The sequence below is a fragment of the Elaeis guineensis genome, chromosome 2 (assembly GCF_000442705.2).
Source record: "Elaeis guineensis isolate ETL-2024a chromosome 2, EG11, whole genome shotgun sequence".
Classification (NCBI taxonomy): domain Eukaryota; kingdom Viridiplantae; phylum Streptophyta; class Magnoliopsida; order Arecales; family Arecaceae; genus Elaeis; species Elaeis guineensis.
In genome coordinates, this window is record NC_025994.2 from 87,766,540 (window position 1) to 87,888,435 (window position 121,896).

At 37.9% G+C, this 121,896-nt stretch overlaps 4 protein-coding genes across 10 annotated transcripts; 1 reads left to right on the plus strand and 3 right to left on the minus strand.

Moving 5' to 3' along the window:
* Positions 1 to 15,672: 15,672 nt before the first annotated feature.
* Positions 15,673 to 23,717, minus strand: LOC105055420 (amine oxidase [copper-containing] alpha 2, peroxisomal). Its single transcript, XM_010937226.2, has 5 exons — positions 22,924 to 23,717; positions 22,150 to 22,534; positions 21,947 to 22,060; positions 20,725 to 21,266; positions 15,673 to 16,206 (listed from the first exon to the last, which is right to left on the minus strand). Exons 1-5 carry the CDS (start codon positions 23,679 to 23,681, stop codon positions 16,002 to 16,004), a joined length of 2,004 nt encoding a protein of 667 aa, XP_010935528.1. The 5' UTR covers positions 23,682 to 23,717; the 3' UTR covers positions 15,673 to 16,001.
* A 25,064-nt stretch (positions 23,718 to 48,781) lies between these two features.
* On the plus strand, positions 48,782 to 62,153 carry LOC105036529 (uncharacterized). Of its 5 annotated transcripts, none has more exons than XM_073252060.1 (6): positions 48,782 to 49,135; positions 49,388 to 51,380; positions 51,562 to 51,632; positions 60,102 to 60,208; positions 60,399 to 61,329; positions 61,699 to 62,153. In XM_073252060.1, the coding sequence occupies exon 2, from the start codon at positions 49,634 to 49,636 to the stop codon at positions 50,504 to 50,506; it is 873 nt and encodes a 290-aa protein (XP_073108161.1). In that variant the 5' UTR covers positions 48,782 to 49,135; positions 49,388 to 49,633; the 3' UTR covers positions 50,507 to 51,380; positions 51,562 to 51,632; positions 60,102 to 60,208; positions 60,399 to 61,329; positions 61,699 to 62,153. The 5 variants fall into 5 exon arrangements, with proteins under 5 accessions (XP_073108161.1, XP_073108162.1, XP_073108164.1 ...); XM_073252061.1 differs by having other exon boundaries at positions 49,388 to 49,506; positions 49,594 to 51,380; positions 60,102 to 61,329; XM_073252063.1 differs by having other exon boundaries at positions 49,410 to 49,506; positions 49,594 to 51,380; positions 60,102 to 61,329.
* A 965-nt stretch (positions 62,154 to 63,118) lies between these two features.
* LOC105055004 (uncharacterized) lies at positions 63,119 to 96,215 on the minus strand. The gene is made up of 13 exons (XM_010936691.4): positions 95,919 to 96,215; positions 90,815 to 90,888; positions 90,276 to 90,359; positions 90,045 to 90,125; positions 70,163 to 70,243; positions 69,904 to 69,996; positions 68,314 to 68,493; positions 68,135 to 68,202; positions 67,968 to 68,019; positions 67,693 to 67,746; positions 67,519 to 67,608; positions 64,087 to 64,153; positions 63,119 to 63,556 (listed from the first exon to the last, which is right to left on the minus strand). The coding sequence occupies exons 1-13, from the start codon at positions 96,055 to 96,057 to the stop codon at positions 63,465 to 63,467; spliced, it is 1,155 nt and encodes a 384-aa protein (XP_010934993.1). The 5' UTR covers positions 96,058 to 96,215; the 3' UTR covers positions 63,119 to 63,464.
* A 10,006-nt stretch (positions 96,216 to 106,221) lies between these two features.
* LOC105054982 (uncharacterized) lies at positions 106,222 to 121,092 on the minus strand. Of its 3 annotated transcripts, XR_003802368.2 has the most exons (11): positions 120,857 to 121,092; positions 120,213 to 120,307; positions 118,039 to 118,106; positions 117,738 to 117,781; positions 114,189 to 114,266; positions 112,427 to 112,580; positions 111,593 to 111,769; positions 109,561 to 109,629; positions 109,363 to 109,473; positions 106,959 to 107,653; positions 106,222 to 106,469 (listed from the first exon to the last, which is right to left on the minus strand). XR_003802368.2 is itself a non-coding variant. In XM_019846671.3 (10 exons), exons 1-9 carry the CDS (start codon positions 120,997 to 120,999, stop codon positions 109,366 to 109,368), a joined length of 936 nt encoding a protein of 311 aa, XP_019702230.1. In that variant the 5' UTR covers positions 121,000 to 121,092; the 3' UTR covers positions 106,222 to 106,469; positions 109,363 to 109,365. The 3 variants fall into 3 exon arrangements, 2 of the variants coding, with proteins under 2 accessions (XP_019702230.1, XP_010934966.1); XM_019846671.3 differs by lacking the exon at positions 106,959 to 107,653; XM_010936664.4 differs by lacking the exons at positions 106,222 to 106,469; positions 106,959 to 107,653 and adding an exon at positions 107,973 to 108,232.
* Positions 121,093 to 121,896: the final 804 nt, after the last annotated feature.

Below are 121,896 nucleotides of genomic sequence, written 5' to 3' on the forward strand. Positions count from 1 at the left end.
CCTTAATGCACCTCCCTGAGTGCGTAGTCCGCATCCGTCGGTCCCAGGCACCGTAGCAAGAAAAGAGAGAACGACCTTTTATAGAGTCGTCCGTCTATCATTACATATTGAGAGGCCGTCCACCGAAGTCACTTGGCTTCCATGAGATTTTCGGGGCTGGTTTCGTCAGTCAGATATTGAACGATCGGATTCATCCAGCTCGGCTCGATCGTCAGTTGTAGTACCTCCTCAGCCCTATCGATGCTCGGTTGCTCGAGACTCTCCACGAGTATCCGGCCTAAAGTGCCGTAGGCAGATGTCGCAAGGCAAGCCTGGAGAGTGCGTCGGTCCGAGCATTCTCCGACCTGAGAATGTGGGAGATCTTGAAATACTTGAGGTGTGCCACGAGATCTCTCACCTTCTGGAGATATTTCGCCATGGTCGGATCCCGCGCTTTGAATTCGCCTTTGACTTGCCCCACAATCAGCCGGGAGTCGGAGAAGACTCTGAGGCTGTCAATCCCGAGCTCCTTCACCACTCTCAAGCCATCGAGAAGCGCTTCATACTCGGCTTGATTATTGGAAGCTTTGAAGTTGAATCGGAGGGCATACTCGGTAACCACTCCCTCCGAGTTGGTGAGCAGGAACTCGGCCCCGCTCCCTTGGGCATTGGAAGCTCCATCTATGTGTAACACCCAGGTTGATTCGAGGTCAAATTCAGAAGTCGCAGCTTCTTTGGAGCTCCCGTCTTCCGACATTTGGTCAGCTGTCAGGCATTCCGCAATAAAGTCGGTCAGGACTTGGGCTTTCAAAGTGGGTCGCAGTCGGTACTGGATGTCAAACTCGCTCAGCCTCACCACCCATTTCGTCAGTCATCCTGATGTGTCGGGGCGACGGAGGATCGCTCTCAGGGGCTGGTCGGTGAGGACCACGATGGCATGTGCTTGAAAATAGGGACGGAGTCATTGCGCAGATATGAGCAGGACAAATATCATCTTCTCCGCCCTTGAGTACCGAGTTTCATCCTCGTAGAGCACTTTGCTGGTATAGTATATGGGCTGGTGGGTTTAGCTCTCGTTCTCCCAGACGAGTACCGAACTAACAGTCTCTGGAGCGGTGGCCAAATAAAGGTACAATGTTTCTCCGACCTCTGGCTTTACAAGCAGGGACGGAGAAGCCAGGTACTTCTTCAAATCTTCAAAGGCTTGCCGACACTCATTCGGCCAAGAGAAGTCCTTCGTCTGCCTCAGGGTTTTGAAGAATGGGAAGCATCTCTCAGCCGATCGAGAGATGAATCGGCTGAGCGCGATGATCTTTCCATTGAGCTGCTGCACCTCTTTTTTGGTGTTCTGGTGCCGCATGTCGATGATCTCCTTTATCTTCTCGGAGTTGGCCTCGATTCTGTGTTAGAAAATGAGGAACCCGAGGAACTTCTCCGAAGCTACCCCGAAGGCGCACTTAGTCGGATTTAGCTTCATCCGATGTCGCCGAAGAGTGCAAAAGGTTTCTTCCAATTCTTGAACATGATCTGAAGCCAGCGCGCTCTTCACCAGCATGTTGTCCACATACACCTCCATGTTGCGCCCGATTTGATCTTTGAAGACCTTATTGATGAGGCGTTGGTAGGTGGCTCCGGCATTCTTCAGATCGAAGGGCATCACCCTGTAGCAGTAAAGGCCCTTGACGATCACGAAGGTCGTATGCTCTTCATCCTCAGGTGCCATTCGGATTTAGTTATATCCGGCGAAGGCATCCATGAAGTTGAGCAGTCGATAACCGGACGTCGCATCCACCAGTTGGTCGATCTTCAGCAGTGAGAAGCTGTCCTTCGGACAGACCCGATTCAAGTCGATGTAGTCGATACAGATACTCCACTTCCCATTAGCTTTCTTCACCATGACGACATTTGCGAGCCAGTCGGGATATGTGGTTTCTCTGATGAAGCCCGCCTCGAGTAGCTTGTCCACTTCCTCGTCGATGGCCTTCTGTCTTTCGGAGGCGAAAGATCGTTTCTTCTGTCTCACCGACCTCGCGCCAGGGGCGATGTTGAGTCGGTGAGTCATTGTTTCCAGAGATATGCCGGACATATCCGCTGCCGACCAAGCGAATATGTCGACATTAGCTTTCAACAGCTCTATCAGCTGCCGTCGCTCCAGGTCGGTCAACTGCGACCCGATCCAGACGACTTGTTCAGGATTCTTTGTCATCGGAATGGAAATCAGCTGCTCAGCCGGTTCACCCCGCTCCTCCTCTTTCCGTTGGTCCAGCTTGTCGACTATCAGGGAGTCCTTCGATTCATTGCTTTGAGTAGATATTTGAAAGCATTGCCGAGCGAGTTGTTAATCCCCGCACATTTTTCCAGCTCCATTTTTAGTTGGGAACCGGACCAGCAAGTGGTATGTCGAGACTATCACTCTGAGGGCATTTAGCCCAAGTCTTTCGAGTATGGCATTGTAGGCCGAAGGTACTTGGACGACTGTGAAGGTCATGTGGATGGTGCTTTATCGCGGTTCGGCCCCAGCTATCACGAAAAGAGTAATTTCTCCTTCCACTGCGACGGCCTCCCCGACGAAACCCATTAGGGGCGTAGAGACTCTCTTGAGTCGGTCGGTCGACGGTCGCATTCGAAAAAAGATCGAGTAAAATAAAACATTAGTCGAGCTTCCATTATCAACAAGAATCCTTTTTACATCATAGTTCGCTATCGTCGTCGAGACAACAACAGCGTTATTATGGGGAGTTTGGATTCTCCAAGTATCCTCATCTGTAAAGATGATTACATTATCCTGGCGCGGCCTTTTCGTCGACTCTCCTTCAGCAGTCGTTCTTCGATCCAGTCGTCTGGAGATCATGTTGATGACTCCAGCGGTAGGCTGATTATTCGCTGCCTCTTCAATCGGTTGGGGTTGTCGATCGGGAAGGGGCCGAGCCGGCGGGTCCCTTCGATACTTTCTGAGATACCCTCATCATATGAGAGGAAGAGGGAGAGAGAGAGGAAGAGGAAAGAGAGAGGAGGGAGCTCACCGCCACCAGGAGGTCACTGCCATACCGTCGGAGAGAAGAAAACGTCGGAGATAGCCGGAGAAGAGGGAGAAGAAGGAGAGAGGGATTTTTTTTTTGGAATTTAAACTTGAAAAATTCCAAAGGAAATGGCATTTTCAAAAATGCCATTCCCTTTGGCATTTTTCTCCAATTTTTTTTTCTTTTTTTTATAGTTTTTTATTTTTTTTATTTTTCTTTACTTTTTTATGTGATTTTTTAATAAATAAAATTAATTTAAAATGCGCATAGTAATTTGAAATGATAATTTTTTATTTAAATTAAAGTTAAATTTTTTTTAAGTAATAATTATAAATTTTATTTTTTTTACCATTTTTTATTTGAATTATAACTAGAATTTTTAATTTTTTAAATTTAAAATTATAATTTTTATTTTTAAATTAGAATTACAATTTTTATTTTTTTCAATTCAATTTTTTTCCCTTTTTTCTTTTTTTATGGCATTTTTTATTTTTTTACACCAATTTTTTTCTTTTTTCAGATATTTTTTTAAAAAAATAATTTGAAATGGGGAAAGTAATTTGAAATGATATTTTTTATTTTCATTAAAGTTAAAATTTTTATTTTTTTAATTTTAATTTATAATTTTTATTTTTTTTACATTTTTATTTTTTTTCACTTTTTGTATGGCATTTTTTTCTTTTATTTTTCTTGAATTCAAATTAAAATTTTAATTTTTTTAATAACTTAAAATTATAATTTTTATTTTTTTATCATTTTTACTATTTTTTTCTATGTTTATAAAATTTTTTTAAGATTTTTTTTATTATTTAGAATTTTTTTAAAAAAATTAATTTAAAATGGAGAAAGTAATTTGAAATGATGTCTTTTATGTTAATTAAAATTAAAAATTTTATTTATTTTAAATTTAAAATTATATTTTTTATTTTTTATTTTTTAAATTTTTGACTTTTTAGGGTACTTTTATTTTTTTTATTTTTTTATTTTTTTAAAAATATCTTTTTTAAAAAAAAATAATTTGAAACGGAGAATCTAATTTGAAATGATTGTTTTTATTTGAATTAAAATTAAAATTTTAATTTTTTAAAATTCAAAATTTTAATTTTAATTATTTTCTCATTTTTTTCTTATTTTTTTTTTTTATGATATTCTTTATTTTTTAAATTTTTAAAGTTTTTTTAGATATTTTTTATTAAATTAATTTTAAATGGATAAAATAATTTAAAATTATCTTTTTTATTTGAATAAGAATTCAAATTTTTATTTTTTAAAATTTATTCAAAATTATAATTTTTATTTTTTTCTCAATTTTTTCTCATTTTTTCTTCTTTAATGATATTTTTTAAAAAAAATAATTTGAAAAAATTAATTTTATGGTATTTTTTATTTTATGCTATTTTTTAAGATCTTTTTTGAGATATTTTTTTGTTAAATTAATTTTTAAATAATTTTAGAATTATAATTTCTATTTTTTTCGATTCTTTTTTTAATGGTTTTTTTAATTTTTTTTACACCAATTTTTTTCAGTTATTTTTTTTAAAAAGATAATTTAAAATGGAGATACTAATTTTAAATGATAATTTTTATTTTTATCAAAGTTAGAATTTTTATTTTTTTATAAATTTAAATTTTTTAAATTTTTTTCTATTTTTTACCATTTTTTTTATTTTTTTTGGGGGGGAAATGTAAGAAAATATGGCATTTTTAAAAACACCATATTTTTTGGTATTTTTGTTTTTTATTTTTTTTTTAGATGGTCTACGTGAAAAATATGGGGTGACGTGGCGATAGTAAAACGTCATTCAAAATGATATTTTACCGATTTTGCATCATTCTGATAAATAAATTAAAAATTAAATTATTTAGATAAATAATTTTTTTTATATTAATTAGGAAAAGAACTCCATCAAATTACTTGGTAGACAAAGAGCACGTTGCTTGATCACATCCAGCTCTATCTTTTGCTATCTCATTGAGATCATGCTCATCAACCTTGGCTTGTAGTATCTAAGTTGCATTTGTCTATTATTCAGTTTTGATTAAAATTAAAAAGAAACATGGGACTCTATTTAAACGCAATCAGATAGGGCGCACACGCACGTTACACGCAACATCTCCCCCTCAAGCACCGTCTGGACTAGAGACGTCAAAACGGGCCTTGGCCCGCGGGCCGGCCCGTTTAGGCCCTTAAAATAGTAGGACTGGGCCAGTGTTTTAGCAGCCCGTTTAACAAAAGGGCTTTTTAGCCCGATCCGTTTATAGCCCGGCCCGTGAAGGGCTGGCCCGTCTAGCCCGCGAGCCAGTCTGTTTTTTTAAAAAAATTATTTTAAAATAACTTAACCACTTAAAGTAATCAGTAAATAACCAATTATTTTTAAAATATCCTTTTTCTCATTTCTATGCCTCATTAGTCATTACTTCCATCATTAATGTCTAATAACTCAAATCACTTTTTTCAAGCCTTAGTCCCTGTTCATCTTCCCACTACCCATCTGATCATTATTACTCTCTCCTTTCTTCAAATGGCTTGTGATATACTAAGCATACCAATCACTACAGTGGCTAGCGAATCAGCTTTTAGCATTGGTGCTCGTGTTTTAAATAAATATAGATGCTGCCTCCTTGGTGATCATGTGCAAGCTCTCATTTGCACCCGCAATTGGTTACATGGCTTTATTCATGATGGTAATATCTTTTTTTATAATTTAAGATAAGAATTTAAATTTAATTGGATGCAAAATAGATTTTTTCTAACTATTTATTGATCTTTGTTATTTGTTACTTGTGGATTGCAGATGAAGATGATGATTCAACTACAAAAGTTGATGCAAATTTGCCAAAACAAGATTGTCAAGTTTCTAATGTTATAATTGACGAAGATGAGGATGATTATTGATTAATGAAATGTTGGCAAAAATCTTAAGAACAGGAACTGAATTTCAATAGTTGGACTCAATGTTATTTGAACAATATTTATTACTTCTTGGTTTGTTTGATTTTGTGGAGTTTAATTAGTCGGTGGTGTTTTTTCTTATGGAGAATGGAGATTATGATATTATTACAAAAATTTTGGAGTTTTTTCATATTTACTTTTGGTGTTTTAAAATTTGATGTAGGGATTGATTTTATTTATTTATTTGATGAAGTATTATATTTGAGAGTTTTTTAATTTATTATAATTTTTTAATTTTTATAATTTTTATAATTATTTTAATTTTTTTGGTGAGCTATAAGGGCTGGACTCAATGTTATTTGAACAATATTTATTACTTCTTGGTTTGTTTGATTTTGTGGAGTTTAATTAGTCGGTGGTGTTTTTTCTTATGGAGAATGGAGATTATGATATTATTACAAAAATTTTGAAGTTTTTTCATGTTTACTTTTGGTGTTTTAAAATTTGATGTAGGGATTGATTTTATTTATTTATTTGATGAAGTATTATATTTGAGAGTTTTTTAATTTATTATAATTTTTTAATTTTTATAATTTTTATAATTATTTTAATTTTTTTGGTGAGTTATAAGGGCCGGTCCGTTTAGGCCCTTCACTTATAAGGACTAGGGCTGGGCCGCCTATTTGATGGCCCGTGTATCAAAAGAACTTTTTTGGCTCGGCCCTAGTGGGCCCGATTTGTGAAGGGCCGGTTCGTTTTGACGGCTCTAGTCTGGACCTTTCATACAGAGGGATCTGACTGAAATGAGCCAAAATAATAGATATGAAGATTGAAATGAGTCAAGAAAATAATTAAATTAATTAAAAAAAATCTGGACACTATTTACTAAGTAGATGGAATATTTGGGTCGGTTGTAAATTAAAATTGTTTACAAGAGCTTCTACATACAAGAATTGTTTTGCATATGCACGCTTGTACGATTTGTAGACTTACGCACTGATTTGTTTGTTGAGCTGGCAGGGCGGCGCTGGTGCTAATTGATCAGGGCCGGCCCTGGGGCAGGTCGAATTGGGCGACCGCCCCAGGCCCAGGCCCTGTATTAATATTCCAATAGGGTGCAAGGATGACTTTCTATAATATTATAATAAAAAAATAATTACATAGGTTAATGATGGATTTTATATGCTACTTAACGAATATATCTATAAAAAATTATTGTACGTAAATTAATTTTTTTAATGATAATTAATGTTTAAATTATGTTAATTTTTAATAGAAAAAATCTCATTATTTAGCCCCAGGTCTAAAAAATATCAGGATCGGCCCTGTAATTGATAGCTGTTTCGAATCTACTAATTATTGGTTGGCTGATGGATCACCGTAAAGCAATACATTTGAAAGCCCGTCCGTTTCTCCACGACATCGAGAGCTTTTTTATTTTTTCATCATAATATTTATTTAATATATTTTTCAAAAGACAAATAATATCATAGATTGAATCGTACCTTTTACTGCTGAGCATGCTAAAGATTGGATCTGACATCAGGACAACGCTTGTCCATGGCTTATATAGAATATTTTATTTTTTAATTTTTTAATTATATTTATATTAAAAAATATGATCCTTCGTTTGTATCAGCAAAAAAAAAAAAAAAAAAGCAATGCATATAAATGCATGTGTATCATGCACTTCTCCGTTTTATCAGTTTTTGTGCGTGTGCTTTGCTTTTGTCTTGGTCCACCAGACATGGCCTCTACAGATTAGGCGGTGTGGAAGGCCCACATCTGCTTTTATCTCCGCAGCATCACCCGGATGAACTAATGGATCACCATTCGGTGTTCGCCGCCGCCGCCGCCACTGTGTCGGTGTCATCTTCCTTGGTGTTTAGATCTCCCTTCCCCGTTCATATCCAATGACAGCGCAATGCCGGAGAGAACCAAGTAGCTTTGACGTCTCTCGAGCCGCGGTTGGCAAGAGGTAGTGAGTTGGCAACGAAGAGGGGGCCGAGTGCTGTTGCTTCCTCACATCGGCGGCAAAGGTGATGGGTGGTAGTTGCGAGAAGGCGAAGACTAAATGGTGGTTGTGGGTGAAAATATCGTGAAGTGCTTTAAGTGGGGAAATGCATTAACTAAGGTTATATATGATTGTAGTTACTGTGTTTACGCCTGCATTCCTCCTATTTGGTTTAGTGGATTTGTAGTTGCAGTAAAATAAAATTTTATTTGTAACTGTGTTCGATGATAATATAACAAAGTAATTATGTCTTCACCAACTACTATCTTGGTTGGAACTTAAATTCATCACAAAAATGCCTCTAAAATCTATTTTATTAATTACAATTTGCATTTATAGTCACTAGCTGTAAAATAAAATAATGTCAAAATACTTTCAAATGCTGTTTGACTTGCAGTATTTTGGTTAACTGACAACAATCTAAATACTTGAAATTTGAAGAGGTCCATTTCCTGTAATTTCCACCCTAAATATTGTTGATGTGATTGTGCCAGATGCACTCATGCCATGTCAGCACATAAATTATTCATAATTAAAAAGATTGTTCGTGGGAGCATCACTCTTGTATATACACAACATGATAAGAACACATCACATGATAGAAAGTCAAAATGATAGTTAATAATAAATAAATTAGTAAATGATAAGATACTTCCAAAAGAATATTCTTGCAGGGTCAGATGCCTAAAAAAGTGCCAATATATGCCAAGCAAGCATCTAAAGTCCTCATCGACGGAAGGGCTGACCAAGCATGTGCAGCAATGCATACACATACGTAGGAATTGAGCAATGTATGTTAATACTAAAAGTTATTTGTATATGTTAGAGGAGTTCTTGGTCGGAGAAAATTGAGCATGAGAATGAAAATGGACAACTCTTGCTCCGAGCATTTGATTGGAAAAGTCTCATTTCAGTTCCCACTTAAAGATAAAATGATAATAATCTAATCTCTTTAAAATCGAATTCTGACTCTTTTCTAAGAATTCAAATCTTCATTCTGATTCTAATTCAAATTTTAATTTTGATCACGAACTAAAAACTTGAAGTGTATGGCCATTTTGATTTCCATTTCAATCTATTTTGATTCCGATTTGAGCTCTGGTAACGAACCTAACATCTCTTTAGATTTACTCATTACGAAGCCAACCAACCTAATTGTTTAACCACATAATGCCTAAGGAGACAACGTGATCTATTTTTGATTTTTTGCTTTATTATCTCTACTTCTTTCACTTGATTGAGACATTGGTTGTTCCTTTTCGAGAGATTTGAAGTGAAGTTTCAACTCCCACTATACAAAAAAAAAAAAAAATAGAAACAGAAACAGAAACAAAAACAAAAACAGAAAGAAGAAGAAGAAGTAACGTTTGGTTGCTAGGTACCTAGGGTTGGAGGTGGATTATCTTTTTAAACTTCACCAATCTATACTTTTTGGATGGGTTGAAGCTATTTGATCAATGGCCCAAAAAAAGTAATTATTTTTATCTTATTTTTTCACTTTTTTCCTTCACCTAACCCACTGTCCTCGAAATTTTAACCAAACAGAGATTTAATTAATCTAAAAATAAATTTTTATTTTTATCTTAAGTAAATATGGCCTAAGAATTTTCTTTGAGAGCTCTTCCAAGGTATTGGTTCTAGAGAAATTCTTTGTGCACTGCGGGTGGTATAAAAAATCCGACATTGAGCGCACCACCTTATCTGATTGATCCACATAGTCATCACTTTTCAATACATATTTAATACTATAATTTTATATTTTCATTTAAAATTTTGAATCATAAAAATATCACTGCTCTTTGGAAAAAATTATGACATCTTATATTTATATTATGACATCATGAATGTAGAAAATCATAATTTGATGCAGAATATCAAAATATGCTACAAGATATCATAATTTTTTTCAAAGAGCAGGGATATTTTCGTCATTCAAAATTTTCAAACGAAAAAACTGAACTGCAGGCATTAAATACGCATGGAAAAAATGGTTGAACAAAAATATCTTTTCATATTATAACATCCTAAGCCATATTTTGACATCGTTATGTAGGAAATTATAAATTGATACATGATGTCATAATTTTTTTCAAAGAAGAAGGGTATTTTTATCATTCAAAATTTCAAACAAAAAAGCGAAACTGTAGGCATTTAATACGCATTGAAAAGTGGTTTGACAAAAATACCGCTCCCATATTATGACATACTGGATCAAATTATAACTTTTTGTGCATGAAAAGTTATAATTTTTTCACAAAATGTTATAATAAGCCACAAAATGTCATAATTTTTTTCAAAGAGAAGGGATATTTTCGTCATTGAAATTTTTTAACAAAAACATAGAATTACAGGTATTAAATGCGCATTGAAAAGTGGTGGCTATGTGGACTAATCAAGCATGATGGTGCACTCTGTGTCGAATTGTCTACAACACCCACGATCCACAAAGAATTTCTCATTAATTCTATTCAAAATGAATTTGATTCGTAATTGAAATCAAAATAAAAAAAAATAGCCATATCCTCTAATGTATTTGGTTTATAACTAGTATTGCAGAGATATGAGAAAATACATTGTTGATACCCATACCCTTTTTTTTTTTGAGAAATATAATGGGATCGTCACCATTCAAAAAACTAAGAGACAGGTGCCAATTAGTTGGCCCTCTAAAGTCTAATTAGCGAGCCAATGAACTTCAAGAAAGAGAACTAGTTAGCCTTAGAAGAATATATATCACAACCTAAAGTCTCATCCAAAAAAATTAATCGAAAAATATTATTTAGACTCTTTGACTGCTATACTGTATGGCTTTTCGATAGTGGTTATGACATCTTATTGTCCACCTATGAGATTCTGCTGCTTTATTTATGACTTTCTGTCGCAGCGACAGATCAAAAAAGCTTCAGGATATCATGCAAAAGTAAAAAGATATTGCAACAGCCATCTAGAGATCATGTTAGTCGATTAGAAAATCATAGAATGGCAAAGGAAGGCTTCGGTATTGCTGGCTATTCTGCTGTATGACTTTTCGAATATGGTTATTGTTGGGGGATACCGACCGACCGGCCGACCGACTGGCGTCTCGACCGGTTGCCCGGCTGACCGACGACGTACCGACCGATAGACGGTCGGAACGGCCGACCGACCGGACCGACCGACCGACGGCCGGGAGCGTTCGACTAACGGACGCCACTACCGGCCATTTAACGGTCCATCGCCGACCGAGGGTATGTCGGACGTATCCCCCCCCCCGACCGACTGGACTCAGAAGCCTGTTGGCCGACTTACGGAAAGCTCGCCGACCGACCGGAGGAACCCGACGCCATTCTGCTGGCCGCCGACCTAGGGTCGGCTGACTCTTCCAACCACCGTACAGCCGTCAGGCCTTGTCAGCTCTGACAGCAACATGCGGCACGGCCATTTTGGGGCATTGTCCTGCCAGGGGCATTGTCCTGCCAGAGGCATTGTCAACCTTGGTGATTTGACAGCCCCCGCGGAGATGTGACATCCCCACGGCGACTCTGACAGTCCACAGTGAGTTGACAGTTCCTCGCTTGTCCGCGCCATTAATGACGGCGCCATACCTAGCTCCACTATATATACCGGGGAAGGCAACAGTGCAAAGGATCGATCCGCCCGTCTCTCCCACATACGCAGGCTCGCTCCTCCTCCTCTCTCTCTTTCTCAGAGCTCTCTGTCTGCATTTCACTGTTGCCCAGTCACCTCTCTGACTTGACCGTCGGAGGGTCCCCGCCGGAGCCGCCTCCGGTCAGTGCGGACTTCCTTTTGCAGGTGCACGCTTCCCGGCGATCGGGCGACGAGGCGATTGGCCGCAACAGTTATAACATCTTGTTGCCCGTCTATGACGTCCTATTGCTTCCTTTATGACTTCCCCTCATAGCGACAAGTCAAAGAAGCTTCTGGATGTTATGCAAAGGTAATAGGACGTCGTAACAGCCACCAGAAGATCATGATCATTAGCTAGAAAGTTATAGAATGGCAGAGAAAGGCTTCGATATTGCTGCTGCTCTGCTGTATAACTTTCTGATAGCGATTATGATATTCTGTTGCCTGAGTATGACTTTCTGTATCTCCAATTTTACTTTCCATTACACTAACCTGAAGAAAAGAGGTCAAAAAAAAGCCCACCTAATACATTAATTAATTTCATTTAATTACCACATAGCAAAGCTACTATGATAAAGAAATTTTAAAAATGGAAAAAGAAAATATAGTTGGAAAGATAAATCTGATGGGTATAACACGTTGTCTTAAAAAAATTGATGCAGGTTAACGCATGCAACAATCTCGGACATACAATGCTGGCTGCGGGAGAAATCTTGGATGATCGAGAGCTAGGGCAGCAAGAGAATGAATTGAGGGAGAAGAGAAAATAAAAATATTTGTAATGATCGTGTATGAAAAAATAAAAAAAAAATATTTTGGAGAGAAAAAATATTTTTGTTGTATAAAATTTTTAAAAAATTAACCTGATATGTATTAACTCTCTGTGACGTGTGCCTCCGTGCACTCCGAGAATATTTTGTCTTATTAAATTTAGCGTCAGACTACTAAGATGACAGTTACGGGGTGCGCTCGTTTCGTGCTACGTGGATCAAGCGGCGATCGCAGCGTGCTCCAAGTCATTTTCTTGTGCACCGCACGCGGTGCACAAAGAATTACTCTACTAACTAAAACATGCATGGTACCAATGGAACTGTGTCAGATGTCAAATTAAAAAAAAAAAAAAGAGCAATGCTGCAAAGTTAAATAGAAAACATCCAGGTACTGAAATTGATATGAAGTGTATAATTGAATTAGCTAAGAGTGATTCTGTTGATATAAGTGAAAATTATCACTTTTGTTTTGGATTAGTCGGTGATAATTATTAAATGGAACCGGGATTGTTGAATCCAGCTCAAGTACTCCTGTTTTATCTTTTATTCAGGAGGGGAATATCTATATGCTAAGGTGGAACAAAACTTGATTCTTTTCAGATTTCACGTTGAATTTTATGAGATCAAATAACAAAGAGCTAGCTATAATGGAGAGAATGGCTACCTAGGCTGCTATAGATCAACTGATGCTTCTGTGGTGGCTAACAAAAAAGTGAACCCAAATCCTTGAGAAGAGGAAAACACTAGCTCTTTTTTCTTTGGTGGGGGTTATTCTGGAGATATAACAGATAAAATTTTTAAGATTGTATTTGGTAGCAGACAATCTATCCAGATTACCAGCAATTTAAATTGGACCCACTAGATAACTATGTTTGGTATTCATTTTTAATGGCAATCTATCTTGCATTGGTAATTTTGATTACCTCTCATGAGGCAATCTAAATTGCCTGAGCAATGGGTGGCTATCCAGATTATCGAAGATGTGGTAATTTGATAATAAATTTTTTAGATAAAATTACTCCTATCATCTTCTCCATGTGCTATTCCTCTTCTTCTCTTACGGTGCTTACCCTCCTCCCACATCATCGGTCAGCTGCCTCCTCTCCTCCTCCACCGTCCTCTTAGTGCTCCCTCCCCCCGGCCCCGCCACCATCCTCTCAAGCTCCCCTCTTCTCTGCCACCGTCTTCTCAGACCCCACCCCCCTCCACCACCATCCTCTTAGTGCCCCCTCCCCCCAACCCTGGGAGCACGGCGACGATGCCACCGCCATCAGCCTCGACCTCGAGGTTGCTGCACGGCACACTAGGGGGCAGCACGTGTGCAACGTCTCGAATGAGAGGTCGGCAGCGGAGTACGAGAAGGTGATGTGGATAGTAAGGCTGCCGGCAGCGGAGCGGGGGGTGGTGGTTGGGAGGGGCGGAGGAGGTGATGGAGGAGCTGGAGGGGGTGGACTTCATGGTGGTGGAATGGCGGCCAAGGGATCTGGCAAAGGTGCTAAGAGCGGCAAGGGCGGGGTCGAAGGAGATGGTGGTGGTGAGGAAGGGCGTCGGGAGGAGGCGGTGATGGCAATAGGGATGAGGGTAGTTAGGCCAGGGGGCGGTGCCGGATGCGCAACAGTCGGGGGTGGTGTCAGAGGTGCGACGATCAAGGGTGGGGGGGAGGGGGATCGGGGTGTGGCGTGCAGGAGAAGGAGAACGAAGGAAAAAATAAATAATAATAATAATAATAATAATAAGTATTAAAAAATAATAATTTTTTTATATAATAATTTTTATCGTTAAAAAAATTAAATAAATAGTTTAAAATGCTAAACTAATATTTGATTTAAGGATATTTTGAGAATTTGATATTATATTACCAGTAATCTGATTGTCATACCAAATATATCAATAAAAATTTTCAATAATTTTACTGTAATATTATATGTATGTACTAAACACAGAAATCAACATTACTGGCAATCTATCTAGATTACGGATAATTCAGATTATCACTGTCTGGTAATGTACCAAACGCAATCTAAGAGTCCGTGACAAAAGGAAAAGAGGTTCAATACCCACGTTTAATCTGATATTTGACTGTTTCATGAGTAAATAAAAACTCGAGTTGTATTGTCTGCAAATCATATGGTGTATCTTAAACAATTCTAGGTACTCTGGCTGAAGCTTGACCATCCAATATTAGCTAGCTGAACCGGTGACACCTTAACAAGATGGCTGATTTGATGATTTGATGTCGGATCATGATTTTGTAGCCATGCTTCTGCAGTCATATCTATTATGGGTATTATTTGGGTGAAAGCTGGTCTGACATACTTTCTTGCGGTTTGGTGTGGGGGAGAGGGGGAAGGGGGCGCCACCAGAATGGAACAAATTATGGGATTACGTGGGTTTTAATTTTGTGGAGGTTGACTTTTAGGATTTGAATGAATTACTTTAGAAGGATTCTTCGATATAATAGGCTTATTTGATGACGCGGCTTAGATGGAAAGATGAGTCTAGTTTGGATTGTGATTCAAGCGAAGACTTACAGTGCATTCAATCCGAGTCATTTAAATGGTTTTAGTTTCAATAAGAATAAGCCAAATTACACACGAGCTGGATTTGTTGTGAATTTACTGAGGGATTTTTGTGCGTCTCAAATAAATTTAGTTTACTTTAACTAAATAAAATAAAATTTAGTTAATAATATGTAATGAATAACCTACTAGTATTGATAGCTTGGTGAAGTGGAGTTAGGCCTAGGAATAGAGGAGTCTGGTTTAGCTGAAAACTTGGCCGACCAAATAAATTTTTCTTGATTTGGATAAATTTCGCAGTGTAAATCACATTCTTCATTATAACCTGCCACAAAATAAAGCTATTTCAGAAGCCCTCAACCTTAGAGCTTTTTGTTGTTGCTTTCGTAAATGATAACATTTTATTGGCTAGTTATCATTAATATAAATTAGAAAACTTAGGCTTTATGCTTGAATAAGTAAAACATTCATCTCCTTCCTCATATCATGGCTGTTATCTGGGATTTTCAAGGGATGTCTCTACATCATTTGTCTCTCAATGATTAAAGAGCATGTCAATTATCAGGATAACTTTCTGGGCAGTTCAGTTTCTTAGCCACCCTTCATACCTAAATTGAGTACTTCATTTTCTTTGCTAAATGTCTTCAACTAGTGGCAGGAGTTCTCTTTTGTCCCCAAAATTAGATTTTCTTAGTAGTATCAGCCTCCTTGGAATACTGAGATCTCATGGGCATGGACATCGATATGATGTCTAGAGCTGGAAATGTACGTGTATGGCTTAGAAACTTTGTTTACTGTATACTATAATGAAATCTTGTGCGACACAAATACTGAAAATGACCAACTAGAAGAAGCATGTAAATTTTTTTCGGAGTCATGATATGGAACAAACATACAATCTTAAAGTCACGAATACATTTGCGATAATTTTTGAATCAATGGAAATGTAGGCCTTCTTGATTCCTTGTGCTTTCAGGACCTTCTTCTAAGAATTGTTGGTGGCCCAACATGACCAATTAGAACAAGCATGTAAATCCTTTTCAGAGTCATGGTATGGAACAAACATACAATCTTAAAGTCACGAATACATCTGCGATAATTTTTTGAATCAATGGAAATGTCGGTCTTCTTGATTCCTTATTTTCAGTCATTGATGATTTGTGCTTTGAAGACCTTCTTCTAAGAATTGTTGGTGCAGTTGGGCCACTGGAAATGCTTGTTGGGTTTAGTCTTGATTAATGGATTGCTCTCAAAAAAATTGGAAGGCCTAAGTTCCAACCCACCACTCAACATTGGCATCAATGGGAAATCTTCTTGGTAAGGGATGTGATGGAAACCAACTGTGTACCATAATACAATATCTGTATCCTCAATTACTCGGTTCCTGCATTGATCATCAATGAAATCCATATTAATCGTTACATTTTATGGGCATTTAAGTGCCAACTTTATTGGTTATTACCAAGACCACCCGTCAGTTTGAAAGTTCATCACTTTTTTGATGTCAAGGAACAACAAAATGATTAGGAGGCGGGAGAGAAGGTGAGTAAAACAGGGTAACCATACAAATTGTAGTGTTTAATGATGAAGATTTGCTGCTGGCAAGTAATGGAGGATTTTGAATCCCTGAAGGTTTCGTTCCCTTTAGGTTGTGCGTTTGAAGTTTTCGAGAAACCACATATAGTTAAAGAACACATTCTTTAAAGTTTAGATCTGCACTTTTTGGTGGTTTGTATTGCTCAATCTCTAGAATTGCTTAAAGTTAAACCACTGCACTCTTTTGACCTATATGATCAAAGTCCTTATATCCAGTATGTCCACTTAAACGATATTTGTTCCATTGGTTTTTATTTACGTTTGGTTGCATTAGTTTTTATCTTTTCGAAATGACCAAAAATAGAGTTCAACGATGCTTTTAAGTTTGATCTATTCTCTCAAACTAGCAAGGACATTGGGCCGTGCCTGGCACAGCCTGATCCAGGCCCATCAGACCTGAGGCTAAACGGTTGTGCCTGGCAAGGCACGATTAGCATTAGCCCTTAGTTTGGTATGATCCTAGGCCCGATGGGTGGCAGCCCATGTCTGGCACGGCTCATTGGCCCGTAAGCTTTTTTTTTTAAAAAAAAATTACAAACGAACTGTACTGTGCTGGCACGATCTGTTTGTGCCCGTTATGGGCCATGCCAGGCACGACCTATTTGAGGCCGTTATGGGCCGGGGCTAGCACGGCCCGACCTAGGCCCATTCAGCCCATAATGGCCAAAAACGATCAAAAATGACTATTTTTTTTTTTTTTTTTACCTTTTTATCCCTCCCAATAGTTATAAAACAACTATTTTGAGGGGTATTTTGAAAAAAAAAAATCTATAAATTTCTATAAATAGCCTCCTCTCCCATTCTCACCACATCAAATCTACTCTTCTCCCTTCCCTGCTACTGCTATTTCTCTATTCTAACAATATTGTAAGTATTCTAGTAATTTAATTTTTAATTTGTATTTAACAAGTGTTCAAGTACTACACAAGAGGAGGTCTTTGTCGAGGAGCATAAGAAGAGGTCCTTGTCAAGGAGTACAAGAAGAAGCTCATAAATTTCGGTGCTGTCTCTACTCAATTCCTCTACCTCTACTCAATTCCTCCACCTTCAATTAGTTTTTATTTTTTGATTTATAAATTTAGAAATGGCATCTTATGATGAGAGCTATTTTGGCATGCCTCCTATTTTCGATGGAGAGGAAACTAATCTCGTTACTCATACTCTCTCTGAAACTACTCAAAGTCAAACCTCTTCCCATAAGAGGACTAGTGCAGTTTGGTAGGATTTTGAAAGAATTCTTGTTGATGGAGTCTGAAAAGCAAAATATAAAAAATATACTAAATTTTATAGTTGTGCCAGTAGCGAGAAAACTGATCATTTGAGGAGACATAAAGAGAGTCATAGGATGAGTGACTCTTATTTCCAAAATACCCTCAATGTACAAAAGGATCTCTAGTAGGTAATTTTATATATAATCATGAAAATCAAAGAAAAGGACTAATTAAATAGATAGTTAAGAAAGAACTGTCTTTTAGTTTATGTGAGTCTTTTAATTTTGAAGAATATGTTCAATTAGTCCTACAGTCTGCTTACAAAAGAAATAGTAGGCATACTTTTAAAAGGATAGCTATGACAATTTTTTTAGCAATAAAATAAAATTTAATTGAAACTCTGTATGTCTTAAATTCAAAAATTTTATTAACTTCTGATATTTGGTCAGCATCGATAAGTAGTAATTATTTTATTTCTTTTACTATTTATTATATTGATAATGACTAGAATTTAAATAAACATATTCTTACTTTTTATGCTTTTGATTTTTCACATTCTCGACAATAAATTTCAAATATTATTTACCAAACGGTATGTTCATTTGGAATTAATGATAAAATTATATCTATTACTTTTGACAATGCATCTCATAATAATTCTGTTGTTACATTGTTGAAGGACTCATTGCATTCCATTTTAAATGGCCAATTGTTGCATATTAAATGTGCATGTCATATCTTAAATCTTTCTATACAAGCTAGCATGGGCATGGTCCAAGATATAATTTCAAAAATTAGAAATATAGTTTCTTTTATTCATACTTCAAGAGCAGGACTTCAAGAATTTAAGTAACTATATGTAGATCATGGTAAATATTTTAAAAAATTTAAACTTGATGTAATAATTTGTTAAAATTCAACATATACCATGATACATGATGCATATCTATATAGACACTTATTAAGTGCATATATTAATAACCGTGGATTAGATTTTGTATTGATTGAAATTGATTGGATTAAAGATAAAATTTTGAAAGTTTTTTTTGTTATTTTTTATAATGCTACTAATATTCTTTTTGGTATTTATTATTCAACTTTATATTCGTTTTTACAACAAACATTTAATATTTGCAGAAAATTTGTAGAATATAGATTTCATGATATTTTAATGCTTATTATTGAACAAATGGAATCTAAATAGAATGAATATTGGAACAAGATATATCCCATGCATAATTTAGCTGTTGTATTTGATTTATGAGTCAAATTGAGTGGTGTGCTAATTTTACTTGATGTATATTGTGAAAATATGATACTGGATCCTGAACCCAATAAAGTTGATGTAACAAAATTTCTTTATAATATTTATGTGTTATATGATAAAAAAATTCGTAGATCTATATTACCAACACAAAGCTCTATCACTTCTTCCAGTAGTTCTCGTTCATCATCTGTTTTTAATTTTATTGCACATAGGAGACCGACACATGCTTCAAGTTTATCTGCATCTTCTTCATCGACTTTAAATAATGAACTAAAATTTTATTTATGAAACGATCTTCATTCTACATATAATGAAAATCAAATGGATAATCCAGATGTGTTAGCTTGATGAAAAAATATTAAAAATTAATATCCTATTTTGTTTGCCATTGCATGCGATATTTTAGTTATGTTGATGTCTACTGTAGCATCAAAATCTGCTTTTAGTGCAGGTCGGCGTGTTCTTGACGAAAAGAGAAGTTGGATGATCGATGAAATGGTGGAGATGCTGTTCTGCTTCAAAGATTGATTGGATACAGAGGTGAGGTTTCAAGATAAAGTTGGACATTCTACTACATCCTCTGATGATGACGATACAAATGAGACTAACGATTAGTAGGATTTTTATCAAGCTAGCATAGAAGAGCAGGGAGCAGAGAGAGAATCATGAAGGAATTCAGTGAGAGCAGAGAAAAATTGATACGATTTTATCTTTTTTTATTATATTAATTTTTTTAATTATTGAGGTAAGTTACTTCTATAATTCTATTTCTTTTTTCTCCCTCTTCATTGTAGACCTAGCTTCACTCCCTTCTTGTATCATTTTGATATTTATTAATAAACTGATAGGGGTCCACATCAAATCGTCCATCTAACAAGGTGACTTTATATTTAAACCCTGATCCCCTACATTTTTTTAAATTTATTCAAGCATATTTTTTAAAAAAATTAAAAAATCCTAAACAAGCCGTGCCTTGGGCTAGGCTGGCACACGGGCCGTGCCATGCCTGACCCATGGGTTGTGTTGGCGCAGGCCCTCATGGGCCATGCCGGGCTTAGGCCGCGGGCCAAAAAATCCCAGCCCAACCCAACCTCCCTCTTATGAGCCGTGCCAATTACAGCACGGCACTGTAGCCGATGGGCCGTGCCTAGCATAGCCCATCTTGGGCCCGACCGGGTCGGGCTGAGTCGTGGGCAGCCTAGCCCATTGCCCATCTCTACTCTCAAATGGAGAATTACATTCTCAGTATTGGCCAGAAGGTTTTTGTGGCCATGGTGTCTTCGTAAAACTTTTTATTTTCAATGTTTATCATAGTAACATATTCTTAAAAAGCTTTGAGATAATCTGTGATATTACACATTACAAGCTTACCTAAAGTTTGCCTTGATTTGACCTGCATGCAGTTGGTCGTTGATCAACTCAAACTGAGCGTGACCTAATTATATTATGGATACATTTTTATAATCAAGTACCGTGCCAGGTACTAGCCATACCAATACATAAATGTCTCCATTGGGCCCTAATTTTATCCTAAGTTCCATAATTCAATCAGGAGACCAAATTTACTTTGTTTGTGTCCCTAGCGATCTCATTCCTCGTGTTTTTCCTAACATCTGTGATGTGTCTTCGTATAAAATATATGCACAACTAGCACGTATATTATTTCCTTCAACTAAATGGATCCTTGGCCAAGACTACTATGTATGACATGCAATAGTTTCACCCTTAACGTATTGTCCTTATTTTTTCTCAAGGATGTGCCAATGTGTGTGATATTTTTTAGATAGTCTTCCACGTTCACTTTGTTTAATGGGAGGCGGCCACATACCTTTGGCTCCACACGGCTAAGTTGTCGTTACCTCTGCTCTCGTCCGCATAAAGCCCGGCAGCCCACTTCTCCGACTTGTTGTATGCGGTCACCCAGACCTGCTTCTTACTGTAGCTCGCCCTTATCTGAGGATAGTCGTCATCTGTGAGCAGAGAAGCTGCTGTCGCCCCATTGCTGATTAACCGATAGCCTACGCTGTTCCCCAGCTTGGTCTTCTTGTTAGGATTAACGATCAGAAGCTCAGCTGACTCCGAGCCAATATCGATGCGTGCATCGGCTTCGGTCTTTGCTGTTTCCTTGATGATGGTCCAGTAGCTCTTTCTGGGTGTCTCGCCGTCGGTCACCCTCACTGTCTTAAGCTTGGATTTGATGAAGGAATTGTTGGATCCATCTATATCGAGATCGAGGTAGGAGGTGATGAAATGATCGTGGTAGACCCCTATGGTGTTCTCAGCTATCAAAGTGCCGTGTTCATCATTGATTATTTGGTCTACATGGGTGAAGGGAGCAGCCCTGACCTCCAGGATTCCTGTTAGCGATACCTGCAACGAAGTTAAGGAAATTAGCATAGTTGAGGATCTGTTTGGATATTGAATTGAAAATCCTATAAGATTCATGGATTAAGCCATCCATTTAAATATGATGATCCTGTGTCAACCAAACACCATCCAACTCAAAGACTAAGATCTAGATTGGATCTGGATACATAGGCTCTTAGAAAATATAAGCTAAATGGGTCAACAGTTCGATTCCTATGGAATTTTAAGTCCAATCCTATAAAAATATCCACGGAGGCCCGGGGTGGGTCTTCTTTTCGAGGTCCCCATGCTGTAGAGCCTTAATGCAAGGGTTCAAAGTTGGGGATTAGTGTGCGCATGCATGATGGTTTGTCATACAAAGGAACGAAAGCAATAGCATCAGTAGATACATGAGATGTGCGCACAAGGGGGCTCATGGGTTTGGTGATGGGTGCACTTGGATTCTATAAAGGATCCATGCATCGACAAAGGTATATATGCATGAGAGATAAGTGCGACGTGTGAGAGAAGCTAGTCCTTGACTTTTCAGCCGGAGTAGGTGAAATGCGCGCGTTGGATTCGCCGTTAGTACTCGATGTCCGTTGGAGCTTACTCAAACTAATTGGTGCCAAGAAAAAGACTGGCATAGAAATTTTTTGCGGTGGAATCTTAACAGTAGACTAGTATTATTCTGGAAACATTACCCCAAGTCTTATAGAGCCGTCAGTCTTGAACTCCCAATCAATCACATAGTCATAATTTCCAACCGTGGAAACCATCCTCACAACCAAGCTCACGTCTTGTCGAACCTCCGTAATCTGCAAGAAGACACCACAAAATTCAAATATAAAAAAAACAAATTCACTCTTAAAGAACACTACTTGCTCCTAGAAAACTGAAGACTCACCACTTCTTTTGGAATCTCAGTCTCTGTGTGCCGCCAAGAAGCATCTCCAGCGTAGCGCTCGAACACACACAAAGCATTCTTAATCGGGATGGGCTCACCATCCTGGTGAGCAAAGTAAACGTCCATGAATGCAGCATTGCTCGGGCAGTCAGCCATGGGCTCCAAGGAAGACATTGAAAGCCCAAAACCAAATTCCCCGGCATCGAAGAATGTCTTGTAGTACCATTCCTCAGATGGATCCATGTAAGGTACGAAGAGTTCCGATACGTAGCCCCTATACAGTACTCGCCGGTGGGTCTCGTTGTCGTTCTCCTGAATGGATGCTAGGGAGATGATGGAGCCAGCCCGGACGTCATAGCTCAAGTGGAAGGCCCAGTTGGCCCACCTGTGATTAAGTCGATGGAGAACAACGTAAGCGTGGAATCTTTATATATATATATATATATAACAGCTGGCCTGGACCACATCCATGCATGGCGTGACGTCTTAGCAGGACTTCTAAGCCAATTGACGAGAAATAGTGGGATCCACTGGACTACTTGGTAGCAATATTTCAGAGGTGCAAATTGGTTTGAAAAAGCCAGGATATATACTCTGGTTTTGTTTTGGATCTGCTATGCAGTGGATGTTTCCGCTGCTGCTTGGAATTGGATGGTGGTCTGATTCATAACTTAAACCTGAGGGCTTAATTGATGCCGGTCTTCTAGGTCTATTACCACCCAGGTTTGAGCCTTAATACATATATTGATAGATGGGAGTTAGTATTGATCAAACCTGATGGTGTGGCCATCGATCTCGAACCCCTTTCCCTCCGGCTGGACCACCACCCCGGGCTTTGTCTTGGGCCCGAACGGTGGCTTCTGCTTCGAGGCTCGGTAGTCCGTACCGACCGACTTGGGCACGGGAACACTGAACCTGTCCTCATATTCCACGATCTCCATGGCGTCCAAATCCACCACCACCGTTATCCCCTCCAACGGCCTCGCGTAAAAGTTCACCGTATCCCCCTCCATGAAGCACAATATCTTGAGCAGCCTCTTCCCTTGCTTGACCTCCCCAAACCACCCCACGCTGAAGGTGGTGCACACCACGTCCTTCAAATCCTCCCCTCTCTTCTTCACCGATTCTATGAAGGGCTCGTACTTGAGCGGCAGGGCGGAGGCCTCCCCTTGCTCCTCCAAGTTGAGCATGGGATATCCGAAGCCATTGTAGACCTTGTCGGATGCGATGGAGTGATTGGTTATGTCGACGTAGATTTCATGCGTCTGCCTGTCGGACCGAGCGATGACGAAGGCTCGGCGTGGCGGGGCGGCGTGGCCGGATAGCCAGGAGAACACCTCGGGCTTGTCGGGCTCGTCCAAGCCAACGTACTGGAAGGTCAGTGATTTTGATGAGCCGAGGCTGGAGTTTTTGATTATGCGGCGGATGGTGGAGATCTCGGAAGGGGTGAGAGGGTCGAGAGGGTGGAGGCGAGCGGAGCTCAGGGAGAGGCATAGGAGGAAGAAGGGGAGGGTGAGAAGCTTTGGAGCCATAAGTGGAGGGCGAGACAGAGGGGGTACCACGTTGCAGCGAATATTTTCTCGTGGGGTTTGTGGGGGTGGTTGTTTACTATAAAGGGAATTTAATTACCGGTCCACTCCACTGCAATAACAAGCCCAAGTTCACCGATTGAGTAATTACCGACCCATAGGATCATTTTTCTTTGACATCCGGCCGCTCTCCCACCCACTCCTATTCTGAAATCCCAACTCTACCCTTCTCCACCCTCCTCACTCGGTCAAAAAAAAAAAAAAAAAAATCTATCGTCACGTGCTCAGATTTCACATCCCATCCATCTTCTTCTTTGATTCCTCACCCACCAACTCCAATACCGAAGGGAACGTACGGATATCCTACCGAAGAAAAAAAAAAAGGAAACGGATCCCTCCCCGCGAAGCAGGGATGTTTCCTCACCTCGGGATGTAGCTCCACTGCACCAACGCGCAGTGCCATGTGGCCTCCCCCGCTGCATCCGATCAAGAAAACACAACCGTAATCTCCATGATCGGCCAACCATACTTTGACATCGCCGCCCGCAACATGGGACGCCATCCGCTTGAGCACCACCCACGAAACTCGTAAGCCACAGGCAACGGATGCTTGGGGGCTAGGTGGTTGTCCATCGAGATGGAGATGGGCCACCGGTTTGGAGTTATACCTTTTCGCGCCAACGATTGATTCCCTTCTTCCATGGCGTCACGTGAGGGCCGCTTCCATATTTGTGCGAACTGATGACTGTAGTGCTTTGGATGCAATCAAACAGTTGACGTGGGGAAACAAAAATCAATCATTTTTTTGCACACAAAAGGCACAATCCAAACCCTATATAATATAGCCAACAATGATTGAAATGGCTGTAAACTAAACACTGATAATATATTATAGTATACATTTAATATACCACAATGTATACTTAATATATCTAGTACATAATAAATATAATATGATATATACTTAATATAACATAGTACATTGATAATATACTACGATACATAGTTAACACCATATTACATAATAAATATCCCCCCTATACATAGTTATTAGATACATATACATACTTAATGCACCACAATGCACGCACTTAATATACTATAGTACATAGTTAATACACTATCATACACAATTAGTATAATGTAGTATATAGCTCCAGGTACGTGTATACACTTGATATACCACCATGCATATTGAATCTGCCATGATATACACTTTTAATATACAATAGCTCATAGTTAACATAACATAGTACAAGGATAATATACCATGGTAGACTGTTAAGATCATATACTACACATTTAATATCCTTATGTACAGTGCACATTTAATACTATATAAATACATGTAAACATTTAATATATCAGCATGCACATTTAATATACTTTAGTACATAGTTAATATACTGCAGTGCCCAATTAATATAACATAATATATACATCTCTAGATACGTGTATGCACTTAAAAAATCACTATATATACTCAATATGCCACAATATATACTTAACATACCTTAATATGTAGTTAATATAATATAGTATATAGATAATATACCATGGCACATAGTTAATATTATATGGTACATAGTTAGTATCCCTCCTATATACAGTGATTTGGTGTATGTATATACTTAATGTACCGCTATATATGCTTGATGTACTATAGTCCATAGTTAATATACCATGGCACATGGTACATAGTTAATATAACATAATATACAGTCCTCGGTACGTGTATGCACTTAATATATTACTATATATTTAACATGCCAAGATATATACATATTTTATGTATCACATTGCACATTTAATATAATATAGTATACAGTTAATATCCCCAAGTCACAATTAATTAATATAACACAATATATAGATAATATATCACAATACTAGAAGTGGTATATACCATCCGGAATGTATCGCTCTTATATATCTTCTCATGTCGTTATTGCTGTCCCCTCTCGTTAATTGGCTGCTGGTTCCAGGAAAGACGATAGCCATGCTAGTGAGTACAAGACGTTTTACACCAAGACCTTCGTAAGGAGCGTTGCCTGAAAGATCCAGACCGATAACATGCGCCGCTGCTTTGAATAGCTTTGGGAGCCAAAGGTGTCATCATCGCCAACAACAAACACCTGCCACAGGCCTCTCGTTGCATAATATATAAATCTTGCTCTCACCATTCTTCGACGTTTTCTAGTTTGGGATCTGTTGCCAAAGCCATTGGTGGAGCTTGATGGAAGGCGTCTAGCACCGCCTCCCGTCTGCTGCCAAACACCCAACGAAGTCCAACTTCATCACTTCAAATCATCTGAATACACTCCTACATTTTCGGTAAAGAATACCTAATTAAATACACTTCAATGAGAGAATTCTGTCGCATGAGAGGAATGGGATGAGGAAGTCGAGCATGTGAGTATTGGAATTTTCTTTTTGAGTCCGTGAGGGGGTGGGTGGGGAAGGGTTAGAGTTGGGATTTTAGAGCGAGGAGGGATGAAATAGGACCGAATGTTAAAACTTAAAAGGCAATGGCCCTGTGGACCGGAAATCACACAACCGGTCAACAGGGACTTTCCATTACAGCGGGGCCGGCAAGACCGGTAATTAAAAACGCCTAATGTAAATGGAGAGATACTGATAATTTTTTTCCGATCGTGACCGTGTGGGATCAGCATGATGACCATGATTGTGTGAAGCCCATGCCATCAACATGCTACCCTTTGTATTGTACCGGGTCCTATCCAATCATCGCCATCGCACTAAGCATGGATGGCCATAATTGAAAGACAGAACCAATTCCGTTCAAGTCAGTCCGCGAAGATGCAGGGCAACCTCAGAAGCTAGTGCGGTTTACGTGGTGGATTTGTCGTATTCTCATTGTACACGCGCGTCATTGGATCCGAGATAGAGCTGGTAAAATATAATTGAATTCATCGATTTAATTTATATGCGATCCATGATGGATAAATTTAAATTTAAATTAAAAAAATTTAAATTATAAATAAATTAATTTATTTAATTTATTTAATAATTAAATCGAATATAAATTTTAGATATCTAATTCGTTTAATCTATTTAACTCATTTAATATTCAAATCAAAAGGAGTTAGATAATTTATTTAACCTGTTTAACCAATTTAATCTATCTCCGATCTATTTAATTCAGTCTATTTAACTCATTTAAGATCTATTTAATTTATTTAAAATTTATTTAATCTGTTTATGATTCATTTAATTCGATCTGTTTAATCTGTTTAATCTATTTAATCTAATTTAATTTATTTAATAAATAAATTAAATAGATCGAAACCGATTAGATTTTGATTTAAATTTTTAATTTTTTTTAATAAATAAATTAAATTTGAATTAAATATTTTTTAATTTAATTTATTTATAATTTAATTTATTTATAATTTAATCTGATCTGATTGTTATTTATCCGAGGACGACGTCAATGGTGTTATCAATCTTGTGTAAAACGTAAATATCGGAGGCTGAACCCTGCTGGTGTGACAGAGGATAAGATATTAGATTACTAAAATGAAAGTACTTAACCAAAAAGGTGGAGGGGAAGAATCGTTCCCGAAAGTTGATATGACCACTGGTCTTAAACTCTCAAATCCTCGCTACGAGACTCACATCAGCTTACGCAAACCTGGCCCAAATGTTAGAACCTCGAGCCCAACTAATCCTGAGGCCAGTCCAGTATATCCTTCCCTTCTCTTCTAAATACTACGCACCCACCACTTCTCCTGGAACTCTAGTCCCTGTGTGCCGCCGGAAAGCATCTCCTGCGTCAGTGGCACCGGATCCAAAAATTTTGTTTCATGAGATCAATATAATAAAAAAATAAAAAATTATAAAAAAATATAATAATAATAATAATAAATATTATTTTAAAAAATAATAAAAAAATTTATAAAATAAATAATAATATATAATATTTTAAATATTTTTTATAATAAAATATTATAAAAGAATACTGTAATAAAATATTAGATATTATTAAACGTTAAAATTATAACGACTAATCAAAAATAATTCTAACAATACATATTTGATATAAGTAAAAATAAAAAATAAAAAAAAATAAAAAAATATTATAAAAAGTAAGCTAAAGGGACGTAACTAATTCACAGAAGAAAGAATATAAGATTTTCTATTGCATTTGAATTGATTAGGGTATAAAAAATAAATTGATATAAGGTTTAAATATAAGTGGTGGACGGATGAAGACCATGAGATTAAGATAGGATATTAAAAAATAAATAAAAAAGTAATAAATAAAAAAGAAAAAGAATGAGAGAGAGGGAGAGAGAGATCAAAGTGGTGTGAGAGAAGGAGAAAGATGGGATTTATGAGTCATTAATGAGAGAGAATATAGGTTATAATTATTTTTTTTATTTTTTGATGTGATCAATCTTTGTAGGATATAATAAATAAATTGATGTGGAGTTTAAAGATAAGAGATCGAGGGATGGGATTGGGATGAGATATTAAAAGATAAAGGATAATTAGCATATAACACACTATATTTTATATCTATTTACAAATATTCCTTTACATAAAAAAATCGATCAATGTCAACCTTATATTTGATAAAATATCGCAATGTGACCCACATGGCTCTCAATTTGGATCCATGCTCACCGCCAGGGCCTACGTGGCAACATACTTGGGGTTATGGTCCGACGTGGCAACTTAACAGTGATAGAGAAGCTGACATAGAAGGAGTTAAGGTGGAAAAATATCCGTCCGCACATGAGACGCAGGTGGTCGTCTCTATGAATGCCTTTTTTTCCTTATTCTCTCTCAGAGTTCGATCCATCGCTATCAGTCTCTTTTACTTAAATTTTCCTAAAGAAAATCGCTGGTCGAATGCCTGCTTCATGGTGTAAACTGCTTTGAACGGCTCGAAAAAGGAGCTCCTCCCATCTCAATCTAGATTTAGACCAAAAAACATCCGGTTTAGTTGAGGTATGCTTGTTTTTGAAATGTATTGTTCCAATGAATTATCCTCCCATAATTGCATGATTTCTTGGAGTGATGCGTCTTTTTTAGATATATTTGACAAATTTATCCTATTTGTTTTGATTTATATGTTTGTTTTTATAAAATTTTGAAGTTAGGGTTTCTAAATTGAGTTTTTTTTCCCGCATCCTTTTATTATGTATGGATGTTTGGTTTTTATTTGTTTTGCATGCCTTTGTTTATTACTTCATGTGATTGTGTATTATGAGATTTATAAATGTTCAATTACCGGATAATATATTCACCGTGGACTGTGGGCAAAATAGACTCTTATAATATTGAGTTATTTGCCCAATTGTTTATATTTATTTGATATGCCACTATGGACCCATGTCTTAGCTTGGTAGATAAAATAAGGCTTCTAACGGTACATGCATAGCTTGCGTGCAGGTATGATGCATGGGTTAGGCTTATAACTCACTCAGGATAGCTTGCATGTAGATAAAATAAGGCTTATAACTCCCCCAGGATACTTCATAGTTAGGGCATATCCAAAATTTCCTTCCTGGATTTGCTGCCGTCCAAGATATTTTTACCATGGCTGGAAGATGGCAATGGCATTTCTTCAAGCCTACACTACCATGGCCAGATGATTCTCTTTTCCAAGCTCCCAAACTGGAAGAACTCAACCTTGTGAGATAGAGACAGAGGGCAAGAGTTTCTAAGGCAAGGTGATCAAGAGCGATTAAAAAAAGAAAGGAAACCAAGAGACTAATAGAATGAGATCTTTACCCTTTTTCTTGACGGAAATTTTTATCGCCTATTGAGGTTTAGGTCCACGTCAGCTCTCCCATCGTCGTTCGATTGCCATGTCGGATCAGAATCTCAATTATATTGCGACATAAGCGCCGACGGCGAGCACGGACCTCAATTTGGAGGTCTGTGGATCGCATTACAATATTTTATCAAATATAAAATTGATATTGATTGATTTTTTCATGTAGAAGGATATTTGTAAATCGATGTAAAATATAAGAGGTTATATATTAATTATCTAAGATATTTGCACTCAAATATACGTATTGCATTTTAAATCCTGACAGGCTCCCCACCCTGCCCAGCATGGTAGGCGTCGATGAACGTGAACATGGCCCGACTGAGTAGTCGGTCAGCAGCTCGAGCGATGCATCGAAGGCCCTTAATTAGCTGATGTCCCCGGCATCGAAGTGGGTCCCGTGGTGCCACTTCTTAAGAGGGATCCATGTAGGGTGTGAAGATTTCTGATAGGAAGCTCCTTGTGCAAGACATCTAAGAAGATTTCTGATAGGAAGCGTGGGGGGTGGGGTTGAGGGGGGATGAGAAGGCTGGCTGGACATCTAAGCCCAAGTGGAAGGCCCAGTTGGCCCAGCTATATGTGACAATAAGAAATTAAAGGTGGTAGGTTCTTGCGTTGATATCTGTACTAAAATAGTCAGTCCCATTTCCTAATGCAACAAAGGGAATTGGCTTGAATGATCGCAACAACATAGATGGACCCTTGTACAAAGATGACAGTTTATAACCTAACCCTCCAATCTAACTTGCAAAGGATTCATTTTAAGCAAGTTAATTTGGATTTTACATAAATAAATTTGAATCATAAACAGGTCAATCTACCTGGACTAGTTTATTAAATAAGTTCGATTCAAGTTTAAATTTTTGATCTATTTAATCTATTTTAACTCATTTAATAATTAGATTGGACCATTATCCAATTTGTGTAATCTGCTTAAAATATGCTTAACTTATTTATGATGTATTTAAGCTAATCTGCTTAACCTATTTAATCTCTCTTAATCTATTTAATAAATAGATTATGTGGGTCTAACCGGATTACCTATTTAATAAACAGATCAGATCGATGCGAATATAAATTTTTAACCCATCTAATAAATAAGTCGAACTTAGATTGATAAATTTTTTATTCGACTTGCATCCGACCTGATGTGTCGGATTGCCATCTCTACCTTGCACCCTAGCAACTGTTTTACAATATATCAAGGCCCCGTAGAGGGCCTGCTTCCAGTTGGGCCTATAATTGGTTCATCTTTTTTGTTGTTTTCATTATTTTGATGATATCGGTGGAAGTTGACAGTTGATAGTGGGTGGACGCGAACCTACACCACGGCAAATCGATTTTGGACTCTAACTTGCTTCTCAAATGTAGGCCCATGGGTGACGCATGGCATGGTTCCTGAATCAAGACCTGAATTTTAGTTGGAATAGGCAGTCACTTCAGCCTATCAAACTCAATAAGATTAATTATATTAAATAATACGTTTAAGTTTGCAATCCCTCGATCTAGCTACCGGCAAAAAGTGGATCTCAGAATATATATGACTAAACAAAAAATAAGTATGTATGCCATCGAAAAAATGATCAGCATGTGTTATCAAATAAAAAACATATGGACTCGTATCGAACAAGATAGCAATAGCACGTAGACAACTTGAAATCCCATTTCTCTTATCATATAATATGTACTACCAAAAAGAAAGGGTGGTGCGTTTTTGGTGTCCCATGTGACGATGTGTAACTCCATCACAATCTGAACCACAATTGCACAATATATACTACCCGTAGTTATGTTAGTTGGGTTCATGCATTATTCTTCCAATTGTTGTGAGAAGAAAGGGAGTAGTACTGTCCGAACCTGACAACGTGGCCCTTCCCCTCCAGCTGGACCACCACTCCAGGCTTTGTCTGCGGCCCGAACGGCGGCTCCAGCTTTGACGCTTGGTAGTCGGTCCCGACCGCTTTTGTCACCGGCAACACCTTCCTCTCCGTATGCTCCATTATGGCTCCATGGCGTCTAAATCCGACAACATCATTGTTATTCCCCCCCCCCACCCCACCTCCAACGGCCTCATAATAGTTTGCCGTGTCTGCCGCCAAGTAGCATGGTATCTTCAGCAACCTAGCTCTTCTCCGACTCCACCTCCCCGGACCACCAGGCCGGGAAGGTGTGGCACACCACGTCCTTGAACTTGGCCCTCTTTTCCTTGCCGACTCAATGAATAGCGTGTGGTTGAACGGCAAGGCAGAGGCCGCCTTTTGGCCTTCCAAGGTTAGAGTGGGGTATCCAAAGCCATCATAGACTGAGTTGTGTTGCTGCTGGTTCCGATTGAGATCAGAAGGTGGACAACTAGATCTTGTACAGAGATATTGGAGTGGCCTGCAAAATAAAATCTGGATCGAAAGTTTTTACTCCAACGAGAATTCTCCGACATTCAAATCAAAAATTAGAGAACAACAAAAAATCGTAAGTAATTTGCTGAGATAGATTGCTTATCTGAGTCTTCGAAGCTTTGGTTATTTATGGAGTATGGTTGAACAACCATGAGAATGTTCAGTTTCGAAGTTGTCGGATTATTGGATATACTATTGTGGGTGAGATACTCTAGCCCTTATTTGTTCCTGCGAGATTAAGGGGAACTAGTAACATCTGAGCTTATCCACCTAGGCTGGACAGCTGCTGCACGTGTCAAGAAATTGACTGACCGAGGTAATGGAGGATGCTTACGTGCCAGATGGGCTGCGCATCAGACTGGATGCAAATAGCTCGGCTCTGTATACCTCAACTCGATGTTCGGATCGGCATAGCCCACTGATATGAAGTATTACACTGATCCGAGGTATCCACGGTTATCACTATAATACTATTCTCCTACTTCTGAGTCTGAAAATCAGGTAAAAAGAGTACCTCTAAAGTCGTATCTAGGATTTGAGGATGCGCACCCACATATTTTCACATGTGTCCCCAGTATTTAAGACTGATGACATCAATCTGTCGGTCGGGTAGGACTGTTGCGAATGATCGTGATTGATGGGACCACTCAGCTGGCGGCTCTCTCAAGAAATTTAATTTTTCGACGGCGAATCTCTGTCTTCTCCTTTATTTTCCTTTAAATCTGCTTTTCAAGTGTCTTGAGAAGGCGACTGCGACCTCCTCCGCTTCAGATTTTCGCTACGACCCTCAGAAACAAAATGAATTCGGAGCTCCTGAGGAAGCTTGAATAGGCATCGACTCAAAAAAAGTAGACTAAAGCTTCGTCCGTTAGTCCTCCGGCCTCAGTAGGCGGTGATGACAAGGTTCCGGCCACCGAATCGACTATTGCGGCCGTGGAGAATGAAAATCCCCCTTTGATTGTTGAGTCTATGATTTCATCATTGGAGGCCGTGATAAAATCTCCATCAGAGGAGATTCCAACAAAGGAGACACAGGCGATAGAGGTGGCAAGTCATCCAGAAGAAATTTCAGTGGCAACGGCGAAAACTAGGGACCCTTTGGAGCAAGCGATTCCTACCCAGTGCCTTCCCCCGACTGCTTCCTAGACAGGCCCTTCACAACCAGTGCTTTTTGCTCTGCCCTCAACAGAGAATCTTAAGACTGCGATGGAGTTTATGAAGAATTTTCTTTCGTCTGGCGAGAGACAGCACCTGGATGGACAAGGGGCTCAATATTGAATGACTAACGCCCTAAGGTCTCTTGCTCAGGTAAAAAGTTTTTAGATTTCTTCTTTTGATCTCCTGCAACTTGTTGTATTTTAATCTCACATAGTTTTGTGCAAATTTTGTCCAAATAGGATATTATTTGGCCAGTTTCATCGGCTCCACCTCTAAGGCTTCAACGTTAGAGCTTACAATAGCGAGAAAGGAGATAGATTGGCTGAAGTACCTTTTGGAGTAAGAGAAATCAGCTAACGTCGAACTGACCAAAGAAGTTGACCTTTCTGAGGAAGTCCTTTGAGAAGCTCGAGAGACGATGATCACTAAAATGATGAGATAAGGAGAGCCGAAAAGAAAATCGAAGATCTCGAGAGATAGAGATTTGGGGCTGAGAGAGATTGCCGTCGAGCTCGCAATGACATAGAGTGCCTGAAGAGGATACTTAAGGAAAAAAAGAGTCAAGATGTTACACCCTCCGATATTCATTCTTGAAGGAGTCTCAGTAAGAGCTCAGCCAAGAGGCTCCGAACCTCAGACAGAGCAAGCCGTGGGGAGAAAACACCTCAGAGGGGTGGAGGTCTGTTTCAAAGGAGGTTCAGGCGACTCAGAGACTGCCTGCATCTCAGGCTGAACTTCAGGAGGCTCTGTCAAAAATGGAGCATCAGAAGGAGAAGCTGGAGGAGGAAAGAAAAGGCAAGGCTCTTCTCTATCGCCGACTCTCAGATCAGGAGCTTCTAATTGTGAATACTCTCAAAAGAGTAGATTGGCAGTGGAGAAGAGGAGTCAAAATTATAAGCCAAGCCTGCAAGACAACATTCTCTGCGGGCTTCGAGAGATGCAAGATAATGGCCCAGACACACCTTCTTGTTGATAGTACCAAGCTTCTACAAGCCAACTTTCTGGATGAAAGTCTGAAGGCCGTGATAGAAGATGGCAAAGGGAGATTCGCAAAAGTATCCCAGTGCTTTATCAAACCAAATACAGTCGATATGGCCACCTAGACAGAAGGGACTGTTGACACTGAGGAAGGTTGCTCCGAAGCAGGTCACCCTAATGATGCTCTAAGATAGTGATATGTATTTTTCTTTCCTTTAGTAATTTGAGCTTTGTCGAACTTTGTAATTAAACTTTCATGCAAATAAATAAAATTTGTTTTACCATTGTTCATTGTGTTTAATGAGTGAATATGAACCATATTCCAAGTCATGTTGGCTAAATTCCGATCTATATTGGCTAAGAATTTAACTATGCTTCAAGTGATTCAAATCATTAGGCATGAGCTGAGCCATAATCTGAGCTATATGAATTATCGGAAGTATTCATCACCTGTTGAGGATCGAAATTTGAATCGCCTCCACATAGCAGATACCATCGCACGTCCTCGCACATCTCTTCGAAGATGGCATAGAGTATGATTTGTCTGCTACTAGGATTAACTACCATATCAGCGACAGGGGTTGTACCCGATTAGTAGTTGCCATGTGTCAAGCATCCGTTCAAACCTCATCGATCCACGTCTCCAGTAATAAATGCTCTGAGAAGAAGGATCGCCAAGAGATCTTTTAAACTACGGCCTACTTAAACCCCAAAGGAGATTGATCGCAGGCTTCTAGGACTTCCAATCGCCCTTGTCTTCTTCTGCCCCCATCTTCTTTTGCTGTAGGTTCTCCTTCTTCCTCCTCCACTTTTAAGGTTTCTTCGTGCAAAGGAGAATGGCTTCCAAAGACTCCGACTTCGTCCCGCTAGGATTCCAGTCTGAACTAATAGAGAGGGATGTGATATTGCTCCATAAGCAGTTTCAGATCCCACCGGCATTCCAACTGAAAATTTTGAGGCCAAATGATCAAATTCGCCAACATCCCCCAAGCCGAATGAGCCTCTACAAGGAATACTTCCGAGCTGGATTGAGGTTACCCCTTCATCCATTCTTTGTAATATTTTTTCAATTTCTCGAGATATCGTCATGTTCAGTAGTCTCGAATTCATGGCGGTATATATATGATTTTACCATAGTATGCATACTAGTGGGGATTAATCCCAGTGTCGTACTTTTTTGCTCCTTTTTTTCCTTCAAGAGGCATCCCAGATCATGCGGGTGGTGGAATGTAACACCCCGAAAGAAAAAAGGTGTCCACCCATTGATCCAAGACCCTCCTTCTGCTATCCATAGCTGGAAGAAGCACTTTATGTTTGTCTCACAGATGTCAGGCAAGAATTGGGGGTTTGCCGTCTGGAGTGAATCTCGAGAAGAGATATTGAAGGAGCCCTACTCAGATCAGCGTCTGAGGCAGGAGTCGAAAATCTTGCACAGCTTTAAGGTCTCGATGCTGAAGGAGCTTCTATCGGAGCAGACATTATTTAATGTCGGCATCAGCCAGACATGTTCTCAAGGTGCGCATGGGTCGTCTGTCTCTGAGCCAAATGTTCTTTGATTTATGCTTTTTTTTTTTACGCTAACCACTTACTTGCTCTGCTTGTAGCAATAGATCTAAAATTATGAAAGAAATTGAAGAAGAAGGCCCACCGAAAAAGGACAGCAGAGCCTGTGCGTGGTCGGAGCACCCGCATCAAGATTAGTAGTCCCCCCGCATTGCCGACTTCTGGGTCAGAGGGACCCGAACCTCTCCGCACCGACAACTTTAAAGTCGTAAGGGCTCGATCTGGCTCGACTTCCTCGACTTCTGATGGGGATTGAAGAAGCCAAATAGGTCGAGCCCTTGAAGAAGCAATTCTGAGCCTATCAGCCCCCAAATCATCGACTTTTCTCCGGAAGAGGAACCAGTCGAGGCAACTAGGACTTTTAGGACTGCACCGGCTGGTCTGAAGCTCGAGGCTTCAGTCTTGAGAGATTATAAGCTGGTGCACGAACTGTTCACTGGGATGCTCCTCCCGACCGATGCAAATGAGCTGTTAGCCGAATTGCGTAGGGCGGTAAAGAAAGGAGCTGTGGGGTGCTTTATTCGGATAAGCTGAAACCTCTTCAATTTTATTTATTTCAAACATACACCTGTTATGTTACTGATATGAGATTTTTTTAATATCTTATCCATTATCTGAATGGGTATATAGAGCACTCCCATGAGCTTTCGACAGAAATAAGGAAATACACGGCCGACATCGAAATACTTAAAGTGACAAAAGACAAGGTTGAGAAGGAGGCTGGAGAAGCCTCCATGAGGGCTGATGCTGCTACAAAAAGAGTTGAAGATGCCAAAGCAGCCCTGAGAGGAGCTATTGAGGAAAACCCCCAACTGCTAGGCATCCAAGAAGCACAAGCAGTGAGAATAAAAGAGCTTAAGTTCCTACTGAAGAATAAAAAAGCTATGATCGAGGTAGCAAAGAAGAAGGTGGCAGAGGTGGAATGCGGTGCTGAGGCACGGCTTAGGGCCACCGCCTTAAAGATAGTCGAGGATTTTTGAATGTCAGAGAAATATCACGATGAGAAAGTCGATTTTACCACTAATGCCTACATCGATGGGAAGTAGTTGGTCCGAAACAAGATCGCCACTCAGTATCTAGAATTAAATTTAAATTTTTTGGATGAAGTCTGAGAGCCCACTGCAATCGATGCACCCACAACAAAGACTCCCAGGCCAGATGCTGCCCCTTAGGCTTTTTTATTTTTTTTACTTTTTTTTGTACTTAGATCTTTCGAGGCCTTTGTAAAAAATTTTGAAAAAAATGAATGAAATTTATACTTTTTTATACTATCTGCATTTTTCATTATTTTTGATAGGCTATGCTTACGTATTTTTATTCAACACATAAGGACTAGTTCCGATCTAAAGAACTTAGAATTATCCCAACCAAAAGAATAACTAATTCAATTCTGACCTTAGAAATTTAGATGAATCCTAAGGGACTCTAAGCTTCGCTATGAACTTAATTCCGATCTTAGAAAATTAAGCAAAGTCATTTCAAGCAAAAGAACTTCAATGAAAATAGTTTCGATCAAAGAAACTTTAGCGGAGACAGTTTTGATCAAAGAAACTTTGGTTTCGAATAAAAAAACCTCAGCTAAGTCAGTTTCGATCAAAGAAATTTTGGTTCAAAATAAAGAAACCTCAATTAGGTCAGTTCTGATCTAAGAAATTTTAGCAAAAATAATTCCAATCAAAGAAACTTCAGCAAAGATGGTTTCGATCAAAGAAACATCTATAGGGTTAGTTCTAATCAAAAAAAATTTGGTTCCAAACAAAGAAACCTTAGTTAGATCAGTTTCGATCAAAAAAATTTTAGCAAGAATAGTTTCGATCGAAGAAATTTTGGTTCTGAATAAAGGAACCTCAGTTAGATCAGTTTCGATCAAAGAAACTTTAGTAAGAATAGTTCTGATCAAAAAAACTTTAGCAAAGATGGTTCTGATCAAAGAAACATCTGTAGGGTTAGTTCCGATCAAAAGAACTTTAATTTTGAATAAAAAAACTTTGATTCCAAACAAACGAACCTCAGTTAGATCAATTCCGATTAAAGAAACTTTAGCAAGAGCAGTTCCGATCAAAGGAACTTCAGCAAAGACAGTTCCGATCAAAGAAATCTCTGTACGGTTAGTTCTGATCAAAGAAACTTTAGTTTCGAATAAAGAAACCTTAGTTAGGTCAGTTTCAATCGAAGAAACTTTAGCAAGAATAGTTTCAATCAAAAGAATTTTAGCAAAGATGGTTCCAATTAAAGGAACCTTTATAGGGTTAGTTTCAATCAGAAAAATTTTGATTTTGAACAAAGAAACCTTAGTTAGGTCAGTTCCGATCAAAGAAACTTTAGCAAGAACAATTTTGATCAAAGAAACTTCAGCAAAGATGATTTGGATAAAAAGAACCTTAGTTAGGTTAATTCTGATCAAAGAAATTTTGGTTCCGAACAAAGGAACCTCAGTTAAGTCAGTTCTGATCAAAAAAAATTTAGCAAGAATAGTTTCGATCAAAAAAACTTCAGCAAAGATGGTTCTGATCAAAGGAACCTCTATAGGGTTAGTTCCGATAAAAAAATTTTTGATTTAGAATAAAAAAATTTTGATTCTGAATAAAAAAATCTCAGTTAGATCAGTTTCGATCAAAAAAACTTTAGCAAAAACAGTTCCGCTATCAGAGACTCCCAAAGCCCTCCAAGCGCATGTCCATGGCATGCAAACTTCTACCAACATCGAGGCTAGGATTGGAGGCTCGGAAGCCTCCCCTGTGCACATCTCCGACGTCGGGCCTTGCCGGTCGAAGGCTCTGAAGTCACTGCACCCGCATCTCACCTCCGACAGCATCAAGCTCGTCTAAGTCTGTGGTTCTGAGCTCACCACACCCTTAGGTCTCGAGACTCTCGATCCACCGAGGATGAGATCAGGGAGCACAGACCTTGCTGCATCCTTTCCTCTATCTATTGTTGCTGGTTTCGATTGAGGTCAGAAGGTGGGTGACTGGGTATTGCACAGAGATGCTGGAGTGACGTACAAAATAAAGTTTATACTGGAGGTTTTCGTTTCGATGAGGATCCTCCGATGCTCAAGTCAGGAATCAGAGAACAGCAAAAAATTGTAAGTGATTTACTGAGATGGATTGCTTACCTAAATCTTCGGGACTTTGGTTATTTATAGAGTATGGTTGAATAACTATGAAAATATGCAGTTTCAAGATTATCAGATTATTGGACTACTATTGTAGGCGAGATACTCTAGCCCTTATCTGCTCTTGCGAGATTATGGAGAGTCAATTACATCTAAGCTTATCCATCTAGGCTGACAATTACTGCATGTGCCAAAAAATTGACTAACCGAGATAATGGAGGAAACTTACATACTAGATGGTCCGCGCATCAGATTGGATGCAAATAGTTCGGCTCTGTATACTTCAGCTCGGTATTCGGATCGACATAGCCTACTGATCTGAAGTATCATACTAATTCGAGGTATCCACAATTATCACCATAACAAGTTAGATGTTATGGATTTATTGGATAGGTCGACATGGGATTATATATGGGCTGATGGTCAGGAGAGCATGTCGGCCATACTTGTCGGGCTCGTCTAGGCCTACGTAATAGAGGGTTAGTGATTTGGATGAGCCCAAGGTAGGATGATTTTATTACACCGCAGATGATGGAGATTGCAGAAGGGATGAGGGGGTCAAGAGGATGATGGTGGGTGGAGGTCAGAGAGCGATATGATGCACCTCGAATCCGACCACAATCAATATGGTAAAATCGATCAATCAAAATCTGCCACAAACCTACTACGAAGCCTTCAACTTAGCCAATCAACTCTCACATATGGCTAATTCAGAAGTGTATGAACATGCCGAAATCTCCCCCACTTACTTGCAGCTAGTCCATGATAGAAAATGGTTCTCAAAATCGTGAGAATGGTTATCCAAAATATCCTATATTATATTCCAAGATTTTATTGCGACAAATATGAACCTTGTCTATATAAATTATTGTAAGAGAATTCTTTAGATAAGTTTTAAGTTCTAAACTCCACACTCTGAGTACTAGGGAAGGTCAAGATTTTGAGTTCTGAATTTCCCTCTCTACCACTTATACAGAATCTCCACTATATTTTGACAGGTTTATTTTACTTAGACATTGGACATCCTCTGTCGAATACTCTCTAGTAGAAGGACTTACCTATTTGTAATGTTTTAGGACCAAGTTTGACATTGCATTGAAGATCCGACCATGATTTTTCTTTTTCTATCACCGATCAAAGACAATCAACCTAGCTGTGACTGCATCCGATCAAATCCCAGCAACCATCATCCATCATCCAAGGAGGCGCATCGAGATCTTCGACTAGCTCTTTTGATTCTTTCACTATCTCATCAAGCTCTCCAACATACCAACCAGTTCAATGATTTAGTCAAATCGGCTTTTGACAGCAACAATATGGAAAAAAGAGGAGGGAAGTATCCATCTTGGGAGACATGGGTGGCTTGAGATACTGATATATAGGATGAGCATGGATACTCTATTGTCCATGGTTTATACTGTAGAATACCATGGGTTGCTACCATTAGCAAATGGACAGCCATCAAATAAAATAGCTTTATTTATTATACACGGTATATATTGTTTGATGGCTATCCATCTACTAAACTTGGCTATCAAGTGCTGCATAGTATTATACAGTACAAATCATACACTACAGAAGATCCTGGGATCTATATAAGTCATAACTGCACATTTTACCGAACACACAATTATGACAATCACGATGCTTCGAATGTTATATCTACGTGCTTTACCCAAAAAAATTGTTTTATCAGTGTGCCGAAGTCATGTACGTTGAAGCCATTGTAATGTATGTTGAAGCTTACAATGCATGGCGAAGCATAACAATATAAGAATGTGGGCACAAAAGGGACATGATTAGGTTCAGATGTGTGACTACCGGCACCTATTGAACATGGCCAACGCATGCACATGATGACATTCGAGTTCAGCAGAAGGTGCTGGTTTGGTACTGCAAATTAGGTTCATTGTTATGTATGCTTTGATTGGCATTGCGACAAGCAAGAATTACCAGCTTTGGCAATAGCCAGTTTTGTGTTCCTAGTTAAATATTCAAGTGTGGATATGGTGATTAGATGATGGAGTCAATATTGAGAGGGAATGTCGAAATCATTGTTTATTCTGACCCGACACCAGACTCCAGAGGTGAAGAGCTGGCAAGAAATTACTCTCCCTCATGAATTTGCCTATTAATTAAATATATTTAAGGACTGCATGGCAGGTTTGAAGTCATTGGGATGATCTCTGTCCCAAGAGTGCCAAGGGACACTGCTACTAGAGTCGAGCTTCTATGTTGGACAAGATATCTTATTTGTTAGTCCATGGTGGGAACGAGTGCTATCCTGCAAAAGATACTTAACGAGTGATACGTACCCGAACCCCATGTAAATACTGCATTTCTGCAATCAGTATAGAAGTCTTACGAGCAAATAAGCTCATGCGATGAACGTTTGAGAAATAATAAATAATTAAAATATTGAAATAACTATATAAAAATCGAAGTTTTTTTGTACTATTTTGCCGATATCGGTGATTATTAAGGGTTGCAAGTGGCTGGAGCAGAAGGGATCTAGACCATTCGAAATCTAGACCTATAGGACAAGCATGATATCATCCCCAAACTAAGACCCAAGTATATTTCTTTTTGATAATTAATAAAAGTTGAACTAAAGAAACAATTCTAGTGTATAAAAATTCGAACAAGCTGGTTAGGGCTGTCAAAACAAAACTCCTATTTGGTTCAAAATTGAACCTCTTCATGCTTGACTCAATTAAACTCCAAACTTTTTTTTCTTTTAAAAAAAAGTAATCACTATGTGTTTTATAATAGTCTAATTATTATCTATAATAAATTTTATAAAAAGCTAACAGCATAAATTAGTGACGAAATAATCTCCTAAATCAATTGTACCACAAAGCAACGAATAAATAAAACGTACATTGTGAATAACCTATTCTACATGAGTTTAATTAATAACATCGGCATATAAATAGTCAAGAGAGCATGTCGGGCATGTTGTGCATATCTAAACCGACGTGTCGGAAGATTAACATTTTTAATGAGCACAGTTGGAGGATTTTATTGTGCATGGATGATGGAAATTTTGGAAGGGGTGAGGGGGTCGATCAAGAGGATCATGATAGGCCAAGTCGAGGTAGAGGAGAGATATAGAAGAAAGAGGAGAGGGAGGAAGGAATGGCCCAACATTGGTGTCATAGTTGGCTTGAGAGAGTAAGATTCAGATACTGGATAGCTAAAGCTAGTAAGATTCCATATATAAATACATCTGAACCAAGGGCCCAGCAAATCCTTGTTGATATACAATTAAAGGGCTACCAGAATAAGACATGACACCTAACAGAGCAATTTGGTATATCCAGCACTCTAAATCACATTATCGTTAGGTCAACAAAGGTGGTTAGAAGCATGGACATCCAGTGACGCCAAAGTCACATACCCTTTTATAGGGTCACCTAATTTTGATAAGGTATAAATATATATGACTCGGTGATGTGATTTCTACCTGCTACATTAGCCTAGGGTCTTCCAATACTAAACGAAGACTCGTGAAGTGGTCATCCTTTTGACGGTAGAATTGGACAAGCTTGTAAAACACGTAGAGAAAAAAGTTGAGTCTACAAGCCAGCCTTAGCTAATCATATCAAATTAGCAATTTGAATGTATCATGCCAAAGAATCTAATGGGAACATTTTGAAAACTCGGCGTCTTAGTTTAGTGATTTTATAGACAATAACCAAAAGGCGCGTGCAAGGCGTTGTGGTTGCCAAACGTTCTAAATAATTACAAATTAATCAGTAATGTAATTATCTAAGATTAAGTTTAGGTGTCTAGATGCTGTCTAAACACTCGTCTAATATTATTTACGATGAGATTATTAATTAGATCAGATCTATCAATTCAGGATGGGCCACTCATATCATGCATTAATCTATATATATATATATATATATATATATAAGATAAAAATATAGGAGCTATATATGTGGGTTCGTGATTAGATTGATTTACTATTGAGTTGGTGGGATTGGTCTAATCAATAAATTTTTATGTAAAAATGACTGTGTTTTAACTTTTCAGTCTCTCGTCGTAACACAATGGATCCCAATCATTACCAGAATGAATGAAGTACCCTTCATGGTTGTCATGCCAAGTGGCAGCAAGGATCAGTGAAATTAAGAGGTTTAGGTCCTAAAACCCTCTTATCCTTAAACTACAGTTAAAAACAAAAAATCAGATATTTCTGGACGTAGGACAAATTGGTGGGAGAGACCATCCTCTTAAAGTGGGGATATTTCTATCCGGAACAAATTTTGATGCCTATAATTCAAAATCATGACAATTTATGAATTCAAATTAATATTTACTAATTATAATAGCAAATAGATTTCATTTAAAGATTTGTTCATTGTTCTATCAATTTTTTTTTAAAAAAAATATTTATTCATTCCTAATCCATTTTTTTGATAAACCGGCTAAAAAAAAAAACTTCTATCTATTTTTAAATTTTTAAATATTTTATATCTAAATTATTTAATAGTCAAATTTATTATAACTTCCAAAAGCAAAATTGCTGTAGCTGTTTAGCCAAATCAAATAACAATTTTCTGTGCCCATAATAAAAGACAAAGTCTCAACTACCACTTTTGCACGACACCAAATTTCGAGCAATCATGCAAGACAGAGGAGATCTGCCGTATAGGGATTGTATGCGTTAGACCAATCAGTGTTTATATCCATCTGCAATCAAGAACTTCGTATCCATGTTTGTTATGTATCCATCTTGGATCGATCAAATCGGATGGAATAAATAGTACAAATGAATTATGTCGAATTGAATTGGGTGAGTAAAGAACACATCATGCAAGTATTTTAAAATAATTATAATTTTAAAAAAAAGATTTAGATTAAGACTATATGGGATTACATCTGAAATGGAGTATACCATTAGACATATTTGATCCAAATTTATTTTAAATAATTTTAATTATCTACAACTAATATTCATCTTCGGATTAAAATAAATTAGATAAAATCTATCTCATTAGGATCCGATAATGTTTAGCATCTGATAGGTCGGTTATAATTGTCACTGTACAGCCGTGTGACAGAGGGGACCAAACTCTCCCTGGCGAATAAGTGGCATTCATGAAAGCAGTCACATGCTTACCAAGTAAAAAAGCAGCCACATCACATGAGAGGATTCTACACATTTTGTTAGGTTGTGTCACATTTTTTGCTGTCAGAAATAGCCAGGTGTCACATGCATTCCATACTTTTCTCCAGATACTGGACATGTTCCTCCTGTCCACTATTAAATTGAGAAAAGCCTTCTAGCTGGACCCCTGGAGGAGCTTGGCTCCAGTGGCCTTCAGTTGGCCACGCAAGGGAGTGGACCAACAATAGTCAAGCAAGGTCATAGCCAGAGCCCAGGCCCACGGAGCTAAAGGGACCGTCAACTGTGGATTAGAAGATTGCCGGACCTCCAACAGCAGCAGCAGGACGGAGACAAAGGGATGCAGAGGGTGGTGTACATTGCTCAGCCTTCCAGTGGCAACAATATGAAACAGGAGCAGTAACACATGTGGATTGAACATTTGCTAGAGCTAAACTTTAAATTTCTAGAGATTTTTCTTGTCATCAAAAGTATGAAATTACCTAGTTTTATGCTCTGGATCATGGTATAAACAACTTGCACTATGAGCTGGACCGAAGAAGTAACAGAGAAACTGAAGATATTTAAAATATTCTCTGTAAGTATCTAAATCAGATGCATGCTCAATATCTAGCCCATGTTAAAATCAAAACAATTTAATATCTACGAGTTGATTTTTTTTGTTTGAAAATTTTGAATAGCGAAAATATCTCTATTTTTTTTAAAAAAAATTATGATATCTTGTGTATATTATGGACACAGGATATCATAATATGCATATAGAATGTCATAATTTTTTCAAACGACAGAGATATTTTCGTCATATAAAATTTTTAAATAAAAAAATTAATTTATAAATATTAAATGTGCATTACATGGATTAATTAAATAAGATGATGTACTTTACATCAAATTTTTTATATTATTGATAATGTATAAAAAATTTTACGGATAAAAAAATTTTGTGTGTATGATGATGATTGACTCAAATGTAGGATCGATGAAAAAAAAAAAATTTTTTTTGCACACTGTTTGACCCTGCGAGTGAGCCAACCACCGAGTCCCGCACTGAACGCAGTGCACAAAGAATTTCTCTCGCAGGTAAATATCGGAGAACATCGAGCCGTACAAGCCGAAAACAGGTTCGGCAATGTAGTACATGGAGTGTGGTTTCAACCAGAAGCCTAGTCCACGGTGTCAGACACAGGTCTAGCTCTTTTCTGGGCTGCTCCTGCCGAGTTGGCCTACCACGAAATAGCCCTCTGGCCTTTTTATTTTTTTTAATAATTTTCATGAAATAAATAAAATGCAGACAGAGGGAGTGTTTTTTATACCCCCGTCATTCTTTTTATTGGATAATTATTTTGATCCTTTGAAGCTGTTGGCCCGAAACATCTTTAGTTTCTGATTGTTGCAACAAATTCAGTATGAACTCCAGATCTCTTGGTCCATCCAATCATCTCTTTAGTTTTTGGTACCAAGTGTGCGGGTTAAGATTTGGGGGGTCATTTGAGCCTGAACTGGATGAGAACATTACTGTTTCTTTTTTCTTTTTCTTTTTCTAAGAAAAGATAGAAAACTCCAATTCACAGACCTGCTTCCCTGAAGGGCATAAAAATTAAACATTAGCTTTGTAGGTCCAATTTTTGGTTCTAGTATTTTAAATTCAACTTGTTGCATGACCTACCAATTGTAGAATAATGTGGGTTGGCTCCTCCGGCTCTCCTCGCGAGTCTTCTACCTCGTCGTTCCATGTCCGCAGTGTTCAATTTCCTTCAATCGGTCACACAGAAAAATTAATGCCTAAATATAAACTACTAGTAAACTATTTGGGGAGAATATTTTATGATCCCCCCATTGTACAAACTAATTCTGGAAACTTTTTTTTTTTTTAATTTCATGATTGATGTTTGTTTAACAAAAAAATGACAAAGGGTTTGATCAAATCCTTCCACCTACACTGATAAGGACATCCATCAACATCCTCGCTTTGACTTTTTATTTGCAATTTAACAACTTGAAGGTCAAGATTAACCAGAAAATATTATCAATTACAAAATAGGTAGAATTTGAGACCATTTGAGTAGCCAACATCTTGATTATGCTAAAGTTTTGAGCTAATGTAAATTAATAATAATGTAACTAAGAAAAAAAAATATATTTACTCCAAGCATAAGAAGAGAGCCTAATGTGGAAGATATTCGGTTAAAATCTATTACCAAGTCAATCTGTCTCGATTTCAACCATTAATGTCTGCATGGTGAAGAATAGACTTCCATGAATGAGACAACCGAACACCGATAGCATGGGAGTTAGGATGGCAACATCCATGAAAAATTTATAGATTTGTGCCAATCAATTGATGTAGGCACGCATCACGATAACAAATGTAAATGAAAGAGAAAGCCGTGCCCACAAAGAATTCATGCTTCTGTTTGTATTTTAGATCAAGATGTAGGCCATCAGTAATCCTGCTAATCATTGAAGTCAGAATTAATCAGAGGGAAAAGCTCCGATTTGGAACAAATGGAGTCCGGGTCTTCTAACATTGTTGGGGATATCTTGAACCACGAGATCTCAGGACACAGACATGGATGGAAAGTTAAATCTAGGATGGCCCATCTAGACAACCTTCTATCTTTTTACTTGATGAAAAGAGGCACAATCTAGATGGGATAGCCTTGATATCCATCATTACATGGCAGGGGAATGAAAGAAAGGAGCTAAAGTTGGTCAGAAGGGAGAGCAAGCAAGCTAAGGGAAGAAAAGTTCCACCAAGCTTGAAAGCTAGCTCTTGGCATGCCCCCCTCATTATGTTGCCTATGGGTATCTCCCATTATATTGCCTATACTCTCTCTCTCTCTCTCACACACACAAAATGTGATCAGGCTCTATAGCTCGCCCAAAAATTTTCCTTTTTGAGTAGGCATCTTGTGTATTAGCATTACACAAGCAAATGTTCCCCTTAGAGTCGGCATGTCATCATGATAGGATCGGATGGCGGTGGCAAAGGGGACACCCAGTCTAAAGTTGGTGGGTCCTTGAACTGGTGTGGGCTTTATTCTTGATCTCTCTACTAAGACCTTTGGTAAAGGAAAAGGTGGTGATTGTTAAAGCTTAATATCCCATAGTTCTTGAGCAGATTTGATTCCCAAGTAGTTACAGGAGATGAGCCACTAACGACAGATAGGCCATTGTGGAATCCTTCCCTTTTGTATATATGTTTCCACTTTCCACGCTTCCCAACAATGGCCTGTGGCTCATGGATAGATGTGATATCTGATAGTGAACTAACACCAAATAGAGTACATGTAGGTTAGGCCTGTGTACAGCACAGATCCTGTCGATAACTAATCACAGGAAAACTATTCAGGGAATCACAAGAAAAGCCGTGACAAACACTGAGCCCTTTCAAAATTTATATGGTTACAGAGGATCCATAAGCCATTCTAGTTCTACACCCAATGATGAACATGATTGAGAAACTCAACTACGTCTAGCAGCATCATGTTTGTGCTTGCTTCAATGTCCAATAAGTATCTCTCAGACCAACTTGCTACCAAGGTTCAAATAATGGTTGCATTCAAGGAGTATACGGTATCCAATCACAACTAAAACCACTTCCATGACCATTCACTTTTTATGGTACCTTCTTTGTTGCATTTATTGGATCCTAAAATATCAACTTGTTTCTATAATTTGGAAGCCTAATTATCACAAACAATCGTTGCTTTCATGATCAAGTCGTCAATTATCCTTAAATATTTGATGCTACAAATTGAGTACCAGACTAACGGCACAACATGCCCAAGTGGTTCTCTAGCATGGCCCCCTATCTTTTAATATCTTTCACCACATTTTTGGAGGCAACGTGCTTGCACGAAACTACCGTGAGGATGGTTGGGCTATTTTTTAGAATGAGTTCGTGATTAATTACCCAAGTTCGAAGCTCCCAGTGGAAAGACCAAATCTTCTTCCAGATAAGCACAATTTTTGTGGTCATGACCATTTAATTGTGATGAATAGTTTGTTTGCTCCCATCACTTTCGACTCATCCTCGCGTAGAATGTGGCCCAAACACGACATGCCAAATGCCAACCAATGATCGACACAAACACGTGACCCCCACGCTTGCCTGAACCCAAAGAACTCCAAATGCTAAAATGCGACAGATCATCCCCAACTTTATTTATTTACTTTACTGTATACAATAAAATTATAAAGGTTCCGATCTCTAACCTCCTGCTAAGAAAAGGATCATAAACTAAAAGATGGCACCGTGCTCTCATCCTTCAACTACTGTTTGGAAAGAACAAAGTAATTCCTCCGAAAGATATCATCATAACATGCAATTGGTGGCGTTGCGGTCATCATCATAATCAGAAAGAACAAAATAATATCATCCAAATACTTAACTACTACCACATACTCGATACACTCGCATACGGAGAACCAAAATATGTTTTATGCCGTTGTGGTTGCGTCGGGTATGGATAAGTTGTTGCAGTTGGCGGTCCATGTCATTTCATGTGGGCATTTGAAAGGGCGTGGAAGGGAGGTTTCCCACCTTCTTTCCTAATTAATGCCAGCTCGTGGGTGCAGTTAACTGGGGCCCAGATCCAAAAAAAAACCGATTAGCGTCTCATTGATTTCAGTTAGCGTACCATGATGCCTCATTTTTATGCCATTAGCCCCTGCTACAATTGCTGCCGTTTCTTTTTTTAAATTCCTCCCCCAATTCCCATGAAAAAGAGTAACCCCTCTTCTCTTGAGGTCCCTATTTGGGTGAAACGTGGCACATTTAGATTGGCTAATGATTTATTCAAGAAAAGGAAAAAATTATCTCTGGACAAAGAAAGGTTTTATTTTTAGATATCCACTGCGTGTGTGTGTGTGTGTGTGTGTATACAAATAGAGAGTAATTATTTTGGCACAATGTTACAGCTTGGCCTTGTATTTTGCCAATGGTAACGTTGTCGTCGATGTTTTCCCAGTTCTGGCACCGAGGGATTAAGTCAAGGAGAGCCCACGCATCCCATCGGGTCTGAGAGCCTTTTTTGACCTTCTGTTTGCTCTCACGAGCACTGGTGGATGAGTTGAGTTGGCCAGAGGCATCTGGCGGTGTGAGGAGCGCCCCGTTTGTCTGCTTTTTCTTTTTTCCTTTCCTGTTTTTTACTGCGCACAGTCTCCGTTCTTTGCCCTGGGCGGTGCTCTTCTTCTGGGACGAGGGGCCTTGTTCTTTCCATATCCCCGAAACCCCAAAAAAACCCTGGTTTTCTCTCGCCCTCTCTTGCCCATGGAAGCGGTTGGAGTTCTTGATGCATTCAGGTAGGCGGGATTTAATCCCTTCTTCTTCTTCTTTATACTTTGGAAAGGTCCGATTTGACGATGCTCTGAAAAAAAAAAAAGGGGGTTTCTTGGCATCTGTGGAAGAAGAGGAGAGATTGGGGAGTTTGTTTATATATATATATATATATATATATATATATATTCATTCTCTCCCTCAAGTATTCTTGATATCTTCATTGTGTGGCGGGAGGGGCATCTTACCTTGTACTATTTTTTTTTTTTTTTTTCAAGATCCTTTTCGTTGTTGTTGAAGGAGATCTGCTGCTGAGTTCTTGACTGGATGTGGTGAGAGGGAATCTTTTCGGTTGCAAAGCCTGTTGTGACAAGGACAAGGAAGAGTGGTGTTTGTGGTAATTCCCTTGGTTCTTGATTGAATGAGGCGAGTGGGGCTCACTGTTTCTTTGTTCTGAAAAACCCTGCTAATCCCTTTGTTTTAGTGGAAGGCGCCGTCCGGGAGATTGAATTCTTGCCACCAGAATGAGGGATTTCCCTTCTTGTTTTGGGGAGAATGGGGTTCAGGTTGCCGATTCCTCCTCGTCGTCGTCGAGCGCCGGCAAGACGGCGCAGAATCTGGTGACCTGCGTCTACCAGACGCAGCTCGGCGGCCGGGCTTGCTTGATCACGGTGACATGGAGCAAGAACCTGATGGGCCAGGGGCTTAGCATTGGGATAGATGATTCTGCCAACCAGAGTCTCTGCAAGGTGGATATAAAGCCGTGGCTGTTCTCAAAGAGAAAAGGCTCGAAGAGCTTGGAGGCGGAGAATAGCAAGGTGGACATCTTCTGGGACCTCTCTGCTGCCAAATTTGGATCCGGGCCCGAGCCGTTGGAAGGATTCTATGTCGCAGTGATCTTTGATCTTGAGATGGTGCTCCTGCTTGGAGATTTGACCAAGGAGGCCTACCGGAAGACCAGTGCGAGCCCACTGCCTTCGAGTGCGGTTTTCATAGCTAAGAGGGAGCACATATATGGCAAGAAGATCTACTGTACAAAGGCTCAATTTTGCGACAATGGGCAAGTTCATGATATTGCAATCGAATGCGAGACAGTTGGGCTCAAAGATCCGACCCTTGAGATTCGCATTGACAAGAAGAGGGTAATGCAGGTGAAGAGACTCATGTGGAAGTTCCGGGGAAATCAGACGATCCTGGTTGACGGGCTCCCTGTGGAGGTGTTTTGGGATGTCCACAACTGGCTTTTCGGGGCACCTACAGGAAATGCTGTCTTCATGTTTCAGACTTGTGTTTCAGCTGAGAAATTGTTGCCGTGGTCTTCCTCACAGATTTTCAGGGAATCTCAGTTGCAAGGGCTTGGTTTCTCTTTGATATTGTATGCTTGGAAGAATGAGTAGGTGTAGGCAGGAGGAAAATGACTACTCCCTACCTTCTCCCTTGAGTTCTAACAAAATACTTTAGTGAGTGATTTGTTTTTAACAATGTGCGTGAGGTTCCCATTTGTTTTTTTCCTTCTTTTCCACCCCTTATAAATTTGATCTGTTTGAATATATTGGCAACATTCTGAAACTTCTAATTGGTTGCTCTCAATGTTTTTTTGACACTTCTTCAGTTTGCATCTTATGTTGGAGCAGTTTTTGAATTTTATCTGTGGGAAACAGAAGATACATTATTATGTAAACTCATTCAAAATATTCTGGAAGCAATACAGATTATATGTTGATATTAAAACTGAGCATCATGTTGAAAATTGTTTGGAGTCTAAGATTCCTTTTGATGATATCCATATTATCACATATTTATCTAATGTCAAAATTTTGTTGATTTTTCCTTGGTATTCAGTCTTGTTGAATTATCTAGCTTCTTGAAATTTTGTGGCAAAGAGTTAGCAGACTATTCTGCATTGTAAGATACTCTGTTCTGAGCTTAGACAAATACTTGTCCCAACTGTATAAACAATGAAAAAGAAACAGATGTGCGGCAGGATACTTATTGTATCTGGAGTTACGTGTATTGAGTTCTCTTTACATTTTTCTTATGAGGACTAAAGATCACTGAAAATGGAGGTACTGAAGGAAAGCATGGTGTAAGATCATTCAATTTTCTGACCTTCTTGAGCTATGGAAATTTCTGTTGGGTTCTTTTGCCACTCTGTTTGATATGCCTTGTCCATTTCAGGAGACTAAATTGTTATTTTGAGATCCCTGAAGAACATTTTAAATGGCATACGTTCTGCTTGAATTGATGGGAGGTCAACTAGTCTTTTCACAGGTTGAAAAAATTACATTATCCCTTTTGATTAGCAAAATTATTGATAATTTTTAGTGGTTAAAATGTCATGTTACTTCTAGGAAGGCAATTTCATAAATTATCCAAATTTGCTTTCTATTGAGCTGACTTGCTAATAATCCTCAGGATTTACATCCCTATAATTTCTGTTGCTTGTTCATAGGGATCAATTAAGTATGTCCAAGTTAACCTGTCTGGAGCATCCAGGAGGGCCAGAGAGACAGATATATTTCAGTAAGTCCTTCTCATGCTATTGTCCAGAAGCTTATGTATATTCTCGAATTTGTATTACCATAATGCTTTGTAAATCCATGGGACTGCTTATTTAGGGTCTTTTCTCCTGACACTATCTTTCTGTGATGTATGTTCTTGCAAAGGAGTAAGTTATGCACGTATAAGTTCAGTCAATCAACAATTCTTTCTCTCAGTCTACACATCATGAACCTTACCTCCAGTAGTACAGATTATAATTCAGACTTCTGATATAACACTTTTTCCATGGGTTTATGCTTCATCTAGTTGTACTGGTCAATTGATGACATTTGGTTCCAAGACTTGCTCTTTTCTTTGGCAAGTCTTTTATGCCAGGATCTTAAGATGATACATGATTCTTTCTTCTCCTTTACATCCTGCAAACTTGAACCAATGTGAACCTGGATATTCGCTGTATCTCCTATTTTCACTTTTGGAGCTTGAAGAGATGCAAATCATTACATGGAAAAATCTTTAGGGCTATACAAAACTTGGGAGAACTAATTTACCAAAGTGAAAGTATATAATTAATCATCTTTCAGTACTAAATGCCTGACAAGATGATCAACTTTCTCATGTTTTCAAAAAGCAAATGGTGTAATTCAAAACAGTGTCATTCTAGTAAGTAGATCATGGAATTAGGATTGCTTGAGCATTGCATGCTTGAGCAAATGAAATAATTTTTGGGTTTCAACTATATAACTACTGGAATAACTAGGGGAGCACACACCTGAGTGCAAGCTGCACTCAGCTGCATGGTCATCATGGAGTTGAGACACTGCAATAAGGAATGCAAGAGTTCTGATAAAGCAACCTGATATACGGTATACAGGAACATGCATGTTTAGTGTTTTAACGATATGGGTTGTACATAATACATGCCACAAGAAAGATGGACTGGTCACTTGATATATAGTATATCCAGCAGTGAAAAAGAAAAAGTATTTTAAGTTATTAACAAGCACACACAAAATATTAAAATGTATCAGTAGAAAGTGGCTTAGGTGATGGGTCTAAAGATAAATATATATGAATCTTGAGAGTGCATTACTGCTGAAGACAGAGAGCATCTGAAGGCACTAATGAGGCCAATGAATGGAAGCTATGATTTCTAGATGCTGGTGAAGATACAGATAGACATGGTAGCAAGAGGCATTGTCTAGAGGCTGACAGTCACCATGATAGTACCTCATGTTTATGAGGTACTAAATGCCTGACAAGATGATCAACTTTCTCATGTTTTCAAAAAGCAAATGGTGTAATTCAAAACAATGTCATTCTAGTAAGAGTATCATGGAATTAGGTTTGCTTGAGCATTGCATGCTTGAGTAAATGAAATAATTTTTGGGTTTCAACTATATAACTACTGGAATAACTAGGGGAGCACACACCCGAGTTTAAGCACAACCTTGTTACTGCAGAGTCAATGCTGCATGGTCATCATGGAGTTGAGACACTGCAATAAGGAATGCAAGAGTTCTGATAAAGCAACCTGATATACACTATACAGGAACATGCATGTTTAGTGTTTTAGCCATATGGGTTGTACATAGTACATGCCACGAGAAAGATGGACTGGTCACTTGATATATAGTATATCCAGCAGTGAAAAAGAAAAAGTATTTTAAGTTATTAACAAGCACACACAAAATATTAAAATGTATCAGTAGAAAGTGGCTTAGGTGATGGGTCTAAAGATAAATATATATGAATCTTGAGAGTGCATTACTGCCGAAGACAGAGAGCATCTGAAGGCACTAAGGAGGCCAATGAATGGAAGCTATGATTTCTAGATGCTGGTGAAGATACAGATAGACATGGTAGCAAGAGGCATTGTCTAGAGGCATACCTCATGTTTATGAGAGCATCCAAAATGAAGTCTTTATTCTATTTTTAAGAATTTTGAGGCTGACGGCTGACTGTCCAAGCATCCTTGAAATGATGATGTTGATGATTTAAACAAATAAGATAGTGGTGAGATGAATAATTTAGCACAGTTGAGCATAATGGGAGTAGCCTTCTAGTAATTTTGACTGACAACAAACTAGCTTGGCAGGTGCATGTAGTACTTCGATATAAGGTTACAGTCAAATATTTAGTACCAGATTTACAGGCTCCAGAGCTGACATGAAACAAGACACAAATATTAACCATGTGCAGGGATGAAAGTAACTCTTGTCGAAGAGATCTTTAAATGCTGATAGGGGCATGAGCAAGGACAAGGTTGAGAAGCTGATGTGGCATGGAGGTGGCCAAATGGTCCCAATGTCAAGAGAACATCAAGGAAATGGAACAAGGGCTGCAAATTTAGGTCAAATACCTGGTGCAGTTATGGTTGTGGAAGTGATGATAATAATCAAGACACAAGTAGAGTCCACCCATTTCCTAGAATAAATGAATTGTCGGCTTGTGATGAGGATAGTGATGCCATTCTCCCATGGTGCTTCTATATAATTGTAGATATGATGGGGGGAAAAAGTCTCTTCAATGTGAAAATTAGCAGCTTGATTTTGGGCTTTGCGCCAAATCATCTACTAATTAATATGTCAAGTTGCGGAAACTAGCATTTCCAAGTTATTTTGCAAGTTGCAAGAGGATTTCATTGGTGATGCAGATCTACCACATAACTTGTTGATTCATGTTGCCAATCGTGAAGATAGAACCCTAGCTATTGATTCCAAAGTTAATGCAAGAAAGGGAAGCATATATGTTAAAGAAGGTTTAGGATTAAAGGATTTTAAACCTGTAGAACTGGATAATGGTTAGGTATAAAAAACCATGAGATCTAAAGGACTTGAGTTAAAAATAATAGGGTTCTGATTTTCTGGATGAAGTAAAAAACACGATGATTTAAAGATATGGATCATAATATGGTCAAGTTACTTTAGAGTAACCTTTGGGAATGTTGGCGATGGACATTTGAGGAAACTCAGTAATAAAATGGACTTGCTCGTAGTATATGGATTGTCAAGAGAAGAACAGGGAAGGTAACTTCAATGTAGGCAATGGTTTTGATTATGATGATGAATTATAGTTGGTTCTCAGTAGGTATGTGGAGAAGATTGTGAAATTCCTGTGAAATCCATACAACCATGGTAGGAGGAGTGCTAACCATTGCATATTAATGAAAAAGGTTTGACTCAGCAGGTAATTACCCTTAAAAAATCTCAGTGTAATCACGTGGGGTAAAGTTGCCATCACCGTAGCATGCAGAGTCATCACTAGGTGTATTGAGAAATTTGTTAAACTTCAAAGTGAATCTTCGGAGTTTATTTAAATTTGTCACTCAAGTTACATGTATACGAATAATTTTACAGCCAATACTTTATTCAATTGTCATGAAAATAAACTTGAAAATCTAATGCAGTACACAAGTAAGGCTTCTTTACAAAAGAACTCTAATCCACTACTAACTAGAGAAATCATGTAGAACTCCTACAAGTCACAACTTAAGAAAAGCATGGTGCTAATATGACATCCCAACTTAATCAGCTTGTTGTAATAGGCCTAAAAATTAATTTTGGAATAATATACATAAAATCTGAAATATATCTTGAGCAAAATCTAAAGTTCTTCTCTCACAGTCAAACTATTTCAACATTTCAAATAGTGTACTTGCTTCTCTTGTCCTATCCTCCATGAACTTGATCATGTATTCATTGTACCTCTTAATTTGGGTTTTTGTCCAAGAAAGAAAAAGAAAAAATGAATTAGCGATCGTCATTAAGATGGCAAATATCCTTTTAATTTAGCCTCAATGATATGTCTTAGAACAAATCGAGGACCACCAAACCATCCCACATTGGACAGTTTGGGGCGTACTGAATAAGAATGGTCTGTATATTGGGAAGGTTCAGCTGGTCAATCCAATTTTGGAACCAAATCTTTTTTTAATAAAAACCCTTCCCAACATTCCAATCCTCTCCCTCTCATGCGCCTCTCTTGATTCTCTTCTCTCCTCTCTTGATCCTCTCCCACTCTTATGATAGTTCTATGATAATGGCATTTTCCTTTGGAATTTATCTGTCACCTTGACACTTATATTAGTTCCTATTGAAATTCTCAAATTAGGATTGGATTTAGCCTGCTTGTATTTCTTCTTTTGGATTTCCAGTTCTATGTAAGCCTGTCTTCTTTCATGTTTTGAGTTTTAAGCATGTAGAATCTCCGGTTTACACTTATTTGAGTACCGAGGATCATTTTTGTCCCTTCACAATGACCCTCATTTCTTTCCTATCATTCTAAGTGTTTCCAGTATAGCTTTGTAGCAAACTCCCACTTTTGGTTCCTATTCAACTGTTTCTTCTAATTTTACATAAGTGACCCCCCCGCCCCCCCCCCCCCCCCCCCCCGCATGCCCGTTTCTTTGCATATAAAATTCTCGTCACTTATTATATATCGTAGAATTACTAATCCCATTCTCTTCAACATGCTCATACTTTAGCACCACAACCTCCAAATGGATGGACTATGGTGGAATTGGCACGCCCATTTCTTTGCATATAAAATTTTCCTCACTTATCATATATCGTAGAATTACTAATCCTATGCTCTTCAACATGCTCATCCTTTAGCACCACAACCTCCAAATGGATGCAACAGATGGACTATGGTGGAAGTTGCCAACCTAAGGATGGCCTGGTTTGGAGCAAAATATGTGCAATCCTGCTCATTGTTTGAGTTGGGCTTGGATTGGCCCACCTAAATTGCAGCCGTAGATGGGATTTGGTGATGGTCAGCCTCCACATATAGACATAATTTGGTGTTGCAATACGTGTCCTGTCACCTACAACCAATTCTTGGGGCAGGGTTAGACAGATATCTTAAGATCCATTTAGTGGAGTCCTTGTGTCTTAAGATCTGGAGATAAGATGGGTCTGCACTTGAGACACACACCCCCAACTGACACCCATGCCAAACACATATGACAAAGTATGCCATGCTTATTGTCCTTGAAGATCATGGATGACATTTTTAATTCATGGTCCTTATATAAGCCACTTGGATTTTTTTTTTTTGGTAGTGCAGAGGGCGATTCAGACAGCCTCTCAGTCTTATGTTTGAAGGATAGTTTTTTGTTATACTGTTAATACTTCCTTTTTTTCACTTACAAGTATATACATCCAACATATTGGTCTTTGTTTCAACTGCATAGCCATCTTTAAGCCACGAAGCACCCCTGAATATAATAATATAATAATGTTAATCAAATATTGAAGTTGTGATTGTTGCACAATCCTCTTATTAGTTGTATTAACACATGAGAAGCTGGTGCTGAGTGCAAAGTACAAAAAGCACGTTTTTTGTGAGTCATATGTCCCATTCTAACAAGCATTTTCCTCAACAAACTTAGGGACCTATCCATATGCTTGCTTCCACATGATATAGAACATCATCTGCTAGGTGTGGTTTCGTGGGAAGTCTATGACCTTGTTGAAGATGAAATAAACTCTGCTAGTGATAGCTCACTGCTTCTGTGTGATTCATCCTGCTGTTTGGCCATGCTTTCCTGGTCTATAGGTGCGTGGCATGTGGGGTATTTTTCTCTCTTAGCAGATGGCAGGTGATAACTAGTGGTCACTTTTCACTGTTACTTGGGATGGTTATCGGTTTCCCTGCAAATTGGCTTTGCCAGTCGTATGTGTTATGTGCGTAGACTGTTTCTGTTTCCTGACAGTGTGAGTTTGGTAGATCTATGCATCACCTGTGACTCCTTTTTTCTGCTATCGCTTTGAATTTTCTAGGATCTCTTCCTTTTTTTATGTATTTTTGCTTCATGTCATTTTCTTCTTATTATCTCTTCCTTTAACTCTTACATTTTCTTTTATTTTTCCCTAAAGAATGATTTCACTTGAAATGTGAAGAATGTGAGCCCATGGTTTCAGTTAAAATGTCAAGAATATGAGCCCACTAATAGAACACCAAGGAAACTGTTTTTATATTTCGCATGAAATTATGTGCCTAAGCATCCTGTCTGATATAAAAGGACACTTTTGAAAACTTAGAACATGGGCAGAGTTTGGGGGTTTAGTTGAAGATCAAAGCTCAGCATGATTTCTAATGTCAAAGATGGGTATGTTCTCTATGACATATCTGAGGCTTGTAGATTAACCAAAAAGGATGATTGTACCCAGGATGAGTGTTACAAACACAGACATTGAGGTGGATGTCTGATGATTGAAACAAACACCTAAGCAGGGTTGAGATAGATTTGGACATCAAGAAGCCATAAAATTGCACCATTATTGCAATGGAGTGGTGCAAACGTCAAGAAGCCATAGCAATAAGGGTTACAAAAATGACTCCAAGAATGTTATGGTATGTTGATTACATTTAGCATGTAATATCTATATATGCTTTCTAGAAGCTTACCTCATTTGGTGGTGTTTTAACCAAAAATCAGATTGAAACGACTGAGTGGTTGTTGAGCCACTCATTGACAACTACAGTTCTCATACATGTGGGCTATTGCTTCCTGTGGACAACCAATTACAAGCATTTACAAATATGTTCTCTTAAATTTGCATTTTGTACTAGACATTATTAAGAGAATAAATTGGTAAAGTTAATTTCATTGATAAGACCTATGTTGCCATGGGTGACATTAAATTGGTTACTCACAGGTGTGATGTCCAATTTGTCCTGCAAGCTTCCTAAAATTTTATACATTCTTCCCAAGGAAGTGCCTAAAATGAAGATATTAGTGAAGATACTTGCTTTTGGGAGTGATAATTTTCTTGAGGAATAGAATTTTGAGCTTCATATTCAAAGAAAAATCGTAAAAACTTGATTGCAAGCATTTGCTCAATGTTTGTTTGACTGCTCCTTTTCCTGTGTTATATGTGTTTTTACCATTATACATGTAATCACGTTACGCCTTGTGGGATATAAGTAGGGGTTGCATAATACATGTAATAGCATTACAACCTGTGGGATATAAGTAGGGGTTGCATAGAGTCACACACTAAATACGTGAGTGGAAAGACAGTTCCGTATGCTGGAATTGTCTTAAAGTTTGGATGCCACTTTATTTGTGCCCTTAAGAAAAGCAAAAATTAAATCCTCTTGGTTGTGTGGAGAAAATTAAAAGGCATGTATAATGGAGATGAACAACAACACCTAACTTAAGAAGCCATGTGAGACATGGTGGGTGTTTCCTTTTGGTTACCAAAGGCATTATCACTAAAAAGGTTCTCCATGAAAAGAACTCGATCTGAAGATGGAAATAGCTATTGAAATGAGAATGGGAGATTGAGCTATTTAAATGGAGGCAAACTTAAAGATTGCTATCTTTGGATATGTTGTTTCCAGTAGTGATGGCGACACGGAGACTTGTGAAGCTAATGCAGGCCGGGCCTACTGCCTGAGGATAGTAGGCCCATGTGCTTATGGGACTTGCACTTGCAACAGGCCATGTAAGATGCGTGCATGCCCATGTCAGGGTTTTTGTTGTTTACAAAGAGGGGTTGGGGGGGGATTGGGGTAGTGAAACAGGGCTTTAGGCTCAAGAAAAAAAAAAAGGGTAAGGGTGAGAAGAAGAGGACAAGGAAGACTATGGCCTCCTACCTTCAGAAACCTCTCACCACTGGCTTCGCAAATCTTTCTTTCAATAAACATTAATGTATACAACAATCCTTAATCCAACCTGTGTACTATCCTGTCCCCATAGTACATTATCATATGGTTAGCTCTGTCCCTCAGAAGACACCTTCCAACATGAATGTCACCACATACTTCCTTAGGCTGTGATAACCTTTTCCATCTCCTCTGACATTTATTTCCATCCCATGATCATAGGAACAACACTAACTTTGAAACTGATAGAACATATGTTAATTGTGTCATGAGTTTTTTCCCAAAAACCCCCATATTTTAGGGTTGCGGAGATGTGGTCATTCAGCCAGGTGACATTCTGGTATTGCTGGGTAAAATAGGAAGGGCAATGACCATGGTCTTGGGGTTGTAAACATTTTAAACTCCTACTTTCATCACCTGTGTGTGTGTGTCCTAAAAGATTCTATTACCTTTTGAGTTAATATGCAGTGATTGCCCTGCACTGCCTCTAGCAATTGGAACTCTGTGACATATATTTCTTTGATGATCTTTTGTTTCTGGGTTCAAGATTTTGTCCTGTGGAGTGTGGACAAAATGCCATGTGTGAGACATGATATGCTCAGTGCGTACATGTCAGTGTAGTCTGTACTCTCTAGTGTTGTAAGGACTCGTAGAGCTTCTGGTTCTGTTAATCTACATAGGTATTTTAACTCTGATTGAGCCCCATAGTTAAGTCTTTTTTTTCATTTGACGTATAGCTAGTTATAGCTAGTTATATGTTCATGCAACTGCTTGGAGTCATGCATTGGGAACTCCAGTTTGGAAGTTGGCTCCAATTGCAGCTAACCATCTTTTAATATTTTTGTCCCTCTTAATATTTTTTTTTGCTTTGTGTAGCTGCCAGTGTACATTCAGGTCCTGAAGCTCCTATTGAATGTTACCACTTCTAAAAGGAGGGCTTGCATCTTGGGAGAGGATCGGCAGGAACTTACACACTGTGCCAGGTTACAATCCTCTACTGTCATGCCCTGAACACTAGAGGATAATCATGATCTTTCTTAGAGATTACCCTGAACTGTATGCAGAAATCTCCAGTTCTAGCTTTCCTGCATGCTTCAGTGTCAAAATATACAAGTACAGATTGATTATTATTTTGTTGTAAGGGCCAACATTTATATCATTATAAGTTTCCAGGATTTTAAAAACCAGCAAGATCCAGTGAAATCTCAGAGACAGACAAAGATGCAAATAGAAAAGCCAATCAAGCAATACTTTGTAAGAATCAGTTGGCAAATCAATATATTCAAGTAAAAGTAGATGCTTTTCTCAAGGTATCCTTTTAATATTTTTTTCCGCAATTTTTTGCCTTCATCTTAATCAATGTTGTGTATTAGCCAGTATAATGATGTTGTAACATTTGCTTACATATCGTTAATTGTCATGCCCTTGGTCACAACAAAGTGGAGTCAATGTCACCAAAAACACATGGACATCTCACCGGTGCCACATATTCTTTGCCGACGAACTCCATGGCCAGGTCTACTGTGAAATATCAGCATCTCCAAATTAATAAAGGGCCTCCTTGCAAGGGACCCTTCGCTTGTTTTGTTGACAAATTATGAGATGGTGGACCCACCTCCACAGGTTAGATTGAACAGGAACCAAAAGGAAAGGTCATACAGGCTGAGCTGATATCATCCAGAAGGTTGAAAGAAAGAGATTTTTTGTTTCTCTTGAACTGTAAGAAAATACAAGACCGGCATTATCTATCTATTGTTTATGGTGTAGAGGGCAAGAGATGGCTTTTCTGTGTTAGAAAAAGAGCTTGAGAGGGAAGTGTTAGAGGTGGAAAGGGACAGAATACCAAGAGGAAATGTTTTCCATGATTGGACTGCAAGGGAGTGGATTGTGGCAGGAGGAATAGTGAAATAGACTTCACCCACGCCTAAAGCAAACGATTGCCACTTGCTCTCCAACCCCCTCCCTCCTATTTCCCCACCCTCACTCATCGTTCACCCTCTCTATGAAAGAATAACACCCCCACTCCTCCATATGGGGTGGCTTCAATCCCTCTTCTCCCCACTGAAGAAGCTGTGGCTTCGCATGCATTCTGCTCACAGGAAGAGTATGTTCAGCTGCACTCCAACTTATCTGTATTTAGCATCTTGGTTTATAGTGTCATATTCTTCTGTATCTATCCTACTCTTTTGATATCAGCTCTGATAATGGCATTTGCACTGTCTCCAATGGTACTTCCTCTTGCCTTGCAAATCCTCTATGCTATCATCGGAAGACCTTTAAGATTCTCTTTATTGCATTTTACTGTTCTCTTATTCTTTTGTGGTTAGCTCTTTTCTATTTCTATTTTTCTTTTAGGTAATCTATGGTTTAACTCTTCTTAAAATCACTGTTTCTTGCACCCCTCTACATTGCCTGTTAAGCTTTTAATATTTTTCCTTTTTTTTCTTTTTTCTTTTTTCTTTTTGATAGATAGAGGGATATACATCCTCTATGAGGATGTGAAGTCATGCCCATACGAAGACGTGCACGTCCTCTGGTCGATCCTTGTGGAGTCGCACCCTCCGCCGTTACGGCTGAAGCAATGAGGGTTCATGTGCTCCCAGAAAAGTGGAGTAGCGAAACAATGAAAGAGACAATGAGAGTGGGGTTTTGATGTACATAGATACTTATACAATATACACACATATAGGTTTCTTTCGACTTACATGTTATGTAGCTTCCCATGTTTGATGAGTAAGATTGTTAGTCTGCTTCTCTTATGGCCCTTGGTTCTTCTCATCATGGCTACTTGCTTCCCAGCAGAAAATTAGAGGTATGACTTCATGTGGTGTGTTGGATGAGTGAGGGTGATATTTTGTACACAGGTACATATCATACAAGGAAAAAAAAAATGAAAAAAGAATAAATGTGTCACAGGATTTGGTAGAAGACTTATTCCTCTCTCTCTCTTTTTTTTTTTTTTTTCCTCTCAAATGGGTGGTTTGTCTATTCTGGGTGGTTGGGGGGGTTGCAGGGACTTCGTTTTCATTTGCTTCAGTGGCTGCTTGAGGAAGGGGCAATAATGCACAGGGTGTGTACTACCACCGATCATACGGCATGCACGTGTACAAGTCTGCATCATTCTGGGAATAAAATGCTTGGGGTTGAGGTTTGTTGAGACTACCTCGTGGCTCGTGGATTGGGCATTATAGCGCACATATATGATATATATTCTGCTAGCATGGTGATTTCGAAATCTTTAAGTCCAATCTTTAACCCCAAAAAAAAAAAAACTGAAGCCTAATGCATGATGGTGTATCTTGAAAATAAAACCAAACAAATCTCGGAGCAACTTACCTTGTTCCTCTCATCAGCTTCTTCTGTGCTCAATTTTTATTTAGCTTTTTTTCTTCTATGATTATGAGTAATTGATCAAGTTCCCAATAGTTTTTCTGGCACTTCCGTCCAGATTGCTCAGAAGTTTGTAGAGAGAACCAAAATAAATCCATTTTTCAAGCATGTTTTCCTGTGCAGCTCCGGCTATTTTCATCACAGAATCCTGTACTGGCGTGCAAATAAAACATGATCCACTTGCAAGTCCATATTTGGACACACACCAATCAATGCTTACGACCGTCCAGCATTAAATCAAATGCTGCAACTCATTAACGGGATTCAAAACCAAGACCTCTTAATAAGAGTCATCGCCACGGGGCATGGTCCCAGCTGGCCTCCATGAGACGCTAAACTTTCACGAGCAAATTTCTGAATATTTTTTCTTACCAAAAAAAAAAAATTCTGAATATTTTAGTATTACATGGTGACCGTAGCTATACAAAATCTCTGCATATTTCCGTGTTAAATTAGACTGCTGACAACATCATTTTCATTGCTGGAATGAACAAGACGAAGCGTACCATTAAAGCCCTTTTTTCATTAGAGAAAGTATTTTAAATAAAAGAATTCCAACAATAATCAAGAGCACAAAAGATCGGAGCACTAAGAACCACTTTGGAAATAGTACGAAAGATCATATACATCTTCTAAGTAATAAAATAGATATTGCAAATAAACAGAAAATGTTAATGAGGAAAAGACATGATTTTTTCATGTTCCATGCTTGAGCAGTATTGGGAACAAACGGTCATAAGCTCAGCAGCAGCAGAAGCATCTTGTCCATCACTGTAGTTCTGCCAAACCGTATCTTTGAATGAGCCCGCGCAGTGGAAAATTGGGACACCACTCCTAAAATTAAGGCAATCACGTGTATTTGCCAAGCTCCACCTTCTTCTTAATTGCTCGTTGGCCATGATAAACAAATGCATCGATTATTCCAGAAACTGTGAAGACACCTGAGCATCATCAAAATTCTTAAAATCAGGTTGAAGCAGCTTTGTTTTAAAACATACTTGTCTGAGCGAAGAATTAACATATAAGCAATACGAATTCCATCAGCTAATGAGCAATTGGAGATGGTGCATACCATGGAGCAAATTAGCACTATAACCACTTCTTAGCTCCAAAATAGTAAAACATGGATGCATATGTGATATGTTAGGTGGGGATGCATCCCATTTCAGGTCGTGATGGTAAGGAGCACTTTGCCCTTAAAACTTTTTCTTCTTAAAAGAAGGATAAAAAAGGTTAATGGACCCCGAGAAACTTAAAAAGGCCGATTATCTTAATTTCTTTCAAGATGAAAACATCCAACGAAAAAGTATAAGATGGTTTGCATTAGTTGTTGTATTAACCATAAACTTCTTTAATGGATAGGTTAATAAGTGGTCTTTGACAGGTTAAGTCTTAAGATATTTTCCAAGTCATATTGAAGAATGAATTTATTAAAAAAAATCTAAAATGAGAGGGTTAAGCTGCATGAAACCTCCAATTATCGCGCATAGATTTGTCAAGAAGTGCAGCAGCGATTTAGATTCTTCTGTAAAGATCACCTGCAACATGTTTATGAATTAATTATTGCATTAACAGGTGTGAGAAAGATACAGTAAGGTGTTCTGCTAGAATATAGAACACCCATAAATAAAAATAACAGTATATAGGTTTCATAAGAAGTAAGATAAAAAGAGTGCATATATGCATGTGTCTGTATGTCAGAGATCGACAAAGGAGAGGGGGGAAGAGACACATTTCTAGTTATTCTACAATATGCACACTTGGAAATCATGAGGTTGAAGTTGCATCCATAACATTTTGGTGGGATAATCTACATGTATCTCTCATTTTAATGAAACCTATGCCCACATCCATTCCTAGCGATATGCCATCCGCAAATCTTAATTATCTATATTTTTTGTTATCTCGCAACAAATATCAAGATTAATACCTTTTTTTGGCACTTTGGATTATGATTGGTGCTAGCCTCAAACTTGCTATATGGTCTACCATTCATCATGACAAGAGGATGAGTGTTTCAGATGCACCATTAATATGTTATATTCTAATGCCTCAACCTCATCTCATCATTTAAAAAGGGAAATAGATCATTATGATGTGGCTTTACCTCTCATCATCCTATCTCTGACTGAGTGGGCCAAGTACACATCCGGGTTGCCATTTGTGTTATTCTTGGCTGGTTGGTAGAGTCTTCGATATAGATGATACAGATAATACGATCAACAACAAGCTGCCTATGGATCTCCATTTGCGTCTGCTTTTTATGCATGCATTAACAAACTCCTCCTCGCCCAACAATCTTACTCAAATCATATTTCTCTATCAATTCCTCAAAATATCAACTTCCCTCCCCTGCCAAATTTTCCATTAGTCCCATTTATACTGGAATGATATGTATTTTCATCTGGCCAATTTCCTTGCCACTTCAAAAGACAAAACCTGGTTCTATGCCTGATGAAACCAAGCCAAAGATCAAGCATTGATGGTGAAGAAGAAATTTTGGGGCAAAAGAGTCCAAAATTTTTTGGAAAATTTGCTGTGATGTCAGTTTAATTTTACTTATTTTCAGCCATTGCTGGTCTTAGGTCTGGTTTCAGGTGTTTGTATGGCTCATTTCGATCATGTTAAGCGTCTAGTTGATGGATGGATGAGTTAGGTCTAGCAGTGGTCTTTAGGGTTTAGTTTGTGCTGTCAGTTCTGCCAAGTCCATCCAGTTCCCTATCTAATAGGAGGCATCCACCCCTTTTCTCCCTTCCAACTGTCAACAACAATTCTTGTATGTGTTTTATAAGGAGGAACAAAGTTGTAGAAGAATCAGTTTTTGCAGAGATTGGATAATTTTCCAGATTTGCTGTTTTTCTTCTTCCACTTCCTTTGGATGATTTGCTCTGGCCTGCGGCTTGTTCTCTCCCACCCTCCAAGTTTTCTGCACTTCATTCCGTTGATTTCAGACTAACCTGAAATCAGACCTTAAAACTATTGTAGGCTGGCCTTCATAGGGTCGGTCTACATCAATGCACCTTTGATGCGTGATCTTCTTGCTTGCAGCCAAATAACATTCAAGCACCCACTTATCTTGTAGCTTGTGATCCATATTCACTCTGTATTTCCTTATTGCAATCTATGATCATCATAAGCCATGGGCATATCAAGAGGCTGTTATAATATCTTAATGGCATCAAGCTGTGGTCAAGGAACTTTTTCGTTCTTTTCCATTCTAGGAAGGATCCTTTATCTCTCAGGAGCTTACAAGATAAAATTCTCTCTTTTTTTGATTGGTAGCTTATAAAGTTAACCAAGAGCATAGTAACCGAGAGATGAAAGCTGTTTCAAGAATGGGGATGCATAGTTCTAAAAGAAAAATAATGAAACAATAGGGAGTCTATGAGAAAGATAACAATGAGTTTGAAGCAAGTGCACTGCCCATGCTAAAAGATTTGAGCAACGGAGCTCAAGATTTTGGTGTGGATTGGAGATCTTTGCTCCTGTTGTTTTTAAGATGACATTTAGCGGACATAGGTTGTTATTTTCTTGTTGAACTTTGACTTTAGCATTCCTTCAAGGTGATTGCAGTAAGGTCTACCTCCATCCCCTAGTCGTCCATATGCTCTCTTTCGTGGCACACTAATCATTGTTATATGCTCATTTACTCCTCAACAAACATTGTTTCCTAGTTTTACATGTCAATTATATGAGCATTACAGGATACAACCCTCATCATATCTGGTCTATCAAGTAGCAACTTGACAACAGTTTAACATCAAGGATCTCAATCATTTTCATCTCCTTGGCTCTAAGGCATCATATGGTCCTTGATATCTAACTTCACATAAGAAATACACTACTGACATTATTTCCCATGCTCATATTCAAAACATTCCTGCTTCTATTTAGCTTTATTAGAAACTTTGGCCCGCCAATGCTGAGCCTTTGCCTGGCCATAAATCACCAGCTTGTTGGCAACCTGATTTATCTGAAAATATCTCAGAGGACAATCTTACACAATCGAAGTGGTGAGTCATGCAGCAGCATAGATTGATCACTACATTAACATCCTTCAAAATATCCTGTCTTCATGGTACATGAGCACTCAAATTCATTGTTCTAGCATTTTTAGCTTGAAGCTGGTGCAAGCTGGGCTAGCAATGATTATCCATTATTGATTTTTATCTTCCTCAAGCTTGTTACTGTTTTGCAGCTTAAGTCTCGAGGCCATAGCTGAAACCTACACAAATATCATTTGACTTTGTGGACCTTTTTCACATGAGGGTGTCTACCCACATGTTTCTACCTTCCTGTGCTGTGAGATATGTTTAACTTGCCAACAATTTGATGTTCTATTAGTGTAACAGAAACATCATTTTGATTGTCAACATGAACCAAGCTAGGACACAACTTTGATCATGTATAAAGTCTCCAACTTAACTTGCTAGCTTCTTAACACAATCACATACTACTCAGAAACTTACTCATGTCTATCCTGACAAGAGATACAAAGAAACCATTTACAACAAAGGACAATTTTCTAATTCTTACTATGAGACAGCATTGGTGGGCATGTTTTCACAGTTATAATTTGTATGTAGTAGAAACAGAATTATTTTAGATTACATATGCTTTTATGAAGTTCAAACACTTTCTCATTTGATTGCTTTATATTTCAAGAAGGTCAAATCACGCATAGAACACAAGATGATGCTGAATTAAGTTGATTAAAACATTAGAAACTTCATGCTACCTATAACTAAGGCTAAGCATATGCCATTTGTTGGAGCCATTTATCAATCATGATTTTCACAGATATACATTTGAATCTTATCCTCATATTAGAAGATTAGGCATTTTTTCAATTGAACTGCAAACAAATTTCAGAACAAGCACATCTGAGCATTATGTCACTCACCTTAATTGGTGAAAAGTCATAAAAGAAGAATACCCCAGGAGGAGGCTTGGGATAAACATTTCCATCTTTGAAGTGCTCTGTCACTGAGAACTGCAAGTACAACAAAAGCAAAGTTCAGTTGCCAGACTGTGCATTAAGTCACCAGACAAGATTTACAGATAAAATCAACTTCACCTGGTTTGAGTGAATTTTGCGTCCTCTTATGTCAGTGTAAATTGTGGGAACAACCTGAGAAATACCAAATGCAGTCCCTTAATGATGCTTAAGTAATCCCATATGATGTCAAAACAAAGAGCTAAGGAGTTTATACGATTGGTGTAAATATAAGGAAACCAAACATTTCGCAAATAACTGGATGTATAGAAAAGATGATAAAGACTAAGCTTGTCCATACAATCCCGTCAAAAGTCTTCATGACAAAAACACAGAGTAGCAAGTAATGTACTCACTTTTATGAAATATTGGTATGTTCCAGATGAGGCTTTTTGTGTCCACTGTGCACTGAAATTTTTATAAAAAGCGAATAAGCATTAAAAAGATGTGATCCTAAATTCTTATATCTGAATGGTTACTGTTACCAGTTAGCTCAAAACTTGAGGTAATCCATCCAACTTACCCATCAAGTGGATTTATAACACCTGGAAACTCTTCTCCAAAGGATAGCTTATTTATTTTGTGGCTTATCTGGTGTTTTAGTTGGAAGGATGGTAATCATAATACTTATTAGACAAATGAGTTAGCTGAAATTCAAATATATCCAAATAAAATGCAAGAAAAGTAACTTATGCTACTCACATCATAACTTTCTGTTTGGAAAGCCAATAAGTCATGCACATGAATTTTAGAATGGTGGAAGCTTTTTCCGGGCATAAAATGAAAATTTCCAGCTACTTTATTGACATCCAAGAACCCATGGATGTTGCATCCTTCCCCTTCTTCTTCCTTTATCTTTTGGAAAAAGCCCTCTCTTATGCACTGAAATGGCATTTAAAATCAACATCAAATCAAGAAAAGCAAAAGCCTAATGCGTGTGACGAAACCTTTCAAGAGATAGGAAGTTAATGATTGAACATTAATGATGCCTCCAGAACACTTATAAGAGCAAGAGGAGAACTGAGCATCAAACAACCACCACGATGTAAAGTATCTGACCAGTAACTAAAGCCATTATGGAAGAGCATCACCTACAGCTTTTGAGCATATAGTAAATAAATAATCCCTCTCGAAACTTGAAATCAAAAACTAAAGAAAATTGTCCCATATTTTGTGCTTAATTTGCACTACTGTAATTGACCTTGTACAGCAAGAATCAAGCAGATGGATTTAAATAATGGTGTCACCATTTATAGGAAGACAGCACCCATATGCCACAAGCTTCAAAAGTGGAGAAGGAATGTCAACACATGGTCCTAAGACATAATTAGCAGCACATGTAAACTGCATAGTGCATTTGAGACAAAAGGCTATATTAGGTTCTTTCTTTCCATTAGAAGCACCAACTCAAGTACCTTATCATTTTGAAACTTTCGAAATTTCCAGCATCTCCAAACCTAAATAATTTTTGCTCCATTTATTCCAAACATACTTTGTATGCAAAATTTTGAAATTGTGACTTGAAAAATATGAGCTACTTCAGCTTCACATGTTATAATCAAGAAAGGGAGAAAATCTTATTGCAATAATTTAATAACTATAATTGGATTTGAACTTTATTCTTCCGATTCTCATTGACAGTGCAATGAGACTAGATCTTCTCAAAATGTCAAATGAACCTAATATAGCACTGGCATTGCATTATCTCTAGTGGTGCTCAAGTTACTAGAAACATCTAGATTGCAGAAGTACCATGTCATATGCATGAGTTACAACATTTATCAAAACTATTATCACGGTTGATGGATATTCTCTTCTAGAATGCTCTTAAAACAAACCAGCACAAGGCTACCACTATGTTACTATTCCTTGCAGCAGTTATCCACAATGTATCCATTTTGTATTTTATGCAAAGACATGCAGAGTATGCCATGACTGAGTTGTCCTCAGTCATTTGTAGAACAGTGTACACCAAGGCAATGTTAAAGAGAACGTAACATATTTTCTGAGTTGTCCTCAACAGCTGTAGAGTTGTGGTGGAGCTGAACACCACCTGCTAATGACGTCCCACAAAACCAGCAATTTGAATCCTTTTCTTGTCTAATGTGCATTTATAATCACATTCAACCATTTAAATCATGTGGTTTAACAATATTTATGAGGAAGTACACGTCACTTGTGCCAAATCCAAAGCCAGTTCTAAACAATAACCTTTTTAAAAAATGACATGCTTCAAAATCAACAGAACTCCAAGACTAGTAAGCTTAAAATGGGCAATATCATTATGTTGACCTGGTCAATCAAATCTGGATTTGATAGGGCCCATCCTTTCTTCCGATATGCTTCTTGAACTTCTTCACATGAGTTACAGCAAACATCATCTGACTGCATCAAAAGAAGCAAGCTCTTACATTTCAAGTTGAGAGAAGACTCACAATGTTTGAATCTAGTCCTAAAGAAGAACAATTGACATGGCAGAGTACCCTAAGCAAAAGATCAATGCATCCAACAATCAGAACTAATGATCTTTGGGGCAGTTAAGATAACATACCTCTTCTGCACCATAGCAAGAACCACAATAAGTCTCGTTATGCTCAAGCCTTCCTCCATGCTTTTGTAAAGGCCTTTCAATCTATATGAAAGAAAGAACCATACAAGTGCTTGAATATTAAACAAGTAAAGAATAATAATATATTGTGGAGACAAATTAATACAGAAGTTTGTAATCAAGAAAAGAATTAAGTTCTACAATGAACACCAAGCTTGCATTCATGAATCAATATGCATTATCAGAAGAGAAACATTCAATAGAATGTTTTCACATTAAAGCCACTGAAAGTCCACTATGAACCACACTATTCAGAACTTAACGAGAAAGAGTACCTTCAAAGGTCAGAAACTCAAGCATCTGACCCTAAACTAAAATTGGACAGGAATGACAGGAACTATCTGAAACTACTAAACTCCAAAAATGTGGTCAATCTTTGATAGATTTTAGCCAAAAAAAATCATTTTAACCAAAACTAAAAACTTTGTTGATCGCATATCTATCAAGTTATTTGCATTTCAATGCATTATTTGACACATATCTTTTGTTGATATTATATGCTATCAAGACCGTTAAACTTACAAATATATTACACATTATTTAGTACCACGTGCTATCAAGACAGTTAAACATATGCTATATTATTTATTGTGCTATAATTTTTGGTATACATGAATTTACAGTATTGCACGACAAACAGTCAACCACCAAGCTCACAGGTACAATGAAGACCACCAATAACTTGTATTTTTATACTTCATGTTTCCTAATACTACTTACAACGCACGCACTTCATAAGCAGTTTACGTTCCTGTATACCTTGTGATCATGAACACACTCACGCTTCCAGGTGCCTAGGCTAGAAGAGTCATAGTGACCACTTAGTCTAGATTTCTTCATAAAGTGACCACTTAGTCTTACCATAATGATGCAAGATAAAAGAGAGAATGTCAATGAAGTGATGAAACAGCTTAAGATTGGGTTTAAGCAGAGAAACTTTTACATATTTATTAAGAAAAACCCTAATAAAGCATGCAAACAGTCGAACACAAAAACTGACGGAGCCAAATAGATCTTTGTTGACCTTTGCACAACAGTTTTTGCTGTCATAAACAAGCATCCTTGCTTGAAGGGGAAGATTAGACAAGTGAGGTTGGTGGAAAAGGGGAGTTCTTGTTCACCAAGTACAAGTGTTTTTTTCCTTTATTTATCTAGTACACAACAGAGTGTGCATTTCAGGTCTCTTAACATGATCCCTGCCTGAAACCTCACAAAATTCCACCAGAAAAGAAAAACTAATACAAAGCCTAATAACCTGTACTATACCCTAGTCTTTAGACAACAAAGCAATATCATGATAAAATGGCAAAAAATTGCTCCTATAAACAATGACTGTCCTCAAGTTTTTCTACAAAAAACAAAAAAAATGCTAAAGAATTGAAAGAAAATGAGTTTGCCAAGCACAAAACAACTGCAGGCTTATCATTTTGATGCAAGAATGGAAACAAAATGCAAGCATTTACTTGGGCAAACAAGCATTGCCAAAGCTCATGCTAAAAAAAACCTCTGCCACAAGTATATCTATGGCTTAACATAGAGGATCACAATTGTGATGACCTGGGCCCTTTTTCTCTTCAAATTGGGGCAGAGCCCCTCTTTGTCACGGAGGAGGAGAACTTCTCCTCCTCTTTGGACTCTACCGGCATAAAGGACCCCAAAACCCCCTTCATGCCTCTCATTGCCAACCATTGCAGCCCCTTCTTCCTCTTTCTTTCTTCCGATTTTTCAAGACCCATGCCGACCGAAAATTTGAGCCAGAGAGGCTGCTGGAGCCACTATAAGACCTCAGTCTTCCTCTTTGGTTCCTCTTCTCTACAATGCTAAATCACCACTGCCAGCTAAGAAGCTTATCAGAAATCGACCAAGGAAGACCTCCGCCCACTTTTCTTGTCTTTCAGTCCACTTTTTCTCCTTTTTCCAATCGGCAGTGCCATTGCCTCTCGATGCCGGACACTTGGTCAAGTCCCACGGCCTCCCTACGTCGCATCTTGGCGAAGTTATGGCCACCGATGAACGGCCATGGACAGAAAACCTGATCAATACATGAATTATAGTATTAAATATTATATTATTTAATCTTTATTAGTCGATATTTAATGCTTCTTAATCTCTTTTGCAGGTGATTAGGAGATTTGAGTCCAAACTCAAGAAATGCTCAAAATCAAGCCTAACTCAAGTTCAAAATAAAATTCAAAAGTCCAAAATGATGGAAGGCCCAAAACCTCTTCATGCAGCCCACACAATGTACAGAAGATTTGGTATACAAGAGTTGGTTGCATGGTCTAATCCACAGCACATGAAGTTTGAAAAGGGAATAGTTTAAAAAGTCAACAACAAGTTTCACGTAATGGGTGATTTAAAGTAGAGACCCACATGGGAATATTAAATGAAGAAGATGTTGGCTGGGCTTGGCATGTGATCACTAAGGCATTTAAAAAGTATGTGGGACCCAGCAACTTGAATGCATGGGATGGACGTGCATTGGCAAACGGTGAGCATGGTTTAAATTTCGTGGAAGCAATTGTAGAAAGAATGGCTAAACAAAAAATAAATATGGAAAGACGCACGGTTTTACGAAAAAAATACGGATAAGAAAAGGCTGTTGAGATGCGAAACAAATACGGCTTGAACACGTAAAATAAAGTCTATAAAAAAAAGATCACAGAAGACGTCGGGGATTTGACACCATCATTCTTCTCCACATCAAAACCCATGTCTCTCCCTCTGTTGCCATCAAACATTTTCCGGCTGCTGTCCAAGAGTCTCCTCAGCAACAGGATGTTAGTGCTTAAGAGTTCCATGGAAGGCTAGATTTTTCCAACTCGGGAAGACGATGAAGCCGGCAACATAAATTTATTTTCTTTTTCTTGTATTTATTTTTTGTTGCAATGAAATAAAGTATTATTTTGTGCTTCATGTTTATTTGATATTCTTTCTTCTTTAGAGATTTGGATTCAGCATGCACAACCTATACTCTTCACAGACATGCCGTGATCTACAAATACGGTACGTACTTAAGAGAGATAAATTATTGTATTTTTAATTAAAATCTTTAACTTGTAGTTGAGATAAGGTAATCTATACTCTGGACGGATGAGCCATAATCCAAGGATATGGTTCATACCTATCCGAGGTAAATTACACTCCATCTCAATTACAAATCTCATCATTGCTACATAAAAGTAAAAAAAATATATAAAATCTATTTTGCATGGTGGATTCCAAATTTTTGAGGCTTCTTTCTTATTTGATTTCTTTTCGTGAATTAAATTAAAATTACCGCTTTCTTAATAATTAATTAAAATTTATCTTCTCTTTTTCTTCTAATAATTATGAAACAATTATCCGAAATTCCTGTGGATACGATCCCGATTCACCCTCTAGCTATGTGATAAGTTAGAATTGGGTTTATTTTTTTTGATGCCCTGACGACATGCATCAAATTTTGGCGCCGTTGCTGGAGATCTTGACACAGTTAATTTGAAAAAAAAAACATATTTTTCAGCTTTTCAATTTTTATTCTTGCTTTATTTTTTTTTATTGCTTCCTAACTAGATTACCTTATTAGAATAATTAATTTAGTGCTTTTTAATTTTAGGATTTTTTTTTATAGCTTAGTGATTTATTGCTTAATTATTTAAATTTATTTTTTTGCAAAACTCAAAAAAATTATTTCATAACACTTAATTAATATAGCGTAATCGAAAATATAAAAATTTTAACTCGATTCGACACCTTATTTGTTTTGCATTGGATATCCATAATTAACTTTAAGGGCACTTAACCCATTAATTAGATAAGGTGGAGATTTGATCACCCTTCCTTAGTCCCCAAAACCATAATCTTCATTTTGCATATCTAAGCCTAACTTAAAATTAATTAAACGTTGACCACTAAGGTGTTCGAGCTCACTAGGACAGGGCACTCGGCAGAGTTGGATCGAATCAGGAATGACTAGTTGACTGGTGTCTAGGAAAGGGGTTCACAAGGACAAGAGCCCGAAGAAAGGTGGTTCTCTAATTAGGTCCGTTGTGAAAGCATGGAGAGACTCCCACCGATCTCACCATTATCTGGCTAGTTAGTTAGTCGGTTTCTGGCTTGGAGGGCTCCAAGATAGCCTTGGCAATTAGGAGCTGTCTAGATTTAAGATAACCTAGGATAGAAATAAGTTGTTTGAGTAAGTGTTTGAAAATTTAAAAATTTTAAAAAAAATCTTATAAAAATTAAAAATTTTCTGTTTTAAGATGTATGCTTGGTCGTAGATCATTACGACCAGAAATTCTACATTTTGATCCAAAAATGGGAAAAACCTTTAGAGCTAACAAACGTAGAAATATAGACTGAAATCAAGAGAATGATCCGCCTAGACAGTTGAAGGAGTATTTTACTCCTTCCACATATACCTACTCTCTTTGTATCCAAATGCCCCCTGTAGAGGCCACCCAATATGAAATTAAGTCCAGTATAATCCAAATGTTACCCTCATTTTATGGACTTAGTAACGAGAATCCTTATAAGCATCTTGACGAATTTCTTAAGATATGCTCAACAGTCAAGATTCACAACTTCTCCGATGATGCCCTTAGGTTGAAATTATTTCCTTTCTCACTCAAAGACAAAGCCAAATATTGGCTACATACTTTGGATTTCATGACTATATCAACATGGGACCAGCTCCAAGGAGAATTTTTTAAGAAATATTTTTTCATAGAAAAAACTAATCAAATAAGAAAAGCCATAACTAGATGGAGAAATGTTTCATAAAACATGAAAGAGATTAAAGAAACTTATTAGAAAATATCCCCATCATGCTGTACCCAAGTGGCAGTTAGTCCAATATTTTTATGATGGGCTATCTGAAAAACACCGACAAATGGTTGATGCATCATGTGGTGAGACATTCATGCTCAAAAGTGAAAATGAGACATGACAACTGTTTGAAACTTTAAGTGAAAATTTATTACATCATATGTCTGCCTCTATTGGAGACAAACCCATGTTAAACCCAAAGAGGGGTGGAATCTATGAAGTAGGAAATGCCACAGATATCCATCATAAGGTAGATGAATTGTCTCAAAAATTAGATCGATTATTAAGTATAGGACATTCCCCTTCTCCATCTAGTCAGATGCAAGATATATGTGCACTATGTTCAAGCCCCACTCACTTTGTGAGTGAGTGTCCAACTGCACCACAGTTTCCTGAATATGTACAAGAGTAAGTCCATCAAGCCCAAACCACTCATAGATCAGGGAACAATCTTTATTCTAGCATGAACGATCCCTATTCTAGTACATACAACCCAGGATGGAAGAACTACCCGAATTTTTCATAGAAACCACAACCAATGATTCCTCCGATGCAACAAGGATCAGGTTATCCAGGTGCGACTTCTAGGTATCCACCCCAGTCACAATACCAGAATCCTCCCCAACCCACCCCAAATACCCATAGCTCAGCTTTTAAAAAAAAAGTGCTGCAAGCACTTAAAGGACTAGAAATGAACACCCAACTCCTTCACTCCCATACACAATCAATAGCAAAGCTAAAACCCCAGATAGGACAGTTAGCAACAGTTTTTAGTAGAAGGGAGGAAGGTAAATTACCAAATCAGCCCATCAATAACCCAAAAGGACAGTACATGGCTGAGAGCTCCACCAGTCCTGAAACTTTTTTCGAACATGCCAAATCGATTATGACCCTTAGAAGCGGAAAAATCTTAAATCAACCTGAAGTAACCCAGCAACCAGAGCCACCAATGCCGGCCACACCAGAAAAGAAGAAACCGAAAGAGAGGAAAGAATCTGTTAATCCAGCACCTACACCTAAGGCTCCATTTCCCAATGCTTTAGAATCTCCTCTGTTTCTTTTCAAAAAGGATATTAAGATGAATGAAATGTTAGAACTTTTCAAATAGGTTCAAATAAACTTACCGCTTCTTAATGCTATTAAGCAAGTTCCTGCATACTCCAAATTTCTTAAGGATCTGTGCACATAAAAATGAAAATCTAAGGCACAGATACCAAGAAAAATACACCTAACTGAGCAGGCCAGCTCAGTTTTTCAGCAAAGTACCCCATCCAAACTAAAGGATTCAGGTACCCCAATTATATCCTGTGTCATAGGGGATCTCATGATTAAAAAGGCATTATTAGATTTGGGTGTAAGTGTAAACCTTCTCCCAAGCTCTGTTTATGACCTATTTGGATTTGGAGAGTTAAAACCTACAACGGTAACTTTACAACTAGCAAATCGATCCATTAAAGTACCTCGTGGAATGCTAAAAAATGTGTTGGTGAAAGTAGATGAATTTTACTTTCCTGTTGATTTTTTTGTGTTGGATATGGAATCTGGCAGCAACCCCAGCCAAATACCAATCATTCTAGGAAGACCCTTCCTAGCAACCGCTAATGCTTGTATAAATTGTAGGACCGAGGTTATGGATGTATCTTTCGAAAACAAAAGGCTGAGATTAAATATTTTCGATGCATTTCAAGGACCACCCACGTACGACCATAACGAGATCAACGTGCTAGAGGAAGTTGTAGAAGATAACGCCCTTGCCTTGCTCAACTCAAATCCTTTACAGGCATGCCTAACACATTTTAGAGTAGATAATTTGGATATTGATAGGTATACTGAAGAAGTACATGCTTTGCCAGAACCTCCCAAGTTTAATACCATTCCCCCTTGGACTGTAAAATATGAGCAATTACCGACTCAATCAAGCCCTCTAGTACCATCTTTAGAAGCACCACCTATCCTAGAGCTAAAATCTCTTCCTGTTATGCTGAAATATTCTTTTCTCGGACCTAATGATACTCTACCAATGATCATTGCATTCGACCTAACCACTGACCAGGAGGAACAACTTGTAAGGGTGCTCAAAAAGCATAAAGAAGCCATAGGATGGACGATTGCCGATCTAAAGGGTATAGATCCTTCTGTTTGCATGCATCGCATTCACTGTGAGGCTGAGGCCAAACCACATAGGGACATGCAACGAAGATTGAATCCGAATATGCGGGAAGTTGTGAAAAAAGAAGTATTAAAATGGCTTGATACTGGTATCATCTACCCGATTTCGGATAGCCAATGGGTTAGTCCAACCCAGGTAGTACCTAAGAAATCAGGTATTACTGTAGTAGAGGACGACGAGGGTGAGTTAATTCCTACTCATACAATAACTGGTTGGCGAGTATGTGTGGACTATTGCAAGATGAATGCCGTCACTAGAAAAGATCATTTTCCTTTGCCTTTTATTGACCAAATCTTAGAACGGCTTGCAGGACAAAGTTTCTTCTATTTTCTGGATGGATATTCAGAATATAATCAGGTTCCGGTATTCCCTACTGATCAAGAAAAGACCACCTTCACATGAAAATTTGGAACGTTCACATTCAGACGTATGTCGTTTGGTCTCTGCAATGCACCAACCACTTTTCAACGGTGTATTTTGGTCATCTTTTCTGATATGGTTGACAAATTCCTAGAGATCTTGATGGATGATTTTTCGATATTCGACCCTACCTTTGATGACTATCTTCAGAACCTAACCAAGGTACTTCAACAATGTGTGAAAACAAATCTGATTTTAAGTTAGGAGAAAAGCCATTTTATGGTTCGTGAGAAAATCGTGCTCGGACATATTGTATCCGAGTAAGGGATCGAAGTAGATAAAGCCAAGATTGAAATAATTTCGAAATTACCTCCTCCAACCTCGGTTAAACAAGTACGATACTTTTTAGGCCATGCAGGTCTCTATAGACGTTTCATTAAAAATTTTAGCAAAATCTCACGACCCTTGTGCAACTCCTAGCCAAGAAAAATTCTTTCGATTTTAATGAAGATTGCATGGCTGCTTATAATACGCTCAGAACTGCCTTAACCACTGCACCAATCATAAAACCTTCGGATTGGACCCTACCGTTCAAAATTATGTGTGATGCTTCTAATTATGCTATAGGGGCAGTATTAGGGCAAAGGTTTAATCGAGAACCATATGTAATATATTATGCAAGCAAAACTCTTTCAGATGCCCAATTGAACTATACCACGATCGAAAAAGAGTTGCTTGCAGTACCTTCTGGGCTCCAAGGTCCTGGTATACTCTGATCATGCAGCACTGAAACATCTATCAGAAAGGGATACAAAACCAAGACTGATTAGATGGATCCTTCTATTACAAGAATTTGATTTAGAAATTTTAGACAAAAAGGATTCCAAAAACTTGGTAGCAGAACATATTTCTAAGATCTTGATAGAACACAATAAAGAAGCGATCAAACATAGGTTTCCGGACGAACAACTCTTTTCAATCTCTTCCACTGTTCTTCTTTGGTTTGCTCATATAATCAATTACTTGGCAGTGGGACAGATCCCGTCTCACTGGACCCAACAAGAGAAAAAAAGATTTCTTTCCCAAGTAAAATACTATTTCTGGGAAGAACCAGAGTTGTTCAAATGTTGCTCAAATCAAGTGATCCAATGTTGTGTCTCCGAGTGTAAAGTCCAAAGTATTCTTACCTTCTATCACTCGCTGACATGTGAGGGACATTTTAGTGGAAGAAAAACTGCAGCAAAGGTATTGCAGAGTGGATTTTATTGACCGACACTATTCAAAGATGCACATGAATTCAACCGTAATTGCATGCGATGCCAACGAACAGAAAATATTTCAAGAAAAGATATGATACCCCTATCCCCTATTCTTGTCGTAGAAATTTTCGATGTTTGGGGGATTGATTTCATGGGACCTTTTGCTTCCTCATTTGGATTTGAGTATATTTTAGTCGCAATAGACTACGTTTCAAAATGGATAGAGACAATAGCAACCAGAACCAATGATCATAAAGTTGTGATCAAGTTCATTCAACATATAACATCTTTAGTCGGTTTGGGTGCCCAAGAGCCATCATAAGTGATAGGGGTACACACTTTACAAATAAGCACTTTAAAAATTTAATGAAAAAATATGGAATAACCCATAAAGTTGCCACACCTTATCACCCCCAGACAAATGGCCAAGTTGAAGTCTCCAATAGGGAGATCAAACATATTCTTGAAAAAACGATAAGACCTGATAGAAAGGATTGGTCAGCACACTTGGATGATGCACTATGGGCTTACCGTACGGTTTTTAAAACACCCATAGGAATGTCTTCATATCGACTTGTCTTTGGAAAGGCTTGTCACCTACCAGTCGAATTAGAACATCGTGCATTTTGAGCCATATGAAAATTTAATTTTGATACGAAAACTGCTGGTTCTAATAGGAGACTCCAATTGAATGAGTTAGAAGAACTACGCAATGAAGCGTATGAAAGTGCTAAAATTATAAAGCCCAAACTAAAGCATATCATGATAAATTCATTGCATGGAAAACATTCGAGCCTAATCAAAAAATATGGCTCTTCAATTCTAGGTTGCATCTTTTCCCCGAAAAACTTCGCTCATGCTGGGACGGACCCTTCATCGTGACCCAGGTATTTTCCCATGGAGCTGTAGAACTCAGAGAACCTAAACAGGAGAACACTTTTAAGGTAAATGGCCAGCGTCTGAAACCATATCTGGAAGGAATCAATGATGGAGAACTAATTGAATCTGTTGATCTAGTGGATCCAATAGAATGATACTAAGCACAATCTGGCTGAAGACTTTAAACTTAGCGCTCCTGGGAGGCAACCCAGCTTATGCATTTCATCTATCTTCTTTTCTTTTGCTAGGGAAACCTGAGAACGACAATCAAACAAATTGGAGGGAGCATCCCATCTAAAACCCAGATGGAGTCACGAACAAACCACACCCGCAAAGGAAGAACCTCTTATCCGATAATAAACGAGCACATCGAACTCAAATGGTAACTTTCCTTATAATTTCTTTTTCTATTCTATTTTTTTCTTTTCTTCCATTGAGGACAATGGAAATAAAGACGGAGGAAGAAAATAATTAAATTAATCAAGTCCTCAAAATATGATTATAATCAATTTTGTGTACCAGATTTTGTCTCGAATTAAGTTAATCGGGCATTCTAATTAATGAATGATTAACGGTTTAGATAATTTTAAAAATATTGAGGGATAAATTATTAAGAAAGCCCAATAAATGGAGTTTGGACCAGAATATGAGAATGAATTTTGAAGTAATTCTAGAACCTTCTGCCCAATGATCTCAATAAGAAATCTACTTCATAAGGGTATAAGTGAAAAAATCGAAGTTTGAAAAAAAAAATCCACCTTGAAGTTAAAGTTTATCCAGATTAATAAAATAAATTTTTAGTATTTTTCACTGAGTAACCGGACCCTTTCACCTAAGCGTTGTTGTTCGCGTCAAAAGGTGAGAATGCAAAAAAATCTCTTGTAGAGTCAGTCTTAACTTGTAGCCTTTTTGACTCGAATAAGCCTAAGGGGTGCTCTGCACCTAATGCACTAAAGCCAATTGGTTTGGAAGTCATTGACCTAAAGCTCGTTACATGAGTCAACTAGAAAGCTTAAGGAGTTAGGACATTGTACTGACTATACATTCAAAAAAAAAGAGAGAATAAATGGACTAAATTGCAAAAAGACACTACACTAAGCCCACAATAAGTTAGAGGATTTAAAGAATGAAGTGGAAAATTGATGAAAAAAAACTCTAAAAATTCTATGGACTTCACTCAACCATTAGATGGATAGAATTGATAATCCAATGAAATATTACTTTAATGGTCTAGCCGAGTATCATCTGATCTTAAAACTGTCAAGATAACTTTTAATTCAAGGACGAGTCTATACACACTACTGATTTATCTATTTTACTTGAGGACGAGCAAAAGTTCGAGTTGGAGAGTGATCAATACATGAATTATAGTATTAAATATTATATTATTTAATCTTTATTAGTCGGTATTTAATGCTTCTTAATCTCTTTTGCAGGTAATTAGGAGATTGAGTCCAAACCCAAGAAATGCTCAAAATCAAGCCTAACTCAAGTTCAGAATAAAATTCAAAAGCCCAAAATGATGGAAGGCCCAAAACCTCTTCATACAACCCACACAATGTACAGAAGCTTTGGTATACAAGAGTTGGTTGCATGGTCTAGTCCACAGCACATGAAGTTTGAAAAGAAAATAGTTTAAAAAGTCAACAAGTTTCACGTAATGGGTGATTTAAAGTAGAGACCCACATGATAATATTAAATGAAGATGTTGGCTGGGCTTGGCATGTGATCACTAAGGCATTTAAAAAGTATGTGGGACCCAGCAACTTGAATGCATGGGATGGACGTGCATTGGCAAACGGTGAGTGTGGTTTAAATTTCGTGGAAGCTATCGTAGAAAGAACGGCTAAACAGAAAATAAACACAGAAAGACGCATGATTTTATGAAAAAAATACAGACAAGAAGAGGCTGTTGAGATGCGAAACAAATACGGCTTGAACGCATAAAATAAAGTCTATAAAAAGAAGATTGTAGAAGACGTCGAGGGGTTGACACCATCATTCTTCTCCACATCAAAACCCATGTCTCTCCCTCTATTCAAAATCAAACATTTTCCAGCTGTTATCCAAGAGTCTCCTCAGCAACAAGATGTTAGTGCGTAAGTGTTCCATGGAAGGCTAGATTTCTCCAACTCGAGAAGACGATGAAGCCGGCAACATAAATTTATTTTCTTTTTCTTGTATTTATTTTTCATTGCAATGAAATAAAGAATTATTTTGTGCTTCATGTTTATTTGATATTCTTTCTTCTTTAGAGGTTTGGATTCAGCATACACAACCTATACTCTTCACAGACATGCTGTGATCTACAGGCACGGTGCGTACTTAGGAGAGATAAATTATTGTATTTTTAATTCAAATCTTTAACTTGTAGTTGAGATAAGGTAATCTATACTCTGGACGGATGAGCCATAATCCAAGGATATAGTTCATACCTATCCGAGGTAAATTACACTCCATCTCAATTATAAATCTCATCATTGCTACAAAAAAATAAAAAAAATATATATATATAATCTATTTTGCATGGTGGATTCTGAATTTTCGAGACTTCTTTCCTATTTGATTTCTTTCGTGAATTAAATTAAAATTACTATTTTCTTAATAATTAATTAAAATTTATCTTCTCTTTTTCTTCTAATAATTATTAAACAATTATCCGAGATCCCTATGGATACGATCTCGATTTACCCTAGCTATGTGATAAGTTAGAATTGGGTTTATTTTTTTTTTGATGCCCGACGACGTGCATCAAAACCCAAGAACGGTCCGATTCCCCTATTTTTGGGCATTTTCCATGAATTTCCACCGGCTGGTCCTCGCCGCCGACTGTCCCCTACGCCACTACCGTCGGCCGCCTGTTGCCACCGCCCATCGCCAGTCCTCCGGCCACCAACTACCATAGACCACCATCCCCTCTTCGGCCAAGAAAAGGAAGAAGAAAAAAAAGAGAAGAGAAGAAAAGAAAAGGAAAAAAAAGAAAAAGAGAAGAGTTCTCTCTCTCATCTCTCTCCTTCTCTCTCTAGGTTTTCTCCTTTTACTCCCTCTTTCTCTATCTATCTGATCTACAGACCCCAATATGAATTTGAGATGATCTTTTCAAAAAGATCCGAAACTGCCTTGATATCCATGCAGCCTGTCGAGCCAATCATCCCAACCATGTCGAGTATCTTTAAAATCTATTATTGATGAATCTTGTTAATCAATCTTGATCTTTATCCAATCCAAGCTTCACGATATTTTGATCGAATCTCTTAGATTTGACCCTCGACTAGGAAGCCTTGAACTACCCCAATGCCCGGACAGCTTGTTGGATCGACCATCCAACTACAGTCTCCTTCCCCTTTGATTGAATTTATCGAATAAAAATTAATTATATTTTTAATATGTTAAATAGATTCGAAAAATTCGTCTACCGAAGTTTGAAGAGCTAAGCTAGACGAGGTAAGTAGCCCAGACACTTCTTGTTTTCAAATTACAGGATACTTTCAATACTTAAGACGTTATAAATATAAAAAAAAAATTTGACATCGATGATTCTATATTTTCTTAAATTAAGGATCAAGCATATGATATTATATAAATCATGTATTGTCATGAAAAGTATGATTTTATAAATATTCTAATATTAACAGTTCATTTGTGAACTATGAACACTATATTTATAAAAATATGTACAATTGTTAGGAAAACACTGATCCCATGATTATTTCTCTTTATGGATTATGAACTCTGTAAAGTTGTTAAATGTCTTTCAACTTATTTATGAGGTAAGAATACATATTTTAAGAAAATATAATTTAAGAAGTATGACTATGAGCTCTAAGATAGCTATGTACGGTCCTGCCAATGGGTTATAGTAGTTGGCATATAGCCCTTGTCAGTGGATTACAGTAGTTTGACACATGGCTCTTGCCAGCGGGTTACAGTAGCTTGATACATAGTCCTCGCCAGCGAATTACAATTAGGACTGTCAAAATGAGCTTGGCCCACAGGGCCGGCCCTGCCCAACCCTGTAAATGGGATGGGCTGGGCTGCCATATGAGTAGCCCAAATAACAACCGGGCCTGTTTGGCCCGTCCCACATCAGCCCAAGGGCTAATATGGGTTGGGCCGGGCCAGCCCAGATAGGCCATGAAAATTTAAAAAAATAAAACAAAAAATCCTATTACAATTTACAGTGTAATAGTATTACTATTAGGTATTAGGTTTTATATTTTATTGGGAGGCTAGGATGGTGGGAGTGGGACCTAAGTTTTTTAATTTGATTCCCGAATCCTGACCGCTGCCCACATCGCTGGCCGCCGCCGTCGCCCCGCTGCCCCCACATCGCCAGCCACCGCCGCCGCCGCATCGCTGCCCCCTCCTCGTCGCAGGACGACCGCCTCCTCGTCAGCAAGACGATCGTCTCCACCGAGCAGCAAGATGCCGAGATCCTCCTCCAAGCCTCTCCTTTCCATCGATCGACGCCCCTCCTTTCCAACCATCGCCAACCGACGGACGATTGACGCCGCCGACCAGATGATTCCCCTCCTTTCCGATCGCTGACCGGACAATCCCCCTCCTCCGGGCCTCTCCTTTCCGCCAATCGATGCCCCTCCTTTACGACCGCTGCCGGCCGACGGATGACTGACGCCGTCGACCGGACGATTCCCCTCCAGCCCTCCTCTGAGCCCCTCCTTTCCGCCAATTGACGCCCTCCTTTCCGACCGCTGATCGGACGATCCCCTCCGGGCCCCTCCTCTCCGCTGATCGACGCTCCTTTCCGACCGCTGCCGACCGACAAACGACCGACGCCGCCGACCGAACGATTCCCCTCTTCCTCCTCGATCTCCCTCCCTCTCGATAGTCGCCCACCAGTTGGTATCTCTCTCCCCGACTCTCTTTAATCTGTAAACCGGATGTTAAATTAATTGATATTAAATTATTAATTAAATTACTATTTCATTAGATTTTACTTTAGTCATACTGATTATTGAATCAATCATAGTATCTTTTGTTTATTATATTTTATAATTTTTATGTAGAATTTTTGACAAATCATGAAATCTCAGTCGTCAGAAATTCCAATCGAAACAGAAATTGAATCTAATATTTCTAGATCAATGAATAAGAAGCAGAAAATAGGAACATCAGATGTTTGAAATTTTTTCACAAAAATTGGTAAAGCAAAAGATGGAATTGAAAGAGCAACGTGTAATGGTTGCAAACATGAATATAAAGTTGGTCCTAAACCTGGTGGTTCAAATTATGGAACTTCACATTTGCATCGTTATTTGCAAAGTTGTAAAATGATTGAATATCATAATGTGGGCGAAATGATCATTGATCAAGTAGGAAAAATAAGATCTAAAAAGATAGATCAAATGATTTCTCGTAAAATACTTGCAGAAACTATCATTAAACATGACTTGCCTTATAATTTTGTTGAATATGATAAGATCAAAACTTGGGCAAAGTATATAAATCCAGATGTGGTGATAAATTCTAAGAATACTGCTGTGGCTGATGTTCACAAAAGTCATTTGAGAGAAAAAGAGAAGCTTAAACAAGTTATGGCTAAGATTCCTAACAGAGTGTGTTTGACTTCTGATGTATGGATAGCATGCACTACTGAGGGTTATATTTGTTTAACTGCTCACTTTGTTGATGAAAATTGAAAACTAAACAGTAAAATTCTCAATTTTGCTCGCATAGAACCTCCCCACACTGGAGCTGAATTGGCTTCAACTATATTTAATTGCTTGAAAAAATAGGGTATAGAGAAAAGTTTTTTCTATTACCTTAGATAATGCTTCATCTAATGACAACATGGTAGATATTTTGAAATGTCATCTTCGTTTGCAAAATAGCTTATTATGTGATGGAGAGTTCTTTCACGTATGTTGCTCTGATCACATACTGAATCTCATTGTTCAAGAAGGCTTGAAGGTGGCTAGTGAATCCTTGTATAAAATCAGAGAGAGTGTCAAATATGTGAGGGGATCAGATGGGAGGATGAAAAAATTTCAAGAATGTGTTAAGCAAATGGATCTTGATGTAGGAATTGGTTTAAGGTTAGATATATCAACCAAATGAAATTCAACATATTTGATGCTTAATAGTGCACTCAAATATGAAAAGGCTTTTGCTAATCTCCAATTGGTTGATAGAAATTTCAAATATTGTCCAACAGACGATGAATGAAGGAGAGGAGAGAATATATGAATTCTTGGAACCATTTTATGAGACTACTAATAAGATCTCTGACTCATCTTATCCAACCTTCAACTTATATTTTTTGCAAGTTTGAAAAATTGAATGTATGTTGAATGATAATTTGTATTGTGAAGATGGGATTATCCGGGACATGACTCAAAGAATGAAAGGAAAGTTTGACAAATATTGAAAGGAGTAAAATGTAATGCTTGCAATTGGAGCTATTCTTGACCCACGCATGAAGCTTGAATTTTTAGAATTTTGTTACTCAAAGATTGATCCTTCTATTGCTGAAGAGAAAAGAGATTTTGTGAAGATGAAATTGTACAAACTCTATGAACAATATGCAAGCAAGTCCAGTGCATCATCAAGTGCAAGTGCAAGTGATTCTCAATCCAATATTTTGCCTAGGCCAAGTAGAGGAGCTAAAACCAAGGATACAAAAATTTTTAGTGTAAGTTTTGAATATTTTTTAAAATTTATTATTTTAAAATTTTAATTTTTTTTCAGCTGTATATTATTTAATATCTGATGTCTCATCTGTTTCTCTTTTTTTGTTGCAAATATATTTAAAATTTTTTAGGAGTTCAAGAAATATGGGAGTGCAACTAAATCTAATGATGGCAAATCTGAATTGGATCTTTATTTGGAAGAGCAAACACTTGATTATGACTGCTTTCGTAATTTGGATGTACTCAAGTATTGGAGGGATACTACACAATATCCTGATCTTTTAGTTATGGCATGTGATGTGTTAAGCATTCCAATTACTACAGTAGCATCTGAATCTGTCTTTAGTATTGAAGGTCGTGTTTTGAACAAATATAGACGCTCTCTCCTTCCTGAAAATGTCCAAACTCTTATTTGCACATGAAATTGGTTGCATGGCTTTGCTCCAAATGGTATTTTTTTATGTTCTTTAGATTTATTTTAATGTCTTGATTGATGATTGATTTCTATTTTCCAATGAGATTGATTGTCTAATTTTTTTATTATTGTGAATTTTAGATGAAGATGATAGCCTGGAGACAAATGTATCACAAGCAGATTCAAATGTCATACAGCTTGAGGAAGAGGCCAATGAAGATAGTGAAATATGATTTTTTGTGGACATTAAATTTTAGTATTTTACATGGTTTAGTGTGATGAATTATTGAATTGGTGATGTTTGAAACTTTTAATTTCTACTTTATTAATATTTGGATTGAATTTTTGAATTTTAAATGGTTGAATTGATGATGTTTCAACTTTCAATTGATGATATGTTGATTTTTTTATTAGATTATTATTTTTTTTATCAATCATTTGAGATTTAAGACCCATGAGCTGGTCCGGCCCGACCCACGGCCCTTAAAGGGCTGGACTGGGCCAGCAATATTACGTCCCATTTTTTGGATGGGCCTAGCCCGGCCTGACCCATTAAATTTTAGGCCCTTATAGGCCGGACTAGGCCGGCCCATTTTGACAGTACTAATTACAATAGCTCGGCACACGGCCCTCGCTAGCGAATTACAATAGCTCGATACACGCCCCTCGCCAGTGGATTATAGTAGCTCAGCACACAGCCCTCATCGACAGATTATAGTAGTTGGCATGATTTGATTACAACCCTATCATGGGTATAAAGTGCCCTTAGCATTTAATCTAAGAGAATTATTAAAAATTATGATATGATAAAATGACAGATGATTTATGATTTTATCTATAAAATTAACATGATTTATTAATTTATTTATTTTATGCATTCGAAATCATGTTTATGTAAATGGTATGATTTACGCATATGCAAGAGTATGATTGATTTATGATATAATGATTTTATAAAAATTTTATTTTACAATAATAATTATCTTCTCTAAATGATTTATTGATGTATGTAGAAACTTATGCTTGATCCAGATAAAATAGTATAAGATTTACTTACTAAGCTGGTATAGCTTATTTCCTTTTTCTTTTTCTTTTTCTGTTTAGACAAATAAAATTAGAAATGAAAGATAATCCAGACTTAAGGATCTACGCTAGCAAGCCTGGAGATGTTGTAGCCGAATCTTTGTTTATAGGATAATTATGGACTTGTAGTCAACTATTTATGAATTTCGAGACATGGGTTTGATAATTGATTTTGGATTTAAATGCTCTAAACCAATCTTGATTTAATTGCTTGATGAATGATGGTATTGACTCTTTTATTATATTTTATTTTTGATGGATTTTAGCTGATTATGATTGATAGGCTTCGTATTATTGAGAACAATATCTCTCGATAGCATGGCCGTATCATGTCCCGAATATAGAGTGTGACAACAATTATATGACGTTATTAAAATTTTAAAAAGGGATATTTTTTGTCATAACTTGCATATGAGTTCTTTACAAATACTGATAGAAGGCAAGGCAGACATAACTACTTAGAAATGAAGCATGAGACTAATTAGAATTAAGGATGTATAAATGGATGAAAAATCTATATGCCCGCAATAAATGCCTAGAAAATTTGAAGAAAAAAGTCTGAGACAGTAAAATAACTATATATAGTATATAACTGCAGTTGCATGAATGGGATTAAATATGGTTGCAAATGCAAGTTATAGAAACCTTTTTAAACATTGAGATGCAGGACTGCTTATAAGGCTAACTTTGAAAACAATGATCACAAAATTCATTAACTCAAAAGTGATTTTGGCTAATTCAGGGTACTCAGGACTGGGTGTTCAAGTAGCAGAAGACAGTGGACTGTCATAGAGGAAAAGGTGCAGTACCCCTAGTAGAAGGTTCCACAGTTGAGCTCATGACACAAAATTAAAGCGGCATAATACCATCAGGGACCTTCACACTGAAATAGTGCAACTTATATCTGTACTCCAAAGTGACAGGCTTAAAGGTAGCCTCAATTAAATTTGTTCAATTTAAATTAGCCTCGATGATATCAAATATACCTAGAAAGCTCTATATTTATATCAAACCACCACTAAAATTTATTATTAAAAGATTAAAGATTCACAGTTAACACAAAATCTTAAAACACAAAGAGGCAAAAAACTCTGACATATCCACAAAACCACTTGAAGCTCAGGGTACAATATCTTCAACCTTTGCCTATGCTTGCAAGAAATTCTATGTTATTTTACAAGCTGACATCAATAAATATCAAGATTAAAGTTTTGACCAACATTAAAGTTCAAACAATTTGCTAGTCATTTATTTGTAGTTAGTTTCAGATGACTCCAATCAACTTCAATCCTAACAATTTTAGATATAGATATATCTTGATTGGCATCACTCCAAACCATATGTTACAGGATTTGAAAAACCATTGTGAGTCTATCATGGAGAAAATCCTATTCCAATATATGCTGCCTTCAATCAGCACATCAAAATATGGAAGTAGTGTTAGAAAGATTTTGCTTCAAATGAATCTAAATCATGGCTAAAGGTGTCTCACCAATTAAAGAGAAAGTGATCGATAACCAGTTTCGATGCACAAACATGTACAACAGAAATTTCACAAGGAACTGGTAAGCAGGGTAAAGTTTATTGAAGGATTTAGCAAGCCAAGAGGAAGATCCAAGCTAACTTAGCTGGGATATAGGTGGAAAAAAGTACATGGAAAAGCTTGCAACAGATCAGAGATAGACATAACAGAAATAATTGGCAAATGAGGATTTACAAGCTTGATGGTTATGGTTATGATTACAGATCAAAAATCATGCTGCGTATCTTGCTTATCTAAAGAACTCAGTATGCTAAATATCAAGGCCGTGTATGTCTCTTTGGAATGTTCAATGGTCCCAGCAAGCTTATGATGTTCACTACTGTTTATAACAGTGGAAGTTGAATATATCAGCTCAATACAACCATCAGTAAGACATTTATAAATCACCCTAACAATCTGAAAATTCAAGCGAACCATTTATCTCTCATGATACAGCCAATCTAGAAAACAAGAACCACAGAAAAGCAAGTTGCTCAGAACTTGCAAGGATTGTCAAGCGCCAAAGTAAAATAATTTCATGCACAGATAACTGCAAAAGGTTAAAAATACTCTGCATAAACTGGAAAGAGAAAAAAGATGGACACAACACATAAATGTTTAGAGGAATTAATTGCTACCATAAAGCATATTGAGTTTCAAGGTCACCAAGTTACCAACCATGGGTGCGCCAATACCATCTTGTCTCGACGCAATAACATTACCAGAATGATCTAATCTTTTCTTTGTTATGTCATGCCTCTGCAAGTAAATAGACATTATGACGTAGAATGTGTTTTAGAACATAATTCACAGAATGCAATTTGATATGATCATCAAGTCATTTAAGATAATGAAAAGAAAAGGTGTAAAATATATAGCAAAAAAAGAAAGGTAGGTGTATGAACATACTATATCATAGTGCTGCTCCCCGCTTATATCCATGGTATCAACACTAACAAGCGAACAAGCAAGCGATGGAAAGGTAATATCAAACTGCAAAATAGAAATTGTTATTATTCAGTTTCTATTGATGAAACAGGTAAATGTATCACATAGCTTGCACAAATGCAATTTAGATAACAACCTAACAGCTATATATTAGCCACTCAAAGATCTCAATTCAGTACAGGCACATCAGGCATATGATACACTAAGTCATCGGAATCACCATAAAATATGAAATGTTGTTCCCATTATCAAATTGTAAATATTAAGAAAAAAAATTCTCAGCATAGTTGTAGTACAGGCATACAATCAAAATGCTTGAGAAGAATTTCAAACTCTTTTACAAAGGATAGCAGGTTAAGCTTTTGCAACAAGACAGGCATTTCTCAGATTTATTAAAACACAAAATACATCTGTTAACATATACTAAATGCACCAAGCAATCTATGTGTGTAAGCAACAAATCTCACAAATAACTGACTGCACAAAGTCTAAATACTGACATTGATTCGTAGTCTTTCTCCTCTTGAAGTATCTACTATCAGCTTAGTCTCAGTTTCTGAATAAAAATATAGTCCTGCAGTGAATGAATCAAAAAAAGACATGACAATAGTGCTTTTTACAAGTTGAAGATCCAGATATTCAGTGTAAATAATTTCTACTTAGAAAGAAATGCAATGAAATTACAAATATATATGTGACCAATGCAGATCATCAAATTATCCAATCAAAAGGCATTTGATTAGCTGCCACAGGAAAGCTAAGATGAAGCTAATCTGTTTCATGAAGCAGCATCTTACTTCAAATGCAAACTATAAAGTTTAATAAATATTTTAAACCAACATAAAGAAGAAGTCATAAACAGAGGGTCTGAACTCTGAACTATTTACCAAGTCTGAATAACAAATCCATGCTGGGTCCACCTTTTAAATTCTATCACATTCTTCTCTATCTAGGCTCATCTCTTTCATGATAGTTGGCTCTGTCCTTGTTAATGACCATATTAATATCCAAGCTCATTTCTTTAATCATAGCAAGTCCTTCACATGTCTTTCTTTTAAGTGCAACTTGTTCCCTTTAAGTCTACCCTTCTCTTTAAAGATCAGGTACTTAATATATGCCTCTTCCCTTATTCTGGCCATGTTTGACCCTTGTCATGGTTGCGGCTGACATTGCTGAGATAGCCAAAAGATTTCTGATCATTTTATGGAGAACCTCCCTAACTTCCCTTTGGGTAGTGAATCATAATATCATATCCCCCTTTCTTATCCAGGCAATATGTTACCCTTGTTTCATATACTGCCAAGTTTGCTCTCCCATATGCATGCACATGCACACATGCCAAAAATGTTTAGCACTAAAACTTATCCTTAAGAAAACCTAAAATATGGTTATTAAGCAACAGGTCTAAGTTCAAAACTTTGTGTATCCTGCACTTTCACATCTTTCGATCAAAAAAAAAATGAAAAAAAAATTATGACGATTGGGCTGGATGTTATTAGGCTAGCGTGCTTCTGGGTCTTCAATCTCAAGTCACTTGAATCAAGCTGGCATGCTTCTAGGTCTTGTATCTCAGGTCGGTTGAGCTCGCACTGGGTTACTTGATTGCTGTAGTATATCAAGACTTGCATCATATCAACCTTGAACAAGATCAGGAAAAGTGACATTGCTAAATCCCTAATACTTGTTGAGAAAAATGCTTCAAATTCGACTCACAAAGAGTCCACAACTTTGGTCACAACAATTGATATCAGAGCCTGGTTACCAGAGAAAGCCAGATCGTAGGAGAGCGCCAGATTACGGTGGTGTTGATTCAGATCGAAGAAGATGGAGAAGACAAGCTCAATCAAGATGGAGATCAATCAGTATGATGGAAAGAGCAATTTCTTCCTGTGGCAAGCGAGGATGAAGGACGTGCTCATCCAACAAGAATTGATCGATGCTCTCTTGTGCGAGAAGATGCCGACTACCATGGAGGTGTAGGATTGGAGGCGGCTCCAGATACAGATGGTGAATACGATCCGCTTGTACCTAGCGGATAACATGGTGATTCATGTGCTTGACGAGACTTTTCCGACGGCATGTGGTCGAAACTCGAGGAGATGTATATGATGAAGTCACTCACCAACGCTCTCTTCCTCTGAAAGCAATTCTACCAGCCATGGATGATCGAAGGACAGAGCATGCAAGAGCATCTCAGCAACTTTCAGAAGATTCTCACCAACCTCCTCAGCATTGATGAAAAAGTTGAGGAGAAGACCAGGATATTGGTCTTACTTTCATCGCTTCCCTTTTCTTTTGAGTTTTTGATAATTGCTCTTCTAATGAAAAAGAATACCATCAAGATGGAAGAGGTTACTTTTACTCTACTCCAGAATGTGGTTCTCAGGTAGGAGAACTGAGCCTCAAGTTCAGATGGCGACTCAGTTATATGATGGTATCTAGAGGTAATGGTGGCAGAAGACAAAGCGGAAGGGGATCGTGAGGTGGACGGTCCAAGTTCAAAACGAAAAACTTAAGCAAGATCAGATGCTACCGGTGCGACAAGTTGGAGCATCGTGTCAGAGATTGTCCGCAGCTCAGAGATCGAACGAAGGCTACAGCGGCGGTGGTCCAAGATAGCGACACGGATGAGACCGATGATTGTGTACTCATGATCTCAGAGGAGGTATCTACTTCTTTCCACCAGTGGATTTTAGATTCTGCATGTTCGCATCATGTATATTGTAGAGAGCAATTATTTGTCTCCCTGAAGAGTAATGAGGGCATTGTTCGCTTGCCGGATGGATCAAGCTGTGCAATCGAGGGCATCGGGACGGTCAGCTTACAGATGCATGATGAAATCGTAAGAAAATTGGGTGAGGTTCGATATATACCCAGTTTCAGAAAGAATCTTATGTCACTGAACAAATTAGATTCAAACAGCTACAGATAGAGAGCTGATGGAAGAATCCTAAAGGTCATATGCGGTAGTAGGATTATCTTGAGGGGAAGAAAGTATGGAGGACATTACCTCTTGACAAGAAGTCCAGTGCGAGGTGGAGCTTCCGAAGTCAATGGGAGCCCAGAGCAAGTTGAAACTACAGGTGTAGGTGGATCGAGCACGAGACGAAAGACTTGAGAGGACGATAAGTGACGTCGCAAAGTAAAATTTCTATTGCCGCAGGAGACTACCCCGAGCAAGTCTCAGATCAGGCAAAGCACAACATACGACGGAGATAGGATCGACTAGTCTGACTCGACTCCCATGTTTGCCCATCCATAACTTGACAGGCATATGCCCCAGGGCATGGGGGCGAGATCTGCGAGATTATCCAAAAAACTCTCAGAGTTGGAAGGAGGCCGAATGTCGAGTCGAGACGAAGATTGTTGAGAAAAATACCTCGAATTCGATCCACAAGGATCTCGCAGCTCTGGTCACAACAATACTAACCTTAGCAAACATAAAACAACTTGGTTCATGCAAAACCCAACCCAATATTCATCTGCTGACAAGACCAAAGTATGCAGCAGTACATGTGCACATTTTTGCTTCAACTGTTTGCTTTTAGGCAAAAGTATATATTAAGATACCACCTCTACAAGCTCCATCATAAAATTAATTGTACTTAAAGTCCAAAATCAAATTGATCAAATGGGCACTACAATGTCAAGATGCAATGCTAATTATCAGATCCATCAGGGACTAATATTTTGGCCTTATGATTAAATGGGATGTTATAGATTTTTTCTTCATACAAAAGTGATCTAAAATCAATTTAACGATCATGAATAATCAGGGATTTATTCCACAATACCTAGAAACATCAACCAGTTTGTATCAAAGCCAATTAACACATGATCATGCGATTGGAACACACAATACTTTTCTTCAAAATCAACAAAGGAGGACAAAAGCCTGGTAAACTTCATTTGAAGCTGTCTTCCCACAAGCACAATTCTTTAAGTTGGGTTTGAAGAGTGAAGGTACCTGCAGATCTTTAGTATAAGGGAAATAGGTTTCAAACTAAAGGTTGAGCATGGCTAGCCCTGTTCCCTGACCAACTGAAAACAGTTGCACACGTCAGCCGACCATGAACAAACATAAACAGTAGGCCTCTTTGAAATTAAAAAAAAAAATTATGGACATCAAAAGTAGGCCTTTTGATGTCCAGTGATCCTATATATTGCCTGTAGGCTTTACTGATCTTCAATGGCCACTAAGAGGCACATCTCACTTATTAAAGCAATTGACTTGTGTACACCTATAAAGTAGCTTGATAGGCTCGTGCAGTCTGCAAGAATCTGTGTAGCTTTAAATTTAAGGCCACATATCACATCACTTATATGCCCAAAATTATGAAGCTTGTTACCAAGGTTTCAAATCTCATGGGACGAAGGTGTCCCAGTTTCTCTATGGAACAGGATGCCCTACTATCCCATTCTGTCACATCAACAGTCTCGGACATGCATCCCACTAATACTTATTCTTTCTTTTTTATTTTTTCTCCCTTTCCTTCTTTTCTTTCTTTTTTTCTACCTTTATTTCTTTCCTTTCTTCTTTTCTACCTTTATTTCTTTCCTTTCTTCCATCTTTCTTTCTTTCCTTTCTTTTTCTTTTCTTTTTCTTCTCTCTTCCTTTATTTTTTTCAATTTTCTTCTTCTGAGAATGGGTTTTGGAGTCCTAAACCCATCTCGATCCCATTTTCTCACAAGAACAAGATGGGACAGCCAAAATGTCCCACATTATGCCGGGATGTAAAACCTTGCTTATTACTTAACTTATAAGAGCAACGATGCAGAGAGATCTTGATAAAGCTAATTTGAAAATGACCCTTTGGATTCATATTGCTAGAAGATGAAACAGATAACATGGGTTAGAGAGCCACCTATCCAATGAGTTTGAAGGTGGTGCTTGAAAGACTGATTCCATTGATTTGGTCTACCATGGAAGTTTGCCAAACCCCATGCAACACTGAGCAGATTAACTTGTTAAAAGTAGCACAGTGTCTGCAAATCAAGCTTCACATGCATATATAGAATATCTTTGATATTTCAAACAATTTCGTTGCACCATGTATCATAGATAATCAGTATTTCAAGTGTCGCAGTAATGCATGCCAGCAATTAGGAATTATATCAGCTTGGATATTTTCTTGTCTGATATATCTCCAAAAAAAATTACGGTTAAATAGACAAGAAAAACTAAGACGAGGTAACTCATAACAATCTAATTGTACCTTAAATTTTCATTTTGCGATTGAAGAACTGAATCAATGCCTACAAGACCATGGATTCAATAGAAACATAAATTCCATAAAAACCAAATATGCCATCAGAAAAGTAATAAAAATCTAAAAAAGAAAAAAAAGCTCAAAGAAATTTGAGGTTGAATAAATGCATAAATAAATCAACTCGAAATCTTATTTTATTTCAACCCATAACCACACGACGCGTTTTTCTGAATCTTTCTTATTATTAATCACAATCTACAAACCTAAGACAGCCTACTCAAAATCCAATTTTTATTTCAATCCATGACTCCATGATGCATTTGCTTAAATTCTTATAATGATAAATCACCACCTATAAACAAATAGAAAACCGTGTCGAGCAAAAGAAACTTACTGGCCTCGGAGATGAACAGGAGGACGATAACGATGGAAGAGATGATGGTGATAAGGCCTCCCGAGAGCGTTCGGCTGTAGAAATCCTCGTTGATCTTGGGATAGGCGTCAAGATTCTTGAGCTTGTCGAGGATCCCCATCTCGAAACGCCCTGGAGTCGGAGCCGAAGCCGAACTCACCGCCGGAGAAAATCTAGGGTTTTTCCCAGAAGTCTCCGACCAGCGCTCGGATTTATTTGCGCTCCCGATGGAGGCCTCCCCACAAACCTTGAAACACGGACGGAATCCCGAGTCTTCGGTAGCCGGCTTTCATTATAGAGGAAATAATGATAGGCTTTTTTTTCGTAATTTTGGTAACGGTTAGGGGTATTTAAGTAATTGAGGTGGATATAATTGGGTCGGATTTATGGACATCCCCGAGGAAGGCGGTTGACGGGATTCGGATTCTAATTGACTGAAATACCCCTGATTTCCCGCGAAAGAAGGATTCTCCTTCCTTCTCCCGAAACCACCATTGGATCATCCACTGGACGCTTTGAGATCTGTGTGTTGGGTGATCCAACGGTGGATTTTTCAGCGAAGGAACGCTAATCCTTCTCCCGCGCGAAAGACGCCCCCCGACCCCTTGGTGGTTTTAGGAAGGAATTATAGCAAAGGGAAGGAGTAATTTATTTGGTCTTAAAACTATTGGCCTACGGCGCTAGAGATGACGCGTTCCCGCCGGATAAGAGTCCAGAGTAGACGGAATCTATGCTGTATGCGCCATCGGCTTTATCCGGTGATGGAATGGGAAAGATATCATCAAGATCGGACGGTTATTGTGATCATCAGATCAACGAGGTCAGGTGGAAAGATTAACCACGTCAACTCAAATTGTAAGTCTATGGTAGCTCCGGTTCGCCGCACATGAAAGACTAGCCGCGATGCCCATGATGCAATTTATATGCTTTTTTTTTTTTTTAACAATTTTAAGCACCGATAATTATTATATTATATTAATAAAATATGTATGATCGGTAATTTCTCTTGCATTGTATTTTCATATATCATCCATGATATTAAAAAAATTTTAAAAAATTTTAAGAAATCTTTATATTATTATACTAGCTTTTATCCTTGTGCATGATGCATGGAAGCAATTTAATTAAAATAATATTTAATTTTATTTATTTATTTTATATATATTTTAAAAATAGTTAAATAATTAAAAATTATATTTTATACTTATGGAACAAATCTTGTGAAAATTCGATCCTAATTTTATAGAGCTTCTTTCAAAATCTATCATTTCTTATTATTTTTATTTTTAACTATTTTTAAACCATTTCATCTCTCATTTTCTTTCTTCTTCAATCCTCTCCTTTAAAAAAAGATATATTTTAAATATTTGCTTTTAGCTCTTTTTTAATTTAGGATAAAAATAAATTAAACGAATATCCAATTTGTTATCGTATTTAGATCTATCTGAATATGGATAGAAATTTGAGCAGAATATTCGTTAATATCTATATCCATATTTGTTGCAATCATTCGTTTGAATATATGAGTTTGTTTATAATCATATTCAATTTTATATACTATTTATAATTTTTTTAAATATATATAATTATATTATATTTTATTAATTTAATTTATTATTTATTTAATAATATTTTTATTATATAATTATAACATTTAATTATCCAATTTGCAGCTTATTCATATTAATACTTTCAGTATTTAATTTATATTTTTATTTATTTAGAATAATTATAGATACATATATTTTTGTAATCCATTGATATTTATATCGATATCTATATTTTATCTATATATATATTAAAATATAATAAAATATAGATATTAATATATTGATATCTCATTCATTTTTTATCCCATTCCAATCCCTATCAATCAATTAAAATATTTAAGTATAATTTAAAAAATATCTTTACTCATAAAGAGATAGCTATCCTTATTTTTATTCTCGAGATTGAAGAGTATGAGATAATATTATTTAAAATATTGAGGAATATAGTTGGTGAAATATGGATTACCAAACTGCAGGAAGTGAAATAATTGCTTTTGACGTGAGAATGGTCCAACCTAAGACCTCAAAGTCAACTTATAATGCCCTTCCAACCTCAGACTTTTGTACCACTAAAAATTTGAAATTTTCTTAATCATGTAGCTAACACTGCTCGTCTAATAAATATTTGATCTAAATTCTAACTAAATCTTCTATTCATATTGACCACCCAGTCTTCTCTTGAATACTCAAGACCGAGTAGATTAAGTCTTCAAATGGAGACTTCTCCATTAAAAAATCTTTATTTTAATATACACACATACTAATTTTACACCCGTACATTGCATTCGGAATCTAAGTCACATAATTTATCATTTATTAAAATTAATCATTAATTTTGATAATAATAAATAAATAATAATTTTAAAATACATATTGATAAACATTATATATCATCAATAATAAAAAAAAAATTAAATAATATTCAGTCATCGTCGATGATAAATTTATGAATTTGAAGCAGTAAATTCAAGGTAAAATAACATCCATCTAAATTCTTTGTGTCAATCCATACTTTAATTGCAAGAGTATAATAACATAATATTTTAATAATATAATTTAACTCCCATGAGTGGTCTTTAGTTCGGTCTTTTAATCACATAATGCTTTTCATTCTCTGTTTTCAACGAGTGCTTTTAAGATATTTTTAATGCTTGAAGAATAAAATATTTTTTACACACCTTCTCTCTATTTTCACGTGGTATATTCAAGATTTATTTTGATCCAGATGGCATTCATAGATGAGAATTTGTTGCTTACGTGGATAGCTTAAAATTGCTAATCCATTTTCTCTCAATGATATGTATATATTGGATTAGGTACTAGATTAGTTGGTTTAGGGTCTAATTTAGGTTCACGTTAGACCAGTGTAAATAGATTCAAGTTGGGCACTATTGCGGCCAATCCCCTCATCGTCCGATCGCCCGAGATACGTACCTGCAAGGAAAGTCCTCACTGACCGGAGATGTCTCCGACGGGGACCCTCCGACGGTCAAGTCAGAGAAGAGACTAGGCAATAGTGAAAAATCAGGGGTTCAGCGAGAGAGAGCTAGCTTGAGAGCTTAAGAGCTTTTCGAGAGCTTTTCGAGAGCTTGAGAAAGCTTACCAAAACTGTTGCCTTACCCCATTTTATAATAGAATGCGGTATGGTCCCGTCATTAATGGTGCAGACAACTGGAGAGTTATCAAATCGTCGGGGGCTATCAAATCGACGTGGATTGTCAGATCATCAGAATTAACCCATTCCTTGGCAGGACAATGCCCAGGGCGGTCGCACAGCATGTCCTTGACAGGGCAACAGTCCATAGCAGTTGTACGATGTTTGGATGGGCTGGCCGACTATATGTCGGTATTCGACTGCCGGAACGTCGGGTGATGACTCGAAAATATCGTAGGATGATCTGGTGCCTTGTAGAAGTCGGACGTCGGCTGCCACCCCCGACAGTAAGTCGGTGATATGGGTTCGGCCGTTCGGTCGGTTGGAAACAGCATTGGTCGGTTCGGCTGGTATGCCTTCGGTCGGATATCGTCGGCAGTCATTGTCAGAGTCATCTGTCCGTCCGGTGGGTAGAGTCGAGCGTCGGTCGGACTGTTTCGAAGATAAGTCGACATATAGGGGTCAGCCGGTATATCCCAACAGTTGCCCCCCCCCCCACTCCTGAATCCGATGCCGTGTTGGCCCTTGTGAACACGTGGACGATGGCCTCGGACGAAAGGAGTGGTCATGCCCCTTGCCGAGACATCTCCTAGTGTATAGGTCGTAGCTCCGACATACCTCGTTAAGATGTTCGATAGGATCCAGCGTAGTTGATCAAGGTAGTCAGTGGCGTGCGCCATGCTAAGGGCAAAGTAAGCCCCGATCGTAGGCCGGCATCCTGACTGTCGTACAGGTTGCATAGGATTCGATGGTCGAGAGTCGTCCCGATTGTAGGTCGAGCATCCGTTGCCTGGACCTTGGTCGGACGTGCACGTCGGGTCGGATGTCGGTCAATCCCCAAACGTAGCTTGTCGACACGATCATCCCGTAGAGTCTGATAGTCGAGTAGTGTCCGACGTTTTTGAATAGGATAATGATGACAAGTCGAATATCCGTTGTCCGGTCCTTGATCGGGCGTGCACGTCGGGACGTATGATAAATGGTGGCAAGCCGAATATCCTTCGATCGATCGTGACCAAGTCGGTATGTCGTGAGTGCGACCGCAGTCATCTTGGCATTTTGCCCTTCTTAGTCGAAGCTAAGTCGGCAAGTTAGCCAGTCGTGTTGATCGAGAGTCGACTGTGGAAGGAGCGCGGCTTCAACTTAGAGAGGTTTCATCGCCAGCGCTGCCCTTCCGTTAGTGTAGACAGAATGATCCTCGTGGGAGTCCAATGTGTCGTCGGCTATCGAGCCATTGGTTCGACGATCGAGCCGTCGGTTCGGCGATCGAGCCATCGGTTCGACGATCGAGCCATCGGTTCGACGATGATCGAGCCGTCGGTTCGACGATCGAGCCGTCGGTTCGGCGATCGAGCCGTCGGTTCGACGATCGAGCCGTAGGTTCGACGATCGGGCCGCGTTGGTCGAGGCCCTTTGCCTTCAAAGGCGGAGGCCGTCATAGATATTCCGCTCCTTCGATCTCCATCAGGATCTATGCACGAGGAGCGGAGAGAGGGATGTAGGAGTCGTACCTGCGATGCGTCGGTCTCGGACTCCGTCATTGGAGCGAGACCCGTCTATCAGTGGGGGGGACCTACTGGGTTCAGCAGGAGTCCGATTTTTCTTTCGCTTCTCCTTCTGGCCTGTGCCCTCGGTCAGGCGCCTGTCGGAAGCTCCTTCGTCCGCGCGCATGTATTTGTACGCACGCTCCAGCAATTTGGCATACATCCAGGGGAGGGTCTTGTCCAAGAAATATGTGAATCGGGATCCCCTTAGCCCCCTCTTCATGGCCGAGATAGCCATATCTTCGTTAAGGTCCCGAACCTCAAGTGTGGCCGCGTTGAATCGGGCCACAAAGTGTCGGAGTGTCTCATTTTCTCCCTGCTTGAGGGAGAAAAGACTGTCCGAGGTTCGTGGCAGTTTTCGGCTGGTGCTGAAATGGGCCACGAAAGAATGCTCGAGCTGTCCGAAGGAGTGGATACCTCTTGGACGGAGGTCGGAGTACCAGGCCCTGACAGCTTTACGGAGCGTGGCGGGGAAGCCGATGCAGAGGAGGGCATCGGTTGCCCCTTGAATTATCATGAGAGCCTTGTAGCTCTCCAGATGGTCAACTGGATTAGTGGAGCCATCGTAAGGTTCCACATGAGGCATCTTGAACCGACTAAGGATCAGTTCGTCGAGGATAAATCGGAAGAGAGATTGGGTGGTCTGATAGTCGATGTCGTTTGAAGACTTCTGACCATCCACCTGAAACTGGGTAAGCCGACGGTCGATTTCTTCGAACTTACGTTCGTAGTCGTCAAACCGTCAGTGTTGAAAAACCTCAGGGGTCGAACCTTCCGACGAATTTGAGAGTGAGACGAACGGTGTTCGCGGCTGCTTCTCCTTCTTCGCTCGCTCCAGCTGGGAAGGAGAGGGATGCCGAGACCGGTGGGTGTCGCGCCGTGGCCGCCTCCCTCCTTCTGGGTGGGAGTGCTGAGACGGCTGCTCTTGAGGAGGAGACGGGAGTTGACGCGGGCGTCGGCGGCTACTTCTGGACGGCATAGGGTGCGCTGTCGGTTGTTCCGCCAGCGGTTGCGGCAACTGAGTCGGTTGTTGTTGGAGGTTTTTAACCGCGTCCGTCAGAACAGTCATTTGTCGCACGATCGTCGCGATCTGTGCCTTCGTGGTCACCATCAGGTGCGAAGAGCTGGGTTCCGCTATGGAGGGTAAAGGAGGGGCCTCTTTCCGACGGAAAGAGTGCCTCGCCAATCCGGTAGCTCTCGATCGCTGAGTCCTGATTTTTGTCATCTCGAGAGATTTTTCAAGCTCTATGAAGCTCGCTGTCTTACCTCTATCGACCCCTTCCTGGCACGCCAAATCTGTTGCAGCCAATCCCCTTATCGTCCGGGACGCGCACCTGCAAGGAAAGTCCTCACTGACCGAAGATGCCTCCGGTGGGGACCCTCCGACGGTCAAGTCAGAGAGGAGACTAGGCAACAGTGAAAAATCAAGGGTTCAGCGAGAGAGAGCTAGCTTGAGAGCTTAAGAGCTTTTCGAGAGCTTGAAAAAGCTTACCAAAACTGTTGCCTTACCCCGTTTTATAGTAGAATGCGGTATGGTCCCGCCATTAATGGTGCAGATAACTGGAGAGTTGTCAAATCGCCGGAGGCTGTCAAATCGGCGTGAGTTGTCAGGTCATCAAAATTAACCCATGTCCTTGGCAGGACAATGCCCCAGGGCAGTCGTACAGCATGTCCTTGACAGGACAATAGCCCATAGCGATTGTACGGTGTTTGGACGGGCTGGCCAACTATATGTCGGTATTCGGCTGCCAGGACGTCGGGTGATGACTCAAAAATACCGTCGGATGATCTGGTGCCTTGTGGAAGTCGGACGTCGGCTGCCACCCCCGACAGTGAGTCGGTGATATGGGTTCAGCCGTTCGATCGGTTGGAAACAATATTGGTCGGTTCGGCTGGTATGCCTTCGGTCGGATATCGTCGGCAGTTATTGTCGGAGTCGTTTGTTTGCCCGGTGGGTAGAGTCGGACGTCGGTCGGACCGTTTCGAAGATAAATCAGCATAAAGAGTCAGCCGATATATCTCAACAGACAAACTCACAATATAAATGATTCTGCCCGATTTAACTTATTTATTAGTGTTCTGGCCTGTTCATTCTGGTTTCAAGCTACATCCATGGAGTTATGACCCAACTCGTTTAAAAATAGTGGAAACCATTTGTGACTCATTTAACCTGCTACGGCCCATTCACATCATATGAACTGAGTAATATGTTAAACAAGTTGCATGTGCCAAGTTGAGTTATCTATTTAATTAACAAATTAGGTTCTATTTTAAATTTTTGACCTGATTAATAAATAGATCCAGTTCAAGTTGAAAGGATAATGATTTGTGCCCAGAGAATTTACCTATTTTGGATTTGTGCTTGTTTAGACCATTATTTGTCAAGAAAACCATATAGAACAGTAGCTATAATTTATGAGGGTTTGTTTGAATATTCTTATAAAAAATATTCTATGAAAATTGGGTCTGTTGGCCCACGCACGCATGTTCTAAAATTTTGCAAAGTCCTAATCCAAGTCCTAGTTTGTGAGCCCATTGATCTGTAAGAAGGAAAAAAAGGATTCATAAATATCTTTATTTTTTTTTCCACATGATTCAGACTAGAAGAATGTTAGGTCAATATAGGTCATGCTCAAACGGACTTCTCAGTCCAACTCAAATCCTACTGGATTACCCAAATTAGCCTTGCATTTGATGTTGGAATTTTACCCTCACACTAATGTACGTAAAGGTTGTCTAGGTGCCATTGGAATTATACGAGACATCCTCAAAATTAGATGCGCCCATAACAAGAGCAGATAATTTTTTTGTTGCAACCAAGCCTTTTTTTTTTTTTTTCTCTCTTTGTGCAGGTGTGTCCTTACATTATATAACAAACTCGTTAAAACCAACATGCCCGCCTAAAAGTGCTATTTGATTAAAGGTTCCATCCATAGGGATCCGGCATAAGACTGTCATCAAATTTGTTGATTTGATCCGTTTTATTCTTCAATAACATTTGTCTCCCTTCTGCATCTATGAAATGATCGACTCATCTGCCATATTATTTAGTCGTGCCCAACAGCCTAGAAATCAGCTCAGTTCCGCTCCTTTGCAACCAAACCTTTGCGTGCGTGCGTGCGTGCATTCTCAATGCTATCAAGTGCCGCAAAAATTGTCAGTTCGTCAGGTGCTTCATTTAGTATTGCGATTGTTTTCGTTCTTTACTAACATATATCTGCATCAATGAAAATCACAGATGCACCTTCACTATCATCAAAGCCTCGATAGTACAAAAGTAGTTTTTTTTTTTTTTTTTTTTTCATGGGAGAAGTGTCTTAGTTACCCTAGATGTAATAACCCATGATGCACCCTAAAGACTATCTAAAAAATATTATTTAGATTTTTGACTTCACATCTATATGAATTTTTATATATTCTTCTCGTTTAAATCTTGACATCCTTATCAGACTAAAAATTTATATTTGTTCAAATTTAATCATAAATATAAATACTATGATTAACTCATGATCGGCCTCAATGAATCTATACTATAATATTTTCTAATACACAAAGATCATGAGCTGAATTTACTCTGATACCATCTAAAATACTAGTCAAAAGTGTTACTTAGATTTCTTGGCTTCACATAAGTATCTAAAATTTATTACATAACTGATATGGGAATAAATGCATACTCGCATAAGTCCTCGCACTAGAGTTTAATTACAAGCTATAATTTATTTAGATGCTACTAAAATTATAATCCTAACAAATTAGCGAGGACCTTTGTTTGGATGTCTGTAATTGGAAACCACATATACAATTATACCTATTTGATTTTTAAATGTGGAGACATAGTTATCCTATAATTGAGATGTACAATTAACCCAGAAATAATGAATTGTTCAATATTTTTAGTACGATATAATATTTATCATATTATTTTATTGTTATGATAGAAAATAAAAGTACTATTAGCTTATCATTGAATTGGTATAAGAATAATTAATATAGTAATATGAATATAAATTAATTAGACGTCATAAATACACTTTATTTATCATATGCGTTATAACAAAAAATTATTTTTACATTATTATTTGCAATTATAGTTATTATAATGTTATTATGGAATTGTAATAATGTTAAATATTTAATATATTGACTGATATAGTGATGATGTAACATGAAAATTATTATGTTATAATAACATTATTTTATTATAATATTATAAGGTACAATAAATATATTATAGAATAATACTAATATATTATAATATTACGATATAATATTTATAATATTACAATACAATATTAACATGATATAATTTTAAATACTATAATAATATGATAATAATAGTATAATAAAATATTCTATTATTACTGCTATTATAAACTAGTAATAATATAATATGATAATATGATTATAATATTGTAATCATAATAGCACAATATTTATTATAATTTAACTATTTATCCTGATGATATTATAATAACACAGCATTAATGTAGCAATAATATTATAGTATTATTAATTTAATTACAGTGATGTCATAGAGAGGGAGAAGGAGAATGATTGAAGTAGTCAGAGGATCACTTCCAAAGGATTTTCTCAATTACAAGATTCCTTGCAGTTGGAAATATAATTAATTTTGCTATAATTCCAATTACAAGTTTTGCTGCCTTTTTAATGGTCGAACTGCAATCTGCAGCTGCATTTGAAGGAATCCAAAAACATTTTTGGGGTGTCCATAATTCAATTGCAGCCAACTACAACAATAATATATCAATTGCAGGCAACAAAATAGCCCCATAGCCTTTGAAGAGAACGAAAGATGCTCAATAACGGATTGCTGGCAGTACCAATAAGCATGAGTGCTCAATCCAAACATTAATAGCATGCACGGTTTAATCTTGGATGCTACAGCAGCTATAACATGTAAATACACACCATAAGAAGCTTTGTTGAACAAATGATCTCGTTCATATCTAATATCAACATTACAAGGTGAGAGACTAATTCATTAAGTAAGTTATACGGCCAGATTTTTTTTTCCCTATTTGACCCTTCAAATTCATCTTTATAATTAATAAAATGTACCGACTGTGCCATATGAAAGCTTTGGAGGTGTATGCAAGATTTACCTTAAATTAGAATTTCAGGGTCTAACATGAGATACAGGCATTATATATCAAGATTATTGGAATTATTACTATATGTTAGTAAGTTCACTAGCCCACAACTCAGAAATCATCATGATTTTAAGTAGATGGATGTGCTTTTGTTCAAACCTATTCAGTAATGTTTAGGTGACATGTATGTGGAAAGTCAACAATGTAGTCACCAACCTTGAGATGCATGATCCCTGTGTTGGCACTGGAAAGTAATGTTGGTAGTCTACAAAGTTTACATGGACTAGCTGAAGCAAAATGCAGGATACTAAATCATAGGTAAGATGTTAAATGTGTGCCAAGTGCTCAGATAAACTTGCTATCTGTGTCGAGACCAAAAGGAAAAACTTGCTGTCTGGGAACAGCTAGTGGTGTTTTGCAGCATTAACAGCTGAAGGTTACTGGTAAATATCATATAGGAGAAAAAGTTTCAGCAGGCGTGTTCCTCATACATGTAACTAAATCTGAAAAGTATCAGAAATCGCTGTTCACAATGGCAGCAATGAAGGTACAGCTGATACCTACAAGGACTTCACAAGCCTGAAGCACGGTTTGCTCAAGTGAGTCTCAGATGGCAACCAAGAATGATCAGGCAATCGATCTCTTTATTGAACAGATTCATTTGCTGGGTCCTGCACAAAACAGACAAGGAATCTTAACTCGATTATCCTGACTACTACATTGACATTGAATTGGATCTTTTGATGGTTGGAAAATAAAATAGATAAATTGAAATGGCATATTAACCCTACAATCTATCGAAAACATTTCCAGAAAAGAAATTTGCCTGATAGTCGGCTTTCTTTCAGATAATATTTGCCTTAAACATCGATCAACCAAATTATTCCACTTAAAGGAAATTGTTTTCATAGGCATCTTTTATCAGGAGTGATGCGCAGCGGATTACGATAATCATAAAAAAAAAAAAAAAAAAAAAAAAAAAAAATTACACAAACACAGAACAAAGCACAAGAGATTTTACGTGATTTTCAGATTCTCTTGCTCCTACATCTACCGCCGCACAGAATAATATTTATCACTATGAAATGGGAAGTTTACGAGAGATGGATGCAAAACAACCTCAACAGGAAGAAGAAAAAACCCCTCCCAGAGATACACACCTGGTAGCACGCTAGGATTGCTCATACGAAGGACCCGAAGCCCCCTCACTCTCTTTCTTTCTTCCTCTCTTTTTTCTCTCTCGGAAAAACCGGTTGCTGTTCACCCACGCCCTCTGTGCACGCTCGCCGCTCTACCAGCTCTCAGTCGCTCACAGGTCGGGCTCAGATTGCATATATTGTTCTCTGTCTGTGACGTCCATTAAATAGAGTCTGGAATCGGCCAATTCGCATTAGAGAATCTGTTTGAAAGCTGGATTAAAACTCCTCCCTTGTCATCGGATCAACATCGCATGGGAGAAAACAGCGAGAAAAAACTCTTATAGCCCAAAACCGATCGGAAATGCTCCGCCACCATCTAATCTAATCTGAACCGGAAAGAAAGACAACTGTCCGATCGCAAAAAACATCAGGAAACGCATGTGAAACGCTCGTCGGTCCACCGTGGACCGAGAGAAACGATGGGGAAACGCCCTCCCGGTCCACGTCTCCTCCTGTACACTGGCGATCCACGATGGACCGCATGAAGGGCGATGGGCCGCGCCCCGCGCGCGTTGCCTCAGCCGACTGCACTTGGTGCCGGCCTGCAGTCCGTGGGCTGCTTCTTTTTTGTCCCCTCTTTTGGGCTCTTTGCTTCATGGGCTTCTTGGGTCTTGTTTGCATCCAGTTTGTGTGGATTAGGCTCCACCACCCAACATCTTTCAAGTGAAAATTTTCAGAAAAAGTAGATTAAGTTGATGCCAGTTTTTAGTACCATAATTTTCACAAGCAGGGGAGAATGAAGTTTACCACATCTAAGATCCCTATCAAAGAGGCAAAGGCAGGAGAATTTTGCACAAGGAAACTATTTTAGGACCAGAAATGACATGAAAAGGATGGCAAAAATGTAAAGTTGGTGAGAAAGGCTAAAGATCACTCCTTAAGAAAGATCTGTATAAAAAATGACATTCTTCAGATATAATTCATAAAATGGCAACTACCAACCAAGAATGCAACAGTGTCTCCTTACAAAGATCATCTCAAAAACTACTGGGAAAGATTTCTCATAATATAGTGTATGTTCCTAAAAATAAAAGTAGAAGTCTCATATTCAAAGAAAACAAAAGTAGAAGTCTCATATTCAAATCCATGCTCCTTGACGAAGTCAAAAGCCACTGACCATGCAATGTTCAGTGTAACATATCATATAAACTATTTCTAAAAATCAAGGATCTGGTGCTGGAAAGGAAATCCATGTTAGCATGCACAATCCCAGATCTCTTGCTAAACATAGCAACCTAACAAAGGAGCAAAAATGTCAGTTTTTAGAGACAATCATCCAAAAGAAGTGTCTGTAAATTTAGAAGATGCAAGACCAGGGAACAAAGGTGTAGTAAAAAAAAAAAGATTGAAGAAAGAAAAAAGAAGAAAGAAAGATATTTCTAACATGTTCCATCAGATTTAAGTGGGTGAGATGTAGACCCAAATAGTAAATAAGATTTTAGATGAGAGTACAACTGAAATGTGCTATTTCCTAATAACAATTTCAGCATTTTCATGTTCCATCAAGAACTTGCGTTTAACAAGAACCTTGCAGAGTGTATAAGGCCTGGTCAAAGTAGTCTTTTGCATGAAGGCCACATTGTAGATATAAGCATCATCAGCAAATTGAAGGGTCATAACATGTTGAGGGATATTATCTATATCAAAAGTTGAATATAATAGAGACTAAAAGAGAATTGGTTTCCTTTTAGATCCATGTCAAGCTAAAAAAAGGCCCTTTCAGCATCTTCCATGAGGATCATCTAATGGTGTTTTGGGGGTGTGGGAGAGAGGAGAGAGAGAGCAATGGTGATGAAATGTCATTCTATGTCTCTATGAACCCAAAGCATCTTTCTAGGTTATGGGAGAGAAGATCTGAGAGGTCAGGAAAGGAAAAGTAGCATGAGGATGACAACAGTGTGAATTGGGAAAATGAAAGCTATAACAGCAAATAACACAATGATTTTCTCTCCTTTTAAATCCTAAATACAGTAAAATGTGCAACAATGATTATGAACTTAATGCAGATTTATTTGGCCATAAATATATACAAGTTTCACATGGCCATTAAGCAATAAATAAATAAATTTAAGAAACAGATTTAACAAATTAATGCATCAATATGTTACCAATCAACAAGCTCTCTGTAATATATGTTTTTTTACTGTAGTTGAAGTTTTCATTCTCCTCATAATTTGACCAAAATTTGAACCCAAAAAAAAAAAAAACATTCCAAGCTTTTCTCTGTTAATAACAATAAGATTCTCACTGAAACTCAATGATCAGCACAGTGGCACAAGTCAGTCGTTCCTACGAAAGAGAGGTTGATAGGAGAACTCAAACTAATTAGAATGGACATCATCTTTTGCAGAAGTATGGGACTCACTTTTTATAAGGAGGATGTTGAATAATCAGCCAAATGCAACAGCCAATCTTGGAAGTAGGGCATGGCATCAGCTTCCGTATGAGAGAGAGCACCTAGAGGGGTGATTGTAATCTGGGAACATTACCAAGAATTTCACATTATTAATGGCTATTTTCAAATAAAACTATTAAAAAAATAATAAACAGAGGATGAACTAACATATCCTTCTTGAAGGGCTTTATGGTCTGTGTCCTCTGCTTCATCCTCTTCAATCTTTATCTTTGACGACTGTCCAAAATGCAACAAAGTAAAATAGATGTTCATTCAGATTTTCTGTTAGCAGGACAACACTTTCATGCTGATAGGTTTTGCTAAGCAAATAAGAAAACATAAGCATGTCTACCTGTGTGCATGCATGCATGGAACGAACATATATAAACATAGATGTATGTATTATACAGAAGGGGAAACAGGCTTAAGAGAAATAATGGATAAGTTTCATGTTAAGACATGATGCCAGGTGAGTTTCATAGTACAACACAACTTAAAAGAAACACCCATCCGATAAGAAGCAGGATCTGAGGATAATCCAGATATGCAAGACCATGTCCAGCGGTGATACAGAGAGAAGGCCAATGAATATACAACAACACGTCCAAAATTGCCATGCAATAGATGGCGTCGTCTAGTAAAAGATAAACTCAACTTTAGGTAAGTATGCTCTCCATCCATAACAAAGAAAATTTTATGTCTCACCTACCATACACAAGAACTCAAAATTGTCATTTGGTAACATGTCCATATCCATTTATTCACAACTTGTTGTGATGCCCATATCCATGTTATATGAAAACACTTCAAATTATAAATGCTAGTAGAAATTGAAATTTCTAGTTATGAAGAGTTAGTTGCTAAAAAAGGTTTCCACATTTAGGGCGCAACAGTTATAAGAAGCAGATCTAAAACTTCCAATGGAATTAGAAGAATTCCTTCAAATGGTAACTTGAAAAGAAAGTGATGGGAGGGGTCAACAGAGAACAGATAAAAATAAGAGCACTGGGCTTCAGGATCTCATGAAAAAGATGTGAGAGAGTAAAATGTGTGAGAGAGAGAGAGAGAACAAGAAGGATTTATCATGGATTACATTCACAACCATCTGGTTCACAGCATTTTGAGATAACACAAATTTGTTTTGGTATATTACAATGGTAGACTGTTTCAAATTGCATCCATGCTATTCAGTGAGACTTGGCTTGTTGATCAACTTCTTTTTTGCTGAAATCTCCTTAAGTTGTAACTTGATTTTGATTTGTTTAAGGTTGATTAGCACTGTCATATATTGCTGACATTTGTCAGTTCAGATTACCAGTAAATTGACTACATGCTTTCCAGGTTTATTTTCATCTGCATGCAACTCTAATAGTAGAAAATCACTAATAACCCCTCATGTTACAAGTTTGAATTTTGGGAATTTACCATCCAAGAAACCTCTATGTGCACTATATCATATATTCAAAGAAAACTATTGTGTTCTAGGCAAACTAAAATTCATTGGAAAATTTAATTACCAGATTAGCCAGTTTGTAGAAAAAGATCAATGAATGAAATAATTTTTCACCATAGTTCCTGTTTTACAAAATTCTGTTTTCTTACACAGGTCATCTGAGGACAAGTTAGAATACATGTGCTTCAAGCTCACTACACAAATATCATGTAAAACTTAAACTGGATCAGAATTATTCTGCAAAACAACAAGAATTCTACAAGTTTTGAGAAGTAACCAGAGATCTGCAAATTGATTGCTGCAAGCTTGACAAATTGGATTCTTATTTGATACTGCCAGCTACAGTTGATGCTTTTATTTAACATGGAGGGATGTTAGGCCTTGAAAAAAGGTAGTGAGCTTTGTTGACAATTTCTCAATTTATCTTGCCAACAGGTGGTCTGGAACAGTTGCAGATGTGACATAAAGACAATTTTTCATTCACTTTAGACACTGACAAATAACCGGGATATATATGTTAAAATTATCAGTTCAATAAGGTACAGTTGTTGAAAGAAAATAAATGAAAACAGCAATCAATCCAAAGGTAAAATCTAGTTATAAAGATTTTAAGCAAACTACAACAAGTGGATGATCATTCTATTGCCAGAATTAACAAAGAGTAGATAGGTACTCATCATACCTTTCATATGCATAATGAAAAGTTTTGCAAATTTAACATATTACTTCAAAAGAAAGCAAATTTACCACTCTCTTAAACAAAAGATGACTTTCTACTGGAACTGATGCATTCATTTCAGAGCCTGGTGTCATGTCAACATCAATATGTGCCGTTTGATAGCTTTCCATGCTTGGTGCATTTATATTTGTCTGCTCCCACCCAATCCTGATCATGTACTTCCCCTGTTTTGTGATCTTAAATCCCTAATGGCAGGCAAGAAAAGAGACGGGAATAAGATGTTTACATCATTTCTCGAAAGTAATCATCAAATGTTCATCCTTACCAAATCAATATAAGTCGCAATAAAAAAATAAACAATTATATTAAATTGATCGTTCAATAACCTGTTGCAGAAATATCAAAGTTGCATAATTCAAATGATATATGTAGAACTACAGGTAGAGTGAGTCCTATACTCCATGTTGTGGCTTTAAAGTTAAATAGATAAATAGCCATGTCAGAGGAACACCTTTATTTTCCTTGGATTGATTTCAAAAATGATTCTGGGTAGATACATGAAGGTAGTTTGTGTAAAATCAGAAAGATACAAAGGTGCCACCAGAGGGTTCTGTAATTGATTCATGTTGAGACAAATAAAAGGAAAATTAAGGAAGAAAACAAGCTGACTATATATATTCTGAACAATGTTTTAAAAAAATAAAAAGAAAGAAAAATCTCTGCAGTCCTTTTTTGGTCAGCAGAAAACTTAGACATGGATCACGTCAGATATCAAGATGCGGTTCAGGTCAAACATTGCTAAGCTATGAAGAGGGGAACATGAATTCCTGACATATAGAGATTATTAAAATTCAAATAGACTAAGCATGCTAAGCCCTTAAGGGTTTGGTTGCAGAATTTACCTTGTGATGTGCAACATCTGTTGGCACATCTATATTCAAAAAAGAACCTTCAGGGTATGTCTTATTTTTGAGCTCGGTCAACACAGAATTTATGACAGGCAGGCAAACCTCTGCAGCAAGTTTGAGGTCATTGACAGTGCTCTTACCTCCCATCCTGAAAATTTATTGTCCCAGAGATGCAAGAAGAAACACAAAGCTAATTAGTAACTACCCTATCTCTTGCTCACAGTAATGAATACAAGCTAAGTCAGGGGATCTGCAGAGTAATAAAGCCATAACTAGATGAAGTTTAAAAAGATTCATGACCAATTCAACCTAGTCAATCACAACTCACGAGTACAGCTATCTTCTATACATGATCTATTCAGAATCAGATTTATGGAGACTTCTTTGCAATCTGCTGGGGTCCACATCCTGTGTGAAAAGCAAGCCATTCCAAAACTATGCAACAGGAGCTTCTAAGTGACACATAGCACAACAAAAGAAAGTATCCTGAACAATTTCATAATTTCATCATCATCCAAGACTTTCACCATAAACATGGGTTGGCAGCAAAGACAACTCAAAGTAGAGAAGGCTCTGCCGGAGGAATAAGGAGATGTTACGATCAATTATCAACCGAATGTCAACCCTCTAAAATAGGTACTGAAATCTGGGCAAACAAAAGTTTAGGCAAGAGAGGGGCCTATCATAAATCCTATGCAACCAGGGGATCTCCCTTACATTAAGCTCAAGCAAGAGGGGAGGATCTTGTATGATTCCCTTAGAAAAATGAAGTCTTTTGATGATGACTTCTAATATAAGGAGCTGAGTTCATCTCAAATGCACAAATAAGCCAAAGAGCGAAATAAAATGCAGTACCATTAATCAATTTCACAAATTAAAAGTAGAATGTCTTAAGAAAGTGCATTTCGCTATAGGTAAGCAGCGTACCCTGATTCATTCTGATAACCTCAAATAGGAATATCCTTCTCAACCATAAGTACCAATCTAGTATAGGAAACTACAAAATTTTTTGTGTGAAAGTGATGCAACAACTCCTGAATAAAAAGCTTTTAATTTTAGAACAGCCAAATTATGTGGATCTTGTCATCCAATTCTACGCAAATGTAAAATCAAAGCATCACCCTAACCCTTTTCCTCTAGAGTTTCATGGGACAATCTAAACAGTACCGCCAATGCATCCACAATTTTCATTCATGAGTTCTAAAAAAGTGAAGTTTTTATTTCCAAATAAGTGACAGAAGGATAACATATAAGGCGAAGTTTCTTCCATGGTTGTATACTTGTATATCAAATAAGTAGCAGCAGTCTGATGTTAACACCCTGGTGACATGTAGATATCCAGGAAATAAATATCCGAAGACTGACTATAAACTAGTCAACTAGTAACAGTGATTAGCATTTGATATGGTACTATCCATTCACATAACACCAAAGGAAAATCACGCTACCAAAGAGGTCATGGTTCCAGTTCCTTGGACAAAACAATTATACACCAACAGCTAGTGACAAAAAGTACATGAATAGTTTCCAGTCATATGAAAATGACTTGATATATTGTATAAGCTGCATTTGATAATATAATTCTGCTCAAAGCATTGAATTTTGCAAGCAAATAAAATTGAAGATGATGCTGATAAACTCATATCAAGATATATCAAACAAATGCAATATCTTAACAGAATTCTTCTTCTTTAAATATGAAACTACAAGAAAAGTTATGGAGATTTCGACAAAGGCAGAAACATCTAAGACTTACCAATTAAGCGACATAGCTAAAGCAGGAATACCATATAAGAATGCCTCCCGGGCACCAGCTACTGTCCCAGAGTAAATTCTACAGTGATAAATGAGAAATGCTCATGAAAGTGCCAAAAATATTTTAAATATGCAGTTTCAATTTACATAACTAACTTTTGACTAGCAACCAACAATGAAACATTCAACAAGAATTTCTAATCAAGCTGAAAGATAAATGGATAAATATGTCAGTATCAATGATGCAATACCATATTATCAAATATCAGAAAAATGGGAACTTCGAATTTGGTGAGTGACGTGAGTCTATGGATTTATTGTAAAAGAACAACTTTAGACAATGAGGACTAAACAAAGAGGTTTCAGTCTGGCCTTTCCAAGCAAATCCAGAATTATTTTGCAATTTATATTCGCATATCTCACATTGATAAAGTGTATATCTTTATTATTTGCCAGAGAGTATGATGCATAATTTATTTATAATATTGGTGCAAATACAGGGGGGAGACAACAGGCATGCACTCTTAGAGACAGTGATCCCTTTATCCTACAGATGTAAAAATATTCGAGCATGGAAGACAGATGCTAAAAGGAAGAAAAATTATAAGAACATAAAATAAATGTTAAAATCAAATCAACACAGAGAAAAGCAAGGATCAAGCATCATGAAGATCAAAAATCCATTCATCACCCTGAACTGCCCAGCTCCTGATTTGGGAGTTCAGGTTTTGCATCAGCGAATCGTATTTCTGTCACCAAAAGTCTTTTTGTTTCATTCCAATCATGTAACCTAGCAAATGCCATCCATGGTAGCTCATCTGTCATGGTCATTACTAACCTCCTTCAACAATCAAACAAACATCAGAAGCTCTTACTGGTGAGAACCAGGGACCAAGGTAGAATATGGCTATCATTGAGCCGGAGAGACTAGGAAAAAGGATGGCAAGCTAGGAAAAAAATCATGCTTCTCATCTTTTATATCAAAACATCAACTACTAGGCAAGACCACCCTTCATTTTACAAGCAAGCCCAAGTCAAACGTGGTCATAGTAGACCATCAACAAGAAAGTAAAAATCCTGATTTGAATGGAGAGATTCCAATTTTTCATCAGAGATCTGCTACCATGTAAACTAGCATACTTAGAAGATAAAAGTTGTATATCATAGATTTGAAGGAGGTTCATCATCTCCATCAAACCCTTCAAGTCTTATGTTCCTTCCCATGCCACAAACAAGGAAGCAAGTATCACTTCTTATGTTCATGTTTGCCAAGAATGATGGTACCACATGGTACTACACCATGCCACTGTTTTACATGAATGGATAGGAAAGAGATATACGATCAAAGAAAAATAAACCACTTGCAATTTTTTTTTCAAGAAAAAAAACTATCTTCTATTGCTTTCTAGAAAGAAATCAAGCAATTCAGATATTAGCCACTTTTAGTTAAAACAAGGTCAGCCCAGTGCATGAGGCTTCTGCCATTATAGAGACTGGGGTTCTAAGGAGGGTCAGATGTACACAACCTTATCCTTAATATGTAGAGAGGCTATTTTTGTGTTTCAAACCTATGACCTTTAGATCATAACAAAGGAACCTTAACATCGCACCAAGGCTCAACCTTTAGCAAGGATTGCTATGCCAATATCGGGATCTGTACTGGTTGCCTGATGGCACGGTCTAGCATGGTACCATGCCATTCTGTATCAAACTCATACCTACACAGTAGAGCCAAGGGAGGGCGAGGAGAGGGGGAAGAGAGGTCAGGAAAAGAGAGAAAGGGAGGGAGAGAGAGGGGAAGGGAGGAAAGAAGGGAGAGGAAGGGATAGCTATAGGTCAGGTATGGGTCGAGTCGGCCAATATCCATACCGTCCTGCAATTAAAAACCCCATACTCATACCCGCCTTAGATCAGGTTAGGTCAAGTCAAGTAGTGGTGTGGGCTGGGTCGAGTCAAATAGATAAGATGGATTAGATCAAGTCGGGTTAGGTCGAGTAAGGAACTCATCATGCAGATATTATAAAATGATTATAAGTTTATAACTTTGAAAAAGCATATTTATATTAAAGTTATATTAGGTCGGATTCGAAGCGAGGCATACCATTATATATACTTGACCCAAACCCACTTTGAATATTTTATTTAGAACCCATACCCACTTTGGATTTTAATCGGATTGGATAAAATCTGTCCCATTTAAGTTAGGTCGGGTATTCAATGAGTCAGCTACAATTGCCATCCCTATGGAGAGGGAGGGATTGGTCGAAAAAGAGCTGAGAAGAGAGGGAGAGGGGGGAGTGAGGAGAGGGAGGGTGAGGAAAAGGGAGGGGAATGGCCGGAGGAGGTCTGCAAAGGGCTGAGGAGGGGCACAGAGCCAGCAATTCCCCTGTTTCATTCAAAATAGAGGTCTGGGCAAGGGGGGCATTTTTATTTTGAAAATTTAAGTAAAGCTGGCAAGCATCCTCCGCATCACCTCCAGCCATCCCCCTCCCTCCCTCTTTTCCTCTCTCCCCTTCTCCCTCTCCCTCGCCCTCACCATTTCTCGGATCAAGGGGTGGAGCTATGCTGGTCTACTACCAATATGACTCGATACGCCCAAATAGGTGATTCAGGGTGGTACAATGAACCTTGCCCTCTGGCAACTTCTAGTTATCTTCTTGGAAAAATAGACTTGTTTGAGCCCATATTTGCCAAAGACGCATCATATTTTTAGCCGAATACTTAATACTAGTAATGCTCCTTAACATGTAGAAGACTTTTACACAACTAGCATTGAAAATAGTTCAAGCAATCAGTTCTATAGTATTGTTTCCTAGTTTAGAATAGTCAATAACAAAGTATCTTCCTAGAAATTGATTGGTCTCTTGGCTTCCTGACTCAAAATGTAGCTTCAGGTGAAACTACTCCACTTTCATCAAGAGAATATAGTTCCAAAGAAACATTGTTCAGCTACTGATGCAAGTAATTAAGAACCACATATTGAACCAGTATCATTCTTAATAACATCTAATACAACATATGTTAAAGCTCACCTTTCTTTCATAAATCATTTTATATCTGATTCAAAATAAAATTGCTTTTCAATTACAACATGAACAATGCCCAAAAGACCATAATCATCTGAAATAAAGCAGAACTACCAACAATACTTATCCAATGGCTTGGATAAATAGGCTCAGAAATTAAAATCTGATCCTTGTGGTCCATAGCAGTCATCCAAATATTTATGTAGCAACAATGGCATTACAATTAGCTATTGTATAGTTAAAACACTGGAATGGTTGCCTGTTCCCTTATGCCACATCTGCCCTAAAGCATTAGCCTGCAGCTAGATATGCATTTTATCAGTTTTTAATAAGAAAATGCATGGTTTTGAAAAGATTATGAAATCCAAATATGATCAACTAGTAAGTATAGGAACAACATCCGCTCAATTTGTCCAACAAGATCCCTCTTCCTCATACAACAAATGTATCAGAATGATGTAGCTTTAAGTTCATGTCAAAAAGAGTAGCAAAATTAAAGAAAGCATGAATGACTTATTACTAACATATGATATCCGCAATTGCAACCAATGTTGATGCCACTGATTACCTGCATCATGTAGCAGTAAATTAATGATTTGTCAAGACATTTAAACATTCCAATGCAAATTGTTTGGAGAGATGCATTCTAAAACATAATTCATATTAGCTAAGAATAAGCAAGTGGTAAGACTAACTGAAAATGTCGAGAAAATTCTATGAGGATAATCATATCAGAATATGTTGTAATCTAAAGTTTTTCAGGCAACTCAAGGATGATAGTATAAATTTCTCATAAGCATGCCTATATATCAGTCTAGAGCTTACCAAATCAGGAATTACACCATCAAAGAGTTTTCCAGAAATACCCAAAGAAGCACAATCTGCAGGAGTTCCTGAAAATTACAAAAAAAAAAAAAAGGGTCTAATGATGAAGTTCTTTTTGATATGTTTTACTTAGACTGCAGAATCTGGTCAGTGCCAGGTAGATTGGTTGAAAAAAAAAAAGGTGCATGGTCAATGGTTGGAAGCATGCTAAAATGGGCAAATAAGAACATATTTCCTGATCTCTAATTAAAAACAAAAGGGTGATGGTATGACTGAAAGCAGGTAAATTCTACAAATAAAATGATAAAACCTATGAAAACAGAAAAGGACCAAACCAATTATTGAAGACAGGTAGCATTATTAGCATTTCTAACCTAAGAATGATTTAGTCTGCTTCCAGCTGAGAGTCTCAGCAAGCTGAGCTAGCACAAATGCCTCAAAGCATGGTTCAGCAAAAGCATATCCATGCTCAAACCAAGTCTTGGACCAAGCTGATTAGTCTGAGTGAACCTAGGGTGTGCATGGCAGTTCAAGCTACACTATACCCAGTGAGTTAAATATGGTAACAAAACTATCTGTTTGACTTTCTTCATAACTACAGGTATATCATGTAAATGTCTTAGACTTTTATGCTCTCCGCTTGTTGATGATATGAAACCATGGGTCAACAATGTTGTAAACACCTTAGTTCAATGCTCATATTAGGAGTGATCAGGAACTAATACAAAATTACAAATTCCTCATATCGACATTCAAGTAAATGACCACAATGCTTTTTGATATACCAGGTTACAAAATTATGTACAGGACAGGTAAATAGAAAGTAGTTCGACTTCTGCAATATATTAAAGATACCCTGGCAACCATTTCTAGATATCTGAAACGACTAGATCGGTGTTACTGTGTTGTGTCTCCATACTTAAGAACAACGGTGGTAGTACTTCTATCTTCTATACCAATAAAACTCATGTTTGTGCATATATTATACTACTGAACTGCATTTGCTTCAGCATTTCACAAGTTGCCTCAAATATATAAGAACAAAGATCAGATGTCTAAAATGGACAGATTACTTACAGTTACAGCTGATATGTGGATCATATAGAGTCCATCTCATCTAGAATAAGTCATTGCAATAGCTTGTTGGCTGAAATGGATAAATATATTCTGATACATCCCATTTTCTTATAACACTTTTCGAAAGGACCAGGAGACCATTTCCTTTCTCCTATCTTGAAAAAAAATGATTATATTTACATGAATTTTGAGCCCACCTTACATCATTTGGAGGTATTATGGGTTCGATTATTTTTAAGTTTCCAGGTTTGAAGCTCCTAGCATTTCTCATATTATACCTGGTTGAACCTTAGCCAGAATGTACAAGGATACTGAAATCATCGAAGCGGCAGTTAAAATGTCCCAACTATTTATTGAGAGGCTATCCTAGGGTGGTTTCTAATCATGTTTCCCTCTTTGTTTCTGATGCACAGAGCGCTTTCAGGTCCTCCAATTAAGGATGACAAAATGAAGTAATGTTACAGAGATCTTATTAACAGTGATATCACGAGGTTTGATCTTGGCAGCTGATTCTAAATTTGTACTAAGTTTACACATCGATTGCCAACTATCTAGCGATCAATAATTCACTAGCCTGAAAAAGTCCTTAATTTTCTGCCGAGGGCATGCTTGGTATTGCTCTAAAAAAAGTGTTTTTATGACTTAAACTAAAAAGCAGTTTCTGAAAAAAAAAGGTCTCTGACAACATTACTAAAAAAGAATTTCTACAAAGAAAAAAAAAAAAAACACTTCTAGGAGAAGCTGGAAAATCTAGCTTTTGGCTTCTTTTCTTTTTATAAAGCAAAAGCAACACCAAACATGCACTAAAAGATTCAAAATAAAACATAAGGACATCCATGCCACCTCCATTCCCATTTGGTTGACAAAGGATGATCTGCTCCATGAGAGACAGTTGAGTCATTAATATACAGTAACCAACCATTCTATTCAAGCATTACAAAACAACTCATAAGCCGAAATGACCATAGAGAACTTCCTATGCAAGATTGCTTTAAGCTATGCGCAACTTCTCCAATGAAATATTTGACTGGAAAACCACTCAGATGCAACGCAAAAAGATCCACATGAAACAAAAATAAATTAACAGAATGACAAACCTGAAACTGCAAAGGCTGTAGCACCTTCAATTTCAACACGTTTGGCACTGAGAGCATGACGCCACGTGATGCTATGGCTAACACCTGACTGGTCCCTGTAAATTATTTACAAAGTAAAAATCATGCTACTAAAATTACCACGTCAGTCAAAAAAAAAGTGCCTTTTTGAATTGCTAAAAATAAAGAAGAAAATCATTGTTAAGTATCGTAAGTAGATGAGTGATATAAGATTCAGGAACTTGATCAATCTAATTCACATCTCCTACAGATACAGCACCAACGCCGTCATAATGAAGATGAGTACGAGCGTTTGTGAAGACCATGAGATCATTGTGAAAGGTTGACGGTCTCCAATCACAAAATTGTGCAAGCCAGTCCTTGCAGCGAGACAATATGTTACTACAAGCATTTCTGTTGGCATTAGCAACAGGCATCACTACCACAGACATCGAATCGAATTTATATACTTTAAAAAGAAAAAAGAAAAACTCAAATGGATACAAACGCAGGGAAACAACCATTCCTTCCTTAATACGTCCGACAAAAAAAATCCAACAAAGATCGCATGCCAAAGAGGTGACATAAAAAATTCCAAGTTGCGTGTAAAAGAAATGGAAAGAACGGAAAGATACGAAGACACTCACGAAGCGGGGGCGCAAACAAGAACACGGTAGCAATCGGTGGCGACGAGGACGTCGACGAGGAAGCGCAGCCCGGGGGCATCGATCCCGTCATCGTTGGTGATCAGCACGATCGGTTTCGAGATCGCGGCCGCCCTGCCGTCCATATTTCCTCGGACCAGGAGATAGATATCGGGACGGAATAGGAACCAGAGCGGGGAGAACCTTGGGGTTTCTGAGGCTAATGACGAGGGTTCTGCTCGGAATGAGAATAAATAGGACGAGCGAATACGACGGATTTTGATGTAATGGGTCCCTCCGCCGTATTCGCGCGGAGAGAACGTGAGGAGGAGGATAACGGGAGGAGGATAACGCCAAAAGGGGTTTGGAACCGGGACAGGGAATACTACCAAATACCAATGGGATAAAATAATATCTCCGCCCGTCCCAGCTTGGCGTCAAACGTAAGCGAGGGAACGCCGACGTGGCAATGCAGTGGTCAGGGTAACAAATTGTCTAGTGCCACGTGGCAGCAACGGTCGACGACTCAGCGTAAGCGTTGCCCTGTGACATTTACTCCCGGTCGACGCGTTGACTCGCAAGGTTAAGGAAAGAAAAAGACAACGTTATAACACGATGAGCCCATGTACTTTTAATCTCTGTCCAGTGTCGCTCATTGTCGTCCACCGTCCACTTGATCGAACACTAAAACGATACATGTGGTAGTGATCATGATATTTGATGACCCAGTTGACAGGAACGTCGATTGCGTCTTTTATTGTAATGGTCCTGGAGTTGTCATGATTCTTATTTTTCCAATTTTTTTCCTGTTTCTCGTCTCCTGGGTGAGCTTCTATTTATTGTCATTTTACTAAGTTGCTGCTATTTTTTAATTCCATAGATCACTGCTGTAGAAAAGTGAAAGTCGCATTAGATTTTTGGTGACAAAAGATTTAAATGATAACTAAAAATTAGAGATGCAATCGAACTAAACCGAATCAAATAGTTAGAGACTCAAAATTTGATTCGATTTTAAATATTTTAGATTAAAATTTGATTCAAAA

Bases quoted from the DNA above. Each gene is read 5' to 3' on its own strand.
- LOC105055004 (XM_010936691.4), bottom strand. From the start codon at position 96,057: ATGGGGATCCTCGACAAGCTCAAGAATCTTGACGCCTATCCCAAGATC. The intron at 69,997-70,162 runs GTATGTTATCTT...CTTTTGATGCAG, and splicing joins CTTGCTATGGTGCAGAAGAG to TCAGATGATGTTTGCTGTAA. The intron at 68,494-69,903 runs GTCAACATAATG...ATGCCATTTCAG, and splicing joins ATCCAGATTTGATTGACCAG to TGCATAAGAGAGGGCTTTTT.
- LOC105036529 (XM_073252059.1), top strand. From the start codon at position 49,634: ATGAGGGATTTCCCTTCTTGTTTTGGGGAGAATGGGGTTCAGGTTGCC.
- LOC105054982 (XM_019846671.3), bottom strand. From the start codon at position 120,999: ATGGACGGCAGGGCGGCCGCGATCTCGAAACCGATCGTGCTGATCACC. The intron at 109,630-111,592 runs GTAAATTTGCTT...CATTTTGGACAG, and splicing joins ATCTTTTGTTTAAGAGAGTG to TCGTCAAAGATAAAGATTGA. The intron at 109,474-109,560 runs GTTAGTTCATCC...TAATGTTCCCAG, and splicing joins AAGCCCTTCAAGAAGGATAT to ATTACAATCACCCCTCTAGG.
- LOC105055420 (XM_010937226.2), bottom strand. From the start codon at position 23,681: ATGGCTCCAAAGCTTCTCACCCTCCCCTTCTTCCTCCTATGCCTCTCC. The intron at 22,535-22,923 runs GTTTGATCAATA...ACTTAATCACAG, and splicing joins ATCGATGGCCACACCATCAG to GTGGGCCAACTGGGCCTTCC. The intron at 21,267-21,946 runs GTAATGTTTCCA...ACTTCGTTGCAG, and splicing joins ACGGCTCTATAAGACTTGGG to GTATCGCTAACAGGAATCCT.